Source organism: Ptychodera flava, chromosome 14 (genome assembly GCF_041260155.1).
Source record: "Ptychodera flava strain L36383 chromosome 14, AS_Pfla_20210202, whole genome shotgun sequence".
NCBI classification, from domain to species: Eukaryota; Metazoa; Hemichordata; class Enteropneusta; family Ptychoderidae; genus Ptychodera; species Ptychodera flava.
This window is the reverse complement of record NC_091941.1, coordinates 38,702,296-38,846,474: the sequence shown is the minus strand read 5'-3', so window position 1 is coordinate 38,846,474 and position 144,179 is coordinate 38,702,296. Positions and strand designations below refer to the sequence as shown.

At 37.1% G+C, this 144,179-nt stretch overlaps 5 protein-coding genes across 16 annotated transcripts; all 5 read right to left on the bottom strand.

Annotated features, from left to right (window-relative positions):
* Positions 1-1,267: 1,267 nt before the first annotated feature.
* On the bottom strand, positions 1,268-21,333 carry LOC139150415 (coiled-coil domain-containing protein 60-like). Of its 2 annotated transcripts, XM_070722776.1 has the most exons (16): positions 20,665-21,333; positions 15,775-15,944; positions 15,064-15,133; positions 14,548-14,675; positions 12,936-13,007; positions 10,428-10,658; positions 9,443-9,553; positions 8,812-8,929; positions 8,279-8,516; positions 7,492-7,555; positions 6,534-6,636; positions 5,955-6,055; positions 5,635-5,775; positions 2,272-2,427; positions 1,869-2,058; positions 1,268-1,543 (listed from the first exon to the last, which is right to left on the bottom strand). In XM_070722776.1, the coding sequence occupies exons 1-16, from the start codon at positions 20,947-20,949 to the stop codon at positions 1,439-1,441; spliced, it is 2,283 nt and encodes a 760-aa protein (XP_070578877.1). In that variant the 5' UTR covers positions 20,950-21,333; the 3' UTR covers positions 1,268-1,438. The 2 variants fall into 2 exon arrangements, with proteins under 2 accessions (XP_070578877.1, XP_070578878.1); XM_070722777.1 differs by lacking the exon at positions 12,936-13,007 and having other exon boundaries at positions 20,665-21,285.
* A 9,356-nt stretch (positions 21,334-30,689) lies between these two features.
* Positions 30,690-41,800, bottom strand: LOC139150413 (sulfotransferase 1E1-like). Of its 7 annotated transcripts, none has more exons than XM_070722769.1 (2): positions 41,546-41,800; positions 30,690-35,178 (listed from the first exon to the last, which is right to left on the bottom strand). In XM_070722769.1, exon 2 carries the CDS (start codon positions 34,985-34,987, stop codon positions 34,070-34,072), a length of 918 nt encoding a protein of 305 aa, XP_070578870.1. In that variant the 5' UTR covers positions 34,988-35,178; positions 41,546-41,800; the 3' UTR covers positions 30,690-34,069. The 7 variants fall into 7 exon arrangements, with proteins under 7 accessions (XP_070578870.1, XP_070578874.1, XP_070578876.1 ...); XM_070722773.1 differs by lacking the exon at positions 41,546-41,800 and adding an exon at positions 40,568-40,714; XM_070722775.1 differs by lacking the exon at positions 41,546-41,800 and adding an exon at positions 36,749-36,816.
* A 17,104-nt stretch (positions 41,801-58,904) lies between these two features.
* LOC139150412 (3-hydroxyanthranilate 3,4-dioxygenase-like) lies at positions 58,905-79,112 on the bottom strand. Of its 2 annotated transcripts, none has more exons than XM_070722767.1 (10): positions 79,017-79,112; positions 77,082-77,235; positions 76,125-76,206; positions 75,475-75,558; positions 73,390-73,496; positions 71,711-71,844; positions 69,176-69,324; positions 67,877-67,945; positions 66,814-66,905; positions 58,905-59,222 (listed from the first exon to the last, which is right to left on the bottom strand). In XM_070722767.1, exons 2-10 carry the CDS (start codon positions 77,168-77,170, stop codon positions 59,132-59,134), a joined length of 897 nt encoding a protein of 298 aa, XP_070578868.1. In that variant the 5' UTR covers positions 77,171-77,235; positions 79,017-79,112; the 3' UTR covers positions 58,905-59,131. The 2 variants fall into 2 exon arrangements, with proteins under 2 accessions (XP_070578868.1, XP_070578869.1); XM_070722768.1 differs by having other exon boundaries at positions 78,759-79,097.
* A 4,619-nt stretch (positions 79,113-83,731) lies between these two features.
* On the bottom strand, positions 83,732-127,914 carry LOC139150407 (sericin-2-like). The gene is made up of 4 exons (XM_070722757.1): positions 127,819-127,914; positions 126,438-127,478; positions 88,265-88,384; positions 83,732-85,919 (listed from the first exon to the last, which is right to left on the bottom strand). The coding sequence occupies exons 2-4, from the start codon at positions 127,163-127,165 to the stop codon at positions 85,658-85,660; spliced, it is 1,110 nt and encodes a 369-aa protein (XP_070578858.1). The 5' UTR covers positions 127,166-127,478; positions 127,819-127,914; the 3' UTR covers positions 83,732-85,657.
* A 3,283-nt stretch (positions 127,915-131,197) lies between these two features.
* LOC139150405 (uncharacterized) lies at positions 131,198-141,682 on the bottom strand. Of its 4 annotated transcripts, XM_070722752.1 has the most exons (8): positions 141,414-141,682; positions 140,740-140,803; positions 139,587-139,695; positions 137,181-138,462; positions 135,395-135,838; positions 135,181-135,266; positions 134,722-134,995; positions 131,198-134,112 (listed from the first exon to the last, which is right to left on the bottom strand). In XM_070722752.1, exons 4-8 carry the CDS (start codon positions 138,436-138,438, stop codon positions 133,262-133,264), a joined length of 2,913 nt encoding a protein of 970 aa, XP_070578853.1. In that variant the 5' UTR covers positions 138,439-138,462; positions 139,587-139,695; positions 140,740-140,803; positions 141,414-141,682; the 3' UTR covers positions 131,198-133,261. The 4 variants fall into 4 exon arrangements, with proteins under 4 accessions (XP_070578853.1, XP_070578855.1, XP_070578854.1 ...); XM_070722754.1 differs by lacking the exon at positions 139,587-139,695; XM_070722753.1 differs by lacking the exon at positions 140,740-140,803.
* Between the last annotated feature and the right edge of the window lie 2,497 nt (positions 141,683-144,179).

The following is a 144,179-nucleotide window of genomic DNA, read 5'->3' as shown; positions in this document are numbered from 1 at the left end:
CCTGCACACCCAATTAGAAAGTAATGGCATACACAGTTTCAAAGATTTTTTTGACCAAAAATGGCAAAAATTGCCCAAAAATACAAATATGTAAATTTTGCCATAATTTCAATGAATCCTATTTTGGGTCATCACAAGAAACCTGCAAACCAAATTTTAAAGCGAACAGACCATTGGTTTCAGAGGAAACAATTTTCTACTGAAATGGCAAAAAAAAATAGAGAAAAAAATTCATTAAAAATAGAAAGCAGCCAATATTGACACCAAATCTATATGTTTGAATGAATGGGGCCTAAGGTACCTAAAAACCAAATATGACAATGATCAGACAAGTAGTTCCTGAGTTATTGATTTTTGACCATTTTCGCCTTTTTTTCTACCTCATTTGCATATCCATGAGACTAACAAGTTCATTTTAACAACGGCACATCTAGACCATATATGGCATCACTACACCAAAAATCAGCTTTCTACGTGTAGCACTTTTGGAGTTTTTGCGTTGGACGGACAGACATCCATACATACATACATACATACATACATACATACATACATACATACATACAGACAGACATCTCACATACAGACTTTTTTCAACCATATAACCTCCAAATTGCCATATATGTATGGCAAATGGGAGCTAAAAATCATATTTTAGCTAGATGCAACCGCCTTTCGATATTACATTAAATTTTTGTAACATTTCTCAGTATGTACAATATAAACAGTATTTGTAAGTCAAATATAAAAAAAATCCACAAAAATGACATAAAGTCCAATGTTAGGGTCATTCTTGTCAACTGCAAATGCCCACTTACTGTGAATTTGAGTTTGAAATATATTTCAGCCTTCTGTTGAATAATTATTCATGATTACAGTTTGGGTCTACATGTATTTTGCATTAAGGGAATTTGGTAAGGTTGATATGCTGACATATAGCATAGAATTGTGGCTTCAGTTATCTTCAGACAATTGCCTAGTGTCTGCTTATATTCCTATGCATGGCGTTGTTGTTGTAGCACTATAACACTCTGACCAAATGCAGAATTCCAATATGATAATCGCAACTTTCATCATACTGACTTGCTCCTTCTATTTGCATACTTTGGATACCTTAACAAGTGTTATAACTGCAACATTTGACTTGCAGCAAAGGCCAGAGAGTGCGAGGTACTTGTGTGCATGGCACATCTTTAGCATCTGTAATGTGTTGGTATCCAGTCTTTTCATGAACACGTTTGATCTTTGATTAACCTGTTCATCAGAGCTTGGGAAACAAATCTGACATCACTAGCAGTTCACCGAACTGCTATTGGTCAACACAACAGATGTGCTTTATCAAATTTGCTTATAACATAAACTATTGCATTGAAGCATTGGGTGTTTCTTTCCAGTTTGTGGAGGCAGAGTTGATTGTTTGACACAGTTCCCATTGTCATCATCTTGGTGGTGCACTTTGTGCTCGGAGTATGTTTGGCATGTGGTGTTGACACCACTCTTCAAAGTCATCGACCGCCATGTTGACAACTCTCTCACGAACAAACTGTAAAAAAAAGCGTAGAACATGCAGTCACACTCCTGAGACTGAAGTGCTATTGACAAGAACCAAGCAACAAGGAATACCGCTTCATCTTTTGCATTCAGAGAGTGGCATACACTCTTGACTTCAAGACATTTCATTCAAAGTGAAAGCCACAGCTGATTTGAGAGAAACCATGACATACAGACAATGTCAACACTCCATGTCAGAACTACATTGACATTCTGCTGTATAACTTGTATGATATCATAACGTGCCCGCAAATTATTTGGATTAAGTAACAACACTTTTCCTCCAAGACATATTTACTCTAAATTCAACTACATACCTCAACTGCTGCTGATATATCAGGCGAACAAAGCTCCCAACTTCTCAAACCAGACAACACATTCAGGAATTTCTGTGGTGTAATTTTCCTACTTTCAATATTGCCGATGCTCTCCAATTTTTCCATTATTGCTGCTATTCTCCTGTCACTAATAAACCCTGGCGGTAGATTATTCTTTAAATCTTGAAACCTATAATATAGAACACAGCATTTGAAACATTTCGTTATGTTTTGTAGCATTTTAGGTATCAGCAAACCTAAACCCATTTATCAATTTTCTGAAAAATTACTTTTAAGATTGGAGAAAATTATAAGTGCACATATCAAAGAAATTCACAAGAAATAAAGAAAATTATCTGATTATGTTTTTAGCAAGAAAAGACAAAAACAAATGCTAACATACCATCTAATTTCTTCATCTTGTTTTTTCCTTCTTTTCTTTTCTTCAGTTATCTCATCTGGGTCCCTAGCAGCCTCTTTGATCACCTCAAGCTGTTCACTAATATGCTTCTTATGTGTTATGGCCTTGAACTTGTCTTCACTTCTCTGCCGGCGTTTTCTGTGTATAGTTAAAAAACGAAGACATAAGGGGCCTGGGTATCAGAGCTATGGAAACCTGCTGTGACAGCGCTTGATGAATGTTTTACGAACACACCTAGCACTGTTCAATAAATCCAGGGTGATGGAGCAAACATCTTTCTGAGCACAGTGAATGACAAATGACTGATGAGATAAATAAGTTATTATTTATTGGATTTTGTGTTGGTCATGTATTCCAGAATGCACTGTCTCTCTTCTCTTCTTTGAAATGATAAGTTGCAAAGATACCAGTATTTGCTTTCATTCTCTTAAATCCTGAAAATTATGGAAGTAGCACAGTTTAGTGCCTCTGGTGAGAGTACGGCAATAACAATGACATCACAGTGTGTCATTGATTTCCTCACAATAGGTGGTAGTTCTGTTGGTTAGATATGATTGCTGTGTAGACTATACCGGTAGATAGACAAAAGATGGGACCATTATCAGCAGCACGGTCCCTCCACAAAACGGTCAAGAAACGCCACCAGTTTCTTTTGTTATAATCCGGGTTTCGATTGGGCTTTCTGTTGATTTTACTGATGGGGATAATCCTGGATTATCACGCGTGTGGCGGGAGGTGTTAACAGTTACGTACATAAAATCATCGTAAGCAGAAACTTAATTCTCCCAGAATGCATTCTGATTATTGTCTGCGCATGCGTCTAAAGGCCAAAGTTTGTTTACATCTGCCTGCCGTGGAGTCACGCAGCGTGAACTATGTACAAGTTCGGAGACGATTTCGTCAATTTTGACGACTCCCATGTTGATTGGGACTTCATTTTGGAAGATAAAAATCCTGTGTCGACACGTACTGCTGCGAAACCCAAGCCTTAGCTTGCGTGGTCTTCCAATGTCCACAGTGTAGCAACCGATACAATCAGTTTGTGTATAAATACCCATCGATGGGCTGACCACGGTCTCTCGTGGGTAACATACAAAACCCATACACGACATGATTTGTATCTCACTTGATCCTCAATCAGGAAAATCCATGGCATGTATGGCAGAGAGTTTGGCACCCAGGCTTGGGGAGGTCATGTCACCAAAATGTCGCGACACTTATAGGGTTTCTAGATTCTCTACATTTGGCGGTCTGAGAATTCGAAAGGTCGACAAAATCAAAACATTGGGTTCGGCAGTAACTTGTGTCTTTAAGAAAGAACAGATTCCGTCATGAACCTGATTGCCTACTTTTGAGAAGACTGAACGATCGGTAGGGACGCACTTGACACCTCTGAACGATCGATAAAGGAGAAAAAAAGGGGACAAAAACGTTGCACTATTACCATAACGCCAACTCTCAATGGGTCGACGCACGGTCGACGGGAGCATCTTGCAAAAACAAGGTCATCGTAAGAGTTCCTTGATTTCGTGCATTGAATTTTGTTGAAAACGATTAAAAATTTCAAATCGAACTCTCAAAGTTTGGAACTGAGGAATTATCATGTTAAATCGATATCAAAAGGGAGTTAAGGAAGACATTTTAGGATTTTCCTATGTAATGCAGATACGACTCGTCGATCCCAAGCGACGCCATTTTGTTTTCAGTTGAAAATATAAACGCGGCAAAAACGACTAGTTTTCTTGTCGAATTAGGTTTCAAAAAAACAACACAACACGATTCCCTATTTTTTCGAAGTCTTTGCCTTGTAAGGAGGTGCATGACTTACTTTTTTGATGAAAGGTGAAAAAAACAAACGGGGGAGTAAAATTCATAGTGTTTCCGAAATGCACGGCGTCGGTCAAGATCACCTCATGGCTGAACTCAGCCATAAAATATCATCCAAGATTTCTCAATAGTGACCTAGATCTTTAAGAAACTGTTTTACTCATCTTCTCACCAGTCTTCAAATACATGCGAAACAGTGCAGAAAGATGAAAATAAAGTAGCTTGATTGACTGAAAATCGTAGGATACTGGAGCGGGACCGTGTCACAAGACGCCACTGAAACAAGATGCTAACTTGCCTATGACGTCATTCGCTTCCTGCATCCACCGCAACGCGGACTGTTGCAACTGTGTAGGTGATTAGCACCTTTGAACAAAAGCGTTTCTTGACCGTTTGTGGAGGGACCGTGTCAGCAGATAATTCACTGAATGCACCGGTCACCTCAACCTTGGCAGTGTTCTCCCCAGAAAAAAATCATAGAGTATCGGCTAATTAGCATAAATTTACATAACAATATGTCATGAATATTAATTAATTTTCGTTAAAATTTATGAAAACAATTTTAACCTGAAGATGATATATTGCATAGTGTCATTTCCTCTGTGTTCGTGTTGAACTGTACGTATTCCGAAGGACTTGGGGAGTCTAATCACAAACCGGCATCTTAGGGTGTCTACCTTTGTGACGCACAAAATGGCCTGTCAATATGTCGGCTGCAGTGTGGCTGTTTGGATGCCGTCGATATTTCTTGTCAAACTTTGAGACTTAAAATGCCACATTTATCCATTTTATGTTGTTTTGGACCAAAAAACGATGAATTCTTTGAACAAAAGGTTTGTAAATGGCTGGTTAGTATATTATCATTGACGGAAAGACGGTGTGTACGTATCGCTCAATTGAGAGTACAGCGTACGCGTGTAATAGTAATTGACAGACAAGAGACACTGACACTTCAGAGATGTCGATGTCGTTATGCTTTACCACTGAATTTCCGAGGCCCTACAACCTTGATTTACTTCTTCAGTTACAAATTAATAGTGACTGTAGGCCCTAGAGTTTATTTTAGCATGTCTACCACAGGGAACAAACTTGTCAACGGTCGATGGTTTGTGTTTACCGTAATTCAAACCTAGCTGCCCAAACGCAGCTGTCAACATCTTGATAAAGTTACGGACGACCGTCTGTCTGTTACCAAATGTCGATCTCTTTGTCCCATATGCAACATCAAATCACGTTTGACACCTTTTTTTGTTGTGAATTATTTAAAAATAAACTTGTGAAGTACACTTTTTGTCCGTCACTGACAATAAACTTGCTGGTGCACGGTAATCAGCTACCCATTAGCAGGTCATTTGTACACGGCGGTTGGTTCAAATAGGGTATCGGATAGCGTATCGGCCGGTGTGAAAGCGTATCGGCCAAAATTAAAGCGTATCGGCCCCGATACGCTAAAACCCTCTGGGGAGAACACTGCTTGGCTTGGCTCATATTATCACTTTGTATATTGTACATACTTACTTTTCAAGAACCTCCAGTTCATCATGTAGCACCAGTGACTTATCTTCCGTGACATCATTAAATTTGTGTCTCAAATCAATGGCCAGAGTTCCATGTTTTTTACTCGGAAAATATTTTGGGTCCTTTAGATCTGGTGGAGTACTACAAAGAGCAGAAAAGAACATTTTATGAAAACCCATCATCAGACCAACATCAGACTAGTATCGTGCCAAAATTGTGCTAAAATCAGCTGAATTCATTTATAAATTATTGATATACTTGGTCTGTTATTACAAAATCAGCCATACAAACATGTACATCTTAGCGATATCTGTCCTTACCTTTGTGACCTAAGTTGCATTCTACTGGTGGATCTCACCCATGTACTGATGGCTCTGTCAGATTTCCTCGAAGGAGGACCTCTGGTTTCAAGCTCCTGTTGCTGAAAATGAAGAAAGAAAATTCATAGAACTAAATTCCAAATCATCTACCACTGAGTCAATGACACTTCAACAACACTATGAGAAGAATTCATTTAAGGTCTTAGCAACACAACCCAATGGCACTCTGCATCACAGGCACTTGTAGTTACAGCTGACATTTTAACCTTTTTCACTTTCTCACAAAGATATCATCAAATCCTATCACACAGATGCAAAAAAGAACTTTTGAAATTCTGGTGAGTTTAATGATGATATCTGCAAAATATATACTTTAAAACTTGTCATGACAATGTAATAACTACCAATACATGTGGTCTTATAGAGTCAATCATTGCATAAGTTAAGAATATAATTCTTTGGGATTTCGACCATGTCATAGAAACAATAAGACTAATACCAGGTATTCTGCACTGGTAATTTTGGAAAGATATACTTGAATTTCAAGAACAAAGTCTATGGCATGCGAAATACACTTACAGATAAAAGAGGTTTATTAGTTTGTCGTGCATCCTTTTTCAATGCTGCTATGGCCAGTGCCTCCTTAGTGCTCCTCATACTACTCACAGAACCAGTTCTTTGCCTGCAACAAAAATGACAATCTTGATATTAGGATTTACAATAATCCAGTTGGAAGTGATAGATACGTATCAGAGATTTAACACTGGAAGGATATCCCATTGAAACTTATAGGCATTCACACACTTTTAACATAACAAACCAGTGCAGTGACATGCATTTTGAATATGTCATTGTTTCTGGCATTCCCAGAGATGTATAACTACAAAACTTCATTAATGGATAATTTTTCATCTTTATACATTGTTAGCCTTGGTACACATGTATAACTTACCTATTGATGCATTTTTTTTGCATTTCATTATTATGAAGTAGACAAATGTAAAACCAGTGTACTGCCTCTAAGCTAAATTGACACACTGCAGACTCACAAAAGTTTTCTTTAATAGACGCAGGATAATTTCACTCTTTACATGTACTGGTACAGAGTTGACACTCAGAAATTTCCAGAAATCTCTATGCTGACTTAAAGATTTCATGAAATATGTCTGAGGATACACTCAGTATGAGATTACAAAGATCCAGTGACACAAGACTTATTCATGACATATCATGGCCGGAGAGGTGGAAAATTTAAACAAAAGTATGACAAAATGACACAGAATCAAAGAAAATGACTGTGAGTGGCTACTGAAACATCTACTGTAGTACAGTAAAGTAAGCATGTTCTTGTATTGTAAAATCTCTACATGTATATTTCATGCAAATGTTTTGTACATAAAAAGATGAGAGGGGGAAGGAGGGAGGTAGGGAGGGGCAAAGTAATGAGTGGGAAGAAAGACGGGGATAGAGCTTCAATGAGAGGAGAAAAGACACCAAGACAGAGAGGCCGTGAAATTGAATAAATTGTTGACATTACCTTCTGACTATCTGTGCTTCATCAACACTTTCATTGATAACATTAGATGCTGCATCAGATGGCCCTGAAATGTAGAAGTTATAATTCAGTGGTGTTATGAGACATATAACGGGTTACAATAACTTCAAGAATTGTTGTTTTCCTTTGGAAGCAAGAGAAATGGACTACAAATTTCATTCTCAATTGTCCAAGAAAGGTAATCAGTCACTTTAATACTATCTGATGATGATGAAAAAAGACTTTCTGAAACCAAGTTGAACCATGTTCATTAAACAATTTCACTTGTAATCTTCGCTGCAAATCTTAAATCTTCATGTTGTTGGGACCAAAAACAGTGCAACTCACTGACCACTTTGGAGATGTTCATTTGAATACAGTACAGCAAAGCTTATATGTGAATGTTTGACAAAAAAATGAGCACAGCTATTTTGCACAGGGACAATGTTTCTGTCATCAATTTTAACACTATATTGGTTCAAACTGAGCGTAAATGGTCTTTGCATCTCAGTTCTTAATTCAAATATTTTTGAAGTGAGCTGTGGATATCACATTTCTATGTAAATGCATTGGCTAAGTGTACATCCATTAGCTAAGTGACTTTATCAATTTGAAAGGTGTGTGTGTGTTTGCAAACAGAACATGATATCTACTCTAAGTGTGACTGTACACAGTAAAGGCATTACAGCATTGTTGGAAAGTTTGAGGAGTTTGTCAAATTGAAAGTCAAACACAATTTACAATCACTTTTGTACAACAGGATTAGACAAAGCACCGCAGTGAAACTCACATTTTTCAAATTCTGCGTCTTCATCAACTCGACTCATTGCGTCTTCTCTGTCTTGATAATTATCAGGAATGACTGGAGTTGGTGTAGAGCTCTGATTACTTGACAGTGTGGATGGTGATCTCTGAATTAAACTCAATGCATTTGCAAATGAATTCTTGCGTGGTGTGCTGCGTAGGCTACCCTGGAAAGCTGGCGTTGAAGTCAGTGTGCTTCCAAAGTTCCGCAAGATTTTCTTTGTCTGGGAAAGAAACAGTAGATTTCATGGAATGTTCAGAATTTACAATACTACCACGGTATGAATTGATCATACTCTCATGGCCCTCAGATGTGCCACTTACTGGTAAGAAAACACTCAAAAAGTAATTGTGTGTTCACAGCACATTCTTGGTGTAATATTGAAGTTTCTTTACAACATATGTGGTAGTGTTGCACTTTGTTTTGATGAACTTTAATACTTGCATAAATTGACTAAATGCAACAACAAAATAGTTTAGATATTGGTCATATTGTAATATCTATACTGGCATAATTACCCTGTCTAAATAATCTCCCTTCTTGTGCGTCAGAAAACCCTTCCATGCCACATCTATATTTTTATCTCTGGTGACTTTCTTTACTGTAGTTTTGTTGAAGATATTGTTTTCAAGATCACTGCAAGAGAAAATAAGGAAACGCAGCTGGTTATACTTGACTTTTGACACATAGCGCAGAGGTAAATTACCTCTGTAAAACTGGAGATGCAAACTGAATGGTTTAAAGTCACAGTGCAGAGCATCACAGGTATCGATAGCAATCATGGATATTTCCCAGTAAGAAATTACAAAATCAGACATGTAACAAAATTATGAGATTGAAGGCAGCTATCATAGAAGTAAAATTTGACCCTAGTGAAAATCTTAATGGTGTATTTTCATACTGATATATGACTTTCAAATGCATAATTGTTAGATAGCGATCATCTCAGTTGTTCATAATTTATGTTAAAGCAAAGAGAATGTAGCCACCTTGTTTAGCAAAAATATCGCCTGCACAGAGTAAACATGTGAAAAACTTTGTTAATAGCAATGCAATTGAACAGTGGTTGTTGAAATCAAGAAATGTTTTCCTAGAAAATTTCAGAAATTATACATCTTCTTATAATGTGATGGCAGCTCTCTGACATACTTGTATTTAATGTTCCAACTCTGCAGAATGGGACCCATGGCTGTTGGAGGCTCTACGTTCATTGCTTCAAGTATCCAATTTACAGCACAAAGTTGACGAAAAATAGAATCCCTGAAAATAGGAGAACACACACGTAAAGGTCTGTCACTAAACATTGTATTTGTAAAGTTTTGTAGTCATTACGTTTTTAATCTGCACAATCGATCTTCTGTGCAGAATTCTGTTATATCATTGTAGAGTGATATTTGACTTGGTACAGAAAATCCCTAGAAATAATTCAATAAAGACTTGATTGCATATTCCACACATCAATTCCCTTTTAATATAAACTAATAAATGTAATATTAACGCAGCAATTGTCATTAGGTCTTTCATTATAGAGTAATTTGGCTTGTCAATGACATCATATCTTTTCACTCTTAATTTGTTTTTTGTTTTGACAACAAATCGTCGGTTGGCAAGGCAACCAGTTAGTATCTGTAGATTTTAATCATAACTCAAGGCCTAGTGGATAAGTCTGAATAAGATTGCTGTATATCTTTGTTGTTTCAACCACACAGTCTTATCTTATTGAGACAAGACAGATTCAAATTTTCAGTCAGTAATCTAGAGTACTGATCTAACAGGTGATTAAGATATCACGACAGTTTAAGCATTAATAAATGTAATCCGTGTGGGTTTTCATTATAAAACATGTAAATTTTAGGAGCACTATTTTTCAATGTTTTCTTTAAAAAATATCTTTTTAGACAACTGACTAAAACAGCCAACATAAATCAGCATGAATTACATGTACACACTTCTAATTAGTAAGAAATAGCTGTGAGCTAGCAAAGAGAAAAAATACATTTTGTCTAAACATTGTTGAAGTTTTGTTCACAATTCCTTATGGAGTAAAATATCCGTCTACAGCCACCAGACAATACCAAATGTTTTTGAAATGGCAAAATACATATGAACATTTGATGACTGTGTATAAACTCACTTAGATGGATCTTCACGAATTTCAGTGTCTGGGTGGATATTAATATTAGAATGGCATGGAGTATACGGTCTTGGAGGATCAACTTTCTTCTTTTTCTTCTTCTTTTTTAAGCTAAATGATGACAGTTCTGTCAAAATTGATTTGGAAGGTGACAGAGAATCATAGCGGGGAGTGTCATCATCTGTGGTTACATCCGTAGCATTGGTTCCTTCCTCATTCAAGGTGTTTGTCCTGGAAAAAACAGCAGTGTCCATCTTAAAATACTTCCTGTGAAAAGTTGTGATCTCATACAGTTATGTAAAATTCTGTGAGTTTTCACATCTGTAGTTTACATTTGCATACACATGATGGGATGACACTGGACATAATAAATTTAAAACTCATGTAAAAGTTTGTGTTCTCTTTAGGGAGATCAATAAAGTAAAGTGACCAGTGATAAATAATTTCTGAGTCTACATCATACATATTACATTGCTGACTAAGATATTTAACAAGCATCTCATCAATAATGCCAAAGCAGGGGATTCTGGGATTGTATTGCTATGGAAACTTTGAATAAATTAAAGTGAAAAAGTGAAAATGCATGGAATGGTACTGTTTGTGATGGGTCAGTCACAAGCTAACTTCACTATTTGTCAGTAGTTTTTGTGAGATTGCAAGGAGGATATCATGCGGAATGTTAGTGCAATTAGTAAAATTTCAGGCTTGGTGATTTGCTCTTGAACACAACTTCTGTGTTTGCAATCAAGAAAGGTCAAAAGATTCAGCAGACAATTGTCTTTATTCTTGGTTTTGTCTGCAATGTTGCATAAACCTGATTCAGGATTGCAGTTTGTAGATTTTCAACTCAAATAGAGATTGTATTCAAGGTGACAGTCTACACAATTTGTTGTGCAACACACACTGTGTGTATTACCAGGCCTGAAACTTTCCAGTCTACAAAAGATTACAATGGATATCACATGAAAGCAATTAGGCTAGCTTGTTGAATGACACTCACACCAAAGACAAACAAATCTATTTACCATTGCTGCTGCAATGCTAAGGAACATTGACGTGTACGTGTAAGTTGGTTAAAATCTCTTAAATGTTTTGAAACAATTATCATAAAACATTTTTTAAACAGGTTTCTGAAAAATGTTAAACCTTTTTAACACAAACTTTTGAAAGCAATAAATCACATCAATAGTAAAATTCCAGTCCACTGTTCATGTATAAACAGTTACACAAGATGATGTGGTGTCAAACTACACTGTGAAAGCCATTCAAATTCCTCAAATCATTGAGCAAATAAGCATTTTGCAGTTTCACTCCTTATATTTGAAGCACATCAGAATAATATACATGTAGGGTATTAGTCAATCACTTTGAACAAAACCACCTGGCAGTAGGTAGCATTTTGCCAAATGTGGTGAAAATTTGTGAATGTATTACATACATTCTTTTGTCATAGTATCTGGCAAGTCTTGAAGCTTGCCCCGACATGCTGCTCAAATAATCTCCATTGTAACTTTTTAAATTAATTGTTTGGAGTGTTGACAGTCAGGGTATCAAAAGAAACACCGGTAGTCAGTATACACAAAACAAAGATACAGATAACAAGAGCTTTGGGTCAAAGTTCACACGGGTGCACTTAACTCTACAAAGAAATCAGTCATGGTGATTAAACCTGAATCTCAAAAACTCAACACTAAGCCTTTCAGCATTTCATGCAGGTAATGTTTTCTTATATTGATTGACAAACAAAATAGTTGTGTTCAAATGAAGTTTCTCAAGGATGTTTGATAGTTCTACATCTTTACATCGCGACTTTCAAAGTAATATAATTACCGGTACCGTCACTTTTATTTTTTACATTGTTCATTAGATTCTAGTGAAAGCTTTTCAACATTTATCTAAAATGATATTATCATATATCACTGAAAAATGATGAGATTTCTATTTGTAGCTTGGTAGAATAAAGATCAATCAAAAGTTAAACATACAAATTTATTATCATACTCATTTTGGAAATAAGATCCTACAGCGGAAGCAGAATTGAGATTTCTGATTTGATGCAGACTTCAACCTTGGTAACCTTCATTCTGAGCACCTTTCTTGCAAGCAATGCTTACATGTATGTACATGCAAAAATGGACATGACACATTTCATGCAACTTGTAGACAAATACAGTATAAAAGTCAACAATATCATAACAATAAAATTAGCAAACATATTATAGTCTTGCAAGCGTGTCTTGTCAATGGCTAGCTATCCATGGTTAATAGGCATAATTGAATTCTACTGCCTTGAAGTGCAAAGAAGCCATAAACACAGCAAGCAAGCTGTAATTGTGTTGTAGAGAAACTACAAAGAAGTGTGCATATTGTGCTAGTAACACTGAGAACATGTCAATCACCATTGGTGAAGTGGACGCTGGGTTAGAAAACACAAACAAAATGGTGCTGTCTGCAGAAGCTCATATTTGTTGTTAGTGTTGTTTGTTGTTGTTGTTTTTTTATTCTTACCGAGAAAACGCCACTTCCTTCCTGTCATGGTCATGATCACTAAAATGACCATCTCTGTGAGCCATGTATAAACTGCAGATAGATTAAAGAATCAGCGGTTTTCAGCTTTTCAGCTCTAGGTTTGTGCCAATGCAGTTGGTTATACACACTTTTCAAGCAAAAGTTTGTTGTGAGAGAATCCAGTGAAAAATGTTTCAGATTTACAGATCACCCTTTCATAACCAATTTTCAGAATCATCTTTTCCAGCTTTACAAACAACTAAACAGTTTCACAAACTTACGAGAGTCAAAGTTTGTATTTTGCGAAAAGAAAATCAGCTGAATTAAAGGATGAACTGTGCTCCGACAGGTGGAGCTACACATTTACAAAATTTTCTACTAAAGCTAAAACACTGCGGCAAAGAATTACACTGAAGTACCATGGTTGTTTGGTCAGTGCTGATAAAACACTGAAATATTTTGAGGTTGTAGCTCATAGGTTTGCAGCGTAGCAGTGTTCACAGTGCAAACATACAAAGAAGACTGCAAGTCAAAGTTTCAGCTGTTGGCTTATTTTAATCTAATCAATTAGCAATATTGTTACCATGAGTTTTACAATCATTTGATACATTCTTTTTACTATTTTATGACTTTAAAACATTGCATGCTGTACATTTGGTTTTGTCAGAAATACTGACTTGTGAAACTATATTATCAGTCTGTTTCTAGAAATGGGCTATCGTTTCCCAATGGAAAATAAAGGGAAGCAGAAACCCCCAAAAGTAACACGAAAATGATGGTTTTAAATTTCAAAAATGCAACTAATCATTATTCATATCAGGTATAATATTTTATCTATAGAACAAGCATGCATTTTAATGTTACCTATTTTTTATCCTCTTTTTTCTTGAATACATGCATTAGATATTTATTCAACAAAAACCTCCATGGCTTCGTCATCAATATATTGGAAAGAAGTTTTGTCTGATTTGCTTTAAATATCAAACAATAGGAATTGATGCCACTTAAAGTTGCAACCACATAGAAATTTAACCACTCAGCTGAATGCTACATGCAGCGTACAAGAATAGTATCTTGTATGTTTAAATGCGGCAGTTTCAAAATAAAAAAATGGTGGCTGTGATGTCATCGACATTTCCTTCTCCCAGTAGCAAGTATTGTGATTATTGTAAATCGACACAACAGCTATTCACTGTTGCTAGATTTACTGTATCCATAATAAGCTTCAATTCATCAAGATAATTACCTATTTGGAATCGAACTCTTTGCCCCTGGAATGCTGATACAATCGTTTCTGTCATTGAAACTAGGGCATTGTCATTCTGCAAGCAGTGCAATATGGTAACTCCACAATGCTATGTGACTTGTTGACCCAATCAAAGTCTTTTTGTTTTGTCTTGTTGAGAGTGCAACAATTCAATTGACAAGCAAGGCATTATACTCCGAAATAAAGACACGTAAAACTCCCTAGTGCTGGTGTCATTGCAATTGTTAGCAACACCGACCGTTATTATTGAGGGAGGGTAGATCCGACTTCAAACTCTCTGAATGACTCGACATGAAAAAGACAAAGTGATTGACATGTGGAGACAAGCGGATGTCAAAATCTCACCTTAAATCTACTTCTTCAGAGAGTTCATCATCTGTCTCATCTTCTGATGAACTGGGAATATGTGCCGGTTGCCATTCTCTGCGACGTTTTTCCATCAGCCGACTCTGCTCAATTTCTTGTGCATTTCGCTACAGTTGAAGAGAAACTTAAAATGTTACTCATCGAAGCCCATTTTAAAACAAAATTGTTAAATTTAAATAAATGAAATTAAAAATTTGTCGTGATACAATCAAACTTTTAGAAAATGAACTCTTGTAACTGTAAAGAGTACCACATTACTGTAGAGGATTTGATTTTTCCAGTTTGTGGTTACTTTGCCTAATCAAACATGGGTTAGTTTCAGTTTTACATTTGCATTATCACTGATCAGTTTGGCCCAAACTACACTATCAGAATAATCTGTAGGGTGACAATAGAACATATATATTGAAGAAGATGATTCAGAATATGAAGTCATGGGAAAGCAATGAGAATAGATATATCAACATCACAGATAAAGAATATTTGGACTCTTACCCTAGCATGATCTTGAGTTCTGATGATAGAAAAAAGACCATGTCCAAGTTTGACTGATGTAATCATCCGCCTGGAACAAAAAAAAGTCAAGAATTTAAAATCATTGGCATGAAATGAGTACATAGTAATTGTCATGCATTATTCATTAACACTGGTATTTTCAGTATTTGCAAATTTCGCTCAATACACTGTACAATGTGGGGTTTGGTTTCAGGTTGTCCATTTCAGCCTTTTAGCAAACATTGATGTACATTTTATAAACAGCATGGTCCTTCAATAGTCATAAGTGAGTGCCTGAGTAAATTCTGTTTTGTTTTGTTTTCCTTTCATGATGGAAGTGTAAGCGCTGATCCCTTCAGACATGTTTGCCAAATATACCTATCAGGGTACAATCATAGATACCGATGACAACTACACGGAATTCCAATTACAACACTATCTCGTCATCTGACCTTTGACAAAAAGTTTACAGCATCTCCTTCATTTTCTCAGCAATTATTTCTGGCAGCAAATCATACATGAAATGGCAAGGTACAATTTTCAAATGAGCAAAGAGGGGCTAACTTTATAAGAAAACTGCAAAACAAAGAAGGTTAAAGACCAACTTTTCACACTCAGGGCATGTAATTCATGGGCATTAAACGCTATGGTAGTAATGAGTTTACCTGGCAGAATTATTAGATGTTATACAGAATGTAAAAAAATCCTCACCTCCCTTCTGCTACCTCTTTACTGAGAGTTTTCTTGTTTTTAGTTGATTTCCTTCTGAGTACAAATGGCTGTGCCTGGTTCTCTTCATCCTCCTGCTGCTCACGACTTTTTTGTTCCTTCTCTTTATCTTTGTCTTCATCTTCACTGCTTGACTTGTCATCGACATCATCCTACATATGTTGCATTGTGGGAAATTGAAATGAAAATGCTTTGATTTTATGCCACACCCTGTAATTCTATTGAATTGTCAGATACATAGAGACAATGGAGGAAGACATCTACTTTGGATGACTTCTATTGATACTTTCTATTTTTTAATAATCTGTACAGTCTGTAGGATGATTTTAATCAAACTAAAGGCAAGCTCACTCATATACAAAGATATACAGCATGTACAAATTTTAAAAATATTTTTGATCGACTATTGTCATACCACTCAATGAAGTGCTTATGTTAAGTCTATTTTACCACATTATTATAGAAACCCTATACAATGATTCAGTAACTACGTCTTAAAAACAATCAATTAATAATTGATTAAATGTTAATGAATTCTAAAAATCAATGGTGTGTCAATCATCCCTACTGTCATCATGTTAAGGTTACTATAAGCTGCCAATCATTTTGAACTGCTCAATAGTAAACCTACTGTACACTTGATAGAGTTATTTACATATATATTAAACACAACCTGAAAATGCCACTATTCTACCTAATCTAGGTGGCTATGTTAATCATACACAACTATAACCAAAGTACAGTAGTTTTGTAAACTCTTGTCTAGTATGAGTGCAGCAGCTGTATCATACATACAAATTCATGTACAGCAACATACAAATTTAACAACCCTGCAAATGAACACATAGTGAAAAATATTTCATTTCAGACTTGTTTAAAAAATGCAAGTAAACATTTCTGAAACTAGATACTTGTTTCTGTAAAAACCTAAATACCTTACATGCAATTCTCTTTTGATACTAATTGCATTATAGTACACTTGGAGCTGGCAACTGCTTTACAGTTTCCTTGCTTCTATTGCTCACATTCTTTTTCCAATGTTTTAATGTCTCTCTATGCAAATTGTATTTTGTTCCCATAAATGTCACACGTTAAGAGCCTTTTCAAAAAACCTAGCTGGTTGCAAAATGCATTTCCTGTCTAAGCATTTTCTTTCTGACACTGTGCGTTATTGAATTAATTCAATGTTCTCTCTTCCCTGGAGCTATGGAAATATGAAACACCTCACAAATTGGTTTTTATTTGATTTTCACAAGAGAAGTAATTACAGGCACTATACTCTATTGTAACAAGGTCAGTTATCGATGTGAATGGGTTTCTACAGTAAAGTTGCAATTTGAATTCTGAATTACTCAGAAAAATTGTAACTTTATTCTTCTTTGTTAAATCTGTCAACAACTGCTGGTAAGTAAAAGCCCAACTATTACAAACCCTTTATTATATCAGTCAGGACAACATTTATTATATCTACCTATATAAATATAAATGTATATTTATGTGTGTATATACATGTACAGTGTACTGTGTACTTTATTTTGAATTATGACTTAATATTTCTCAACAACAGACAAATCAGTGAGAATTCTCTCATTTTTATGTAATGTTTAGTACTTTAGATGGCACATTGTAACAATTGTACTGTTGTATGGGAAAAGCAATGAAAATAGCAAAATAGGCATCACAGATAAAGTATATTTTGATTCCATAGGTCTGCAGTCTAGGTGTTCTTACATGTAAAAACAACCACAACTTGATGAGCCTACGTTGTACTCTAACAATGTTGATGTTGTAGTCAGCCACACTGCTAAGTGCTAGCTAACACTTCCTACTTCAGTAGAGGAACCATTCATTGCATTCATATTGTGAAACATCACACAGCAAGAAATGCCGGACAAAGTCTGCTTGCCTGTGTCAGCTCCACGCTTGAAATGTGTTCTATAGAAAGTATGTAATGCATGACAGAATGTGCTTTCTGCTTTGATACCAAGAAGATGAACTCTAAAAAGAGTCTATCGACAACACCAAACAGAGACATCATATTTCACTGTTGTCAAAGGTAAAGTATTTGTAGAATTTGGATTACAGCTACATGTAAACTGGCATTGATGTGTTGGCAAAGGATGGATATAAACGACAGGAGTTTCTACTATTTTCAAGCTGTAATTATAATCTCAGTGACTGACAGTGACAACCTGTCCAGCAATCGATTGCTGAATACTCACTGTGCCTTATTGCTGTATGTGTTTCAAACCTCTAGCATCATTGCCTCAACTTTCAAACATCTACACACCTTTTTTTCCCAGTCCAATGAAAAAAAATACAGGTTGTTTCCTAAAGTGGCAACTGACTTGGCTTGTCTTTTAATGATTCCCAATTTTCTATAGTATGAGCATGTCAGGTGCTTGATTAATAAAATTTTGAAATACAACCTGATAAGGCTCAAGGAAGTCAGAAACTGCAAATGAACTGATAGCCTTGAGTTGACAATACACCAAAGGCAAAGAATGACAAGTGTTTTACAATTGCAAAGTAAACTCAACACAGTAATGTTGTGACTAAATTGAACAATTGAAATCTAGAGGTCAGTATAGTTTTGAGTCTCTTTAAGTGACTTTGAGTCAATACATCCTCATCTTGGCTGGTGAATTTTACATATAAATGTAACTCATTAACTAATAATTGCATATTTCAAACCATAATTGCAAGCTTTCCTCCTTCGCCCTTGATAGGGCAATTGTTTTTTGCAATTTTTACTTTGTGCACAAACTTTATCTTTGAACAGTTACACATGCTTGTGTATGTTCTCCTCCTACAAGCAGGTGTATTTCGGGGAAAAACTGCCCGAAGCTTGATCCAGCTTTTTTTGTTCTAAACTACAGTTTCTTGTTCCTCTGCCTCCAGTACAGTTAAAACACTCATAGTACAACTTGTCAAAATAACTTTTACATGCAAAAAGCATTGTTGTTGTTGACAGGTAAATATTTAGGTCAGGGCTTAAATTCATCATTAAGTTTGACAATATCTTTGCAACATCACTGAACACTACACCATGGTATCATGTAGTCTTTTCTTTGCCGTTTCTGAATCATCAAAATAAACAGCCTTCGACCAAACTTAAACTTCAGTAAATGGAACCACACTAAAACGAAGTGTTCATGCTTACAATTTCAGTCTCTTAAAGTAATTATTTTGTTTTCATCATCACGCTTTGTTTCTACACTGAAAAGTTTCACCATTTTTACAGTCTTCACTGTAACATGGTGAAGCCTAAAATTTTTGGGTGTCAAAAAAGTGAAATGACAGTTTTGTTAATAAACTGGTATTTTACTGGTATGATTTCTATTTCACATGTTTCTTCACACATATTTGTCCAGCTACATATATAGTGACATTCATGTTTTTTATGTGCTCTTGAGAACTATATAAAAATTACATATATATATATATATATATATATATATATATATATATATATATATATATATATATATATATATGACATTGAAGTAATTTGTGTGATTATATATGTATAAACATGTAGTATAATAGATATACATGTTGTATATATAAATACACAGATACATGATATATACACTATATATATAATCGCACAAATTACACTGTATGCTGTGTTTTGGTAAGCAGGTAAATGTTACCGGGTTTCCCCATTTATTTTACTGGGGTTCCCCTTGGTATATCAATAGAATCAAATAGGGGACAGCAGCAATGTTACCTGGGTTCCCAACTCATTTACAAATATTCCCAAACCTTAGCAAAAACTCATGTGATGTGTGTGTGTGTGTATATATATAATTTTTTTTTTGTATTTTAACTGTTTTTACTCTGCAGAAATTTTCATCATTTTTAACCATTTATGTTTTTAGCCTAATTTGATTGTTTTAACATTTTAGTTTGTCATGCTTTGCTGGTATTTTATCAATTTTAAATGTGTAAAGCGCACTGAGACGCATGTGTAGTGCGCTTTAAAGAAATAAATATTATTATTATTATTATTATATATATATATATATATATAATATACAGTAAAAAATGATAACAAGTAGAACACAGGACTTAGGCGTTACTCAGAGTTTCACGTTACACGTGCTCTGTGTAGCGATCATACATATATATATGTAACATACATATGTTATACATGACGTATACTCACATACACATATACACATTGACCCATCAACGTACAAGACTTTTGTAAGTCTCCCAAGGAAAGTGTAGTGTTCTAAGCAGATTTGAAGAGCAGTATAAAGATGGAACATCAAACATTTATTTTTATACACACAACATATATCAACACATGTAGACACACACCATATCAAAGACATCTGAAGTTAAGGGGTTCGAAACTAAGAATTGACTGGTGGTACGTATCGATGTTTAAAATAAAATATTTAGCAACGATATTAAAGTTGCAGTACCTGTGTACCTTTTAAATTTCTTATTATTCAACACAACAAAAATTAAGAAACAGAGGCAAGCATGTGTTAAGCGAGGTTTATCACCAGAGCCGTGAAAGGGTGAAAACTTTAATATGTCATGATTTTCCAATGACCGTCACAGTGAACATGTCTGTTTGTGACCTCGGATGCACGGATTCAAATGGTCTTTGTAACTATGTCCTTGTTTAGGTCAACTTCCGTGATCTGTGTTTGACTTGTTTGTCCGTATGAACGGCACACAAAACGTGAAATCATGCTGATTTTTTTCTGCTTGGTGAATTTCCTTGATTTGATACCGAACAGTCAAATGTTCCTCGTATTATTAAACTTTCTCTGCAAGCGACCATTAAACTAGACAAAACTTCAAAAGTGTTACAGCAAGATAGCAATAGACTTCGTGCACACAGTAACTTACCGGATTATTAAGCTGTCCTAAAGCATGTAAGATCATTTTCTTTTCATTCAGGAAAAACTTATCTCCAACACACTGATACTGCCTATATATGACTGCATTGTAGCCTTGTTCTGTCAGTTGTCGTCTACGCCTCGCATAGTTCTCGCGAAAAACAGCCTCCCTTGTCGGATTGGAACAGTTGTATACGGTTTCCGAGCGGGCTTGTATATGCATACCCTGGTGTGACGGTATCGGTAACGCCACTGGCTTAATGTAAGCCCGGGGATCTCGATTCTTGGGAGCCATGGTCGTGGGTAAGCCTTTTCCCTCTGGCTTGGGAAGCAAGTTAAACAGCGGATATCTATATCAGGTAAACATGTATCACTTGTCGAAAGAGTTGCAACTCCTTATCACAAACCTAGTGAAGACATGCTACCAGTAGTCCAGTACCACAACACCACTGCCAAAAGCGATACACCGTACAGTCGCGCACAACAACAGTTCTTCGGCAAAACTTGAAGACTATTTTATGGAAGCCCTGGCTGTCTCGCAGCTTGGTGATTCAATACTAATGGCAGCTGGGCCAAGTTATGGACGGGGAATCGTCTCCATACTGTGTAACACGGAATGAGACAGTTGATTAAACTTCTGGAGGAAAGAAGTGATTTCACGCGGCATTCAATGAGTGATGAATTGGCTCTTCTGTTAATATTGATCACTCCACACTAAACTGCTGTACCTAAGGTCTTCACGGACATTTATAACGGTACAACTTCACAATTTTAATGTAACATTAAAACAAAGGTAAAAAGTTATATTTGTCTGAAAGTAGAATGGTAGCCGATTCATTTCAGAAAACCTCGGTGAGGCCAGCATACTTCATGGTTCACGAGTGGAGTAGTAACAAAGGACGGAACAGCCAAGACGAATGAATTATGTTACTTAGCTACTAGCTGTAAACAATGACGGCAGTGCGTCTCTATTGCATTACGCGTCGGCGCGGTGACAGCGCTGCAGCGTGGACACTCACCTACTACATAAAGCTCTTACAGTCCGGTCAAAGACCGTCGCCAAGTTGAGCTCGAAGTGACCTGCTGACTTGTGAGATAATAGGCTTCTACGTGAAAACTGAATGGTACGGATATACGATTCAATTTTTATTGAACAACAACAACAACAACAACAACAACAACAGACACCTTTCAGTTGACATTTGTGTACAGCATCAATACATGTATTTCTCTCATGGAGCTCCTACTACCTCCATGGTAAAACTAAAGGCTGTTTGCAAGATGGCTAGGCTATTCACTAATTTTACTGGCATTGTAATTTCAGTGTGTCGCCGGGCAACACAAGTGATTCGGGATAACCAACCACCACTTAAAACATTAAATAATACATGAGTTCTGTCCTTGCACCACCGGCGACTGAGTAATCTGGTTGTTGTGGTTATGTTTGTGTTGTGATTGTAAATAAAATTGGAGACTACAGGTTTGATGTTGTTACTGATGTTTCAATCATACCGTGGGCCTTTTACTCGGCCCCGTATTCAGTACATGCTCGGTACTATAGCTGTTGAAGCCAAATCATTAGCGTTTTCTTTAAAAGGGACAAGAATAGAATCGAAACAACAAATGGGAGTTTTGAAATTTATTAGCAAATAGCTATTTAGACAAAAACAACAAAGGCAACCGGAATACTATAGAGTTCTCTGTTCTTTCACATGTGTTTTCAAGATTTATACTTAAGACACGTGTGTCTACATACATCCAGTAACGGCGTGAACTTTCCGTGAAATCATTTGAACATGTTATTATAATGTCTAAGTCAACGACAAGTGGTGGAAGTAAAATGGTATTTCACCATAATTCCATTGTTCAACATCTTTCTCTATTTTTCCGCCACATTGCTGTTCACAAACAGGGAGTTGATAATATTCCCGTGCCTTGGTATTTTCCAGTATCTTTAAACCGTAGTATGCGCCTAGAAAGTAAAAGACTAAAACTTTCCCTAAAATTTTACCCAAGAAATCTTCCAGCCATTCACTTTCAAAATTAAGAATAAAAACCGCGGGTCACCGGTGAAAGTTTTTCTTTCTAAAAGGGCTAAAATGAACTCCCACTAGTGGGGGATCAGAAAAGAATTGAAAAAAGTTTTGAGAGTCCGAATATCTGTCCCCAAGGCGCACTCTACCTTTATTACTAATGTGGTTCAATACTGGTACACTCTTGTTAATTTTGAAGCAAATATTGATTAAGCACACCCATGAGAAAAATGTCTACTTTGAAAGAATTCAAATTGACATTTAAGAGAGAGTCAATAACGTAAAGTGCAATCACCCTGTCTTCCAATTCGTTTTTCTGTTTGATGAAACAGCGCATTTATTCAATCAAGTTGCTGCAATACACTGAAAATCAATGCAGTTATGACATTTGCTATCCCGGGGATGCCGGGAAATTCAGGAGTTCTACTTATTCGTTAATATACAGTATGTATATACAAATCATTCTTGATAAAGTTCCAGCGTTTCGGATGGTGGAAACTCCGGTTAGTGCAGTTAAACCAAGATGATATCCAGTCTTTCATGGTGAATCACCTTCCCCAAAAACAGCGATTTACGTGTAATTTGTAAGATAAATAATACTTGATAGTTGAGAAAGTGTAGCCGCCAGACCTCCCTAAAGATTCTTAGATCGCTTGAAACAACATTTTCAGTCAAATCTTTCGCTATCATGTGGAAAGAGGGCGGGGCACTGAGATGTGAATGATATATATGTGAAGTTATTACATTTATTAACAGCTTTCTCATTTGATTTCATTCATATGACGAAACTTAAAAAGTTTGGTAAGGAATTGAGAGTTGCACGTCTGTATGCATTCAGTGACAAATACTGTGAATTAATTTCAACGATTCTGCATAAATTCTAAACTTTCCTGCCTCATAATCAAGCGCAAAATATTTGTAGAAAACAAAAACAAGAAAGCGAATACACACAATTTTCCTATTTTCGCTGCAAGACAATCTTTCAGCAGTGTTCATATTCGAAGATTAGTCAAGGAGATTTTTATGAAGTGATCAGTAATGTTTTTCTGAATATATAAGCTTACTGAAGATTTATTTCTTCGATGAAGTACTCCGTCTAAAAAGAGAAGTTCTATCAATGACAACGAACGCAATGTGAAAATTTTCTTGCTTCCAATGACGTTGATATATTATTATATTAAATAGAAATTTTAATATCCTCAAATTAAAGTGTATATACTCGCCAGTTAATCGCCAACTTCGTTGAGTTTAATCTTTCTGAAAGGCGTTGAAAAGTATGATTACTGACCATCTGCTGGGGAAAGTTGGTGAACACAAAACGATGTAATTTCAACACGTAAATATATGACTTCTAAACATTGTAGATTGAATTGACTTTTTTAAGTCTAAGCTTTCACCAGAGTATGACACATGCGGTACAGAAACAGTAAAATTTAGTCGACTGTGTGTTGATACATGGACCGGACCATGGCATGTACTCCTCAATGGCAATCTGGAGAAGCCACACTCTGACACGAAAAGTTCGCCCTCCGCGACCGACGTAAGAAACATTCGTCTTTCTTTTCTTTTTGCTTGCGGGAGTCCATTTACTTAAATCTACAATTGATACTTTTTCGTCCATGGAAGGAAACTTCAGATTTAGCCATGCACTTACAGATCCCGTCAGTAGGACACTCTTTCAGTCCATCAGAGGAAGATATAACTCCACATACAGTGGCACCATCGAGCCTATCGAAATATCACATTCAAAAAGTCATTTTCGTGAAAGGCATACTCGTCGACGTCGGGGAAGCAACCAGTAAAACATTTCACAAAACACTTTCTGCCTCCAATGTATAATACGAAACCATAGTTCTACGTTGGAAACCTACTATTTCTTTTATTACACCGTCCTTGTAAACCAGCCAAGAATAGCGAAATTACACAGTTGTGAAAATATCAATAGTAGGTACTATTGTTTTATCGATAATCATGGAACTTTAAGCGACCATCAATATCAAAATAGCACAAATTAATTCCCTGAAAATTTGCATCTCTTTACTTCCTTGATATTGATAATTGTTATGATAATATGACTGCCTGACCATCGGTCCTGTATGCCATATTACAAAACAATCTAGTAAAGTTACATCTCGAAGATACGTTATTTGCAATGTAAAATATGTTGCGTGACTTCAGGGCAGCATAAATACAGATTGCGGATAATCCGAAACAAAAACCGAATAAACAAATGTCATGTCTCCAATTTCATCACAAAAATCCCTTTCCGTCATATGATAACTTAAACTACTTCAGTATCGAATTGACTTTTTATCGTCATGTTGATATACATGTATGTAAAATAAAATCCTGGCAACATCTACCAATGGCCATAGTTAATGTTGGTATGTTAAAGTTAAATGTTGAATAATGTATTTTATCCTAAAATACATTTTATTCTCAGCTTAGCCCATGGTATGACATCACCATCGTGATTAAGCGTGTTGAAAGTGCGTTTTTCGGTTGAGTCAATTCTGAGCGCACTTGACGAAATTAACGCGTTTGCGATTAACAAACCATCGCTGGCGGCGCTGCGAAACATCCCGTATGGGATTTGTTTGACGCGGGAGGGCGGACGGTGATGTCATCGTAAGTACAATATTTAACTTGCAGTAAAATAACTTTGTGTGTAAGCATGCACCATTTAATTGCCACCGTTTGTGCAACGCATCGTCATTGCGAGATAAATAATATTAGTACAGCAGTTCCTCAAAAAATAGTCCTGGGGACGCGAATTTCCAGATCAGTGCATGTTGCATGGCGCATTATTGGTGTCATTACGAGGACCAGAGAAACAGACTTTTCATATTTAGAAACTGTATCTGGGACCATTTGCTGAAATAAAAGACATACTTTGAAATGCAAACAATTTTAATCCGTGTCAATAGCATTTATGCATATTTACAAACGACCTTCGTTATTAAACACAGCAATGAATATGTTAATGCATAACCAGATTATATCATGTTAGGTTGAAATCCTATCTAATCTATGCAAACGCCACATGTTTTCAATTTTTCGGGAGCATTACTTTCATAATACTATTATATCTTGGCCCGCTACGCTGTTGCCTTGTAAGTTTATTAGTGAGATTGTTCGATTTTGATATTTGTATTTGTGAGTGATCTGTTAGCCGTAAATTGTGCTTGATAAAATTGATGACTGTCGACAGTGGACAGAAGTATTTAGCTCTCTACAGCTACTATAGTCAATGCTCTGACAGAATGAAATGTGTTCCATAGATGTAATTTACATCGCTTGGCATGTTGTGATTTTATTGGGTGTGGCATTGTAGAATACTTACATAACGAATCATTTCTGGACTTTCATATTTCATTTTTAGCCGACGGAAATATTGCCCTTATTAACATGCCTATGATATCCCATATTTTCAGTTTATTCATTCCTTGGAATAGCAAATAACAATTTGAAACTCAAGAAATAATTTACATTTACACAGAAAATTGTTTAAATATCAGCATAGCCATTCGTTATTTCTTTGGTTTAAACTCAACAAACACTTTTCGCCGAAACAATGCTATTAAAAATATCTCTAAAATGCGTGTTTTTATACCAGATTTAAAATATTAAAATTATTAAGTCACTAGATTTCTGGCAGAAGCCTATTCCATAGTCATGGGGCGCAAACAGAATCAGATAAACCATAAAACGACGCGTGTTGCCTGTTGGCTGGTGTAAACTGAGTGCACGTTGAGAAGTGGAACGATAGAGCCGACCAGGAGCACGAATGTTTTTATGAGAACTCTTCAAATAGTCTAGTGCAGTATTCTGAAAGTTAGACAAGAAATTGTCTGTGAACGGAAAGCCGATGCAAGTTACGTGGGACTGGTTAAATATGAGCTGATTTCTTAGTTCTTAATACCAGACGTGCAGCGGAGTAATATGATCAAAATATTTCTTTCAAAATGAGGGATAGATACAACTCTTACTCCAGTGCTGATTTTCGTTTTCTTTAGATGAGAAATGCACTTCATCTTTAATAGCAAAAGGCTATCTGACAATACAATTTTTCAATTAAATAGTTGTGTTTCTTCCCATTTAGAGAATATGGTGTTCATATCCATTCACGACCTTCCTGTCAACAACAAAGGACCCTAACAGAGCCGTCTTTTTGGACCTAACTAAAGTTGAATTCCTGTTGGTATAAACTGACGTTGCGTCAGCAATTGACAAATATCGTTCCGACATAAATGGCTCGTGTAAACATGTCGAAGGTGAACATTTTCTCATTCACAACATTCAAACTAGCTTTGGGATCAAAAGAAAGTGAGAGCTAACAAGTTTCCAAAATATAAGCTTACGGTAGGTCAGTCGGCAATATTTTTAAAATTGTAATATTTTTACTCTGTGTGGAGGAAGTTGTGATCTAGAACTATTGTGAGGAATTATACTGACACAGCCTAAAAACTGATGTCAAACATGTGTAAAGTTTCGTCAAATCACGACATGGCCATGTAAATCATATATTATATTTATGTACATAAATTTACAAGTTGTAAGCTCGACATTTTTGGCGGAAACAAAGTAAATGTACATCACAAAGAAACAGATGACACGAAATGCATTGTTGGGCTTGCAACTGTTTGGATTTGGAAGTGGTTCACAATAACATAAGGTCACACTCGTTACAAGCCTGCATACTGTCTTGCATAAAATATATGTTCATTACAATACCTTCCATGCTCGGGAGAAGAACGCTTGCTGGGGAAGGACAATTTGAATCCAGATGACTGTCGTCTCGGTCAGAAGGTCATACAACCATGAAATTCACATTACACTAGAGAGCTACTTGATATGAAATCAAATCAAATCATTTCTTGCAAGAAATGAAAGAATCCGATAAAACTTGCTTTTATCCTGATACTAAAAATGGGCGACGCATTGAAGTATACCCGAGACTTTACTCTCTCCCCCCCCCCCCCCCCTCTCTCTCTCTCTCTCTCTCTCTCTCTCTCTCTCTCTCTCTCTCTCTCTCTCTCTCTCTCTCTCTCTCTCTCTCGGTCAATTGAAATGACAAGAGAACTTGCTTGAACTTGTATATCACATCAATAAGAGCAATAAGAATGCTTGGTGACATAAGATTCGAACGTGCCTCAATTGACTCTTGCAATTGTACCTATCCACAAGCCTGTTACTTCTTATGACTATGTATTGCGCTGATCTTTCTGGCTTAGTCAATAATCGGGTATGTTTATCTCCCGTGCATATGGACAGGCACACGTACACGTATGGACAGGCGCATATACACATACGTCGACAATTCACATGGCAACACATTCAAGTACAGAACTCAGTTTGTACAAACCCATTTTAAAACTGGGCTGTAAAAACTTACAAAGTTAACGCCGAATCTTCAAAGGGGTTGGAACAGTTAATATATTGATAACGTTCTTTACAATTACAATCAAATTGGCTACAGAAAGTTATTTGAGATAACGACCATACTCTGACATACTTGCAGTGCCATGTAGATAAATATATAAGATAATTATTTTTAGAATCAACAACTTGCAAACCATTTCTGCCGGAAAATTTCAATCATTTTAATCTTATTAACTTACGGCAAATGCCGTCTCAAGTAACATCTTTCTCATCAACACTGAATATCACTACTGAGCAAAAGGCATTTCAATAGCTCTTCAGAACCTTTTCTTGGAATGCTTCATTTGCCATTTAAAGGCACAGTGATACCAAACAAGGCACATTTTAACAACATTTAATGTGATCGTTGCTTCGAATTAGAAAGACATCTTATCTGATATACGAAAGAAAACTTGTTGCAATGATCCACAAAGAAACTTCTATCATCGCCATCTCTGGAGAAGTGGCGGCAAATTAATCGAGACGAGTATATTGGAATTGTCCAAATTATAGCCAAATGTTTTATAAATGAAGACAGAGTTAATCATAAGTTAGACATAATTAGAAATATTACAGAAACACGACTGGAACTAATTTGGGATAATTGGATCTTCATATTTTTCAAATTTCTCAAAACTGTTAGATGCCTAAAAGCTGAATGTTGTAATATTACAAATTACTCATAAAAACAAGTGTATCACTTAAAAAGAAAAGCAGATGAGCTTACATTTGCAGGTTAAAATGACCTTACTTCACCATCCAATTATCCCAAATTAGTTTCAATCGTGTTCCGAGTAATTAAAAGTCTCAAGATTTCACGACCAGTTTAGGTATGCAATGAGGCTGATATTTTATCACGTTCACATCATCATTCAGAAAATGTTGTCCCCTAGGGAGGACGAAACGACGTGAGAACAATGCTACATACTGTAATTTGGATTAAGGGACTGGTCACTTTCTTCTGCCCGGGGGGGGATTGGATAATTTTTTGCGGACATCAAAAACTTTCGAAAATAGGGTGAACCCCACAGACAAAAGTAAAATGTGAAATATAAATTATATATATATATATATATATATATATATATATATATATATATATATATATATATATTCACACTTCCGATGCATAACCAGATATCTAGAACAGTTGTACATAAATTGATAAATTGATGTCAATCACTTATATCAAAGAGAGAAAAGCAGAAAACCACAAACTTCAATATGCATTTAGACTGTTGACAGCCATCCAATTACATCTCCAGAGAAACTACAGAGAGCTATTAACATAAGTTGTGGCCAAATCTGATATGTAGACCGAATGTCTGAGAGGACCTTTTCTTCTATCGTTGATACCATAAAAGCACAGCTAATAATGACAAAACTGCCTTTTGTTAACTATCCTGAAAAAAACGTTTTTTTATTTGAAACCTGTGACACTAAGGATAAAGTTGCATCAATGGCAACGAAAAATATCTTGAAATATCTTAACACGATTGGAACTAATTTGGTATAATTGGGTCTTTATATTTTTCAAATTTCTCAAAAATGTTAGGTGCCCTACAGTTGAATGTTGCGATATTACAAATTACTCATAAAAACAAGTGTGTTACTTAAAAAGAAAAGAAGATGAACTTATATTTGCAGATTAAATCGACATTACTTCACCATCCAATTATCCCAAATTAGTTCCAATCGTATTTCTTCTTATTTTTTCTCTTTCTAAAATATGTCACTGTATCATTGTTGTGAAATATTAGTGCATGTTGCTTTCTTGTACCGAATCCTCATCGAGAAAACACAAAAGAATCAGGATTTTGTCATGCTTTACATATGAAAATTACTGCAGATTTCATAATGATTATTACACTTTGCAAAACAGACTTTCAACTTGCAAACATCCAAATCTGTGATATACATCTCTGATATATTGAGGTTATGCGCAAGAAGGGCACGCCGAAAACTGTAATTAAATTGCTCAATTTGTGGCTGTTATGATGCTTTGCAAAACAAACTTTCAATTTGCAAACAACAATTCATGGCTGGTACGATGTATTTTAGGCAAGTATGAGCGCGTGTTGTAATTCAAAAACACACTAACCCCCTCTCCCCATTGAGCATATCAAAAACATGGTGAACACCATTCACCAAAGTCAAAACCAGGGTGATCCCATAGATCCACCCCCCACCCCCACTGAGGCTGAAGAACTTCACCAGACCCTAAGGTATGTCAAGGCAATGCTTCTCCCATGCGGCATGGTACGTTATAATACTATGGTGAGTGTACTCGTAATCTTTGGAAATAATTTCTGCATTTGGTTATGAAACTATGGTCAATAATGTCATGAGTGGAAAATAAACATTGATATTTGGCGACAAAAAGCTTCCTGCCTGTCAGGTGTAATAGAAAATCGACGATTCGTTGTAATAGGGTCAATCATTCTGTGATTTCTGAATGCCCTCCCATACACGTAAAACTCGATTGGACGAGATGTTATCAATCATGCACGCCGATGATTTCAGGATCAATCATTTACAATATTGAAAGGGTTTCTGGACAAAACAGTAAATTCAGTCTACGTTTGCATATGGATATGAATGCAACCACACAGCGGTTGTCATATTTATTGAATAAACATACAGTACAATGCTTGATATCCAAATCAATTATATGTAAAATATTACATCCACATTCAAATATAACAATGTGCCCCTACATTTCAATACCATCCGTTTCCGGCGGAAACTGATGACAGCAATGTACCTTTTAAAATTTCTGTTACACCAAGTTGCGGGAAATAAACAGCAAAATCATTTTGTAAGTTTTGAACTTACACCTTATTCATATCCGAATATCATTTTCTGTCATCTTTATACATCAGTAAGTAAGAAATAAAATTCTATATATATATTGACACTAGATCAACAGGTGGTCCAGGCGACCCATATCTTTGAATTTCCCCGGATGTTCGCTTACTCAGTACGTCCGTTTGAGGACAGCCTAATCTACCCCGTCTTGACAATGGCATGGAAGCACACATACACGTACATACGTTATGATACTCTGTTGATGTGAATTAGCGACGATTGGTATTGGATGAGTAAATTGCATTTAGCGAAGTTGACTCGCGCATGCAGTTGGTGAAATAGTTACACTACTACGATGGCAAACGATCGCGGGCTGTAGTTGACCCGAGCTGGGCTACCCTACAGTTGCGTTCAAACCAAATGTAGAAAAAGGTGAAGTGTAAAAAATTAGAAACAAGAAGTATAAAATATTAGATTTGATTGCATAAGTTCACCATGCATAGAATTTGAAATCATTGGCACCAAAGCACACTGTACACAAAAATATGATTCTTGAATCAGAACCACGATTCGTTAAGGAAACACCCAGTTAAAGATATATAATTGGTAAATGAGACATTTCGGACCTTTAAAATCAATTCGGTCAACACTTTAAAGTCTTTATGGATTATTAGGAGGTAATGGATGTAAGATATGTCTGGAAACTTTGAAGATATTCGACAAACAGTTTATACAGTTCAATCTGACGTCATGAACTCCATGGGACGAGTGTCTTTTAGTGTATACGGACTTTTGTCCATTATCTTTAAAGAGTCTGTTTGTCGCTTGAGCTTTCTCAAACTTTGTTGTTCTCTTCCTGGAGAATATTGAAGATGTTCATATGAGACTTCAACAGAGAACAAAAACACCGAATAGTATGTGGACCTTTAATCGGGTCCCTATCTTAAAATATTCATATAAAAACTAGAATGACAAAGAAAAAAATTACTTTAGTTCCTCACACCATTTCATTTTTCCTGGATAAAATATGTCACAAGGCTTGTCTATGAATGGGTAACTTTTAAAGACATCTGATAAACAAGTATACCACCTTGTAAATATATTGAAGACAAACAAGTAGATTAAGATGTTATACAAAGCAAAGAACAGACAGGAATATTGTGCGGGTTGACGGTCTGCTCCACGATGAGGCAATGGAGATTCCGAACAAAATAAAACATTCTATTTCAGCAAACAAACCTGGTGAAAGCCATTTACTTACTCTGCAATAACGCGTGCACGATCTCAGTGGTCGAATGAGATCAGAATACAACGGTTCGAGTTTCATTTTAAGCGCCAAAAACGCCAAAAACAGAGATACACAGACAATCCCCCCACAAAACACCTATCCTTTAGCCATTTGAGATTTCAGTGCAATTAAATTATAACGGCGCTTTGTAGATAATTTATCCCAACCAAAACCCGACGTTGTCCTGGTAACCGTTTATTTTTTATCACTTTAAAATGATTCATAGCGCCCAATGAGGACTCGTAACAATGTACGGCAAAGGTCACGGAATATTTTCTATTCTATTTTAAATGCTTGGCACCCTCATCATACGTCACCCATTGTTTGACTAAGCTTATGACTAATAAGTGGTGGTCGGCGCCATGATTGCCAGTAATATCTATAAAATGCAGCAATGACTAGGTGTTCCTATTTTAAAACCTAAAAAATAACTTGAATCATAGCATTTGAATAATCGACGCAGTGTTCGCTATGGAATTCGAAAAACGGGTGAAACTGCTGGAAATAATTGTTTACATCATTCTTTTTGGGATGAGAGAAATTTTGATTAATTAAATATGAAACGGAAAAACAGACAAAAAATAAAACAACGTCAATATATAAAGCTGAGACATTTCACAAACCATTGATAGTGTTGCCATGAATCATAAGCGATTGCTAGTTTTAATTATTGCAGTGTTGTTGTTTTTTAACAGGCAAACCATAACAGTCACAATATGGCAAAACGGCTTCCACAAATTTAACTTTTTCTGCACTATCATGTTGTGGCGCCAAATACACCTCTGAAAGGCCTCAGAACTTGTTATTTGACCCCTTCGATTTTAATACAATCTATGTTTAACGAGTTTCCTAATATCATAATTCCACTCATTTTAAAAATATAATTACGGTTTAATACAGGAGAAGACCTAACATCAAGGCGATCCACTACTGGGAATCCGTAGTATGTGACTCGTACGTTTAAGTATTGTGTATTTCACAATTCTATTGTCATTGCAAATGCAAGGACAACACGGGCCCAAAAATAGTCGATAACAGTCAGACAATTTGCATTGCACGTCGTCATATAAAAGTGCATGTACCAACGTTTACATCGCCACTGCCTAATGTCAGCGTCAAAACTTAATACATTTTCAAAACATTTCCCATAACGATTTTAAAGCTGATGGAAATAACACAAGTAGTGTTTTACTTTTTTGTTCTACGAGCATGCAGACATACATCGTCTAGTCATTGACATCTGAAATAGAGTTTCATGACGAAGTTCTATTTTTGTGATAGATAGCATCACAACATTTTTCAGATGGCTGTAGTGGTGGCAACGTTAAAAGATGCCAATAATCACTCAATCTTAGTACTATTTGACGATTTACTCTGTTGTTAACACGAGTATGACTATAATAACAACAACACTGATAAGATGCATAGCCAATAATAATATAATTTGCTGATCAAGTCGAGTGATAATAATATATACACAGAAATGCATAATTTATTTTCAGTCGCGTAATCAAGTAATGAAAGATAATTTTGAAGCGGTGAAATGTAACAAACCGTGCCGAATACAGTTAGCTGCCATGATAACGTTTGGCCGTGCACAGATTTGCAATTCTGTGTTTCCAACGATTAAAACATAATTTGAAAATCCCTGACAAAATGGAATCTAGTAGTGATTTTAAGAAACGTTTATATTTCAGTTTGGGGCAGTATTCTACGAGTCATGAAAATATTTCTCTGCGTTTAAATTCTGGAAGATTTATAAAAATCCTAAAATAATTTGTGTCCGCCATGCACTCTGTACCACTGGGATGATCTCACATAGCAAACACTTTGTAGTACCTCTAACTGTATGCCACCGCCATTCTTTAATCGAGTTCATACACAAAGTGTATACCTTTCTCCCTTAATTGCGCTTCCACTTTTTCATCAAATTCTTGACTCTGTTTTTCGGTGAAGTGGTTTTTCCAGTCGCCGACTATTCCCTTTCTGAAAAACGGTGACTTCTTGGAGTCATAGAACACCTTTGGTATAACCACCTTATCCTTTCCATGTCGACGGAGTTCCTGGAAGCCGCATGCTTCCGAGACTTTTTCGATTGTCTCGTCGCTGACTGGTTTATCTAGGAAATTAGCTACCATGTGAAGCACAGAAGGAAAATCTAATTTCATTTGTTCATAGGTGATGTACAACATGTCCACCTTATCGCTATTTTCTAGCCATCCAGTGACGTGTTGGAACCAGGACCCGTAGATGACCTCACCTTCGATGAAATCCGTAATGAAATGATCCCAGGAGTCATCGGTCTGTAGAAAATGATATCCGCGGAGCATGTGGAATAAAGAGACGCAACTGTCCTTTGGATTCCTAGCGACATAGATCACCTTACATTTTTTGCTCAGATCGTCATGCTTGGCTTGCTTCGGGAAATAGTCGAACGGTAAATGACTCTTCATTAGACGTGGTGACGATGCCTTCACACACTTGTCATGGCCTTCAACGCCGGGAAGGCTTGGTATATCCAGCACGGGTACCCGCCCCTTTTTACTCCGTTTGCAAGTTCCCCAGTTACTGTACATCATAGACAGTGCTATTTGGAGCCAAGTTGTTCCCGATTTGGGGAAACCAACGATGAAGACGTCATCACTTCGTGTGGCGAAATTTTCGACTTTCTCCATGAGTTTAGTGTCCACTATAATAGGTAATGGTAAACCTTTATATCTGAACATGGTGCTGCCATATTGGCCCAATTTACCCACCATCGACAGTAGAGTACCTAAATCCATCTCTGTGGCTGGATTCTATGTCAAGGCGATCAAGATTTCTGTACCAGGTGTATTTTCAACTGAATGTGACCAAGATGGCGTCTTTAGAAGGGGTGGTATTTTCGTATCTGTCCAGATATGATGATACCTTCCACTAGCTCGTAACGGATATTGGCTGTAACAGCTGTTCCAATTGGATGGCTTTTTCCCCTCTGCGAAGGGAATAGGATATTTCCGTCAGTAAAGATCAAACTATTAGATTAATGATTGAAATCTATGTATAATGGGGTATTATAAAAGATACCTGTGCTTGAGTACCGGACTTGACTGAACCGGTGAACTTCCTGCAAGAGAACGAGACCTATCGCCTGTACGACATTCTGGACGAATCGACGATGACGTTACCGGATTGTAATAACAGAGAAAAGCGACCCACCAGCAACATGTCGTATTCAAATGAAGTTAACGCATGCATTTATATGGGTAAAGTTGAGTCGAAAATAGCCAGCCAATGACTAAACACTTACAATAAGAGTACAGTAGGCAGTGAATATAGCTAGCGCGTTTGGTGTGAGATTTAACAACGACGAACAAGACATGGTTCCACTACACAACTAAACGACTGCAAAATAACAAACCTTATTCGCTCATAGGTGACAAATACACGATGGAGGTGGCCAGCCTTATTAATACCGTCTCGGTGGTGTGGAACCCCACCCTCTGCTGTTCAAGCTTATGCAAATGCTGTTCAAGCTTATGCAAAATGAGCTCAGATATTCGCTGTAAATTTTTAACCACTGAATTATTTCACTAAACAAACGCATATCTGCAAATATTGAAGATGATCGGTTGGTCACCAGGGCAACGACACTAGTGATATTTTCAAATTTTATCCACCCTCATTCGATGGCACCACCTCGTTACGAGTACCACTACCTGGCAACACATGAACAATGAAATTTTATGGTGAATTTACATTGTTTTTGTCTTGTGCCCCCAGTTATAAAGGGCTAATTATGATTGAACCTACATCTAGTCGCATTGTTACATAACACAGACGGTCAACAAAGCGACGTGTTGGTACTTTCATGAGTGCCTAGGCTAGTGTCATTCCGAGCAACATGCGCATAGAAAATAGTGGGTTTTGCAAAAGTTAGCGTCAAAGAAAGACCCTACCTGCACTTCGTTCAGAGCCGGATATAATTCATAATATCGAAAGGCTTAATATTGATGGTCAGCTGAAAGTTGTATCTGCCACCAGATGTCATTTCATTCTGCGATTTTTCAAGTAATGCACGCTGTATTTACACACCGTCAGTCATATCGACACGCCCTGTCAGGCATTGCATACAGGCAAATCGAACGTCATAGGACAGAAACAATATGGTTGCTATCTTTACACATCTCCGTGGAAAAAAGTCCACGGAAGAGTGGTGAATCACTATAGTCGTATTTGGATGGTAATTCGGATGGTATCCGTCTGCATTACATCGGTATCATATCAGGGAGAATGTATAAATTATTCATGAATGACATATTTGTGGCCAGCACACGATAAGTTTCGTTAAAGCACGTTTGAAATTTGTATTTACTTTTCGACTTTGTCTACGGTATACCAACACACCTAGTCGTTTCTAGTGGTACCAAGTTGTCATGACAACAGCCTGAAATGCCGGATGCGCTAAAACTTTCAAATTCCTCTTTGGGTCATTACGAGTGGCTGATCATTGGATTCAAATTTCAATTCAAAAAATGTCGGTATTATTTGATTTACTTAATTACCTTTAATTAATGTCCGGCCAAATTGAACACGCTGAGTTCTTGTTCCTTGGAGAATTTGTGTGATTCAAGCCTTGCGCATGTCAGGTATGAATGCGCTCTGGGCGTGATTTCGCCTATGTGACAACCTCTAATGCAAATTTATAGTGTCTGTCATGTTTGTGGAAAGGGAGGGGAAAAATAGTGTCCGCCGTTGTTCAAAAGACAAAAATGTTTCAGTGAACTTTGTAAAATATATCTGCCTTATAAATACCCTTCGAAATGACACAAAAGTTATGAAAATCTACCAAAATTATGACTAATATCAAAATACTGACACTCAGAATAAGTCGAACTATTCCTGACACAAAAATAAAAATGAAATGAAATAAAACAATGTAAAATGAAATAAAAGCTATACGTAAAAAGGAAGACAACCATATTTTTGTTGTTGTCTGATGTGAAGAGGTGATCATTACAAATCAAGTAGAAAGTAATATAATTTGGTTTGTAAAATTATCCGAAATGTAGTCAAAGTTCAAATGATTGGTAACAACACCATTAGGCCTATAACGTATGATTGTTTAAACACGATAATGTATGTGTGACTCGAATGAGTGACCCATTATGTTCAGACACTTATAGATGTTTGGACAATTCCTTCACAATGGAGTTCATCAAAATCTCTCCGTCAAGTTAAGGACTTGGTAATTGACATTACTAGCGGTAATATCTAGATTGAAAGGCGCCCTCCACGATGCTCCAAGCAGATCAAACATAGCAAATGAAACATATTAGAATGATGGTTTTTGTCTGTAATTGAATAGAACATTCAACGACAGGTAAATTCACAGAAAACGGACAGTGTTTGTGTGAGGTACGGTGTGAGGCACGGTGTTGAGTGTTTGTGGCACAGGTACTAAGACAAACCAGAATAATTTTATCACTGATCGTTGTGGTCCTTGTTTCCCATGTAAATCAAGAAGTTACAGGAGCAACATGGGTGTACTGAGACGCAGGTGGCCAAAGTATCCATTCAACACAACCACAGTCTCTCCACAAAAGTTTGTGGAGGGACTATGAAATAACAGAGCTCACCTCAAGCATGGAGCTAATTTTTTTATTGCTAGGATAAACACAAATCATCTTTGTTTGACTCGTCTTACCATGGCTATAATAACAATGTACGTGTCAATTTGATTTCCAAAGGATTGAACTTCACATACCTTTCTTTGTAAACATTAGGGGAGAATATGACAAAAGTCAAGCTTGCGGTGACTTTTAAGAATAACACTCCTTATGATCATGTGTATCATGAGACCACTTTATGTGCATACGTTACCTGAACGAATCAACAAATGAAATTAACCCAGATTTGATAGCATCGCACATTGTTACACGTATTCACCGAGATAGCGATAGTGATTTACATGTAGTCTATTGATGCAGGGTCGAGGGTTTTAAGAATGTTAAACAACGTCCAAGAGAAAAAAAATATCAAAGCAAATGCTTAGCGTGTCAACAATTACGCATTGCTTTTCACCAGACCCCGGTCTCTATTATCTTCCCAAAATGTTAAACTTGTGTGTATCCTGTGACAGGTCAACGAACTTTGGTAAGACCGGCACCGAGCCAAGAGAAACGAACAATGGAAGGTTAGAAAACACAAGTAGACTTAAAAAAGAAAGTGCATTGCTAATATATACTTGGAAAACAAACGGCTTTCGGTAACGCAAATCAACCTTGTATGACATCGGTTTGAGCTCAGAAAACTACTACAAGTCTTCTAAGGTTTGACCATGTACACTTGAAAGCAGTGTTCTAAGGTTTGACCATGTACACTTGAAAGCAGTGTTCAAAGTTTAGACAGTAATATCAGTGCCCCAAATCTTAAGTGTCCCGAGAAAGAGTTACGTGAGAACGGGAACGTAATTTTTAATCACACAAAAGTCACGATCTAAACAGGAGAAGCACTCATTCATCGCCAATGATTGCCAGACCTTGTAAGACCGATGATAGATATACTAGCATAGATAAAGTGATATATTTTATCATATACTGAGTTCGGTAAATCCCCATCACTTTCTACTTGGCAGTGCTCCGTGACAAAAATAGTAAAATCGAGACAGAGCCTACCGAAACAAAAAGCAATGACAACAATCTATATTCCCGCCAACTGAACTTTTCATTTGTAAGAGCATTTACTGCCCGCCCCGAGCATGGCAAAACAGTTTCTGCATAATAAGTTCATGCCTAACTGATCATCGCGACTTTGCTCTCGACCGATTCTGATCATGTTTTGACAAAGTTCTCTGTCGCCCCTTAACAGGCGATTTTTTTCTTTATTTAGTCGCTGACTCTAGACTGATCAAACATTGTGTCAATAGATTTAGTCGTGAATTCATTGTCAGTTAAATATCTCTTATTTCTCAATGTCCTACAACAAGAGACAGCAAACTGTACGTAATGTGGTCCAATAAAAGCCTAAAGGGTAAGGTAAATTTCCCGGATTTTGTGCATATAGAACTTCGCACCCTATAGAACGAATGAACAGTGTGAACCGTGACGAACACCACACTATCAGGTAAGTCATGTACACTTGCGACCTTGTGCTTTGGTGTTCGGTCGACGAATATTAGACGAGGGAGGGGGCTGACGGAGGGGGCTGACGGAGAAAATAATGGAAATATTATGTCTAGTTGTAGCTAAGTTTGTAGATATTAGAGGCTGAAACGATAAACAGTTCAAGTTTCATGATTGTTTCGATCACTATTTTCACTCAAAAGGGACAAGAACATCGACGTGATTGTCTGATCGCAGGGGACCAAGAAGTCTGGTTGTTGTTGCTGTTTGTATTGTTGTTTATGTTTATTAGTCGTGTTGTTACTGACCAATAAAATTCAATGAACATAACTATTTGGTTGTTGCTGTTTCAAACGTAATGTAGATGTCGTAAGAAACACTGTAAGGACGCTATCATTATTTGACCGGATGCAACTCTCTCCAAACGTACACTATCTCATCTGGAGAGAGTTGCATCGGGTCAACAATGATAGCGTCCTCGTAGTGTTTCTTAGGACATCTACATTACGTTTGAAACAACAAAAACGCAATAGTTATGTTCGTTGAATTATGTTGGTCAACAACAACAACACGACTGACAGACATAAACAACAATACAAACAACAACAACAACAACCACCAGACTTCTGGATCCCTGTGGCCTGATATGATAGCACATTCAGTAAATTTATCAGAACATGGAGGTACAATAACATAGCTTGTACCCCGGCTTGTACCTACCTGATAAGAGAGAATCGCGGTGTTCACCTTTCACTTGCTTATCACATGCTCAACTAAAGAGTAAGCTTATGCAACAAATTCATGTAGAATGAGTACTGTAGGGCCTGTAGAGCCCACGAAGGCCCGCAGCCAACAGCGGATTGATAAACGCTTTCGGTTTCTGGGTCACGTCATGTACACGATGGACATACATCCGCACTGGATGACACAATACAGAGCATATATATATGTTTCATTTTTTTCCGAGGGCGCAGCAACATCGAAACCATGTTGCATGTGAAATGGTTGTGAATGTGTCAACAGTTTCATTCATCGTCATATCCCTGAGTTTCGTCGGTCATTGAACTTCATCCTTTTTCACTCTACATATATGCCTGCATCCGCCATCGACACTTTTGCATTTACGTGGCCCTTTCTAGTGTCTACATTATCGTGCAGTGTGTCGCACTCATGTTAGACGCTACCCATCTATCATGTCAGGCTAATGCCAAATCGATGAAAGAGGGCATCTTTAGATCATTTTAAAATTGGTACACCTACCGAGTAACAGTTGGATAACCCATTGACCGATCCAGAGGGTGATTGATGCTGGGTTACGATCAAAAAGCTCTCCATATGGAGCGGCCAAGGCAGCTGATACTGGGGCGCTGGTCGATCGTAACGTTATTTCAGATAACACAAGCAACAGCAGTGTTAACTTTGATCTCTGACCCGCTTTTACTGCTCATCTGAACTCGACATAAATTACATATGTGTTCGCAGCCACAAACACATTCTTTGATGTTCTCAATAAACATATATATTTTATGCTGTCACTTTCGCCTGCCCTTGGATCTTTTAGGTCACTTGTACTGGTATGGCCAAATGTTTCGGGGCTATAGTAGTAGAGTAGGGCTGAATAAATCAGACAATGGGTATATGTTTATGAGATGCGTCCTGGCTTTAGAAAACATGCATGTAGTTGTCGGGGGGTCTGCTACTTTTCTCATTTATTACAGGCGAGTCTGTTCGAGTATCTTACATAGATTCAAACAAAGACTCGATTGTCATGCAGTATTGGCATCGGGATCCGTTCATTCTCACGTTGATCTCAGTGTACATGTATTATCTCACCCAGTGTTCTCAAAATAGCTGTCTAGCTGCACATTCACACGTAGATCTTTGCATTCTATTAATCTCTCTTCAATGGTACCACATTCGAGAGTGTCAAAAAAGGGAAGTTTACTGCACATTCACCTGGTGGACGTCAGTCTGACATAACAGTCGAACAAGTGCGACTATCTGGCTCTTAGGACGTCAGTCTGACATAACAGTCGAACAAGTGCGACTATCTGGCTCTTAGGACGTCAGTCTGACATAACAGTCGGACAAGTGCGACTATCTGGCTCTTAACAATAGAAAGTTTGCACTGTGGCTCAAAGCATTCGAGATTCAACCGAAAAGCCAATGGCCCGACGGCTCAAGGGTCCCAGTTTAACAAAAACACCAATTGGTGCAATTAATAAGGATCAGACTTACCAAAGAGACGTGACAGTACTGTCCCTGCAAAGTTGTTTAGCCATCACTAAACGCAATTCTTGTTTATACTGTACTTGGCTAGAACTGTCAGCAAGCATGTGACTCCTGGTCCTTCAAGGATGGAGACCTCTTCTATTTGGCAGTGCGAAATATACGGGAAGTAATCTTTTGTTATTCTGATAGATGTTCGCATTAACATGACAGAGAACTCTCGCAAGTGTTAGGCACGACCTGGAAGGTCGTCAACTAAGTAGGCATAATGCCACTGTGAGGGATGAACTATTTGATGTCATGGGGGGGGGGTAGGTTGTGAGGCTTCTGTTCGGAAACACAGTGATTCACAAGGGATTTATTTGGGGAAAAACGCCACAGGACAAGGTGGGAAAGAAGAAAAAAGATTAAAAGGAAACGCAATGAAAATTGGAATTTAAAATTACCGATGGAATCTTATTTCATTTCTTTCGGCGTGCCTCTCGGGAACAATGTTACAAGTAGCGTTTCGTTTTGGCTAAAATAACAAGGATCATCTGGACCTACAGAATATTGATTGATGACACTTTTATTGTAATATAAGCGACTTCAATCAGTTGATACTTTGGAGAACAACGAGAGGAATGTCATACATTCGCTGTCTGAGCCCTTGGGAACCAAACACTTCATAATATCACGATAGCCTTCAATTTGTAATGGACCTCCGTTACGTTGTTTTGCCATTTAATCACAGTAACATAGATATATGTACTTCTCAATAAAGTCATCAGTGTGTTTAATCAATCAAACAGAAATGCAAATGAACATAGCGACGTGCAATGCGAAGCGGTGTATATTGACATCTTATAATGGGAAATTTATGCTATACGATATTGTCCTGTATCCATGTTCAAATGTCACTTGAACTTCTGAGGAGCACGACCATCTTCCATATTCAAACAGAAGGAAGTTCGATGACACTTCTAGCAGATCTCAAACAGGCGAGTATGCACGTTTTAGACAATGTACCATGGCCAGGGAACTTGCACATTAACTTCTTAGAGTATTCCACCGTGTCGTTGCCGTCAACAATGAAATGCGCCAACTACAGACTGTGGAAATATACCTAATCTCCCAGAAACTGTGGAAACTTGCGCAATACAGACCATTAGGCCCATAGAGCATTGCAACATTCGTATTTTCAAATCTCAATCATCGCCACCATCTTTGAAATCACCATGGAGGAATTTCGGAGTTGTTTTCAGTTTTGGATTTCTGTCTCCTGTTTTATCTATCAATACATCCATCTCATATGCATCGTACATCTAAATTGGAAGTTACAAATTTGATTGGTATCACGCCAAAGGGACCTATCTAAGTAACTAATGCCAGGTCATTGCACTGCACTATGTGCATTCTGTCCAAAACTGAGCATGTAGGGGAAATCGAATAGAAGATAGCGCAGTCGCATCCCAGAGTCTGATGCAATTTCCTGAAGACTGAAGTATATATTTATGTGATGTTAACGCGGATTTAATGAAAGTGCATATCGGATATGACTGTAAAGGATTTAATGAACAACATCTGCCTCTGTACGGCAGCTTACAGCCCTATGAATGGCATAGAATTAAGCCCATCCCATCTGCAAATACAAATTTGCCACTGCAGTTGTTGGCATTTTCTTTCACAACACACAGACAATATATAGGCCTACTCTCACCTAAGGGAGCGTTCAGTTATTATGGCCGGGGTGGGCCGGCAAAGTCTTCCTGCGCATCAGTCAAAATAAGTGAACCCCCCTAACTATTGCGCCAAAAAATTGACGACCCCCTTTTAAGATGATAAAAATTTCATGACCCCCCCCCCCCACATTGCTTGAGTATAACTGTAAACACATACACCTCTGAAGGGGGGCGATATAATCCAAAGAAAGATTCTCAGCTTTTTTCAAATGACCCTCCTCACAAACTCACAAGGTGTTAATGTTCAAATTTCCCCTTCTGACTTGCTATAATTTTGAAATTACCCCAGAAATTACAGGTACTTCGCAATATTTTTGCGCAAGTGTGTGTGTACAAAATTTTGACATTTGGATTTAATTGATAATCAGCTGTTGATAATGTTGATTCACTATACATGGTTGTCCATGAGAAAACTATGTAATACTTTTTCAATACAAAATTATATCGATGCATTTATAGATATTTGATAATTGACATAAAAGTACTTAATTTGAACAGGGTTGTTATACCTGGTATGTGAACAAAAAATTTGACTTCAGTTAGAATTTCACAAAAATGTAACAGTTCATCCACTATACATGGGAGTCTATGATAAAATTATGAATTATTTTTTCCAATGAAAAACTTGCTATACTTGTGCATATACAGACGTTGAATAATTAACATAATTGTACCTGATTAGGATATGATAAAGAAATCTGATTTTGGCCCGGGAATTTCACTGAAAATGTCCATCCACTTTTACATGGTAGTCTATGAGGTAACTATGAATAAATTTGTTCAAATACAAAAAATAGGTAAATCTGTGTATTTATGTACTCTCGAATATTAAAATTAATGTACTTGATTAGACTAGGGTGGTTACAAATGGATATGTGTGCAAGAAATTGGATTTTAGAATTTCACCAAAATGTTGATTCACCATACATGGTAGTCTATAAGGAAACTAAGAATAATTTTTTTTGTCCAATTCAAAAGTATCTAAATCTGTGTATTTATGGACGTTTGATAATTCATTTTAAAGTACTTAGTTAGACAACGATGGTTAAAGGTTGATATGTGTGCAAAAAATTGGATTTTGGAATTTCACCAAAATGTTGATTCACTATACATTGGATTCTGTGAGAAAACTATGAATAATGTTTTTACATTGCTAGACTAAATTTGTTTGTGCTTTTATAGGTGTTTGATAATTGATACAAATGTACTTGATTCGAATAGGGTATTTGAAAGTTCAGAAGTTGACAACAATTATGATATTGGAATTTCACCTAAAAGTATAATTTCACTTTTCATGGTACTAGTAGTCTACAGGTAACTGTTAAATAATTTCCCTGACAAAATTTGCTATATCTATAATGTGTAAGTTATAGTAATAGGAAATTGTTCATTGCCCTCAGTGAGCTCGATTTACAATAAGACAAGCCTCAGAGTTGCCTAGTCAAGATGTTCATGTGACAGATAATTATATTTTTAAATATATGACTACAGAGAATGAAATCATTCAACGAATGATTTTTATCTCTCAGAATATTTCTGAACACTGAAACTGCTTTTTGACGGGACGGGTACTTATGAAAATTAAGTGACCCCTCTGAGCTGTTTGAAAAATACATGACCCCCCCCCCTTTGCAGTTTTCAAATTTAAGGTGAACCCCCCCCCCCGGATTTTGCCGGCCCACCCCCGGCCGTAATAACCGAACGCTCCCTAACGTAAGCACTGTCACGTCAGTCGGTGTAATGTCTGTCTGTTGAAATACCTTTGTCTCATTGAATTGTTTTCTTGCTCACGTTGTTTTCCTGGTCATTCCACCGCAAGGAATATTCAGACTCTTTTATCAACGCATTCAGTAGAGATATTGCACGCACACTGTGCAGCAACTGTACATTACTTGAAGTGAAAGTGCATTCAACCCACCAACCGCAACAATCTGCTATATGCTAAGGGATGGACCATTAGACCTTGGGAGGGGGGGTGGTCACAATGAAATTGTGAAATTTTTTTTTTTACTATTGTAAATTTCTGAAGTTTTTTTTTTCCAATTGAGATTAGCTGTGCAAATTTTTTTTTTCAGAGTAAATTTTCAGATTTATAATTTTTTTTTAGTTCGTCGCTGTCTGAAGATATTAGAGGGCAAAGATGTGGTGCCAAGCACCATAAGCGGTCACGCAAGCGGTCAGGGGGGGGGGTCAGGAGAGGGGTGTCCCCCTGCTGCTATTGGAGCTTTTGAAAAATAGAGATTAAAATGGTGTTATTTGGTGGCACTTGGGGAGTATTTTTGCGGGGGGAGGTCAGGAGGGGGTGTCCCCCTCCTGCCGTTGGAGCTTTTGAAAAATGGAGATTAAAATGGTGTTATTTGGTGGCACTTGGGGAGTATTTTTGCGGGGGGTGGTCAGGGGGGGTGTCCCCCTGCTGCCGTTGGAGCTTTTGAAAAATAGAGAATAAATGTGTTATTTGGTGGCACTTGGGGAGTATTTTTGTGGGGGGAGGTCAGGAGGGGGGTGTCCCCCCTGCTGCTGTTGGAGCTTTTGAAAAATAGAGATTAAAATGGTATTATTTGGTGGCACTTTGGGAGCATTTTTTTCGAATTACACATCTTCCTCTGAAACATGGTCTTCTTGCTCCTCAGTAGCTTCCTATAGTTTTGAAAATTGTCTATTTTGGCTTCCTGGCTTCCCTTTCTACTGAGTGGTGAAATGCCTACATTCACCCCACCAAACATCATGCATATCTCATGATTTACAATTGATTTTGACAAGCTGAGAAGCTAAAATAAGCTAAATAATATAGTTAAATTTGCATATTTGTGTTTTTAGAGCAATTGTTGCCCTTTTTTGATCAAAACATCAAAACATCTATTTCTCTGTAGCAGCATGTCCAAATTGATTGGATGTGTATAGATGTGTTGAAATTTCAATATTTGTCTTTTTAGGGCAATTTATGCCAAAAATGGTCAAAAAATCTGTATTCTCTGAAAGGGCTTGTCCAATTTCTTTGAAATTTGCTACACAAAAACGATTATTCATGCAGATTTATTCAGTATTTGCTATCGAGAAACTTTCAAAGTTCAACCCTTTTGTGTGTTTTTGTGTTGGGATTTGTTGGATAGATGGCATTCTACGTAGTGTATTGTTGAATGTTAAAACATATGTTGCTGTTGTTTTTTGATGCTGTCTTTTGAGAAAAAAGAATTGAAAATGCCTTTTTAAAGCAAAATAATACATAATGGCTTGATATGTTGTTTTATCATTAAATGACGTGTTTCTACTTGTTCACCCATTCTTGCATTCATCATTGCAATAAAATGCTGTGAAAAAAATGAAACTGATGTGGCCTGCATCTGTTTACCTTGATCTTAAAAGGCAAATACAACTATCGTCTTGACAACCATACCATAGTTTCAATGTTTTACCTAGTGTACCTGCTTGGTTTGTACGCAGGAAACAAGTAGAAAACAGGCTCTATAATTTCATAATTTTCAAGTGATCAGAATACAAAAGTCCTGAAAAGATAAGATAATCACAACTTCCTGTATAAGGGATACAGTCACTCGAAATGTATAAATTAAAATTAAAAATGTGCCTGGAGGATGTACTAAAAAATACAGAAAGTTGCTTCCTGTCGGTAAAATCTAAAAAAAATTCAAAATTTTAGAGACTTTTGCAGATTTTTTTTTTACGCCTTTGTCTTCTTGTTTATTTTTTTTTTATTTTGCAAACTAGCTTGAAGATTTTTTTTTCCTAACTTTTTGCTCTGAAAATTTTTTTTTTCTGTTTTTGACCACCCCCCTCCCAAGATCTAATGGTCCGTCCCTAATGATGAAATGAAAGGGATTGTTTGTCACTGAACCCAAGCTTCGCCCTCACGTGCTATTACACAACATCACGTTCAAATCATGTGACGTTCACTGATTTCACATTTACACACTACGTCATATATATTTGTAACTGCATTTTCATTTCAACAGCAAGGAAGATCGGGTGGTATGCTTTGTGGAGAGGTAAAGATTTCCGAGGAAAAGACTTTCTCGGGGAGGGACCGTTTTACAATCAATCACGCAACATGTAACCTGTAGTATCATTGCTGGTCAGAATACAAATACGGTGGAAGGGTCGCGTTTTGTGATAAAACACGTCGAGTGAAATTTCACATTGTTCGGCCCTTACTCTTATCGGAATTTCATGGTCATTCTGATCACCTCAATTGTTTATTTTATGAAACGTTTTGACTTGGCTCAGTGTGGAGCACTTTTTCAAGGAGAATTGAGGATACGGTACAGCTGACTGACAGGAGTCTGATTACAAGGGGTCGACCTTTAGAATTTCGGAGGGGTAGTGGCTCTCGTGTGTAGCTCTCGTACGTAGTACTTACGCACATACGTAGCTCTCGTAAAATGTTTCCACATGACTGAGAAAAGCTTAAAATTTTCTGAAAACTTGCATGATCTGCAAAGTAACAACAAATTCTGCAAGGAGATAAGAAAATTTGCATTTGTGACTTTCCATTTTAAGTTCTAAGTAGATAGACTCGTAATTTCTGAGAGAAATCTGCTGTGTCGCGTTCAGCTGAACGGAAGACAGAAATATCCACGAGGCGATGCTTCAAATGACCAGACAAAATCTATTATTAACAACATAACGTACACTAAATACATTCCCTACAATATCTCATAATATTTCATTCGAGATGCAAATGAATATCTTTCGAGTTATTTCTGAGATATGATTTACTCAACTGTGTTATTATATCATTTATGACTTTACGTAAATTTCTCAACAGAGTACATATACTTATAAGTGTAAGTATAAGTGTAAGCTTAGCTTCTTTTTTCACGTACCTTGAACTGTTTTTTAACACGATTGGAACTAATTTGGGGTAAATTGATTTTTCATGTTTTTTCAAATTTCTCAAAAGTGTTAGGTGCCATATAGCTGAATATTGCATTGTTGCAAATTACTCATAAAAACAAGTGTGTAACGTAAAAAGAAAAGCAGATGAGCTTACATTTGTAGATAAAATCGACATTACTTCACCATCCAATTTAGTTCATCTCAAATTAGTTCCAATCGTGTTTTTTATACTGTAAAGCTCATTATGATTATTTTAATGTACATGTATTATACAGGAAATAAACATTATTATTAAATTATTAAAAAATGTCATGATGTCTAGCATGTTTACGATTCCGTGAGATCTCAACCTTACATGTTATCAGGCGTGTTGCACATTTCATTCTGTGTAAAATTGTTACATATACAACGCCGTTGACATTGTCGTGAAACGTACAAGAGCCAAGTGTTAAATGGAGAGAAAAGCATTCGCTGCACAACTGAAATCGTTACCGTGTACTTTGCACTGAGGACCAAAACACTTATCAACATGGTTAAAAATGGATTTAATTGATAGGAAACCTGTTACTTCTACCATCACGACGAAAACTTGCGAAAGGTCACACTTATTATGTTTTCTTACGCATCGGTTGTCTTACGTGGTAATGCCTGTAGCGACGACAGATGGATGGCCCCTTAGTTTTTAGCTCACGTGTGTAAACACGTGGGCTATTGTCATAGCGATGTCTGTCTGTCTGTCCGTGTGTGTGTGTGTGTGTGTGTGTGTGTGTGTGTTAGTGTGTGTGTGTGTGTGTGTGTGTCTGTCTGTCTGTTTACACGATAACTCAAAAACGCCTGAACGGATTCAGGTCAGATTTGGTACACAGGTACCATATGCTACTTGCAAGAACTGATTAGATTTTTGTTAGTGTGGCTTGCATATTAATGAAGTTATGCAATATCGTTTTTTTCCGTACAATGGTTTCCCTATGGAGACGGTAATGACAGTGTAGACATATATCAAGAAATACTGCACAAAATTTCATGAAACTTTTCACAGATGACAATCTCAGAACATTATGATGATACTGTGAGTGTCATGTCAATTGCCTTCTCATTTGCATATTTAATGAACTTTTGTTATTAGTGAGATAACTCTGAAATTCCTGCACCAAACTTGATGATACTTGCAACAAATATTGATCTGATATATATCTAATTATACTTAGAAGCATTGGACAGTGTCAAGTTAATAAATAGGTCATTTGCATATTTTATGAAGTTTTGTAATTAGTCATATAACTTCGATATAACTTCACCAAATGTGATGAAATCTGCTGCAGATACTGATCCGACTGATATCTAACTGTAGTGTAAAGTATTCAGTAGTGTGAAATTAATTAGGGGTTAATTTGCATATTTAATGAACTTTGTAATTAGGTATATAACTCTGAAATTACGGCACCCAAGTCTTTGAAATTGGGTACAGATATTGTTTTTGATAAATATCTAATGGTACTGAGAAGCATTTGGCAGTGTCAAGTTAAAAAATAGGTCCTTTGCATATTTTATGAAGTTTTGTAATTAGTGATATAACTCCAAAATAACTGCACCAAATGTTATGAAATCTGCTGCAGATGCTGATTCGACAGATATCTTATTGTGGTGTAGAGCAATTACTTGTATGAACTTAATTAAGGGTTTATTTGCATATTTAATGAACTTTGTAATTAGTGATATTACTCCAAAATTACAGCGTCAAATTTGATGAAACTTGCTACAGATGTTGATCTGATAAATATCCAATTGTACTGAAAAGCATTGAACAGTGTCTAGTTAATAATTAGCTCATTTGCATATTTCATGAAGTTTTATAAGTAGTCATATAACTCCAAAATAACTGCATCAAATGTGATGAAAACTGCTGCATATACTGATCTGACAGATGTCTAACTGTGTTGTAAAGCATTTAGTAGTGTAAAGTTAATTAAGGGTTCATTTGCATATTTAATAAACTTTGTAATTAGGTATATACCGGTAACTCTGAAATTACGGCACCAAATTTTGTGAAACGTGCTACAGATATTGATTTGATAAATATTTAATTGTGCTATGAATCATTGAACAGTGTCAAGTTAATATAGGGATTATTTGCATATTTAATGAACTTCGTAATTAGTGACATTACTCTAAAAATACTGCATTAAATAAAACGCGCTACAAATGTTGATCTGATGGATATCTAATTGTCCCATGAAGCATTGAGCAGTGTCAAGTTAATTAACAGCTCATTTGCATATTAAATAAAGTTTTGTAATTAGTGATTAAAATCTTAGAGTACTGTGCGATATTGAAAAAAACCTGCTTCATTAGTGATAACATATATCTTATTGTTCTATGAAGCGTACTACTATTAATGAACCTGTTGTAAAACACGTGAGCATATTCAGTTCATATCTGGTTATCATTTGAAGTCACTGGTAACTCAAATGTAATAAGCCTTAATGTTAATTTCGTTCATGGGTGTGGACGGTTATATATTGCTGATACGTTTTGTTTTAAATTCGGGTACTGAGTAGCAAGTACACGACTTAAAAATAATCACACCGAGCTTTTGAATAGAAACCACATTTTTCAAACTTGGCCCACTTGCAATAAAGTATAGATCAGGAGACCTAATTGATACATAGACGATAAAAAGTGATCCGTTGAACTCAGGTCATATGAGTCGCTATAGACCAACGGGAAGATAGAGAAAGACTCACATACAGTTGTTAATAAAACTACGACAAAACTACGACTGACTATTAAAACTCGTTAACTATTCTAGTCTGTTTGTGAAATCTGCAACTTCGATATAAAGAATCAACAAAGTCAAGCGTCTGTAAATTTGGAAGATCAAAGATCTGATTGTTGTTTTTCAAACTAAACCAATCACTTGAACGCATAGCTTTTACAATACTGAGTCACTTTCCTATCGATTGAAATATTGTGTACTCTGATTTCTCGGCTAAAATGTGCAGTGCTGTCGTCTTCAGGAAAACCAGTTCAGATGAACGCCCTAGTGTCTCAGGTATGCATACGTCATTGCGCAGTCCACAGTATTGTTATGTAGGTCATTTCCCCCACACTCATCATGACCTGAGTTCAATTAGTCTAGAACATTCTCAAGGTCACTGCCCTTGATGACCTCACAACCTTGAATTCAATTAGTCATGTTTGGAATGTTCTGGAAAGTTGATTAGTTGTGTAAGGGAGATAATTTTAGAACAGTAATTAGCATGTCAATAAAAGTTCTAGATTGTTCCTATATGCCTTTATAAAAGGGACGTGCACAGCTTCCAGTCAGACTTTTGGGATCGTGTCTCTTGTGTGTTACTAAACTCCAGCCGTAGTAATTTTCAAGACTTCTCAAGACCTTCACTGCCAACGCTGGATTTACACTGTGGACTTTGTGCAACTGCAAGCCTGCAAGCCAAAGGACTGTTCATTCGTCCGACAGACTGTTACAACTCTGAGACTGGAGCTTTGCCGTCCCAGCTGAGATAAGTAATCTGTACACTTTTAAAGCTTGTACTCTATCCCTGACTTAGCAATTAGTTTTATTTTTGTAATAAATTTTGTTTAAACGTTAACTGCTGAGTTCACCCTTTTGTTCGTTTTCTCTGCACGTAACAGTATAAATGGCTTTTACAGCTCACTCTGGTATCTATGTCTGACCGTCCTGGAAGAGTTCATCTACCCGATACAACGATCAGGATATAACATGTAAAATGTTCACATACAATGAAGGAATGTTATCCAAACAATTTGAAAGAGCAACTGCGTCCCTGCGTAATTCAGTTCGTAGTTTAAAATGCCAACCATGATTACAGTAATGTTTATGACTGATTTAAACATAAACAATGTATGACCAATAAGTATGACAAGTATTTCCACCCTACAGTAATTTCACAACTACAGGAGCAAACTAATCGCTATGAAACTATACCTCCATTCCAGCTCTCTAAATGTTGTATCCATCGAATGCTGCTAAAAATATTGTGGAGTCTCTGTATATGTATACGTCTAATGAACGAAACTGAAAATATCGCGAGCAATTATACAGTTTTGAAAATAACACTTAAATACACAATTTCCTTTTTTGACGTTATCACGCAGAGCAAACACATGTCGACTTAACAGTTATATACGTTGGCGTTTGAATCAAGGAGAACACATAACTATGAATCTACGTCATCTGTGCACTAGCTCTAGAAATTTAATGATAGGGTAACAAATGACTTCATTTTTGCTAATCAGAGTTCAATCCAGCAGCATCACTTCAAAATTTCCGCCTGGAAATGGTTTGTCTTTATCTGAATCCAAGAAAAACCTGCAGCTCTTTGATTTTTCGAACTGAATCTAATTTAATATGCTCTGCCCTTGCAACAGTTGGGTAATTTCGTCATCTGCAACACCGGATTATCCCTAAGCAGAACAGCTGTTACTTCACTAGCCAAAGTATTCAGTGATTTAACAGTGTTATATTTAGTATTTACCTAAATTAAACAATTCCATGTCAAATCGAGTGTTTAAAATACGTTTTGGTGGTATAAAATGCAAAACCGTTACAAATCGAATGGAAATAGAGATGTAAGATACAATGTCATGATATCATCATGGGACAAATTTATAATGTCCCCGTTACACGTCCACTCGTTACTTCTTTGAGAATAGAATGATTGAGATGTGATCGACCTAAAATCTAGTTTTCTGATATACAAAGTTGATATTCGCCAAACTCTATCTAGATGACAACGTGGTACTTTATAATGAGTGCATCAACATAAACACAGTATTACAAAATGCACCAATACCACAAATTTAAAGCAAAAATATCGCAAAGTGAAGAAATTTTAAAAAGAACAGGCAGTTTTCTTGACAAAGAAATGCATTATTTTACTAAGACCTGTCATCGGCACATGGTACAGTGAACGTGTCATTTTAAATTATGCTGGGAAGAATAATAGGAACAACCTTGCATGACCTTCAGAATAATGGGGATCGGTCAATGAAAATATTTATACTGGTTGGTATCTCTAACTAAAGGTATTACATTTATAAAACGGAATGTATGATCATTGGAAAAGGTTAGTCTCATTAGTGTGCCAAGTGAAAATCAAAGGAAAAAATACAGCATCGTTTCTCGCTCGTCCTGGGCCTCTCACGTAATTATGCAAATTTTAATTTTATTGTGTGTTTTCTTTAACTGTCACGATACCACTGAAGCGATCGTTCTGGCGATCTGCAAGACGCTTCATGATTTTTGAAGTCTTGAAACTTTACCTCAAAAATCTCTGCTAAAAAAAACCAAAACAGTTTCATAAACGGCATACATTTCTGTCGTGGATCATCTCTGTCTGTATAAGTATACAGAAATGAGTTTTCTGCCATAAGCCATTGCTAGTCACACTTCTACTGTCTGTATTCATCAGACCGAGCGGTATGAAACTTGCTTGCAACTGAAGTAGGCGATGTTCAACGTGTTGAATAAGTTTGAGAAGTCAATCATTTGCAAAATAACTTTTGCTGAGGGACAGATAACCATTAAGAGATGTCCTATCTTAAGAGCAGTAACGATGCGATGTTCCAGTCTCAACCGCGAAAAGTTACTATAGAACAAGGGGGAAACTCCATGCCAAATATTAGAACAACTTATAAAGCTCATCATATTAATTGGATTCGGAGATTCTGTATTTCTGGTATAAGACACCCATGGAAAAGAATTGTTATGAAAAGGATTGGAAAGAATTGGGGGTATAGAAATGTTGTAAATTGTAATTTTATCTGTGAATTTTTCTAATTTTCTCATATGTATGTTACAGGTTTGGTCTGAAGCAAAAAATTACTAGTATGCAAAATGTGATGAAGAAAGTATTCTTGACCAAATAATCTGGAATATTCAAAACATTTTACTTCAGGGGAAATCCATGTTCTTTAAAGAATTTGTACGAGCAAATATTGTGTATTATTCGATCAAAATGGTAAAATTATTTCATGGGAAAAAGTAAGACAAATGGGAGTTCCAAATTCATCTGTGCTGCGATGTTGTGGAATTATTAATGCCATACCAAAAGACAGGAAACGAAAAGTAGATAAGCAGATGATTGACAGTTTCAGAGTTCCTGAGCAAGAGATTTTATTTAAGATTGGCAATAGTGTTCAAAGAGATAAAATGTTGTAATACAAGACATGTGTCCAAGTGCATAAATGATTGTAATTTATTACCCCGAAATCAGAATTTTTTTTAATAGAGTGTTTAATGAGTTTATTGAAGGTTGGGATTTGTTGTATCAGTTACCTTATAAAGTGACAATCGATAATAAGCCGAGAGCATTCAAGTTTAAAATATTGCATAATGTATTTCCAACCAACGTAACGTTTTCAGAAATGACGCCACCAAGAGTTGAATCTGAGAAATGTACCTTTTGTGAGAAACAGTGTATTTGTGTTGAAATTTTGGGAGGGAATTTATAGGGTATGGGGAAATAGAATTAGATTTCAGAATCGCCCAATTCTCACACAAATTATTCTTGGAGATGGAAGATTTTCTTTATTTTTAAACTTTGTAATCCTTGCTGCTAAATATTACATGTATAGATCAAAATATCAAAACAAAATCCAGGTTTGGACGCTTTCAAAAAGTATCTGCAAAATATTCAAAATTTGGAATTTCATATTGCTAACAAAATGAATAAGTTGAACTCTCATCTTAAGAAATGGGGACAGTTCTTTCTTCTTTTCCCTTGTGTGTGAGTCAACTTGATAATCCTTTTATTTACAAGTACAGGAACTGTATTATAACCTGTATTACTACAAGAAAACCAAGTGACATGTAAAATACACTTTTGTAACAATTGGTTAACAACCTTTCTGTAAACCTCAAGAAACCCGATAAAATATTGAATACAAAAAAAATGTTACATTCACTGTGGTACTGTGCATAATGAGTCCCTAATTTGGCTATAAATGGATCTATGGGTGACAAATGGTTGGTTACATGTGCTGATCATTAATCTTCAGTTTTTTTGTAGGATTTCACATGATATCACTAACGCCATCCACTAGCTATTCCTCATTTGTGCCACTTTTACAACGCACCCTGTGAAACTATATAAAAATACTATGTGTTTACCTTTTGACGACCTCACACTCAGATTTTGAGAAATACTGGTACATGCTAGTGATCCACTGTGTAAGCTATTCCGTAGACTTGCCCAGTCTTGAACTTATCAACATCTTAACAGAGGAATTTGAATAAAACTTTCAGCAGACTGTGTCGCATTGATTGTGGTGTGATTGCAAAACATGCTGTATGCCCACTTGAAAGTTGAAACATAGAATGAAAACTTACATAGGCCAAGTTATTGTCAAATGTTAAGTAGGAAGTGGTCTAGTTTACCTATCTGCTTACCTGTGGATGCAATTCCCGTCATACCATTTACAGGTATATCAGTGTTGTCTATGATTAAAGTTGGTCACAAAATATTGAGAATTACTGTTCAAAGCAACAACTATGTAACATTTAATGCAAAAATCTATGAAGTTCAGTAACTTTCAGTTCAGGGAACTTTCAGCATTTCACGATGAAACATGAAACTTATGGGTGTGAAATAAGTTCTACTCTTCAAAATGGATTAGGGGATTGAAGTTTAAAAAGCTGATACTCATGGGTTAGAATTTAACGTGGACTCTTCCACACAAAAAATATTTAAGCCATCATCTAGTCAAGAGAATATCCAATCAGAGGATGACGTAATGATGACACAATGAGAGGCAAATAAACTCACAACATATATTTCCTTTGTCAAAGAGTCTGACACAAAATGTCCAATGAGTGCAGTACCTGTTCACTGCACCACAATGTCTCTGCACACTGGTTTGCTGTCTATGTCAAGAGATTTGTCACCTAAAACATTCCAATTATAAACGGCCAATCAAACACAGCAACAGAATTATGAAACATACACTGATACAAATTGAACTCCCATCACCAGAACTTTTTATTTCAAATGTTGCAATAAACATCGTGATATATCTTTGAAAAGTTTTCAATACAAAAATATCATAAACATAGCTTATATGCAAAGTACAAAGATTACATTTTATGTTACAGTTTGTTACAAATCACTATAAAATCTTACAGCTTCATCCCCTGGGCTTATCATCTGCACTTTTTTGCTCAAGCCAATGAAGCTGATCTTAACAACATAATGCACTCAATTCTGTGCCTCCCTTGTCACTGATGAATGGGAGGAAGGAAAATTGACAAGATCTGATGCAAACTGTGAAGCAGAAAACCAATGATGGTTGAATAACAAGTGAGTGAGTGAGTAGAAATAAGATCAGGTGAGAGGAAAGAAAGGAAACCAGTTATAGGGGAAGAGGAAAATTGTAAACACAAACATTTCAACTGCATTCGACCTTTTCAATGTTAAACTCAAGTTTAGACATTTGAACTTGCATGGTGACACATAACTGAAGAAAACTATTTCAAGATTGAAATCAACAAATTACTGTACAATAATGATAATAATAATAAAGATAAGTTTTTACTTTCTGAACATTTTATAATATTAGATTTACAACATGGTGTACAATTCCTTTAGTAGCTGCCAAAGTTAAAGAGGCACTCCCATTTTTAAAACACATTTTTTTAATGCCAACGGTCAATATTTGATGTGGCAACTGCGCGCAGATCGCGAGATATCGATAAAAACATGTCATTTCCCGAGCGTATTTTTCACATCCCGAAGTTTTACGATCGTTTCTGATTATGACGCGAAATCCCCCGAAGGTTTGTTGTTGTGCTGATTTACGATATTCTAGGGAGTCCATAATAAGTTCTAACGACGCAATTTTACCTCCCACTGCGAAGACTTTATATACAGCATTATGCCTTTACCACAGGTCAGTTTTGAAAACTTCTTAGCTTTGTCGTTGTCATTATTCTTAATCAGTTGTATTACATTTTTAAGCAATACCAAATAAACATAAGTTTTTACGTGTTAAATATTAGCCGCCTCCGATGACTACATTTTGTCGTCTGCCACACAGTACCCTGTGGTTCGCCGCGCGCATGGTATGCGTCTATGCATACCACGCGGTGGCCGCTATGTATCAACCGCACGTAACTGGGCTAGTCACCTATGCGAATTCTGGTGGAATCAGCAAAAATTGTTTTTCGTTTTATCACCAAGTCAGTAAGACTCAGCTTTCTCCCACGGGGCATGACCAATCACCTAGGCAAGTGGTACTGTGGCGTACAGCAGCGTCAGTGTAGACTCGTACTCCATAGCTTAGTTGATAATGGCCCCAGTGCCGAACGTTCGATGTTCGGAAGCTGAATTTAGGTGGGCCACCGGAATTCAAACTTTTACTTTTTTGAAGACATGTTTGCATTGATATCTCGCAATCCGCGCGCAGTCGCCACGTCAAATATCGACCGTTGGCACTAAAAAAATGTTTTTTAAAAATGTTACCAAGTGGGAGTGCCACTTTAAGTGCCAGTAAATACTGATTCTTCATGGCTAAAATCTTACCCTTCAGTTGTCTATTTCTAAGTTTGGACGGCCATCTTTGTCTATTTCTAAGTTTGCACGGCCATCTATGTCTATTTCTAAGTTTGCACGGCCATCTTTGTCTATTTCTAAGTTTGCATGGCCATCTTTGTCCACAGAAAACGACATGATTCAATCAAAATGAGGTTGAAAGGGGTAAATGGCAAGAAAATGCAAGAAATACTGATTTTCAAGCATTTCCTGATCTACCCCAAGATAATACCTTGTTTTAAGTATACATAGGTTAAAATTAGAAACTTTGTAACCACTGTAGTGTCTTCATGTGACATAAGGGTATCACACTAAAATAAGATATTGCTCACGTTAGTGTGTTCATTTCACTGCATTCCATAGTTGGTGAAACTTTACCAAAGCAACTGCACTGATTTGGAACATTTACCACAAAGCAATCAAAGACGTGATAGATGTGATAAACACTGTGATAGCAGCGCTAATCTGGACTCTGTAAGTACTTTTCTACAAATTGATAGTTCTGCTTCTGTACTTTTACACGATTCACTAATATTTGTTATTGTTTTGCAGAATTTCTGGTGTCCACGTGGTCATGTCAAGATGACTTGAAGACACGTGGTCATATGCTCATTGCATCACTTGTATTTAAATGAGTGAAAGAGGAAAACTACCTACAAGCACAAACCTTCATTTTCCATTTCATTTTTGAAATACTGTACTACTTCTTCAAAGATGTTCACTCAGCATCAATGCTGTGATATTACATATCCTACATTGCACAATTTAGACATTCCTTTTCTTTATCTGCATTCATTTTAGGGGGTAATTATTTTGATTTGAATAACAATGTCTGTTATTACACTACAGATACATGTACACAAGTTTCTAGTTGTGTGCATACGCTGTACAGTGTACAGGCAATTGCCATTTTGTGTATGACCCTGTGTATGGGGAAAACGAAAATGAAATTGATAAGGACACAACATTTCAGAACAGGTACTAGCATGTGACATCCTGACATATTTTTTTTAAATTTTCAATGAAAGCAAATGTTGTTGATGTTTATGTGCTCACAGAAAAAATACTGGCTGTCATCTGTTGTTTGTTGACGATTGAAGAGTCTATTCTAGGATCAACCTTCAGTTCTGACCTTGAGAATATGGCATGGCTGGATGTTATCATGATGTTAGAAGATTAATGAATTAATCACAGAGTTTTTTGGATCAAAGTTTTCAAGATTGGTTTGTGCATGTGATAATAGTCAGTCAGTTTATTATAGTGACATGAGGTCAAATTACACATTCTGTCTAGCAAACAATACAGTGAAAGATAACCTCCCAGCTCGATGGAATGATCTGTCACTTTGAAATATAAACAGAAACAAAAGGTGTACACGTAATATAACATGTCTACTAATATTTGGACTAAAAAACTACATGGAATGTGTAGGTCAATGTCTTATAAGAGAACTAGCTTTGCTCTGTCTTCTTTGCTTTCTTCTTTGATGGATCTTGATAACAAACCAAACACAGGGAACCACTGGATCTTTTGGCGGTGTATCTGAAACAAAGATTAAGACAAAATTAGATTGAAGGGAAGATGAAAACAGTGTCATCGTGTAAAAGGAATACAGGTTCAAAGTTAAATTGCTCAAACAGTAAATAACACAGTATTCAAAATGTTTAAAAGCACCATATGTGAAAGAAAATAAGTGCATACAACTATTTAAGCGATGTGGTTTCATGATTATTGTTATTATTGTACTTGGGCCTCAGCCCAAGTACATTTGTTTTCATTCCGTGGGAAAAAACTCTGTAGGGTATAACCATTTCTGGCTGAGACCAGGGAGGGCAAAATGTCTTGGCTTCATCTTTCTTGGCATAATAAATGGCGTAATGATGTTAACTGAATGGAAGTGCTGCTCTCAGCCAGTCTTGAATAAGTGAGATGTGAATATTAATGCTTCTCTATCTGAGTTTTTGCCACAAAATCTTCTGAATATAATCAAAATGTGCATCGAAATGCAACAATTAATGCACCCTCCGTTTCCTAGGCGATGGCACGACCCTTGCTACACCCACTGGACGAGCCAAACTGGGAGGGGTAATTTCAGTTTGGTCGAACAAGAGGGCTCGAGACCAGAATTTAACATTTAAACTTGAAACATGTTTAATCTCTGACAAGATGTGGACTAGTGTTAATCAAAGTAAAAGTGTGAAAAGGAAAGGTTTTATATCCCGGACACAATGAAAAACATTACGACTGGAAACTGTACCCCCAGTTGAGAATAGTAATGCCCACAGTGATGGAGAACACTTATCCTTGAGCTGAGAAAACCAGACCATCATTTCGAAATAGAGCTGCAGATTCGAGAAGCTCGTTCAAAATAGCTAGGTACACCCCATATAGGGGTGGTTTCGAGTTTTGAGGGCAAATTTCGCCTCCTTCATATAGAAATCGTACGTTTGTTTTTCCAGGAGAACACACCATTTGACACAAAATTTGCATGTAAAGGGGTCGCCAGTAAGCACGTGGTCAAATCTGGCATAAGAAACAATATGAAATGTTGGGTAAAGCCAGTCCAAAATAAACTGATTTGAACTTTTGTGTTTTGTAATTTATACCACTGCAGTAACATTACCTTTTTTTGACAACATCACACAATGTAATACGTTTTGAAACTGAATACTCCGACGTATTCTGTGTCTCCTTTGCTAAAAATACGGTATGCCGATTACCATGTAAGGAGATGATGACGTCAAGACAGATTTGTAGTGCGTTTGGTCCTGGATGGTGCACGAAGTTTTGTCAAGGTAGCTTGTGTATTTATTTCCTAAATGGGAGAGATTAGGGTCGATCTAAACGAAGGCCGAAGAATGTTATGATACTCTAAGCGAGCTGAACTCTAACGCGAATGGTTGGATAATTTGGAGGATGTCTAGAATGATCTCTTCTCATTAAGATTATTTGGCGGTCAGTATTGAATTTCAACTGCGTCACAAGTTTGTGAAACTTCGAACGGTCAACGAACGATATTTTAGAAATCTGGAGACATGGCACATCGCATTTTTATTTTAGTATTTTATATTTTACAAAAGATTTAAGAAGCAATGATTTTGTCGAAAATTCTGAAAAAATATAGGAAGATTTGATCGCGAACACATTATCACTTGGGGTCAACTAGCCCTGCGTACGATGCTGTGTGTTCTGCTACAGCTCATCGCCCCGCTCACCACAGCCCTGCAAAGACCCGTACGTAGGGTCGGTGACTTCAAATCCATTTTGGGACTTGACGTAAAAAGCCAAATTACTGCCGAAATTCAGCGTTCTTGGGCCCAAGTCGTATCCCAGCCTACCTCAGCTACTCGATCGCTTCCAAAAATGACAGTCTTTTATTCACTTCTCGTAAATAACCGTCGATGTCGGCAACTCTCTCGCTAGCCCTGCGTACGATGCTGTGTGTTAGCTGTAGCACATAGCATCGTATGCAGGGCTAGGGGTCAACATGGGGTCGCAGCCATGTTGCCTCAAAACTTATTTCTGTCTGCACTCAAAACTCAAAAATGTCAGATATGAACCTGAAAAATCGATGCAATTTTGTCAAACTTCGGCGAAATTTCAGCCTATAGACAAAATTTCATCTAGGTAAGGTAAATTTACTGAAATTTGATCGACAAATAATCCTGAGCTTGAACATGACAGCTCGCCTTCTCCGGGAAGTCAAGCATCCAGCTGCCCATACACAGTTGCCCATATGGCAAGGTTCATGAGATTGTTTTCAAGCGACGGCGGCAGACCGTACGGGGCTCTGGATGTGAACCTACCGCCGGTGTAGCTGTAATAACTGTTGCGTTGTTTTTAGTGCCCACGGACGAAGTCCTGGGGGAGTTATAGGTTTGGTCATGTCAGTCCGTCCGTCCGTCCATTCACGCAGATATCTCAGACATGCCCTGGTCAATTTCTTTCAAACTTTGCACAAGAAAAGTACCCAACCCCACGTCGATTTGTTTCACAATGCGATCGAAATTGGCCGTGTTAGAGGACTTTTTAGTTTACACCTCCATAGACTCCCATGTATAAGGAAGTTCTCCATAGACTCCCATGTATAAGGCCAAGAAAAATAAAAATTTAGTTTCTCATCGTATTCATATTGCCTAAAGGATGCAGTCACACAGTTTTTTGTCCGAGCGGATAAAGTCCAGGGGGCTTATAGATTGGGTCATATCCGTCCGTGAGTCTATCAGTGAGTCCATCGGTTCACGCAGATATCTCAGACATTTTGACAAAATATCATGTGACCTTGGTGACCTTTGACCTCAAATATACATTATTGTCCATAACTCAGTAACCACGAGTGCTAAACCTTTCATATTTGGTATGATGGGACACCTTATGACGCCACATATTGTACACCATTAATTATGCGCATATCTAATTTTGAGCAAGCCAATAGAGCTAGAGGTCTGATTTTTGGTATATAGGGATAAGTTAACAATATAATTTGTTTGACAAAACGTCAGGTGACCTCAATGACCTTTGACCTCAAATATACATATTTGTCAACAACTCAGTAACCATAAGTGCTACATCCTTCATATTTGGTATGATAAGACACCTTATGACACCACATATTGCATAGCATTAATTATGCGCATATCTAATTTTGCGCGAGCCAATAGAGCTAGAGGTCTGATTTTTGGTACATAGGAATAACTTAGCAATACAATTATTTTGACAAAATGTCACGTGACCTCAATGACCTTTGACCTCAAATATATATATATTTGTCCACAACTTAGTTACCACAAGTGCTACACCCTTCATATTTGGTATGATGGGACACCTTATGACACCACATATTGTACCTCATTAATTATGCGCACATCTAATTCTGAGCAAGCCAATAGAGCTGGATGTCCGATTTTTGGTATACATAAGGATAACTATAGGGTAGAAATCTAAATATGCCCATCTAAATATTAGACATCTACCATCGAGAACAAAAGAAATTCGCTGTAATTTGAATATTTAAGGAGTTTAAGCAATTTCCACTATAAATAAAGAACCCCTGCCTCAAACTCCACAAAAGTTGCTAGACATATTTTGCCGTTGTCATGCCATTGCTTCGTTTAATAACCAGTTAATCAAATGCCTAATTGACAGGAGGAAATTCAAGACCATATTTGAATAGTAGTATATATTGTCCTCAAAATTACTCTATCACGGCCTAAGTACTCATTGCCTTCAGCAATACTGCCTTGTTATTATTATTATTATCATTTATTAATCCAATATAAAAATGGAAATGTGTTGTGGTGTACACAGTCTAAAAAAAAATATTCCACAATAGATAAAATATAAAGAGATCGCACAGATTAAAAATAGCGTCAATGACACTGTAGCTCCCATCCTGGACTATTTAGTGTTTGTTCTCTGGTCAGATATTTGAACATGTGTGAAAGGGATAAAGTGCATGAAGTGAAAATACTTAAATGAAATGTACTGGAGACAGTGAAATATGTTTAATGTAATTATTCAGAATATAAATGGAAAAAATACAGAATTAGATATATCGAATACTGTGATACAACCATTAACTCAACAAGTCATTTACAATGACATAGTCCCCACTTGTAATAGGAGTATTAGTCTTGATGGGGCAGGAAAATGTGGTCATTAAGAAGTATCACTGGGGTGTATATGTTGAGATCTATGGGCACATAGGTCTATGTTGTTGTTCCTAATTTGAAACACATGAGGCATGTCTAAGTTATGGTTCTAAATCAGGAAAAAAGATCAGACCTCTAGCAGTATTGGCCAGCCAAGAAATACATATGCGCATTATAAATGAGGTACAAGATGTGACATCTTAAGGTCTAATATCCTATCAAAATTGGAGGGTATAGAACTTGTGGTTACTGAAATATGCATATATATGTATAATCAAAGTCAAAGGTCATGGAGGTCACATGACATTTTGAAAAAAAAAATTATATTGCTAATTAATCCCTATATGCCAAAAAATCAGATCTCTAGCTCTATTCGCTTGCCCAGAATAGATGTGTACATAATTAATGAGGTAAAGCGTGTGTTGTCATAAGGTCTCCCATCCTACTAAATACAAAGGACATAGCACTTGTGGTTACTTATTTATTGACATAAACATATATTTTAGGGAAAAGGTCATCGAGGTCACATACATTTGGTCAAAAAATTTCTCTCCTATAGTTATCCCTATATACCAAAATCAGACATCCAGCTCTATTGGCTCGCTCAGAATGAGATATGCGCATAATTATTGAGGTACAGTATGTGGCGTCATAAGGTGTCCAATCATACCAAACATGAAGGGTGTAGCACTTGTGGTTACCGAGTTATGGAAAAATATGTATATTTGAGGTCAAAAGTCACCGAGGTCAAGTGACATTTTGTCAAAAAAATTGTTTTGCTAAGTTATCCCTATATACCAAAAATCAGACCTCTAGCTCTATTGGCTCGCTCAAAATTAGATATGTGCATAATTAATGAGGTACAATATGTGGCGTCATAAGGTGTCCCATCATACCATACATGAAGGCTGTAGCACTTGTGGTTACCTAGTTATGGACAAATATGTATATTTGAGGTCAAAGGTCATCAAGGTCACATGACATTTTGTCAAAAAAATTGTATTGCTAAGTTATCCCTATATACCAAAAATCAGACCTCTAGCTCTATTGGCTCGCTCAAAATTAGATATGAACATAATTAATGAGGTCCAATATGTGGCGTCATAAGGTGTCCCATCATACCATACATGAAGGCTGTAGCACTTGTGGTTACTGAGTTATGGACAAATATGTATATTTGAGGTCAAAAGTCACCGAGGTCAAGTGACATTTTGTCAAAAAAATTGTTTTGCTAAGTTATCCCTATATACCAAAAATCAGACCTCTAGCTCTATTGGCTCGCTCAAAATTAGATATGTGCATAATTAATGAGGTACAATATGTGGCGTCATAAGGTGTCCCATCATACCATACATGAAGGCTGTAGCACTTGTGGTTACCTAGTTATGGACAAATATGTATATTTGAGGTCAAAGGTCATCAAGGTCACATGACATTTTGTCAAAAAAATTGTATTGCTAAGTTATCCCTATATACCAAAAATCAGACCTCTAGCTCTATTGGCTCGCTCAAAATTAGATATGAACATAATTAATGAGGTCCAATATGTGGCGTCATAAGGTGTCCCATCATACCATACATGAAGGCTGTAGCACTTGTGGTTACTGAGTTATGGACAAATATGTATATTTGAGGTCAAAGGTCACCGAGGTCACGTGACATTTTGTCAAAAAAATTGTATTGCTAAGTTATCCCTATATACCAAAAATCAGACCTCTAGCTCTATTGGATCGCTCAAAATTAGATATGCGCATAATTGATGAGGTACAATATGTGGCGTCATAAGGTGTCCCATCATACCATACATGAACGCTGTAGCACTTGTGGTTACTGAGTTATGGACAAATATGTATATTTGAGGTCAAAGGTCACCGAGGTCACGTGACATTTTGTCAAAAAAATTGTTTTGCTAAGTTATCCCTATATACCAAAAATCAGACCTCTAGCTCTATTGGCTCGCTCAAAATTAGATATGCACATAATTAATGAGGTACAATATGTGGCGTCATAAGGTGTCCCATCATACCATACATGAAGGCTGTAGCACTTGTGGTTACTGATTTATGGACAAATATGTATATTTGAGGTCAAAGGTCACCAAGGTCACGTGACATTTTGTCAAAAAAATTGTATTGCTAAGTTATCCCTATATACCAAAAATCAGACCTCTAGCTCTATTGGCTCGCTCAAAATTAGATATGTGCATAATTAATGAGGTACAATATGTGGCGTCATAAGGTGTCCCATCATACCATATATGAAGGGTGGTAGCACTTGTGGTTACTGAGTTATGGACAAATATGTATATTTGAGATCAAAGGTCATCAAGGTCACATGACATTTTGTCAAATATCCGAGATATCTGCGTGAACGGATGGACTCACGGATGGACGAACAGACGGACATGACCCAATCTATAAGCTCACTGGACTTCATCCGTGGGGACTAAAAATTGTGTCACTGCATCCTTTTTGCAATATGAATACGATGAGAAACTAAATTTTTATTTTTCGTGGCCTTATACATGGGAGTCTATGGAGATCTGCCTTATACATGGGAGTCTATGGACGTGTAAACTAAAAATATGCAAATTTCACCACGATTTGCCCAAATTTGGAAAGGTCACTCCTATGCACTTCCATACCAAGTTTCAAATCAATCGGACTTGTGGTTTCAGAGCAGGAGATTTTTTGACCAAAAATGGGAGAAAATTACAAAAAAATTCATGAAAAATAGTAAGTCCAAGATACTGACCCAAGATGTGCACAATCATTTCATGTCAGCCCAAAGTACTTACATGCTAATTTTTCATGTAATCTGCTCAGTGGTTATTGAGTTTTTTCAATTTTGACTGTTTTTACATTTTTTCACTTAATTTGCATATTTTTGGCAATGACAACTTCATTTGAACAAAATCTCATCTACAGCCCATCATCCATGTACACACCAAATATCAAGATGAAATGGAGTTTTTGATGTTGACGGACAGACATACAGACATACAGACATACAGACATACAGACACACAGACATACAGACATACAGACATACATACATACAGACATTTCCCTAGCCTGTAAGAATAGCTTCCATTGCCATATATACATATGGCCATGGGAGCTAAAAAGCACAGTTCCAGATAACAGACAGAGCACTTGTCGATCAACAACAGTACAATTTCAAACATTAGGAAGCAAACTGTAGTTTGACTGACCTCATTAAATAATGTTAAATTTACATGTTTTCACCTAAGGATGTACCATTTGAAATCAAGTAAAAAACATGACCAAGTACGGTATTACCAGTTTTCCCATGTTAATATGAAGAAAAAAGTGTACATGTATGATAGCGACACTACCTAAATACAGTCACTTTGAAACAAAAACATCATTTCAAGTCAGTGAAGCCACTCTTAATTTGCAATACCTGACTTGAAAACCAATTATAAGACCTGATAATGAAAACATTTTGAAAGTACTTACGTCCATCCCTGTGGAACAAGAATTAAGTCATCTTTCTTGATCTCATACTTCTTTTTCTTTTCTTTACCAACAACCAATTCCATTTCACCTTCCTGTGTGTAAGTCCATAAACATGGTCTGTATGGTAATTTATTCATCAATAGACTGAATAGAGACAGACCGATCACACACAGTTTGTGTGATTCAACCATGAAGAGTTCATTACTACTGACAGAGTGCTTTACTTGCACAGGTACTTTGTTGGAGCAGAGGTCTTATGTGACTGTAATCTTTCCATTGATAATGTGTAAGAAACTTTACAGGAGGCTCTATTCCTTACACAATGCCATCTGCCATTGACTTATCGAAAATATTCTGTTAGAGGGCGCTGTTGAATGTACCATCAATCTAAGGAAACTACTCATCTTTTTCTGCTCTTTATGATGCACAAGAGAGCTAAACACTTGGAACAGTGACAGAAAGAGTAACCTCATTTAAAAAGCTAGATAATAACAATTTATATCCAGATATACAAATTTCAGCACTATTGGATGTTGAAGGGCTACAATCAAGGGAAAATGTTTTTCCTATAACATAGTGCTTTATGTTGTCCTAAAACCGTGTTTTACTGTTACTCGATTGCATGTAAGCTTAAACCACTGTATAGGGTCTGACTATCCATGTAGCACACAATAGATTTAGGCTACAGTGCAGTGATGAAACACGGCTGGCCTATTCTCAACAACACAAGCTGATGAGTCATGCTAGTTGAATAATCACCCTTCATTGTTGATTTGCATAAGTACCACGAGAAGCAGTGGAAGAGTGTGTCATTTTAAGCAGTTGCAGAAATGTCAAATCAACAATTACTTTCGAAACATCTTTCAATAATTGCTGTAAATATCAATATAGATGCTATTAAATATATTTGGAAGGGCAACGGTATTATCCACATAGTTTATGTGACAGCACTGTTCAAGGTTTTTGCGATAGAAATGTTCCTAAGTTAGTTCTCAATGGATGACATGAAACGCAGCTTGGAAAAGCGACTGATATGGCCTACATGATCAAAACAACTACTTACAAGTTGCCACAGCAACACTTCAGCCTGGTCACTGGAAAAAGTCTCTTCACCAGGGCCGTACATAATCACCTTAATGAGAGAGAGAGAGAGACAACACCTAGATTTAGAGAACACCAAAATGTAGAGAGATAATAATAAAATGTAGGGAAATAACACCAAAATGTAGGGAGAAAATCGCAAGATTTTAGAGAAAGATTGCCAAATTTGAATTTAAATACTTGTTTAGGAATATAAAATATATATTCATTCTGTTGCCGTCCATCTCTTAATCAAACAGGAACATAGACAGTGATAAAGTTATCAACAAAGTGAACATACATGTACAATTTCAATGGAAGTTACCTCTTGGCAAGTCATTGAATTCTCTATTTAATATCTCATAAATATATAGGAGATTCCATCATCCTTGCAAGTTAGCCAAAATAATTGTTATCAACCTGGTATAACTTTGATACAAAACCATACTAGGTTTTCAAAAATAGGGTAGGTAGGTTGGCAGGAATTTGCTTTTTTCCAAAATATTTTTATTTTTATGTATGCATTTTTTAGGGGTTCAGGGCGGTCAAAAACTGGCCACATCATTTCCAGAAAAATGTATCATACATAGAAAAGAAAAAAAACATAAGGACATTCTCGTTCAAGGAAAAATCAAATGCCAAGTAACGAAGGCAGGTAAAAAATAGGGTAGGTCAGGTTATCGGAACAGAACAATTTTTTTTGTTTAGCCTAATCACAATCTCTGGTACATATATTTGTCATATACCTATGTCACGTACACAACTTATGTAACTTTTTAAAGTTTGTGCAAAAGGAGCCACATCATATTTCAGCAGTTTGTCTAAATATGGGCATTTGCATGCATTTCCACACTACTGTTATCCTTATACTACTCGTGTTGCAATCAGCAAACAAACTATCTACAAACAAAGTAGCAAATGATTCAAGCCATGTCTCTCGTTGTGATTATACTGGCCACTGTGAAGCTAGAAATATTCAATGATTTTTCTATTTCAATCTGGTGTGAAATAACTCTGATGATCACTGATGGTTTTAAAAGATGAAAACGTGAACAGAACAAACATAATCTGAGCAAGTGTGATCATACGATGCTACATGAATAAAGCCACCGACCATCATTCAGCTGCCAGTATACAATGATTGCAGGGGGAAAAAAGTTGTAAGCTTTAACATATAACATTATGTTTCTTTACATCAGTACTTGCACAACACTATGAATGAATGTGTGCACACAATGATTATGATGTACGCAAATTTTGAGTACATAAAGTGCCTACTCACTGAGAACTGATAGTGATCATCAAACAATGATTTGCTTCCCTTGGAGTTGATTTCTTCTCTGTTCTTGTCAATCCAGTCTTTGAGAACAAACGGCTGTTCAACAGTTGTTTTTGTGTCGATGTCCATTGGTGGTTTCTCAGGCAATTCCTCTGTAAAATCAAATTATCAATGACGTAAGGGTTCTCACTATGCTAAAGGAATGGTTACTGTATTGAGACAAAATTAGCTGTCTGACATCACACACATGAATGAATGATTTCATAAATCAGCCCCTGGTATCAGCCCTGTATCTCTCCTGATAACGATCATAGTTCAAGGTGAAACACAAGTGACACTGACAATGAATTTGAAATTCAGAAGACCTTATCGTGGTGAAGCCATTTTACATGCATTATCATGACTGCAAATGTGGATTATTGAGTTCATTCGGATTAACTTAACTGCTGAATACAATCCTAAATATGAGGAATTGTGTTAGTTGTGATAAACATACTTATTTGAAAACAAAAATGTGCCGTCAAGGACAGTGTGCTCATATTTGGTTTGAATTGGTCCATCAAGACATATTCAAACCACAAAAACAAGAATTGCAAAAGTAAATAAGGTATAAAACTTTAGGTACTGGAGGTCAACTTTAGGAACAGGCTTAGCAGAGGAATGTTTCAACACAGTCCTTCATGGTTTCAGCAGGTCTGCCAATGTATGTATCAGTTCATGAATAATGACAGGAAATGACTCCAGGTTGGTGGAGTAGCCTGTTTCAGTTACTGCCACCACTCCTATACATAATAGGTACACTGCATACAAATAGGTTGGAGATTACAGAATCTCCAACTCAGATGTGTGGGCTGTTTCAGTGAATGCCACCACTCCTGCACATTTGCAGGATTTTCCCTTTTTCTTACCTCATTTGTATGTTTTTGACACTGACATGTTCATCTGAACAACGTCACATCTCAACCCCTGGGTCTACCTGTACACCAAATACTGTGGTGGTAGGTGTGGCAGTTTGGGAGCTTTTGCGTGTGATGGAAATATATCCGCACATACATACACACATACAGACATACAGACGCCACCGACTCACCGTATAAGCTCTCTTTGGTATTTATATACATACCAAATATGAGCTAAAAGACCTTCAGTAAATAATTTGATAATATTTTTCTAAAATGAATGAAATCGCTTATGTATACCAGATGGACATATTTTTGCTGGGTATTGCATTGTCATGCCAAACTCACAATATATCCATCCATGAGGACTTACATGTACCTGTAGTTCATTACATGATTTACAAAATTTGAATAAACAGTGATTCACACTCGAAGCTGAAGCTACGTATACAATACTTTCCAGATCATCAATGAGATGACAAAAGGGCCATTAGCTGGCATGTTTGATTAGTTTTTCACTATTTTTGCTTGGTATGTAAATAGCAAGTTCTTGTTCTACTCCCTGAAGCAAACTGAGACATCTACTATTCAGTTTGTCACAACATGGCATCTATGAGTGTACAATGCAGAGTTTTTGTTTACATTTAAATTCTAGTCCAGACCAGAATTCACTTGCAGTCTGCACATGTACAGGCTCCATTGACAAGTTGAATACTGAATATATTGACATAATTTAGGGACTAAAACAAGAAACTATACTTGAATTAAACCCAAAAATAGAGACAAAATCATCAAACGTTACAGCTCTAAACTCTTTAACTGAAATTTGTTGCATTCTTATTATCCTATTCAGATCAAGTCATTCATGTCATCCAAAATCACGGTGCTGCAAGGAACCTAAAGATTGCTGTCAAAGTTAACAACCTATAAACCACTATCAGTTCAAGTCAGTCATCTCATCATGTGCTATATTAACGTATGTCAAATCTGCATGTGTTATGTTTATGTATGTCATATCAGCATGTGTTATGTTTATGTATGTCATATAAGCATGTGTTATGTTTATGTATGTCATCTTTACATGTGCTATGTTTATGCATGTCATCTCTGCATGTGCTATGTTTATGTATGTCATCTTTACATGTGCTATGTTTATGTGTGTCATCTTTACATGTGCTATGTTTATGTATGTCATCTTTACATGTGCTATGTTTATGTATGTCATCTTTACATGTGCTATGTTTATGTATGTCATCTTTACATGTGCTATGTTTATGCATGTCATCTCTGCATGTGCTATGTTTATGTGTGTTATCTTTACATATGCTATGTTTATGTATGTTATCTTTACATGTGCTATGCTTATGTATGTTATCTTTGCATGAGCAATGTTTATGCATGTCATCTTTGCATGTGCTATGTTTATGTATGTTATCTTTGCATGTGCTACGTTTGTGATGTGTCGGCAGGAAAAGTCAGTGAAAATCATGCATATGTATATTTTTAAGAGGCATTCAATGTTTACCTCAGTTGTAATATGGTAATAGGCAATGTTACGAATTTAAGATCCACTTGTTTCAACCAATACGACCTTGTCATGGACTTTGAAGTTGAAGTGATTTTTCATGAAAACACTTACCAAGAATTGGTTTTCCTGTTTTGTACTGCTCAGATGCAAAGAATCCTTTGATAATTGGAGCCAACTGTGTTCCCAAATCAACACAATGAAACCATTTCTCATACAGAGAGTCAAGAGTTCCATCTACATAGTACCTACAGTAAACAGGAAGAACGTAATTGTTAAATTTTATGTCAGTTTACTAGGGTAAAGTAGAAAGGGAAATATCTTGCAATTAATTTACAGTCAACTCTGCTTGCATTCAGACACCTGTACACTTCATGTTAACATTGCAAGGTTATGTTAGGTATGCGAGTCCTTTTTATGATTGTCATAATGACCAAATTCAGACATATAAAATTTACTGCGTTTTTTTATAATTAACTAACTTTACAAGTGAGTAAGTGAAATAACAACTGGTCTGTTATTTCATATCTCCAAGCACAATGACTGACGGTACTGTAGCAGAATGGTAGCTCTCTTCTCAGCAAGAATGACTGATATACTGTGGAAAGTAGAGACAATTTTTAATGCATCTATGTGTGTGCTTTTTCTGTAAAACTTGAGGATGAACGTTTATAACGTATACAACAATTGTGTTTCTATCATGTAACACAATACATTATGAACGGAAATTTGTGTGAAGAGTGAGTTTGAGCATCAAGGCATATAATAGTAGAATATGTGAACTGTGCACGGATTGACAAACATTAGACACTGAATGAATCATGGTCACGCCACTGTGGAGTGACCGTGAATGAACACAACAACAGCCTTTGGATGCCATTAAAGGTGCTCTTTGTATTCAAATCTTTTATTCCCAAGACACAAACAGGATTGTGTTACATAATGTTTGAATGTACAAACAACTGCCTGTTCTTCAACTTTCACACTGCAGATTTCATTACCATCATACCATTCTTGAGATTTTATTACATGTATCTGATCACAAGGTTAAGATGATCCTTGTGAGAAAAGTGTATTGTTAAAACTGAGCTACCATGGTTTTGAAAAGGGTATATAATCTTCAGTTTATGATAAGGCCATGCAATGTGCATTCATTTAGAGACAGAGAAGTACTCACCACTGTAATATTATTCATCAATTCACAAACAACTATGTTTCCATGGCAAGTCTGGTTTAATCTTTATTCACACCTCACAAATAGTTCAAGATATACAAATATACTGTATTGCTATGTTTTATTACAATACTAGTCTGCTTGTTGGTCATGTTCAAAATGATCACAAAGTTAAAGTATTTGTAAAACAATAATTATTTCTCTTTGTCCAAGTTTTAAATGAAGTCTAATCACATCAAAGCTCAAGTTGCCAATGGACAAAGGACACACATGAAAACAGTAAGAGATAAGGTTGTATGATCTTCACCCTTAACACAAACCAAAGCAGATAATTTGATTAAAAAAGTGCATAACTCTTTCTTTCCTTTGAAATTTGTATATTAGGCACTGAGCCAAAACTCACATTAGCAGAACACAGGGTTCATATTGAAGAGAAACTTCTAGCTAGTCACAGTTTGAAAGATGGTCACAAACAACTGAACCTTCTTGTATCTCCTTGGAAACAAGTCACGCAAACAAAGCAAACAATAAAGATCATAAAACTGGATTAGTAGCAGCAATCATCATATTGAATATTGTTGTAGAATCTCCATGTTTATCAGTGCAACACAATACTGACCTCAACCCATCCAATTCATCTTCACTTCTCTCACGTTCCAAGACTAGTCCAATGGTGTCTTTTTGTCTCTGAGGGGAGTGGGGAATCCTCGCTGGCAGCAAAAATATCTGTCAAAAAATAAGTATACTGTTGACAGTGTTGAATATCATTACAATAATTTAGAATACTTACAAGTTACAGTACGAAGGCATAATATTTGCAAATCAGCCACACACTACACTTCTGTTGTAACAACATTGTGAGACCAACAACTAGGACGGCATTGAAATCTGTTGCACATACAGCAATCAGTGGTCGGTATGTAGCAATGGCAGGATGCATTATCACATGCGACTAGACGGTATGCTCTCCTTGATATCAAGATTAGCAACCACCATAGGGTATAGTATCAATGACATCCCATGGTTTCTGTAAGTCTATACGTGTCTCTCTCTAAGTGTGCAATATGTCGATGTGTGATACATGTGTGTATGAAATTTATTGTTATTTTCAAGTGAATGTGTTCTTTTCAAAAAATTTCGTACACAGACTGCGTGTAGTAATTCTTCATATCCTAACAAGCTGGGAATTATAATTTGGTTGTAATGGAGTTATTTGCTATTTTTTTTAATTCAGTACACAGTGTTCCTTTTTGATTGACACAGTCATTGTGTCCATTCTGAAACACTAGCCATATCATTGATAAGGGACACAGTCATTGTGTCCATTCTGAAACACTAGCCATATCATTGATAAGGGACACAGTCACTGTGTCCATTCTGAAAACACTAGCCATATCATTGATAAGGGACACAGTCATTGTGTCCATTCTGAAACACTAGCCATATCATTGATAAGGGACACAGTCATTGTGTCCATTCTGAAAACACTAGCCATATCATTGATAAAGGACACAGTCATTGTGTCCATTCTGAAAACACTAGCCATATCATTGATAAGGGACACAGTCATAGTGTCCATTCTGAAAACACTAGCCATATCATTGATAAGGGACACAGTCATTGTGTCCATTCTGAAAACACTAGCCATATCATTGATAAGGGACACAGTCATAGTGTCCATTCTGAAAACACTAGCCATATCATTGATAAGGGACACCGTCATAGTGTCCATTCTGAAAACACTAGCCATATCATTGATAAGGGACACAGTCATTGTGTCCATTCTGAAAACACTAGCCATATCATTGATAAGGGACACCGTCATAGTGTCCATTCTGAAAACACTAGCCATATCATTGATAAGGGACACAGTCATTGTGTCCATTCTGAAAACACTAGCCATATCATTGATAAGGGACACAGTCATTGTGTCCATTCTGAAAACACTAGCCATATCATTGATAAGGGACACAGTCATAGTGTCCATTCTGAAAACACTAGCCATATCATTGATAAGGGACAGTCATTGTGTCCATTCTGAAAACACTAGCCATATCATTGATAAGGGACACAGTCATTGTGTCCATTCTGAAAACACTAGCCATATCATTGATAAGGGACACAGTCATTGTGTCCATTCTGAAAACACTAGCCATATCATTGATAAGGGACACAGTCATAGTGTCCATTCTGAAAACACTAGCCATATCATTGATAAGGGACACAGTCATTGTGTCCATTCTGAAAACACTTGCCATATCATTGATAAGGGAGAAACAACTATCATAGCAGTGTTGTGTTACTATACTTTTGTGATACTTTTAAGACAGGATTATACTTCAAACTGCAACCAATAGAAACCAGATGTCTATACAACATTGCAATGCCTGTTCTACTTGAACTGACAGACACCTATAAAATGTTATTTTTATTATTTTTTCATAACTTTATGATTGCTAAAGATGCAAAATTTATCATATCAGCATGTTTTATTCAGAAAATATGAAGCTTAATTATTTGGTGTTTCTTGTTCAGCTATAGCTTAAAACAATTCAGTGTTTTGTTGGATGGAGGCAGGGGTCATACTACATACTTATTACTGAGAGCTCAAATCCAACATTGATGGCACTTGTATGGCATTTGCAATACACACAATCTTTGCTGAAATTTTCATTCAATATTTGTATGAAATGATATGACTTACCTCTCCCTCCTTGATTGGTACATCTACATTTTTTCCTTGTTCAACAATCTTCAAACACATATCGCCCTTGACCATGAAAAATAACTGAAACACACAGGTGGCACAACAATTTTTAATGTATTGGAAGATGATAAGAAGAATGCACCTAATTCTCCATTGAAACTTAAAAAGTCTTCAAGTCACTTTACTACAAAAAGTCACATTTGCTTTCTCAAACATTTTCATTGTTCCCACAATGAATAAATTGAAAGTGTAAAATGCACTAGAGAAAATTACACAAAATAGTGCTAATAATTTTGATGTTCTATGTCATTTCAACTTGAATTTACATTTTCTTTCCATATAAGATTTCAAGTACTTTTCTTTGACATATAGTAAGCTGGAAAAAAACATAAAGTACATTGCATATACATTCTTTCAATGAAACCTACCACACACTACTTTCTAAACCTGATCATAAATTTTTTGTATTTCTTAAATTACATAAATGAACAATTTTTCTTCGAGTAGCATCATACAAAACACAAAGGCAAAATATCCAAACTCACAAACCAAACTTTACGACACTATGTTACATACATCACAGATGTATTTTTATTATTCCATAGATAATCACTATCATGTTAATATTAAAGAGATGGTATACTTACTTCTTCTCCTTCCTCTATGTGATAATCCTTCCTGACATTTGGACCACCAACGAAGAATGACTTCATCTGTCCAGCATCGTGCCTGTACGTAGTTAATTATGAATCTCTGTTTTTCATGTCTCACAATGTTATCATCATGGAGTTTATGCAACGTTTTACTTCACCACTTCTACATGTGTCTCTGTGTCCAAATTAACTGATGCTTGTTGGTATTCATTCACATTGAAGCTATACAAAAGACAAAGTTGGTGTCTGTCCATGTTCTTTTGGTATTTTTCCCTCACAGAGATGAAATATTCATGTTTGTCTGATTTCTGAAGTCTGGTCACTTGATAACATTACCTGATTTCACTCATTCTGTGCATAATGTCAAGGTCAAACATTGATAAATGGCATTACAATAAGATCGTTGAAAATTCTACAAAATGAAAACATTTGCAATAATCCTTGCATATCTCCATGGTGATGATTCTCACATCTTGATAGACACCACACATTAAATCATGAAAACACTTTTTGTCTGTTTGAATAGCAGATTGAGGACAAAGTCATAGTGAGTGACAGCAAAGCATGGTTAATGGAGGAAAGAAGACCTTTGACTTTATTAACCCTTTTCATGCCAAGTTCATATTTCACCATCAGGTCAAGTTGGTTAAAACTAATGAAGTAAGAAATGTCCCATATCATGCATATGATGCATTTTAACAAAGACTTGAACTTTGAAGGTCCCCAAAAACAGACAATATAAACATGATAATTACATACTAAGGCGCTATAATATACCAAGCCAAGTGGGTGAAAATATGTATGGTTTTGGTTCAATACTGCTGATTACTGACTTGGCAGATGGGGAAGTGATACTGTCTGGCAGCAAAATTAGGGCTACAAAACACTAAAATGACATTGTGAGATGGCACTCTAGCTGTTCCTACAACTGACATATGTTTGATAGCTTACATCATCTTGTTGCACACTGGTGGTAGAAAATGCTGCTGGTTTTCCTTCAGCCATTTCTCTTTGTTGTAAATAACTACGTCTGCAGTCATCTTGAACGCTGGATGTCAACACTTTTTGAAGCTTTACGACTTAGTTGCTACAAGTTTCACGATATCTGTTGAGAAGAAATGATAATGTATATCAGAGAGGTGAATGAATGGTAAGAACTGTGGGATTACATGTGTGTTGGATATGTTTGTACTGAGTCACTCGTGATAAAAACAAAAACAAAATAATTCCTTTCATAGAGTTCACAAACATGAAACCAGTTATCTACAATAAATGATATCATATCAGCCTAGATCCTACACCTTTTGAGAAAAACACATCATTTTCTGTCAGAAGTCACAAGACCTGGCAGCTTTTCATCATTGCTATCATGAACCACAAATCAAATCCAAACATGTTAAATCAATCATAAATTGTTATATATGCCTAAATCATTGATGGGTACTGTAATAGTTCTATTACTAATGAGCAGATAAAATAACACAATCAGAAATGGTATAACCAGTGAAATGCATTGACTGATATTCTCATGCCTAAATTGAACGGTTAGTTAATATTTGAAGCTGTAAGTTTATTTCAGACTTTGTTGCAGCCACATTATACAGTTGCATATAGTCCATATTTCATTTTCCTCAGAGCAGGAACAGCTTGCATAAATACTGAAGATGTGTAAATCAAGGAACTTAAAAGGAAAAAAATAATCTTTGTGTACATAATTTTCTAAATATCTCAGGTGTAAATGTGATTGACCTTTATGAAGGAACATGTTCAAGTTCATCTTCATGTTGATTGATTGACTCAAGTCAGAAAAATATCATCAAAATTTGTTACTGAATATTTGAAGGGGATTACATTACAGACTTTACAATATTTTTTGCTCAATGGCTTATCTACATGTATTATCTGAAATGCCATGACAGATTGACCTGTGCTAACGTCATTTCTTATCATTGTGAAGTTTAATAAGGGTTTTGTTGTTGTTTATATCATTGTCCTAAGCTGACCTATAGTGGCTAGAAGCAGATCTTTTCCCTTGATACACTTACAGCAGTTTTGTGGTTATACCCTTTCACCACCATGGTTTGGCCCAAACCAATTGTTATCAGTGGTGGTTATGGACCTATTTACAGGGAATTGGGGTGAACAGATTGATGAATATCACAGCACGTTGCTAGATGGAGATGTTGAAAACTGCATGTGTGCCGCATGCTGGCTCACCTTGTTAGACGACATACAGAATACAGTTTTCAAACAACTCTATGATGGCAATGTAACTGATAGCTAGCCAAAACAGCCAATAGCTTGAAAAGATGATTAGCAAAGGTGTTCAGAGCCTAATAATTAAATAAACAGTCATATTCACAGCGGAATAGCTGCAATATCTCCGTAATGGCTATCTGCAGTACAGAAGCTCGAGGTTTTGCCTGGGTTTTTGGATCTGGTTTCGCCGTAAGACCCAAATACCCAGGCAAAACCTCAAGCTACAGACTACTGACTGCAGCTACAACCCGCACCTTTCTGAGAATTTGACTGACCCTTTCTAGATAGGGTAATCTTATGCAAGGATGAGGCAAGTGCATCCAGTGCTAAATAGTCACTGAACCACTATTATAATAATGTACCAGATACCTGGGAAGTCCGGGAGTCCTGCACCGATTCTGTGTTATAGAGGTCACAATCACAGTGTATGGCGTCTGCTGAGCGAGTACTGCGGGTAGCACGCTCAATGTCACTGTCAGCTTCTGGGTAAAGCAGACTGGAGCGCACACAAGTCACTGTAAAGGCTAGGACTGGATGTCACAGCCCCTCGCTGGCTACGACCTTCGACTGTTGTGGCCTTTGAGGGGCTGTTAGAGAGTCTATTAGAGGGAAGAGAGCACAACTTACGTTTAGTACGATTTACATAGTGAAGTACGGCACGTGCATGTGTTTGTGTCCGTGGCGATGCTTCGGCCTCCTTCAGTCCGTAGTGAGCTCCTTAAGTCGATGAAAATAATGCGCACAATCAGAGATTTAATAATAAATAGCGAGATAGGAGGCCAAGGGAATGGCATTCGGCAATTTCTTTATAATTTAAAAAACGAACGTTCACTTTCTTCGATTGCGAATGAAAGCCCAGGAGTGTACCGAGCAGACACCGTGAATAGTATCGTTATGGGCAAATAAAATTGGAGAAATTTGTCGCAGTTGTTTATATTTTTTGTACGGGTACACTGTTAGTAATACTACAGCGTTATTCCACTTCGCGCAATTAATTTTGACGCGAGACAATTTGCTAAGGAAAGAATGACCCTGAATTTATTCATTTATTTGTACCTTCGACATCAAATCAAAAGTGCAGTTGCCGTTATAATTATAATGACAAGGAGGATCCCTTGAGTTTACATTGGATTCGTGATTAATTAAAGTGGGGCTTTATTAGCCGGGAATGTCAGAAAAATATGTTCATAATGATAGTTGTACCTGCATTTCGGGGGTGGATGGTGGATGGGGGTCTCACCCCGATTCGGGTACAGATGTTCCCTGGACGGATAGATAGATAGATAGATAGATAGATAGATAGATAGATAGATAGATAGATAGATTAGTTTATTTCACCTGAAAATGCATGTATCCATGACCCTCGAGGGCCGAAGAGGTAGATCTTGTGGAACTCAGGCTAATGGTGTTCCTGGTCCTAAATATTAAACTTTTCAATTTTTCATAAAATAGGGGATCAAGTCTAAATCCCCCACCACATATAAAGTCGAGGGTTGGGGTGTCAAAAAAGCGGCACCTATGTGTATATCTTTCTTATAGCAATGCCACTCCAGGATCTGCTGAGACTGCGGCCGGGGACTGCGGGCAAATAGTTTGATAAAATAAGAGGGCTATTTTGTTCTTTTACATATTTGACAAAGCATCGTCCTTTTTTAAAGACATGTTTACTTTGAATGTGGCATCTTTTCGGCAGCTACTTTCAAATAGATACGATAGCTTATGCGTTCTTTGAAATAGACATAATGTAGGCCCTATATTGCATGTAGGCCTACATTTATGTAAATGGCCATCTTTCTAAATTTATAAACGCATACCATGATTGCATCAGGACGACGTTCTGTCCGCCCGGGCGCCCTTCTTGATTTGTCAGTGCAGCGTGTTAGTTAAATTATAACACACGCCAGCAAGGGCAAGATCACGATTTGTTGCCCGCCCAAGGGATGGTGCTCATGACGGTAATATTGATGATGCCCGAGCCGAAGGCGAGGGTATCATCAATATTACCGTCATGAGCACCAGCCCGAGGGCAGGCAACAAATCTTGATCTTGCCCGTGCTGGCGTGTGTTATTAATTTTATTACACCGAACAAGCAAACATGCAAAGACACAAAAACACAAAGACTTCTTCGAGTAGGCCTACAGTTCGCCTTTCTGAGTCCGGACCTCTGCGTAAAATGTTGTTTGTGCAGAGCTTAGGGTTGCCGCTGAAAGTTTGCCTATCTCCTCGGTGGCGTATCCACATTTGTTGCTTGCATAGTCGCTGAACACAGAAATTGCATTCCTTGGTGCCATTTCGAAAATTTTCGTTCGTTTGCTGTTTACTTGCATCAAAATATCGTCTAACTGTGCCGGTGAGAGCTGTGCATGACGTTTCGCAGCCATAGTTGCTGTCTGCTCACAAGCGAACGACAATTTGTTATGCGCAGAAAGGATGCGCAGTAAGTAAAATGACGTCATCCATGTAATATCAAATGCAGAGGGCATCATCAAGTTCGCAGACGGCATTATCACGTTTGCAGAGGGCATCATCACGTTTTATAACACACCTCATCCGCAGTCTGTGTTCTAATTCGCCAATTGATAGTCACGTTGGATGCGTTCTTTTTGTGCTGATCCGCGTAAACGACGTCATCAGGCATCATTTGTCGGAACTGTTGCCTGCCAGGCATCAGTTCCGAAAAATGATGCCCGCTGACGTCAAAAAAACAACAACATTGGCGCATGCGCGAACTGGAATGTAAACAAAGATGTCGTCTGCGGCCGAGCGAAACGATAGTCGAGAAATTTCTCGGTTTATCCTACTTTCTGAAGAAGAACTGAATGCTCTGGTTTCCAACAAGAACTCGAAACGAATGAAAACGATAGTCAAAGGTGCATTGAACGTTTTGCAGAAGTATTGCGACCCTGGCGGGAAAAAGTCTTTTTTTGCCGAACCACTTCAACATATTACATCATTGATGCGACAAGTTTTGTGTATAGTACGTTCTTATGTATGGCTACGGATGAGGAGTGTTATAAAACACATATTGACTGGCCATGCGGGCGACAGCATACGTCTTTAACCCCTCGGGCCTGTAAGTCACCCCCAAAAACAGATTGTTTCCCTCGGCCTACGGCCTCGAGAAACAGTCTGTTTTTGGGGTGACTCACAGTCCCTCGGGGTACAGACGTATGCTGTTGCCCTCATGGCCAGTCAATATGTGTATACTTTTACATGTCACGTGAGTCATGTTTAACCAATGGCAGTGCACGCTGAATGAGTGAGGTGTAATAATGAGTGATGTTCATTGAATTTGTTGCTGTTGTCATTTGAATTCAAGTCCGAGTCTGATTTTGACTGTCAATTTTAACAATACAGGAGACACACAGTCAGTATTTACAATTTGAATAATGAATGTTTCTGCACACTGTGGAAAGTGCACAAAAGGGCATGTTGCTGAAAAGTACGTAATCCGTTGTTAAGGCATGGCTCTGAAACTTTCAGAGTAGCAACAGGAAACGATTTTGAGGAAGTTCTGATTGTAAACCAATCCCTGCCGTTTCTTTCAGTTCACTTTGGTGCCGATAGCTAGCTGTAATGCTGACATCTAACCATTATGTAAGGGACAGATGAACAAAACTTACCATTGGAAATATAACTAGAGGACTGTAATTGAAACATGTTTTCCATTATTTTCTGTTGTCAATTGGCGTTAATCCAGGCCATAATAACTGGACACCCCTTCAAAGGAGTTTATCATTCAACGCAAGAATGGTCGAGCTATTAGTCACAGAGTCAGAATTTCTTGCAATTTTGATTGAATACATCGTACGGACGAAAATAGGACCTACCCTTTTTCGGTCGGAAAACGTTCATGGTCCCTTGTAGAATGATAATTAGCAGGGTTTGCCGCATATCAAGACTTTGTGTAAAACTACTTTCCTTTTACTTCAACAATGACGACATGATTTGTTAGCAGCTTGTGTAAACACAATACCTGGGCAAAAAGTCCAAAGTCGCCTTGTGCGCCAAAATATAGGACCTCGTTTGGCCCGGAGCATTTAAAACTTGACATCTATTTGCCATTTGGCAGACCGCAGTGACATTTTAGTCACATTATTATCGCAAATTTATGACATTATTGAACGTCTTGTTTTCTATCACACAAGAGACCAAAATTTACAATAGCTGAATTCAGAATAGTGCCTTTGCATGTGTGATATTATGTAGTGGAAATACTTTAGCACGCAGAAGGGGTACCTCGCTCTCACATCGAACCACAATCGGTATTTTTGATCGGCAGTTGGTTTAGTTGCTGCCATTTACGAAAGATCTCTCGTGTTGGACATTTAGACGCCAGGGATCGAGGCATCACTTTCACCAGTTTAGAGTGCAAAATTTAGCAGATGAATATATGTACGTTTTTGTACTGAACCCGAATGCAGTGTAATTTCAGATCAGAGGACACTACTTTTCGTTCACCGGTACTTCATGCACGCCACTTGCAGGCTTTCTTCATATAAGCCTATTATGATTTCTATTCTTTAACGGATGCAACACATCAATTTACCAGAACAAAATCACTTACCCGACCCTGAACGCGTATCATTGGTGAAGCCTACCTGCATTCAGTTTTCTTGTTATCAAATTGCAAATGTTTTTTAAATTGTTCTGAATACACATGTAGGTTTGTTTTTGAACCTGCAACCCTGACGATTTTTACGAGGGGCAGAGATCAGTTTCGAACCCTATTGTCTTTTCCGACAAAATTTGCAAATTCTCATCAATTTTTTTCAAAATCTTTTACATTTCAGGGTACTACCTGAGCTAAGTTCAATCTGAGACTAGACATCAGTTTACTACTGTTTTATGATGGTTAGTGTATAACACTGCACCTTTCAGATAGTTTGATTTGGCAGGGTTGGTAAGTGTGTTGACTTGGATGATGGATGTGGAATAACAGCATGATGACGATGATAACGATGATGATGATGCATTATTAATCGTTGACAACAACATCAAGGCACTGAGTACAATCATTGGCATAAACATAAACATCGAACATAAACATCGAACCATCGTTATTATGGTGTCATGAAGTTTATCACTATTTGTTTTGAGGACCAATATGGCACAGGAGTCATCTGTACTGTTTCCCATTTAAACCCGTCTCCGATTTGTAGTTGAAAGACTAATTGTTGCAACTCTAAGTTTGTCAAATATATTAATAAACGACATTTATGGCCGTGGATTAACGGGCAGCTAATCCACGTTGAGGTGTTTCTGCATCTCGGTGTAATAAAACATTGTTTGATGAGTGGAATATATATCGAAATCACACGATAAACAGAGAAACAAGCAAAAATGTGTAAAAAAGCACTGGTCATTTATTAACATAACAACGTGTGTGCATAACTCTGACTATTTACAAGTATATAACGAGAACTCAAAAGACTTAAGAAACATGATTATAATAGAAATAAAAAGGGAATTCACTCATCTTCTTTCCACTTAATTACACATAATTATTGACTGTGCAATGTCACTATATATTGATTCAGATCTTAGATGAATAATGACCTAATCTTTTTAACAGCAGTGCAGGCTACGAGATAAAATATTGACTTTCGGTGGTGTAATACTCTCACATTTTCCAAAAAATGGACAGAAAACGCCGTTAGGTAACGTTGTATGTATCATAACTCATAATCTATTTAATGGGTTTATATTCATGATGGTCTTAGGAAATAATATGCAATTAATCGGTATTTAAATATTTTGTTATTCGTGTACAAAAAATAATAGCAACAGTTTATGATATATAATGCTGATCATATCAATTCATTTTATAAAGTTATTGAACGAATTAACCATATCTTTGTAGCTGTACACACTTCCCGTCGGAGTACAATTTGTGCTCAATAGACCAAGCCGTCACTCCTCAAGTGACTGTGACTATGATGGTGTACAGCTCCAATATCAGCGAGACAGTGCCCGCTAGCGGCCATACATGCAGTTTGAGCAAAACATAAATCTGTGTAGAACCATATGAAAATAAAATTGCTTTAAACGAAAATAATCACGAATGACTTACATAAAGCTAGAAATATGATACTCTAGATTATTCCATTAGGGATATTTTTCGTTTTCAAATTATTGCTTTGTATTATATATAGTTTTAAGTCTTGTGTTGTAAACGTTGTGATTTTTTTGGTGTAACTTATATACGCAATAGTAACATTGTTTAATCTTCTAGTCTTGTATTATTGTAGACATTCACTATTTCAGGAAATCGGAAATGACAGAATGATATACTCTAAGACATTTCCTTTGCCCACTGATGTTGGGCATCTAGCTACGTGATAGGAGTGGACTATGAGCAAAAGGTAAGGCTAACTCACAACTTGGAAACTGAAATGAAATGTGCCATAGGATTTCATATCTCCTACTGGTTTATCAGTTTCGTGATGTTTTCTTTGCACGCTAACAGAATCCTTATGTTGTTTCTTTTATACAATAAAATACAAGCTAACCTTTGGCATATTTATCACGGGAGTCAAAGTTTATCACGGAGGTCAAAGTTTACAGCATAAGCACTTCATTTTGAGTCACCCTATCACCTAAAACTCCAAGAGAGTTAAGTTTTCACGCACTGCAATGTCTTGCATGATTTTGGAGATCTTAACTTTTGCAGCATATGTTTTGTTCATTTCTTAGTCTCTCACTGTTGGATTAATCAAATCATTTTTTTCACATTAGCAAAAAATCATTCCACCTTCCTCGAATTCAAGGGCAAGATTGGAAGAAGTTTCAAAGATGATAGACTATTCGCAGTAAACAATTTCGCCCAAAATATATAAAAGTTTTGAACTGAGTAGTCAGTTGAAGTTAAAATAATGATCACAGATTCTAGCTGTTTCAAAGATCACAAGTCCCTCAACGACAGTTTTGTAACTTTCCTTGATTTATGTGTAGCATCACAAGAAACACATCTTGCTAGACATGTTCCCTGTAAGATTCCGAACATAGTTACGAGAAACGCAAATATATGAGTAGCAGTTACCATCTTAATAGTTACAATTTCTGTAGATTAAGTTAAAATTTGCACTTTGAGTGGTCTCTCGTTCCAAAATTTAAAATATGTTGTATTTAAATGTCCCAGTCATCTTTCATGTTGAGTACAATAATCAGTTCTTATCAGTTGGATCTATCAGATCAATCAGTTGTATTAGATGTATCAGTATTAAGTATTTTTTGATCTTGTAATCCGCCGAAATCATTTCACTTTTTACAACGCTAGGACGTAGTTAAATTTGAAAGCCTGTGACTTGGGTGCGTTGTATTCTCGGCATGCCTCAAGCAGAAGCGTGACCTCGCCGTCTCGCGATCTGAATTCGAAGTTATTTTCTCGGTGTCTGGCGGGACTCTTCCGAATATGATGAGGGTTTCTGTTCCTGGCAACGGGTTCTTTGCCGTCAATCACTAGTTCCTTTTTGTATCCCTTCAGTTCGTAAATCTTGACACCCTGGTACTGTGGATCGATGAAGCATCTATAAAGAAAGCAAATACAGTTAACAAAACTATGCTGGCAAAGTGCAGCGTCTCGTAAGTTTGTAGCTTATTGGTTGCTCGAATATCATTATCGTCAGTCAATCATTTCCGACATCCAATAGCATTAGTTTCAGACTCCCTAGGCTGCTGTAAACAATGTACCTCAAACTCTACGTATCTGAGCCCATTTGATCATGTGGCCACAGTTCTCCATGAAAACAAATGCAGCCATTCCGTCGAAACAACAATATTATCTAAGGTCCCAAATTCACTCAGGATCATCAGAATCAGGCAATTTTAGGTGGACGATAATTTTCATAATTTATGACTTTACTTGTGACCTTTGTGTACGCTTGCTTAAACTTTACCTTGTATATTGATGGTTAAGATGGCAAAATGAGCAAGAGTTTGACATAATTTTTCTAATAGACAAGTAGAAAGAGATATGTAAAGAGGACGGATTTTTTAATACGATCATTCATCAATTCAAAGCAATCGATAAAATATTATAGAATAATATAAACATTTTAATATTCTAAAAGCCAATGTAGAAAAGTTCCATATTGTTTGTTTCTACGATTATAAAAGCAAGAAAATATCGAGGCCATATATGAGGTCGATATAATTCCACAGGGAATGACAATGGTCCTTAGTTTCTTGTTATTTCGCCCCATGCACATTGCATTGCCCGTGATGTAGCTGTTCGGGAGCCTGAGCCTGTCACACTCATAGACGCCCTTTACGTATGTAACGATTACGTTCAAGTTTGGTGACGTGTTGCATACTGAATTCATTTTCAAACATTTGAATGATGCAGCATCTACAACAGATGGCAATTCATTGACAAGAATCGAAAATTAATTTCAAACTCCAGAATATCCACCATACTTCAAGGAGAACTGTTGATGTTTACAAGAAAACTTGTCAGACTGTCAGTTGTTGTCGACTGTTCGAAGTCGTCTATACATTTAAAGAGACGTCGTCATTAGGTAAATTGAGAGCAAATAAATCCGACGTGGCGACGAGTTTGATTAAAATAGACAGAATGACGGATGTTGTAACGATATTGAGTTTCGATGGTTTCCACCTTGTCCTCGCATCCTGTCATTCGCCAAAATCAGTTGCGAGTAGCTCTATCTTCAAATTGCAGGAACATACATTAACCAACGGCCGCTATACGTTTCAATCAATTACAACAGTTGCAAGCATTTGTAGAATTAAGAAGACCAGAAAGTAGGTATTTGTGGATTATTTTGGCAGTAACATGATCGCCATTGTATCGATCATTTTGTAGAGGTAACCATGGCAACAAATTAAAGGTTAGTGTCTCCAAAATGACGTCTTTAAATGTCTAACGATGCTTGTTGCAAAGAGAAGAGTTAAAGATAAAATATTTTAAAAAGAAGGCGCCGTATTAAAAACGTCTGTCCTGATTAGTAGACTGACTCATACAACTTTCATTTATTATAATGATATTCGATAAAAATAGTTTTATTGCAGCAATGTCAAACTTCATAGATATCTTGTAAAGCAAATCATGAAGCTCGCGTGCATTTGGGTCAAAGGTTTCTGACACACTGACCCAACATACCATTTTCCGTCTCATTGACTCATTTCGAATGAATGTTGCTATCGACAGCTAATATCGTTTATATCGAACCAAACCTTGAACCCAACTTTACAAACAATTTAATATATTATAGATCCGTTCACTGAACTTTTGACAATGTTATCAGTATTTTTGTTCAATGTGCCAATGACACATTTTATCTGATGTTCTTCCTGGGCATGTTGCAATATCCAGTATTGACGTACCAACGCCGATCGCGTGTTGTGAGAAGTGTGTGGTTAGTGTTGACAAATGAATTAAGGTCCGGACCTGAATTCCATTATTAACAGTGCAAGACACCATATATACACTTTCTATGCTGATAAACATAATACAGAGTATTCCAACACGCTGAAGGATCCTCCTACATCCAAGACGAGATTACTTAATCCTTAGGTTCAATCATTTCTTTCTGTCCAAGTCGTATAAAAATTGCACGTATACGCTTAGTCGTGTGGGAAAACATCATAAAGTCCGTAAAGTGTTGAAGACGGAGATAACATCACATAAGGTGAAGAATATTTGACTCTGTTAGTCTTTACATCTCAGAAGCGAAAGACTAACTTTAATATAACTAATTGGTTTCCGCATAGACTCGTGACTGCATGGGGATATCACATTGAGTGAGAAAATAGTAGGTACATTCAAAGGGTTATTTGAAGTTAGCCGGAAAACCAGTTTGAACCGGTGAGATATAATTATGTTTAAACAAAAACACGTGATTCACTTGTTTACCTGAAATCGTCCCCTGTTTTGCCATATTTAAATTTGACTTCGATTGACCCTCTGGCATTGGTCCACAACAGATAACCTCTGTCGGCTGTGAGTTCAACCATATCAACTGGATGGAAACCACTGGAAGATAAAATTATAAAGAAATATGGTTACGCAATTGTACAAGTACCATCAAACGTGGTCATAATGTTTAAATGATCCACTAACTTCGATAATTATGTAGTGTTTCTTACAACGGCGCATTCTTGTTCTGTTTAGATACTGCTCGCAGTCAAAGAGAGTCGACTCGAATTTCGCGAAACTTGCTGGCAACAGACGGGTGGAATATTTCCCTGGTCATATAAGTCTGTTTTCTGACGATCCCTGGTGCTTAACAAACCGGAAAAAGAAATATAATTTTCAATAAACTGTTCCCTTGATGTAATGGTACACGTGGAAGCGTGACTCGCAAAGAGTACCATGGGGAGTTCAAACCATCTTTTTTACAGTAAACATGCCTACAGATACCAATCTTTATTTCACCAGGGACATGTAATCGTAATACAGTCTATTTTCATTACAACCCGCAAAGCTGTAATAAACCCTACAAACCGCAGAACAAAATGGATGTTTCTTTATTCCTGGGGAACTTGAAGTCAAAAGAGTCCATGACGCTTTAGAGCGCATGAGTATCTCTATCGACATAAATATTATTTTTGGCATGACTAGACGGAGGGGTCGTAAAGTGAGTAAAGAAACTCACTAAAGGCCTTACGAATCACACAACATTATCATGACAATGATAAGGTTTGATTGTGTCCATTACAGTAAACTTCTGATGTTCTGATTAAGCGTGGCAACCCATCTGAAGGATGGTGCAGTGGAAAAAGTAGTTATGGACTACTCTGGTGACGTCATTCTCGATGCCGTTGACGTGTATAGTTCCCGAGTGTTATGTTTTTCGAATCGTTGGCAAGATAATTGAAAAAACAGATGTGCAGTAACTTTGATATTGCTGACGTAGATGCCGACGTTGTTATCTTGATGTAGTATTGGGATTGATGACCCAACGTTACAGCCCATGTGAGATGTACACGCATAATACTGGATAGTGCATGCGGTTGTTTGTACTATACACACAAGGGAAAATATTGACGTTCATCGGTAATCTCCAAGCAGACCAAGGTGGAACACGATTGGAACTAATTGGATCTTCATATTTTCTTATTTTCTGTATTTTTCAAATTTCTGAAAAAGTGTTAGGTGCCATACAGCTGAATGTTGCGATATTACAAATTACTGATAAAAACAAGCGTAACAAAGCAGGTGAGCTTACACTTGCAGATTAAAACGACCTCGAATCACCATCCAATTATCTAAAATTAGTTTCAGTCGTGTTGTGGCTGTAATTATCGACAATTAACTACATTTTACAGCAGAACCACGAACTTTTAAGAAGTAAACAAGATAATTTTTATCAGTCAGTTACGACCATTCATATTTCATGAAAATCAACCTGAAGTTTTTAGGAGCAGAAAAAGGGACTAGCGAATATTCCTTTAGATCATATGCTTATAATACTAGCATTATTAAATGGAAACATTCATTTCAGGTTCTACTATGACACTGTTAACTTAATACATTGTAAACTTTTGGAATATCATGTTGTTTGTGTTCACTGGTCAAGACTGGTTGCGGTCGTTAAGTACTATTATACTTGTCTACCAGTAAAAATATGTTGTTGTTATTTTTGATCAATATTAGGGTGATTTTATTGTAAATCTTTTGCTCTCAGGGGCGTCTTCTTCTCTTGCGAAGGACAAAGTTAGGCATCGCATCAAACCGTGTGCTACGTATGGACAGTGATATCAACGACGCCATTGCTCTTGTTCATTTGAGGTCGTTTACATTTCACCTTGCACACGAATGGCATGAAAGACGTGAAGGACAGGCCATGAGAACGTTTAGCGTTCGTCTTCTCTTCATATCAATTTCATTCCCTTGCTCAGGCCTCTGTTTTCGAATTCCTACGTAAAAAAGATCGGTGAGTAATTGGTATGCTGTCAGTGTCTACAATGGCTGGCAGCTCTATTTGTATCACTAACAAGTATTCATTGCTTTTGTTTTCCAGAAAAACATTGGAAAATAGAGCTTTAGAAGTACATATACGTTTAACACAAATCTTTCCAATGGTATTCCATAGACTGCAGTGACACCGATACAAATATACCAAGCTGCTGGTGTGACATGCGCAAAGGGAAATTCGACGCACAGCTTATCTCAGGGCGAGGACAAACGGAGACAGTCAATTAAAATAAACAACACAACCTATGAACAGTTAATGACGTAATTGCTTCTAGGAGGGTTTTTCATTTCAAAACGGATTACATATCATGTGCCCTGGGACACGGCTAATTAAGATGGTGAGTGTTTTTGTGCTGTACAGCTGTTTTTGTCGTTCCATCATGGCGATTAAAGATTTCTGAAAACAACTCAACACAGTAGCCACGTTAACCACAGAAGGTTTAGGTACCTCAGTACGGTAATCTTTTCACATCAGTGTATCAAAGTTGACCGTGGGTGTATTTGCTTTTGCTAAAAATACATTAACGTGCACCTTGGCTTCTGTATTTCTGGCAGGAAATATAAAACACCCAGCACGAAAGACAGTTATGCGTGCGATCAGACACAAGGTAACCGAAAAATACTACTTAAACTGACATATTCAGGGTAATCTATCATCTCCGACTGTGTCGGAATTTGGGAAATGACTACACACGACTATACCTTCCAGTGTAAATGCTACCCCAGGACTGAAAATACCAATTAGTTTATTCCATTAATATATATATATATATATATATATATATATATATATATATATATATATATATATATATGAAACGTTTGCAGGAATATAGTCCTGGTTGATAGTTCACGGTCCAGGTTGAGGGAATGTGTTTGATGGTGACCTTACACGACAAATCAAACTCTAGGCAGTCAGGTCCAGCTCCGCCGTAGACTATCCTGAACAGTGAGTGGGACACAGTTGACAACATCAGCAACATATGTTTCGGTGTATTGATAGGGTAATGATAGCAATTGTGTACAGAGGGCAGCTGTATTCATTTACCCAAAATTTAATGAAGTGAAACAAGACACACTGGGATATCTGGGTGGCCCTTATCGTTTGTTTTCATATCGTCATTAATCTTTGGTCCCTGAAATCGTTTTCGGGCAATATAAATACAACGGTCTGATTTCAACATTTTCTAAGAGATGTTTTGAGGCGAATGAGACCAATAGCCTCTCAACAAGAAAGATATATCATAGCCGAATAAACACCGTGAGCAAGTAACATGAATAGACTGACGATTGCTGGATGATGTCAAAGCAGAGATATCAGAGAACGTTTTGTGACAAATTGTGACAATTGTTCTTGCTGACATTACATAGCAGTATACTTGATGGGCGTTGACAGGTCGCGATCCTTGAAAACATATCTAGGCTGAGACGACGATAAATCAAAGACGATTTGTTTTCTTTGGAAATAAGAAGGCTGGTAAAATTGACGAGAAGACATTTGAAGCGATATGACGTCACGATTTTGGGTGAAAGTACAGACACGATGATCAGGACTATATCGATGACATGGTGAACTGAGTACCTTCAAAACCCATCGTCTTTTAAAGAAAGAGGACAAAATTTATAAAACCTCGTCTTATCATTCGTGCAGTTCGACTACACAGTCGTTAAAGACCAGTATAAGTTTGAAACATATTTTCGGAGCATGAAGTATTATATTTTAATATTGTCAAAGTGATATGTACTTATTTATAATCATTCAGTCAGCTTTTATAACCCAGAATCAAAATATTTAGTTCCGTTGTCGTACAAGTTAGATTATTATGAAATTTCTAAGTTACTCAATATCAGAACAAAAGCGACATTTACATTTTGCAGGGACAATAGCTTTAAATTTTGATAGTATTTCGTTAAATTTGATCAATGAAATCAACTCACATTCTTATTTTTCTCCGAAAATTGTGATTGAATAAGAAGTGAAAGATTTGCAAACAAAAATGTCCTTTGTTGACAATCAATTGTTGATCAATGAATTATACTCTGGAGTAAAAATCATTCGTCAACAATAACATTCAACCCCAGACAAACATAGACAGTCTATACTATTTGTCTGTGATTTAACGTTACATCTCCACACGCATACATTAATCGACAAGGTGAACACTGAAAGGTGGTATTTTACAAATAACACAAAAATAACGAAAAATACGCTAAACTTTACAACTGAGGAAGAATTAAAGATGCCATCATAGAATGATCGCAAATTACTCTGCAGACTCACGCAAATATTTGTACGTTTGATTTCTTAACATAATCAGAAAATGGAAACAAAACTCTCAAATCTGCCTTTGCGTAACTTTCCATTTTCGTTACTGCTTAAAAATATCTTACGTAATCTTTAATCTTGTTCAGCTCACAAACAAAGAGATACAGGTCTGAAGTGAAGCACATTGTCATTGCTCTCGAATACTGCTCCTCCTATAAAGCAAACCTGCCATGGTCACTGGTCTTGTCTTGTCTTTCGGTTTGGTACACAAATCCTAAACCATTTTTTCTGATCGCAAAGGCCTACAACCTCAGTACAGCATAATTTTTAGACGTTACCATAGTGAAGTTTTTTCATTGGTATGACAAAAACGTCATAGACTTAGAGTTATGTAATTTCATAATAACATTAGCCCCGTTAGTTCCAACCTCCGTCTTTCTATATCTCATCAACATGATATGAAACACTTTTTCTTCTTCTTTCTTCTTACAAAGGAGATAAAATTGATCCCTTTGGTAAACGGCAGATGTGGGACATCTCGACTAAATATCCTCTCATTTATCATTACTAACCACAAGTGTTTTCGTACACAATATGCCTATGGAGTTACCGGTAGTCATCGAACGGACAACCCGACAGACTAGGCACCGTCGAGTTCATCGAGTTCACCAGTAACTAATCCAGCATAGTTAACTAATAAAGCAGTCGCGTTTCCCATGGAAACCTTCTCCTAAATATATTATGGGAATAATAATGATCCGAAATGAAGTGCAAACGGAGTAACTCGAGCAAGATTGACGTTTTAAACTGTACAAAGACAAATGGAACGTCCATTTGTGACTTCAAGATTGCACGCTAGGAATGTACTAACCACCCGTGGGTTTCAGAACCATTCTGTGTGCCACAGAGGTATCGACCTCTGTGGTACATACGTATATTTGGACAAGTCACCTACCGCTCTTCCCTCGCTCTGGCCAACAACCTGTGTGGGGAGTCAACAATTTTCGTGACATCGCCGCACCGGATTATGATTCTAGTGTCTTTTTCCCAGACCACATCGCTCAGATAGCTGAAATCTAAGGCTATGCTGAAGAAGCCATGCCGTTCCTTCCTGTACGGGTTTGCCCGGTAATGCTCCTTCTTGTATGGTTGTAAATAAGTGGCCGTCATTGCACTGTCGCGAGTCTTTGCAATGTTACTCTAAAACAGACTTTCTCTGTAGTAAGAGCTGTAAAGCTTAGATGCACTTGTGCTTCTGATCTTATCAGCTGTGATTTCGATGTACTTATATATTGGCTGGTGGACGAGCTTGCCCGGTTCTGGCCTCTCGCTGTCTATATATGTACAGCATCACCATCCAGCACTGACCGAGGGAGGTCCTTGGAACGCATCGCTATCCCAGTTATCAATAAGATGTGCTCTTTCGATAAGTAGTTGCATCCCCTCTAGAAATATAGAATATTACATTTACAGCAACGATATCCCGTCGGATTGCATTAGCAATTGGCCAGGTAATGAACAATATAAAATTGTGCCTTTTTATCAGAAGAAAAAAGACTCATCTTGTGGTATTATTAATTAGCGATCCAAAGACTTCTTTGATAATTTTGCAAAATCTAATTAGTTGATTGCAACCATCGATTACCAAGATTTTTATTTCTTTCCAACATGTCGACTTCTATCCGGAACAGGGGTTACCTTAGTCACTTATTTTTCAATGGATGGGAATACGCAGTAAGTGTACTTGTCTAAACTACTCTCCGTACTACAGACATGCGCACGCGCATAGCCAATGACAGTGCTCAAAACTTGAGCGAAAGAGGCCTGAGCAGAAATACCTCTATTTTAAAAGAGGAGGTATGTTTTTTGAGGACGTAAATCATAAAAACCGTGTTGTGAAAATTTAGTGACAGACCTTACACGGCAAAGGTATCCGCCCATTCATAGGACAGATAGGTGTTGTCCAGGGATTCACATCTCAATAATTTCACAATCGTCAAAGGTCAAGTGGTCCGGAAGACCCTGTCGATGTTGAAGAACAGTAGTTTACCAGTAAAACAGCAGGATGAAATACATGGCGATGAAATCCGTGACGACGCTGATTTTTATGATCCCTAATTTTTTGTACTGGAAACATTTTGATCTGCAGGTGATGAGAGATTTTTGAAATTCAAAGCAATGTCAAAAGAACTGGAACTTCACAACCTCGTTGTTAATGTTACATTTTAGAAAGATAAACTTTGTTTTGATGTTATGCAGAGAGAGAGTTGTGGTTTGACGTATAACGTGACATGCATGGGCAGACTTTTAATGAATTAACATCATTCAGGGAGAAGACGTTGGCCTTTCCATCGGTTGCACCCACCATGCTGAGGAGAGAAACCGATGGAAAAACAACAAACAAACAGACAAAATTTGGTGATAATCGACGTAGGAAAATTCGACATATAGCAAAGAAACATACGCAGATGCGATGTTAACAAACAACTGAAAGGGCATGAGGTCACTCATAGATTAAGCGAATGTTTACAAGGTCAATTGTGACACGACATGACAAGATGTTAATGTGCGTGGTTTGTTCTGATTTATCAACGTCAAGGATTAATCAAGTACAGTAACTGAGATGTACGTCTATCATGATGAGCCAGTCTATCCAATAAACAAATACCACTCTGCGTTCTTCTGGTAATTCCCCTAACTTAGACACCATAATGAATAATACCATCTTTTAGTCTTTAGGGAGCGTTCAGTTATCATGGCCGAGGGTGGGCCGGCAAAATCCAGGGGGGTCACCTAAAATTTGAAAACTGCAAAGGGGAGGGGGGTTATGTATTTTTCAAACAGCTCAGGGGGGGGGGAGTCACTTAATTTTCATAAGTATCCATCCCGTCAAAAAGCAGTTTCAGTGTTCAGAAATATTCTGGGAGAAATTAAATGATTCGTTGCATGATTTCATTCTCTGAAGTTATTCACCTGTAAATCTGAACAAAAGTATAATTATCTGTCACATGAACATCTTGACTTGACAACTCTGAGGCTTGTCTTATTGTAAATCAAGCTCACTGCACTGAGGGCGATGAACAATTCCTATTACTTACATATTAGAGATATAGCAAGTTTTGTCAGGGAAATTATTTAACAGTTACCTGTACTGAGACTACTAGTACCATGAAAAGTTAAATAATGCTTTTAGGTGAAATTCCAATATCATAATTGTTATCCACATCTGAACTTTTAAATACCCTATTTGAATCAAGTACATTTGTATCAATTATCAAACACTTATAAAAGCACAAATAAATTTAGATTAGCATTGTAAAAAAATTATTCTTAGTTTTCTCATAGACGCCAGTGTATAATGAATCAGCATTTCGGTGAAATTCCAAAATCTAATTTCTTGCACACATATCAACCTTTAACCATGCTAGGCTAACTAAGTACTTTAAAATGAATTATCAAATGTCTATAAATACACAGATTTTGATAGTTTTGTATTGGAAAAAAATTAATCATATTTTCCTCATAGACTCCCATGTACAGTGAATCTACATTTTGGTATAATTCCAAAATCCAATTTCTGGCGAACACATCCATTTATTACCACACTAATCTAATCAAGTACATTGATATCAATAATCGAGAGTACATAAATACATGGGTTTACCTATTTTTGTATTGGAAAAAAATTATTCATACTTTCCTCAGAGACTCCCATGTATAGTGGATGAACATTTTCAGTGAAAATCCATAATCAGATTTCTTGTACACATAATATGCACCTTTAACCATCATTTTCTAATCAAGTACAATTATGTTAATTATTGAAAGTCTGTATATGCACAAGTATACCAAGTTTTTCATTGGAAAAAAATTATTCACAATTTTATCATTGACTCCCATGTATAGTGGATGAACATTTTTGGTGAAATTCTAAGGTCAAACTTTTTGTCCACATGCCAGTTGTAACAACCCTATTTCAATTAAGTACATTTATGTAAATTATCAAATATCTATAAATGCATAGATATAGTTTGCATAGATTTCTCATACATGTATGAGAAAATATCTGTATACCATTTATAGTGAATCAACATTATCAACAGCTGATTTTTAATTAAATCCAAATATCAAAATGTGTACACACACGCTTGCGCAAAAATATTGCGATCCAGCAGTAATTTCTGTCCAACCCCTTTGAGGGGTACTTTCAAAATTATAGCAAGTCAGAATGGGAAATCTGAGCATTAACACCGTTTGAGTTTGTAAGGAAGATCATTTGAAAATATCTAAGCTCTTTTGGGGGGATTCTATTGCTCCATACCCCTGAGGTGTTTGTGTGTGCAGCTAATTTAGTCAAGCAATGTAAGGGGGGGGGGGTCATGAAATTTTTGTCATCTTGAAAGGGGGTCATAAATTTTTTGGTACAATGGGTAGGGGGTTTCACTTATTTTGACTGATGCGCAGGAAGAATTTGCCGGCCACCCGGCCATAATAACTGAACGCTCCCTTAGTATGACACGTTAAATTTACATCATCAAAACAACAACATATTTTGCAAATTTGAAACTCAAAACTTCAAGGCGATGTGAAATGTCTTCGGTGTTGCAATGTAATATGATGTGCAATTGGGAATAACATTCGTCTCATGACATTCCATCACGTACGACGGTAAGTTCAGTATACCTGAAAGATTCCATTTGGAAAACAGCCGGTACAGGTGTTCCTTGCCTTTCGACGATAGGACGTATATTCTTGGAATTTAATGCATTGGTCTGACTGCTACGACTGTCTATTAGGTCAAAGTGTCACTGGGGAGACGTCTCCAATGGTAACGTTGAAGAGTAATTATCATCATGCTGCTAAATTGAGATTGCATTCTTATTAAACATTGGTTTGTCAAAGTGCGTGAATAACATGTCGGGTATTTGCAACATCAAGTATGGTTTTTCTAAAACCACGTAGCTATACAATTCATCTGTAGTATATAACAGCCACAAAAGTGACGAGTGGAAACATTTTGGAGATGGTGTCTGGTAGAACGAATTCAAAAACTAGAGGATCTATTGAGGTTACTACTGAAGTTACTTGAGTTGAGATAATTCCCCAGGGATGATAGGTAGCGATAGTAAGAGCTACAAGGCCTTGCCGTCAGAGAAGGCATTGCCCCTCTAATGGGATTAGCATTATCTTCAAAGATGTAAACACATATTTAATATAGTTGACATTTTGGGATCAACTACTCCAAGTAACCTCCAAGGACGATATTTCACTTATTGTAAACTTCATTAGCGGATTCTGTTCTCTTACGGCAATCCGTCCAATCACCTGCACTCTCACCTCGTGATGAGGAGTAAGAGACTAGTGCCTGGACCCATAAATAAACGAATTTCAAATACTCTGTTCACTCAGACTCTTCGGCGAAGAATGCAACAATTCTAACCCACTGCCCAGACACACATGCAATAACTGTTAAAATTCAGAAATTATTCTAGTTGTATGTCGGATTATCCAGACTGCAATAAAACCCGTGAGACCCTGGTGAGTGACAGTTTTAGGAGAACGACCCATGATCCCTTGTTGTGTTTTGGTGCGATTAACCCCATACCCGATACTCTACCCTGTTTACTGATCAAACGCTAAGAAATCATTTATTTTTAACCTAAAATAGCCAGTAGGAATTCTCCCTTCATTGTCTGAGCATAAACCGACATAAGCCCTTGCGCAGATAGCTTGCATGCGAGGTCAGATTTGAAGCCTACACGAATTCGAATGTTTACCACAAAATGCAAGGATGTGATATCAGCTTACATGGCAGAAGCAGAAGCCAATATTCATTTGTTGGAACTAATATTCATATGCAAATATTGGGGAAAATGTTATAATAGAGATATGAAAAAACATTTCAAAATATATATAACTAGGCACGTCAGATTGAAGCCATTAAACTCTGTCAAACAATCCTAAGCTTACAGAATAACTTTAACCCAAGATTGAGAATTTCAGAATAATCAGTACAATATTATGTACGACACCTTTAGGACTTAAATTTAGTAGACAGAAAGTTTACAGTATTTCGGACTTCTCCAATAGGCTGTACCTTAGTGAATGGATTACGGTGAAAAAATGCGCTATAAAAATAACCTACAAAGCAGAATGGATAGACACAGAGGTTCAGACACTCGTTTAAGTAAAGTTACAATTCAGAGACTTGAAAACAATATTGTCGCAATTTTATAACTGCTGTAATGCGAAAGTTGGACTCTTGACATCATATTTGTTAAATAGCCTTACTGTTCAAAATACTTTAACGATAAAAGCCTCGCTTTAGGACAGAAAGACTAAAGAAAGCGATAGCATGAATTTCTGGCATCAACAAGAAATCAAGTTAACTCTGTTACTAGAGATAACGGGCTAGCACACTGCAAATCTTGGACCCACGGTCTGCTGCCGCACACTACAAAACCAAGCCTTAAGAACTGTAAACGCGTTTATAAATAGATTTAGAAATGGCGCTCATTAATCACTTCATCGGCATTATTTGAGTTCATGATCGCATTAAAGAAAGTTTCAATCTTTACTCGATCTATAAAACACATCTGAAAAAAACCCAGCGACTTTGTCCGTTCTAAGTGTGATGGCTTGTGATGGATTTCAAAGTCCTCGTCTTTACTGTCAGACATAAGTTGAAAGTTTAAAGATCCCACAGAAGTGTTGTAGACCGACTTCGATCACTCTGCAAAAGCCAAACAAGCTAGGCGTTGCCCGTATAAGCTGTCTTTGAATTACGGATGCAATTACTGTGGAAGTAAATTACCCAAACTCAACGAATTTAAAGTCTATAAGTTACGTCTACTTAAGGCCATGCAGACAATAACTGGTAGTTGAGTACAATTAAGAGGCCCATGGGTTGTCAAGAATTTATACTAAGCCCCCTTGGACAGGTATACATTTTCATAGATCCCTATTTTCTCACCGGGATCTTACACGGATGCTACATTCCGTTTGCTCCACCAGGAGGCACTCTCGGTTTTATTTGCTCTAGGAAAGGAAAATCTTACACCTTGTAATGTGGGTCAGATTTTAATTAACCGCTGATGGTTGAGGTGTAGAATTCTTGATCCGAGGTACGTAAATACCTCCATAGACAGTGAGATATAGTCAGGTTTTTTTTAAATAATACTAATTTATACACATCGCAGAAATGAATACCGATGTGTCACACTTTGAACATATTTACAGTTCAAGTCCGGAAGCCTCTTAAATGGAACAAAGTCGCTCTGGATGGATATTTTTTTTGTCAAGTTTATATTACACTGTACATTAATGACACTTCGACACATTGAAACATGGTGAAATAGCGTTGAAACAAATACTGACCTTTGACCCTGCTGTCACCAAGAACATATGAGGAAAGATACAGAATTTCTTGTCTACCGCAGTATAATCAATTTTAAAAGGGATTTCATTTTTTTTCAAAGTGTACAGAAAAGGAGTACCTTTATTGCTTTAATGACCAGGTCGAGAGCACTGTCTTGAAATTTGATTATCTGCCAACACACGTGAACGAAAGACGACAGACACTAATCCCGATACGAAATGACGTTTGGTTATCAAAAAAATTGTTGTGTTCTAGGGTTGTGTAACTGATGATGGGATCTATTTTGTCCTATACTGGTTTGCTTATTCATGTACCTTATTGATGTCAACTTTAAAGGCAACTTCAATGGTAAGTTCGCAGTGTATGATTTTGCAATATGTTGGCGTGTGTGTTTTTGAAACGGAAGTATCGAAAAGGGGAAAGTACAACGACATTTTGTTGTCAAGTATAGGAAAATGGAACTGTTTAGGAAGAACTACAACTGCATATACTCTACGGTTTCTATCGCTTGCGAAAGAATCAAAACCTGCGCATAATTCCTTTACACAAAGATAGATATATTTGATGATTGGTTTTAAACATCTCCTAAAACAGAGCCCAACGAGCTTGAATCAGTATAAAAGTAGCCATCAAATAAACCTTTCTACAATATTTAAATTCCGATAAAAGATGATCCACGGATATCTCATCTGGTCTGGACCACACAAGACTCGAACCAGACTTGTTTTCTTCATTCTTTGGTCTGAGAGTACGGCACAGCAAAACAGAGAGGTAGACATAATCTATGAGGCTTTGTTCTGACCTTCAGTTCTGTTGATTTTGGATTTCTCATCATTATTCCAGAGCTAAGTACTGCCCACAAAACTCAATTTATCATTAAAGTGGATGAATACTTGGCTACAATGAATCATGTTACCTAATATACACTTCGATGTACTTGATATACAATAAGATCCATGGTACAGTTCCATTCTGCAGTTTATAAAATAATTCATCGGTAATCTTTGACCTTAGACTTACAAGTTGAACTTGATACCCCTGACGTCACTATGTCACTGTCAATCGTGCCGTCTTAGGCTTTTTTATATTTACTTTATTCCAAAATTACCCCATGCCTAATGTACCTTTTAATTTACCCGAAATGGCAGTGCATCAGTAACCATATCTACACCGAAGTAAAAGGCTGGACTTGAGACAACTTTTGGCCGCATTGATATGTCTTGATAGAACAAATCGTAGGGTTATTCCTATTTTACCGATTTGGTGTGAGGGCATCCTCCGATGTATGGATGTCCTAGCACGCGTAGCCTAGATTGCTTTACCGTCCGCTTGCCTCCGTACCTCCGTACGGTAGTGGGGACGGAGGTACGGAGGCAAGCGGACGGTAAAGCAATCTAGGCTATAGCACGCGAAGACGGTAGCAGTCGCAAGAATATAACGAACTACTAAATTCTGCTCTGAAATTGTTCTAATCATTGCTTACTGTATAGACTTTTCATGAAACGGCATACATTTCACACCTGATATATACAACATCGGTCCTTGGAATTTTTATGAATCACTCATTTTATGGATAGCCAAGTCTGCAAAGTAGTTTTGTGATGCCAAGACCAAAGGAATCTTTCTGGACATAAAATGCTGTCAGAAGAGCGCCATCACACGGATGTTGGAGAATGCCTCGTCCATAATCAGTATGATTCTGTGAAGGAGCTTTTATTCGAATACTCTGAAATCAAGCAAATTAATTGAGACGATGAAGCGGAAAAATCGTCGCCGATTTGATGATCTCTTGAGAGTGAGTCAACGCTTTGGATATTAGTTGACATCTCAAGACCTCTTATTAAGAGTCTTAAATATAGAACGGTCAAACAAATGCATTAAGCGAACTGAACGTGCACGCATGTGACTACATACTATCGCGGACGACACTAAGTTTAAATGCGCATCAGGTTTGATCTTGCCGACGGAAGAAATCACAGCAAAGGCTTACTTCGTTTATTTCATAATGTTCACGCTTTAAGTAACTTCTCAAAACTATCGCTTTGATTGTGGCAGTACACATACTATAACGGAACAGCGAATGGATCAATTGTTAGTATCGAAATCATACACAAATTTCTGATCGTGGTTGGAAGCTGGAAACGGCTCACGCTGTTTCCCCATCCCGAGTCAACTCAATATAAATCTTCTCAGAAGTTCGGTGACCTCTAAACCTATGTCAGTACCGCCCTTCGGCCATATTTTCCTGCTGTTTCCTCTCTTTGGCTTGTAAAATTGAAAATTTTCCCATCTTCCAAAAAATAAACTCACTCAAGCACTTTATACACAACTTAACTTTTGTTTACAAAGTTACAGTAATGTTTACAAGCTTTTATAAGTGAAATCAAACTGTGTCTCAGGAATTACTTTACCGATGACAATATAATGCTTTGTACAGTGCAACAGACATATACTATTCAATCATCAGACACTGGGTCAATCATTGTGTTTGAACTTGCAATTTCAATATCAGGTTTCTGCGTGACACAAAACATCATTAATTCCGCCCGTACAAGAAATGTCGCCCTCTCACGTCTCTTCAGTTTCTTTGCAACTTAGGGAAGTAATTTAATGTGTTTGAGGGCGCAACGTAAATCCACATCATGAAAAGGGAGTTTCAGGATTGGATGACAGTGAAACATTGCACTTGAATCTTGTTATTAAATTGTTATTGTAATTTGTGAAAACGTTCACTTAGGTCATCACGGGAGGACTATACAGACAAGTAAATGTACTGCAAAGTCAGTTCATTTCAGAATATAGTTACTGTATTATTACCTTGGACGTAATACTATGAATACAAAGTGACGAATGTTTTCTTTCAGTCTGATCTATTGAACACAACTAATTCAGTTCCTTGCAAAATTCAGGTTCACGTATTGTCCAGATGAATAGGTATTTTTCCAGTTTTTATCGAGATCGCAGACATATTTTAATTTTCATCTGTCACAAGCAAAATTTTGATATTTTTAACAACTACACGAATATCCGACATGCATTGTACAAGATCATTTTACTGATTTGTTATAGTTTGTCTGGATGTTTATTTTTGTGTTTGTCGTGTATCTGCTGATTTATTTTCTTATCCTTATTGTTTTTTTGTTTTATTTAATTATTCTTTATTTTATTTTAGTGTTGGTTCGTTAGTAAAGAAATATATAATGCATGGACGTAACGGAATAAAGTGGCTGTATCTACAACACCACTCGGCATGGACAGATAATGGCTGTGTTGTACACCAAACAGATAATGGTTAAAGATCATGGTCCTTACTGATTGGTCAAACCGTCTTGGACGACTCGATATTCCCTAAACATTTAAAAGTAAATCAAAATATTTCTTCCTATGACACAAGAAAAAATATGAGCGTTTTTTAATGAAAAATGGGACAAGTCTATTCAGGGTGGAACTTGTCTGTAAATTTATGTCCGTATCTCCGATGGCGACACCATTTGCTGTGTACATCTCACACAGTACACGCATCATCAGCAACACGATATACGCCCTCTATTGATAATTTGTTATATAGTGATTCAGTATCTGATCTGCTCACACGATGTCAATAATTTGCAATGTCGAAGACAACAATAAAATATGTCCAGACTGCATGACTGTTACATCCAATGTGCACGAGTTAAGACTTGTACGTATTATTCGTGGCTGAGAATGATTCATTGTCTACGTGCTGCATCAACACGAAAGTGGTACTCAGTACACCACAGACAAATACCAATGTGTCTGACTGCGAATAAGGCCACTTATTTCTCTTCCTTGGTATCGAACATCTGTTCTACATACGTGTGCACAAACATAGCTTGCAATATAATTATGTAGCATTGTTTTTGACGGTGCCGCCTTTGATGACGAACGTCTGGTAATTTTTTAACAGGAAAAATGAAATACAGGGCATGTTTGAAATGAAGTCATATTTCAATGATATTGATTTAGAATGTGTGACGTGATCCAGTTTAAGAAAGGTCACACACTTTGGTCAAACTTCTTCATAGCAGTACTTTATCCTAAAAGCGCATGAACGCCTTAAATGGCGAAATTTAACATTGACGTCACAGATAAATATCAAGTCAACATCGCACCTGATGTGTGCACGAGTGTAAGTTTCAATCACAAAGTAATAATAAACCCAATATTTCATTTTATAGCAAATTAATTGTCGGACATTTTTCCTTCGTTGTATCCCTTTCGGTGTAGAGTACGCCTGCTCTGTTCACTGTAAGATACGGTGTGTGACTTATGATATCCTGACGGATCTTTGTCATTCTCTTCAATGTTGTATTCTTTTGTATATAATTATTCATTTTACTTTGTTCAATGAAATATGACATCATCATCATCATCATCATCATCATCATCATCATCATCATCATCATCAGCAGCAGCAGCAGCAGCAGCAGCAGCAGCAGCAGCAGCAGCATCAACAGCATCATCATCATCATCATCATTGTCATCATCATTGATACCATCATCGTAGATTTTATGCTGGTGTCGCAGCCGTAGCGGAAGACATGGTAGATAAGATATTTAAAGATTATGCCGATGACATCTACGATGATGGTGGTGATACTTATGATGATGATGATGTCATCGGCATACTCTTTAAAGATCTTATCCATCAGGTCTTCCGCTACGGCTGAGACACGAGTACAGCTTTCCGATGGCCACGAGCATTCATACGACGGTAGCATCGACAGTTTGCCATCAACAAAACAAAAACTGTCAATTCCACTCAAATTTAACAAAATCAACATACAACATACAAACTTAACAGATGAAGGGAGAGAGTTGAAAACCCTGATTAACACGCCTTGATTTTTTCTAAACTGTCAGGAAAATGTGAAATGAGAAACGTGCTTTGTCTTCGCGTATATAATCAACTGCACTTAGCGTCGCCTTCATTTCCAGACAAACGACAAAGCACTAAAACTGACAGCTGTAGCGTTAAGCATCAGAAGAAAGGCGTCGCTGTAAAATTGTAAAGCGTCAAATGGTATCCACACATTGTAAACCAACTTTAATATTGCGTCATAACGTGTATGACACAATGCCCTTTGCTGCATCACGTGATTAAGCTAAACTAGGAGCTTACCTCAACAAAAGCTAACCCCGGTAGACCATTTTATTTACATTACTCGAAGCATTCTCATCATTCCAACAAATGTCGCTCGGAGGCAGTGTAACTTCTGTTGATTTGACAGCATTGCTAAGAATTTTTGATTCTATAAATAGTCAACGTATATGAAAAATTGTTGTAAGTAACTTGCATGTCTGCAATCGATTTATGTCTTCCTGTCGATGTTAGTTGAAGGCCACGATTGTCAGAGATATTGCCTGACAAACATTTTGCAGCCTTACGAACGTAAGAAAAGGATTGTCTAAATATTTATGTTTGCTTTTTTCCGAATATGTTTAACTTGAAATTTGTATTTAAATAATACAACTTGAGACCAGATTGACATTTCAACATGTGTTCAGTAAAGTGTGACTGCTAAATGCTTTGTTGTGACTGATGGCATGTACGTTTATTTGATAGAGTACTTCTACTTGATTAGCGTCGGCATTTTTCATCTGTTTTATCATATATATATATATATATATATATATATATATATATATATATATATATATATATATATATATATATATATATATATATACATATATACACACACACACACACACACACACACATATATATATATATATATATATATATATATATATATATATATATATATATATATATATATATATATATATATATATATATGTATAGGATAAAGCCCGAGTACGAGGGCTCTTCTGGTATATAAAGTCCAACCCAACGATAAAATGTCGAGGCCGAAGGCCGAGACATTTTATCGTAGGGTTGGACTTTATATACCAGAAGAGCCCGAGTACGAGGGTTTTATCCGACTTAAAAACTATCGCCCCTAACTGATATATTTTCGTTTTCAATGTGTTTACGTCAACCTTCCCCTTTGTCAATGTAACATGTTTAGGATATGAATTAAAACTTTTATTTGTGAAATAGCCTTCCAATGTAATGGAACATCCGATAAATGCCCTAGGGCACATTATATAAATGCCCTTGGGCACAGCAGATTTTGTGTTGCAGCTGGTTTCAGCTGTGTTACCAAATTTGAATATTAAAACGTACCAGATGTCTACAGAATATGACATGTTCACTTTTGATTGGACAGTACTTTACTACGGCGCTGTCATTCGTTTCTGGAATTTGGTGACCAAGGCTTTATGAGTAAATAAAACACCCTGAATTGAGCACTCTGATTGGTCAATCAACAGTAGATAGTTTTTAAATATATATATATGCCATTGTCAAAAATGATGCCCTCTTTTTAACAAGGCCAGGCTTCATCTGATTAAAATCTAGACTTGTTGATATTTCTCTCATAGGCATGTGCTCGCGAGCAAGCAAATACAATGATTCCATTCCGTTTACAAACTGTATTATTGAAATATTTAACGAAGCATAGTCGACGTAACGAACTCATCAAAGTTTATACAGATTAAATATTCCTTCGATATGCTCAATGCAATATTGTGACTGTATTTGTAGATTCATAATTACTGCATTAGTTGAATTTATGGTGTACGCAAAGTAGTCAGTCACACGTTACTTTCATATTGTCAACTGATCATGTACACTTGGTTTTTGTCTTCAACCTTATCACATACAGAGTCCTTTACATCTGTTATCAGAAACAAAACTGATTATCAAAATCATTTTGTGTCAAATACGGAGGAGCACAAACTTTCATGAAATTCGACACATTAAATTGTGCAATATTTATTGCCCAGAACGAGAGGTGTTGTCAGTGTCACGATCGTGTCCCTGCCCGACCAACATTTTGTACACTTGCTCTATGTATTTGTTATATGTACGCATGTACTTTTCCGAGTTCTTAGAGGGCTCTGATGGAACTCACAATTCATTTTAATTTATAACTCAGACTAATCTTATCTTTCACTCAGAATTCTCAGGAGACGAAAGAAAAATATGAACAGAATAGATGTGTCGTCTATGGCATTGTCCCTTGAACCGCTCATGGTGTGCTTGTTAAGCTCCATTTAGTTTAGAGAATAACTTAATATTTTACCATAAAAGTATCAATGTCGAAAATGAGAAACTGTTCATTTTCCATGTGTCATTGTACATACAGTATTATGTCTACAGGTCATGTTGCTGCACACACCATAGGCAGACACATGGTCCAATCTGATGTGATCGACCGGAATGCTGCACACTTTATGTAGGTTATTGGTACAGACAATCCCGTGAATGTCGGCTCTTCAATTTAATAGTGACCCCTGATTCTTTATTTTGAACTTAATTTTATCAGGCTCAGAGGAACGTCAAAACAGATCACATGCATTCCGCGAAGTGTTTTTACAGGCTTATTTTCCCACCCAACTTTATTCCTCATATTGTTATTTCTGTGTGATCAAAGTTGATGCAATTGTATTTTCCTCCACCGGGGCAGGGGAGCAATATTGTGAGCTTTCTGGTTAACACATCCTATTAGAATGTGTGTTTCATTAGACATATCACCTCCCATTCGCCCGAATATGGTAGAGGTACAACAGTTCAGTGAAATAGTTTGTATTTCTCGTCCTTTTTTCAGACAAATAGTAAGCTTTTACCAAACAGATCATGATTTCACGTACTGCTTGATTGATTTGGAAAAGAGAGAGAGAGAGAGAGAGAGAGAGAGAGAGAGAGAGAGAGAGCCACAATTGTAAAATAGATTAAATAACCACGCGAAATCACAAATTAGACTTGGCGTAAGTCAAAATGCAGTGCATAAGAGGCTATTGGTTTGAAATGACGACGGATACTGATACAAGATATGAATAAATTTCATTTTATTATATTTATATGAAATTACTGACCGCGTGGAGATGGCCGTGTCATATTATCATGATATGGTCGCAAATTACGAGATGTGTATGTCAGACATTTTTTTATTGTTGTCTTCGTTTTCAGGTCAAATATACCAAGGGTTTTGCAGCTCATCATCGTCAAAGATGACGACGTTGTCGACGCTGACGTTTTGAACTTTATGACCCAATAAATTCAAAAACCGCCTTGATAAAGCGCTGAGAGAAGGAGACTAAACGAATGGAAATAACAACGAAATAAATCTACTGTGTTTTTCCTAAACACGAGAAGCTGTGGACCGTAAGCCCCAACGTCCATTGCCTGAAACAATGCAATAATCTTCTGTGTACATACACGTTGCATACTAGTAACATGGAAACTCATCCAAGATCGCGATGAAAAAGCTTCCAAAATGAAATATTACCTATGCCCCGGATGAGAAGTACAGTGTAACCGTAAACTAAGACATAGTCACTTTGGAAATAACGGTATCAGTGTTTATCACGGCAATGGAATACATTTCGGCTGGAATAAGGAAGAGCTGAGATTTCTAAAGTCATATGTTGAAACAAACCAAGGGTTGTGTATTTTATCTAGGATATCTACATTAACACAATGAGTGGTGGGTTCTTTCGATAAAGCTGCGTTCACAAAAAATGGTGAGGGGCTTGAGAAATTCAGGGGCATTCGAAAATTCTGGGGTAGTTGTGGGGGAGACTTGAAAGTTTTGCTCTGCCTATAGGGGAACCTGAATATTTTAGGTGCAACATTTTGATGTCATCCATGTTAGTAATAATTAAACAAAATCTAGAACCGTTTTGTCGCATTTTATTACTTTAATCTTGAAAAAATCTAAAAATGTATGAATGCCATTAATTTTTTCGTGAAAACAACAAGTTGGCCTTGTAACGGGGCAGAAGCTGCAACTGCGATAATTTTTCAATATTTCTATGCAGTATATCAAATAAAGTTATCTTGTGTCTCTCTACAGCATCCTGAAACACACAATATTCAGTTTGTCGACAAAGCCTGTATTTACAACTATGTATAAAGTGATAATTTACTGTAATTAGAGTCCAGACTGACAGTCAGTTATCAGTGATACAAATGCATGGTACACATACACAGGCTGTGATAGCAAGCTGAATACTGGACAGTTCAACATGCTGTAGGGAATAGAACAAGAACACAGTTGTATAAACTGAACAAAAATAGGGGTCACCATGCTTGATTTTCTACAAATGTACGACGAAAAGTCAGGTTTTCTCCAAAATCACTTAATATCAATAGATATGAAACCATTCATTTAAAGTTCATGCAGTGAATGAAATTTTCACATCTCATCGTACAATAACATAGAAGTACAACTTTGAACAGTAATAATAAAGACTCAAATTTAAATGAATATATGTGTGACTAAATGGAATCATTTATTTTTTACCGAATTTGCCACTATTACAACAAAATTCCTGAGATTTAAACATTTATTTGATGGAATATTTTAACGTTCCAGTATTGTCAATTCTGTAAAAGATTTATATGTAGCATCTAAGTCGTATATGTCTTGTACTTTTGAAAAAAAATTGTCTGAAGCTCGCTGTGCTCAGTTTTTCACAGTTTGGCAAAATACAGCTAATTCACAATTTGCATACTCTCTCATGATTGCCATTTTCAGCTGGTGCCACTGACCTGGCCAGAGTTGGATTAACTCAAGTCGGTTTAGACTGATAAATCCAAAAGTTCACTGATGCATTTAAAATGAATCAATTTAAGATCTTTTCTAGGAATATGGCACTGCAACCTGCTGATAAGAGGTGGTGTTGAACATCTAAGAACAGAACTACGCAATACATGTTTATTTTAACTCTGCGTTCATTCTAATAAATATGCGGCTACATGATTTTTTAGGGGGATTGAAAAGGTTTGATCACATAGAAGGGGGACTTGAAAAGTTTTCAGGGCATCGAGGAGGATCTGAAAAAAATAAGATTTCGATTGCGATTCCTCCGGCCACTCACCATTTGTTAACGCAGCCTAACAACGGAGAGATTCGAATATTTCAAAGAATCATTAGACTAATAACCGTGTCTAATGATCCCATATTAATTCCACTGTCATGTTTATTCAGATCTTTAGACAACAATATAATTGATGATTTTCGGGAGATCTACTAATAAGGAGATACTAATTTTTGACATGCAATATATAGTTCTACATAATTAACACTAGAAATATAATATTTGCGTAAAGCGTATTGACTCTCCATTGGTATTCATCCGTGTCATTGAATTAGCACCTACTCGAGTGTAACCACCCCTATGGTTGGTATCGCAGTGGTATGGCCCACGAAGACAACCAATACCGAATGTAGAGCCCACCGCTTACTATAACAGCATTTTCTAAAATTGTCTGGGTAATTTGTTGCTCTCAAAGGTTTACAAGCATGAATGCAAATACAACTTTTCGCGCACTCCATCACATGTGATGATCAATGATTTTTTAGTTTACAAAATCGATTTCAACGATCAACCACAATACATATAAATATATAGCAGATAACAGTAAATCGTAGAGTTCAGATTAGACGATGTTAAATGAAAATAAAGTAATTACTGAATAGGCGCTATAGTCCTTTTACCGGTTCCATGATGCAGTGCGCGCCAGGGTATACAAAGCGTGCGTTACGCATAGAACTTTTAGCCGTAGGGTACACGCAGGGTACGTTACTTATAGAACTCTACGGTAGATTACAACCTGGCCTATATTTTCGTTGCTGATGGTTAGAATATACACAGGGCATTATTTGGCATTGCAAATTTGTGTCATTCTTCTATAACAATCCGTTGTACAAAACAAATCAGCATGTTTTCGCTGTTTTGAGCTTATATACGGTGTTTGATAAAGTCACTGCAATGCATTGTGGGATAATCGGGAAAAGGTCTATTTTTAGTGTATTTGAGATTCAATATTTCAAACTCAAGGTGGTTTCATCTCATCTTATTGCGTTCGAGGTTCTTTCACAGATCAAAAGTTAACTATCGAAAAATCATCAACAACCCGAGCTTGAGGACTTCACGACAATCAAAACATAACGCTCATAACATTGCAACACAGTTTCACCTATTTTGTTCATAATGCCGAAATCGATTTCCAGGACACTACCAACGAAAGTCGCTGTAGGAAAAAAATCACAACGCGTATGGGAAATTAAAAAAAAAGATTGTTGCATTACTTGCGGACACGCTATGGAAGTGCAGTAATATTGCTTACAGAGAATGTTGAACTGATGTACAACATTACAACGATATTTACAATTTAGTTCTGTGGATCCCGGATAGTGGTTGTCTGGGAAGACACTCTGAACCAATACGACGGACATCGTCATAAGAATATTTCCCACCGATATTCTTATACCGATGGGGTTCGATGCGTGACGGGGACGGTGGTTACCGTCCTCTCTTACGACATTCTCAAAATATCAACGTGACCTCAGTACCGGCAATGTGGTCCGTAAAACACGAAATAAGAAATGTCCAAGCGTTTGATTACCCGAGAGCATGTTAATATAAACTATTTGATCGTATGAATATTACATTGTACTGATGACAGACAGTCTCATTCTCTTTAAAAGTATGCAGTTGAAAATCATAAAACTAACATCATAATATTGTTCATACCAAGCTATTCTATCTTGGTGTTTTAACAGTCTCATAATATAATCAAGACGTTTGCCAAAACACTGATTTACTTCTCTTTTAGTTGTCCGTCATGTTCTTTAGTGTTATCATTATATTTCCAACAATTTAATGTGCAATCTGAACTGTATGCTTATTTAAGTGTAAGCATTGGATTGTATACATTTCTCAGCATAGCCAGACCTTTACGTGTTTGCCAAACACGCGATGAGTATCGGCTTGGAATGACCTGACCATTACACCTGTATACACGAAGTACAACAAGTTCACTGTTGCAAACGTATTCATTTCAGTGTTGACCAATCAGTCACAGACGTTTATTGATGGCTTTATTTTTAACAAATTAATGGTTTCCTCCAAGAATTTCAGAATAATGCTTTGTGGGAAGTTTCGAGATCATCTGAGGCCAACAGAATATTGCTCTGTATTTTATCAAACCTAGGTTGACGGGAAATTACATGCATTTTGCAGGGTAGGGTAATACAATGCGCGAGGTCGCACATTTTGCTAAGGTCACTTGTTTGATCTAAAGTCATTATGACATGGAAAAATTTAGAATACAATTCATGACTCACTCATTCATCCTACTCACATATTTTCAGATTACAAAGTCATCGAACGCTTTCTCCAACTCAATGGTATCCTTCAAGACAATGCCATCGCACTCTGTTGTCTTTTTAAATCTGTTTGTATGTGTTCCAATGCAAGTATAGTTCAGCTACGATATATAGCTTCATTCATGACAAGTTGACAATAAATTCACATGATTTGATTCTAGGTTGATTGTACTCAGTAATGCCTTGGATAGTCTGTATTTTGACGTGATTTTGAGTCTGTGATTTTGTAGCAAAAATATTTGAATAATCTCAGTGGCATTCACAACATTGTTTTACCAAAGTTTCGAGGCTGCTCAATCTATCTGTTTAATCTGGAAATAACAGAAATTTGATATTACCTCTGGAGCATATAAGTGCAGCAGATATCAGTACTGTATGTATAGACTGTATTTCATTTTGTGTTCACGGTCTCCCATGTATGGTTAAGGTGTATTTCTCAATTAGAAATTCGTTTTTCGCGTCGTTGTAAACTTTAATTACAAAACTTTCATTTATTCTTATGCAAATATTTGTATAATAATGCAATGTGTTGCTAACATTTATTCTTTATCATAGAGCACTTTCTTCATGTCTTTGAAAAATTTTAACAAAAGTTCCGTAGGTTAAGGCCTTTTATCGAATAATGAACTTTTATGATGTGAATTGATATTAACGCTGTGAAACTATGTACTCTTGTACTTGTCCCTCGATAGCTCCTGGGGTTTACATCTGACACGACGCAGCTGGGGTCAGGGACAGAGGCATCTCCTCTTTAACGCGCCGAGACCTATATAAACAGAGAAGAAATCTGAGGTTCTTTGTAATGTACACCGCCGCCCTAATGAACATGAACTGATAGATATCATATGTACTTTACCATCGACATAAACTAAGTTAATATTTTGCAAATCGAGGTTCACAACGACGAATACCAAACATTCTTCAGAATTTGGCAGAAGTCCCATTTCTACCAAACGAGACAATTGACTTTATCCGAATATTTCACAAGAGATGTAAAATAACTTTGTAGTGGGGAAGAAGATGAAAGGGTCGCGTGATGCCAGTTTTCATCTCAATTTTTCAAAGGTAATTATTTTATGGACGTCATATGTTGTAGTGCTCGGTCATATAAGACTCTCAAGTGCAGATGTGGTGAGATGATAGAGTAAACTTCATCGGGCCATTCTTCAGCGTCATACCGTCCCGTGAATATTGAGAAAAGAATATTATTGATGATGCCTAGTCAAAACAATCTGTATTCCTTGACTGTGACGATTTTAGGACCATAGGGAAATAATGTGAGTTTTGAATGGAAGTCGCTTTGAATGAAATGGCACTTAAACTTTCCGAGGTGTATCGTTAAGGGAAAAATTCACACTCTATCTCTATCATTGTGTATGTAAGCTTAAGCACGTGAGATCAACAGCATAACAATAACTTCGAACAGAGTGAAAGTGAATTCCTTCAATGCCACGGAACGAAATTACCGATTTCGAAATTGATTCTATTTGCGTTCGGACACTTTTGCTTTCTAGTTCACAAATGATAAGCCAGATTTAGTTTTACCGGGTGTACAGCAAAGTGACCCTTTGCCACCATCAGCATTCCGTACACTCAAAATCGACACGCAAAGTCTTGCTATTTGCGAAACCGACCTACTTTGCCAACCAGCTAGGTCTATGAGCATGAAGGACATGCACTGTTGAGCGCCGTAGGTCGTCTAAGTAAACTTGTTGTATCGAAATATTTTCACGCAGCGGCGAGCCACTTCGTTTTGTCAATATTTTCTGACAGCTCCCTGGCACGGTTCGCTGGCAGGATAACACATCGACAGACGCTGTACACATTCAAGCATTGGGAGAGGAGGACAGGGTATTTTTAGGAAACTTCTCTCTCTCTCTCTCTCTCTCTCTCTCTCTCTCTCTCTCTCTCTCTCTCTCTCTCTTATCTATCTATCTATCTATCTTTCTATCTCTGTCCGTCCGACTGTCTGTCTGTCTTTTTATCTGTCTATATATCTATCTGCCTGTCACCGTGTGTATTCATACATGGTCTTGCTTGTATTTGAGGGTAGACATGTGATATCAATCAGATTTTTCATTACGAACTTTGTCGCTCTGCCTTCGAAGATAAAATACTTCCCCGTTCTATGCGTATATCACCCAACACTTGAGAAATGAACGCCACTAATATGTTTGAATGAACGTGTCAACTCAACCAACATCGTTTCGTTGAAAGAATACCGACTGGAGTGTGACTGCTTGAACTGGACAGCAAATCAAACATGCGATGAACTGGAAAGTAAGATATTGCCTACAGTGTATTCTAAATATGCCATTGATCGGTCGTATATTGGGAAATGCTATGCACCGAAATGAACTGAATTCAATCTGATCAAGTTTTCAGAGCTGGTAAAATAAGACAGCTGATCATTTTTTCAAGAGTCACAGATCAACTGAACGTCGTCTTGAACTAAAATGTTATCTTGTTGACCTTTGAATTTCACTTCTAAGATCATGGTTATGCCGGCAATCAGACATAGTTAACCTTGTAGGTAATGCCGGGGATGGCACCCTTGAGATTCAGAGCTGAACTGTTTCGATAGGAGGGATAGGCAATATGTAAAATCACGCCGTTGGAGAGAATGAGAGTGGCAGGTTTCTACTTACTCTGCGATAATTCTACCATCGGCCATCTTCTTAATGTATCCGTTCAGTGGCATTATAGTGTTCGTATTCAATAAATTGCATTCCATTTTGTGTCCCAATACGGTGGATAAAGTACGATTTGAAATGAAAGTATTCCACGAGATGGACGATTTCTTCTTTGTTAGATGTGGTATAGTTTGGGCATCAACCCAACAGAACACCTAGATACAAGCAGGAACACGTTCCTCGAAGCAATGCCTACATGAATTCACGGCAACGACTTCAGTATTGCCGGTGTTCTTAATCAACAAGAGCGCATGCGTGTCTTCTTTCCATTCAGAAGTTTCTCTTACACTGACCAATGAAATTGGAGTATGGCATATATTTTAACAATTTACTACGAACGTGAATGACGTAGGCACAACATGAACCGCACAGTTGAGAAGGCATAGACGGATAAGGACGTTAATTATGTCAAAAAGTGAAAAAGTTCATTTAAGTTATGGTGCATATGCGTTGTAATTGTAATTGTAATTAACTATATTTCCTCTTTGCGCAAGAATGTAAACAATTTAAACATCAGGAAAACCATCAGACAGTAAACTTTAGGAGACCGCTATTTTACAGTGTCATATTTCCCAGTCATTCCGTTTTATGATAGTAAGTGGGCGTTTGGATGGAAATGGCTTTTTAAAGTGTTGGTCTCTGTTTTGTCGCGGTCCGCAGATGGCTCTATCAACGATTTCAAGCAAATTGAAAGCATTCTTTGGCTAAGTCTGATCTTTATTGGAAAAAAAAATTCAAGACACCGTATCCTGATTTCGGAAGTGCATATAAATATGCCTTTAAGATATGAAAGATGTAATTTTTACGATTGAGAAAATGTCGATTGCACATCTCTCAAACTTGTTCTAGCTATTGCGATATTTCTCTTGTACCAATACAGATAGAAACTTGATCCAAGAATGACGATATCGCACACCAACATTAGAGAGTGCGTACAACGACACTGCATAGAGAAGACATACGTCATTGTATTGGTATAGTCAATAGCCATTGAGATCTCCCATAGCGCTTTGCTTTCTGTAATTAACATTCCCAACTCTGACTAGTCGATGTTGGAATCTGCAGCTAGATAGCCCTAGGGCTTACAACGACGTTCTACCGCAGGTCAGCACTCAATATGATTTGACATGATTTTGACCTTATAAAAGGTCAGAGATGACGATGGTGAAACAACGTTTTCTTTATGAGCGGTACAGCCAACCGATTCTTTATTGAAGAGTACACATATCCTCGAGATGTAACAGTACATTTCACACCGAACTGGTGACAAAAATAAAGCTATTCGTAGCGATACTGCGTCTTAATAAAGTAACTAATGTGGCTCTAGGTTCTCGAAAGAAGAATTTCATTTTCATATCTGTCGTACCGGCGATATGCAGTTGTATGAAAACTTACTAGAATGCCGGTCTTGAAGAATATTTTCACCATAATTTGGCATGAGTTATAAATATTATTTGATGACGTAACTTTCCCCCATATAGCTATTGAATAGAGCTCATGTCATCAGAAAGGCTGTAGAGATCCATGATACGTCAATGTTAGATTGGATCATAATGATTAAATTGAATGTAGAGACAAAATATACATCAACGATACAAAATATGCTCCTCAAGGTGGGGAGTTATTTTCCTCTTATCGCCACTATTTTTGTTAATATTTTGATCTTTGATTGTTCTTCCTTTCAGTGCGTGCATTCAAGATACATTATAGTTGTAGATTTATAAGTGGCGGTACCACTTGTACTATCACTGTAGTCAATACTTCAACATAATACATGGTAGTTCCTATCTCATTCATGGTAGTTTCTATCTTAAACATGGTAGTTCCTATCTCCTACATGGTAGTCCATACATAGTAGTTCGTTTCTCCATACATGGTAGTTCCTGTCTCATACATGGTAGTTCATGTCTCCATACATGGTAGTTCCTATCTCATACATGGTAGTTCCAATCTCATACATGGTAGTTCCTGTCTCATACATGGTAGTTCCTATCTCATACATGGTAGTTCCTATCTCATACATGGTAGTTCCTGTCTCATACATGGTAGTTCCTGTCTCATACATGGTAGTTCCTGTCTCCATACATGGTAGTTCCTGTCTCATATATGGTAGTTCCTGTCTCAATACATGGTAGTTCCTGTCTCATACATGGTAGTTCCTGTCCCATACATGGTAGTTCCTATCTCATACATGGTAGTTCCTATCCCATACATGGTAGTTCCTATCTCATAGATGATAGTTCATGTCCCATACGTGGTAGTTCCTATCCCATACACGGTAGTTCCTGTCTCATACATGGTAGTTCCTATCCCATACATGGTAGTTCCTATCTCATACATGGTAGTTCCTGTCTCATACATGGTTAACGATGCGGATAGAGCGTCTTACTATAGATGACAGAGTTCAATGTACCGTAACTTGAAACTTTTCACCCTGACAGTAAGTTCATAATGCGATGGACAATAGAACGCTATCCCGACTTAGTTGGAAGTCGTACTGTTCAGCATGGATTGGTTTTGAAACTATCTTCAGATGATGTCAACTCGTGTATTTATTTCCAGACCTCATCGTGTTTTCTCACAAATATCATGAATGGATTTCAAAGCACTGTGGCCATAATGAGAGTGTCGTCTTACGAAACTTGGTATGAGATTCCATGCAACTACAGGACACATGAGGACAATGGCCTTTTAAATATTCAATAGTCCATTTAAAATTCTTGGGTATTCTGTCTGTTCTGAATAATGTTATGTTATTATATGGAGATTGTCAAATTGTATATTATACAAGAAACTGCTCTTTAAGGAGTCGCTCTGTGAATATATATATATATATATATATATATATATATATATATATATATATATATATATATATCGAAGTATACAGATGTCCTCGAGGGAAATTACAGTGCTCAATGCAAAAAGCAGAGCGTTATAAATAAACAGATTACTTCAAGTACAAAGTAATGAAATCTATTACTTAAGTTTCATGCATTTTGCAATCCTCAGATAGAGTGAAAGGATTTCTAGCTCGACACTCTTACATATAGTATTGGGACGAACCATTCTATTTGTAGGTAGTGTTAAAATTCGATAAATAATATTTGTTTTGGTGGCGACATTTTGAAACCAACTCAGAGCGTTTGTTTAACAGTGTAGATTTGTCAGCATTGATAATGTGCTGACAAATCTACACTGTTAAACAAACGCTCTGAGTTGGTTTCAAAATGTCGCCACCAAAACAATATTATTTATCGAATTTTAACACTACCTACAAATAGAATGGTTCGTCCCATACTATATGTAAGAGTGTCGAGCTAGAAATCCTTTCACTCTATCTGAGGATTGCAAGATGCATGAAACTTAAGTAATAGATTTCATTACTTTGTACTGGAAGTAATCTGTTTATTTATATATATATATATATATATATATATATATATATATATATATATATATATATATATATATATATATATGTATATATATGTGTGTGTGTGTGTGTGTGTGTGTGTGTATATATGTGTGTGTATGTATGTATGTATGTATGTATGTATGTATGTATGTATGTATGTATGTATGTTTGTATGTATGTATGTATGTATGTATGTATGTATGTATGTATGTATGTATGTATGTATGTATGTGTGTATCTGTACGAACGTTTGTATAGGCAGGTGTCGATTGCCTTCTTATATGCTTCCATGTAAAACGTGACCATTACAAGGTATGGGACGAATGATTTGTGCCAAGTTGCAAGAGTCAGCAATGTTGGCATCTGTTGCAGTGTGTTCTCGTCATCGTTGTTGAAATTCCGATGTGAGGACGTCAGGTACCCGGGGATCACTGTTTTTATTCGACACCATTTTCGCAAATTGTAATGCCTTGGGTTGACATTTGGAGAGCAGTATCAATATCACGTCTTGAATATTTCAAAACTCCACGGACACGCCCTGTGGATTTTATATTTACTTTCTTTTCCCCGAGATTAACGTGACCTTGTGATTTTTCGGACAATTGGGAGTAATTATTGACATTGAGATGTGTGGTGTAAGGACACAACTAGTCTCTTGCAGTTGGACACGTTTTCTGTACGTACTTATAACTCACACCGCTTGACTTCATCATACTTTGCGATATTTTCAGTCTTGAAATGGCATTCATGCCTCTGCGGTGTTCTCAATTGATAAACGTCTCAGGCTGTCGCCGTCTAAGTCGGCCAAGTACCCTTATCACGGACATAGTCTGAAATACAGACGGAAAAACATGTCCCCACGTTTCCTGGTGAACAGTGTTCTCCTCTTCGTACTGAATGGGCATACTAGCTACATGTGTGGGCGCTCTTTCTCCAAAGACTTTGCACTTTCACCTTCAAACATTTAACTGTGCCGACAGTAAAAGACAGCGTTGAACCAAATTGCAAACTCAAACTGCGCTGTGATCATCGCAGGTCGATTTGAGTATATGACTCGAAAGGAAAGCAGAAACGGAAGTCTCTCTTCATGAAATGGCAATTAAAATAGTAATACGAGCAAGTAATGTATTCTTGAGTATTATTAAGCTTACTTGAAAGATTTATAAGGAAAACGAGTTGTATTTAAAATTTGGAATAATACGTCACCATAAGTATAACCTTGCAAAGCCAGTGACGTCACCTTTGTAGGGATGCAAAACGAGTGAAATGCATCATTCTATAGCAAAAACAATGATATATCAGAAAATAAAAATTAATATAATCATTATGGTAATCATATTGCATAGTATTACAGCTATGTATTATCTGATGACAGTGTCTAAACAAAACTCAAGCAGATGTTTTGATACCATTTCAATGAGATTTGACGCGAGATTCGTCTGGGTTACTCATGTAAAATTGTAAATTGCGTGACCTAAGTGTTAATGGAACGACAGCAATGCCATGACTCCCAATAACTGCTCTATCACACGGCGGCCTGTCAGAGTTTACAGCAACGCGTCAGACAGGAACGCAAGGAGTCGTTCTATCAAACAGCCGCTTCTTTTGAAGTACAGAGTAGATCGAGTAGCGTTTCAAAGTTATGATGATATCCATTGATCGGGCGGTGGAATTAATTTGTAGCAGAGGAAACACTAAACGGGGACAGACATACGCTTGTGTATCATCGTCTCATTCTTTCGAGAATTTTCATGTCTTCCAGCGGTAATTCTACGTCCATCGGTGGATATAAGTATGGTTGACCTAAAACTGAGGAAAGGGATGGTGGTATGCGACGAGACTACGTTGAAAAGTTGCTAACCTAGTTTAAGATTTGCACGTTGAAAGTATCACTTTTAGTAAGTACAAACATTAAACTAAAGTAGAGAAATCACTCAAGAAATCTCATCTTTGAAAGTAAGTTATGCGTACAATAATGATTGTGCACAAGTCTTTCACATTTCTGTACAATGTGCTACCATGCGTGTTGAGCAGAATATTCTCCTACAGGTTCAACCGCACAGACATACTTCACCAGAATGATCTGGCAAACCCGATCATATTCTAATAAAATCTGAAAGTGTATACATGCACAGCTGCGGACTATTTTATAGTATTAGTATGATATTCTTTCAATAGCCGTGTACCAAGGTTTAACACATGGTATGAAAACGCCCATAACCGACCAAACTGGTCAAAAGTTGTACTATATCCGACATGAACATTTAAAGTTGACTTTATAAAGCGTGATTACTTATAATTGGATTATCTTTATCTTTAATCCGATTCTAGGCTTATAGTTATCAGAAGACAGGCTTTATATTGACCTTCAATTCAAACATCACAGTTATTGCCTTTACTTTCCGTTTTACTCGCTGAGTTGGTGGTTGAGTTTTAAATATTAAAAAATCGTTCTTTTCAACGAAACCAAATTTCTGACTGTCCAGGAACATTGTTTTAGGTTTTATACAAAGTACAATGCCATATCTAATACGATATCTCGACAATTCATCTGGAGATTCGTACTCCCCAATTAAAAATGTATCACATTCAAAATCATATATAGAATACCATGAGGAAAATTTACTGTTAATCAAACGATACCATCTCCTATAAGTTAAAAGGTCGGTATTATTTTCCTCAGAGGATCGACAATAGACGCACGTCATGGATGACCCGGATGTCTAAAGGTTGCGTGCGTTGATCAAACTCGCAGCATGCATGACGATACAAACTGCTTATAAAGCTTAAAGTCTTTCAGACCTTTGAAGGATTGTCTTAGGAATCGGGCACATTGTTGACAAGCTGTGATGACAGGCGTTAGTTGGGTGTAAAGAGGATTTAAATATCAATTATCTTCTTGTGATGGCGATCATTTCGGAGTACGATTCAAGATAAACGCTTCTGACACGATCGAGGAAACGTGACGTTTGCAAATTGTCTTGCCGTTTCCTAGACAAATTACCGTTACCAATGTCAAGAGTAATAGAAGGTGACAAGGCAGCTTGAACACAGACATGACATAAAGAAAGTGAACCAATCAGAACGGAAGAATGTTTCGCTTATAACGACATGACAGGTGTATAGTTTACGTGGTGATGATTGTATATTCAACATGGACAACATCATACTACTTATGGGTCGATACCATTATGTTTACGAATATTCCCATGCTACGATAAATGAAAAATCTTCCCAAATTTATGCCTATTCGGCACATATTGATCTACGCATATCAGTAGCTCTTGCCATGCTTATGCAGGAATGATTACTATTTCCAAACTTAAAGGGAGGCGGTCGTCGGAACTCTGCTCAAAGGTTGCCAGTGACCCCTACGACCAATTCAAACACTCTATAGGGTAGCTGGCGATTGATGAAAGTCATGTTTGTTAACAGATATGTTTACGTGATGCATCTATCATGCATGAAATACATGGTTTGTAAACAAGAAAGTTGCACACGCGCAGTTCCGACGAACGCCTCCCTTTAAGAAACTCTCCATCATGACTTTACGAACAAATAAATCGTGTTCTGGCTCGAATAATTAAACCCTTTGATATGTTGACATTAGATTAATTGGTATTTAAATAGCAAGAATATTTCACGTTCGACGAATTTTTATATAAGAATACGAAATTCTTAGTTTTTATGTCTGGGTACATTTTTGAAACTTTCAGCATAATAGTTTGGAAAATTATTTGTTGGTAAGTATATTTTTTCCCACAGAAATGTTTGATTCAGTGGCACTATATGGAGGTAGGTAGGTGTTTGTTGACTTAGCGATATTACAATCACACTTTCGACTTTTCAAAGCCGGTCTTCGTCGTCCCCTAAATTCAAAATTTATGATAATTTCAACATGTAGTCGGTAATTTCTTCATCAGAAAAACAGAAAAACAGAAAAACAGAAAAAACAGAAAAACAAAAACAAATTTTCAGCATTTGATATGTGGCAACTAAACCTACTGATTGACAAATATTAGTACCCGACAGAGATGCCTAATATGTTCACACAGTGTAAATGTGAATATCTTCTTTCTTTCTTTCTCCGTATGATGGCACTCTTCATCTGAATATTTCCACAACCTACCTATTTACTCGTTCAGCAAAAGTTACACAGGCACTGTCAATCAAAGCGCTACGTATATGCTGCAAATGCACGTTGCCTTAACGCCATGTGCGACGCCCACACATTCCAAAATAGCATCTTCATGAGTAAGTTGTTGCTCCTCTCTCACAAGTTATGCAGCGGTATGACACGGAAAGTAAGAGTGAAAATTTTGTGCGGTCCACTGTCGCGACAACTTCATAAGACGTTGGTCTGTACTGTATCTTGGGGATTATAGGTCTACCTGTCAGCAAGACTGGGCTGTTCCACTTCATTCAAACTGTATAAGTGTAATGTCTTGTCAACATTAGGTGAGTTTCGTCTGTTGGAATGATTTTGCAAGGTTTTAAACGACAGGAATCGACAGAGAATCGGTTTGTATATCTGAGGTTTGATCGTCACACTTGATATTTGTCATCCTATAATTGTTTGAGAAACACCTAGATGAATGATATAATACATGTTATCATGATTCCTCTTAATTCTCGTTTTCACAAATTGACTCGGCAACTCATAGCGCTAACACGTGCAATCGCACGGAGACCAAGGTTTACAGTGAAACGTTTTAGGAAACATGAATATACCTGATTAGAATTCAGCATCTTTCGTTCTGCAGTGATTGTCACCAAAGTAATTTGTAAACGTTGTAGAAACGAATGAAGTTCAGACGATGTGTCTTTGGTGTTTTACAGACCAAATCATGTATGCTTCCACTAGGCTTTAGGCATTACACTATTTTACACTTATATTTTCAGGCAGTCAGGATAAATAATTATCCATTTCCAAAGAGTCAAATCATGCAATAACACTAATTCTTATTTTGACTTTCTTTTCCACTATATGCTGACTAAGCATTTCTTAATGTATTTGTTTTGCTTTTGATTCGATTCCGAAATAAATTCTCCTACGTAGCTGATTAGTTTCACTTTCAAACATTCACAGAAAATGCAAATTAGTTAATTGGCAAGACTAACTGATGCGCAAAGACACGCTTCTAACAGTTCTCACGTATTTTTAAGACATTAAGGGTTACTGTCAAAATATGGGTAATTATTAAAATTGTACAAATAGCTGCAAAGTTCCTGGCATAGATGTGAAATGACATAAACATGATTTTGGACAACCTGAGACAGTGTTCAACAATCACTGAGACTGCATAAAGGAGACCAGATATTCGAGTCATTATGGTGAAGACATCGAAAACTGCCCTGAAGGCTCACCAGGCCCAGCAAAACATTGCCCCTCTGGCTAACTGACGGCACGTTCAACTAGTTATCTGCCAATCAAGTACAGCTAATGAGGGGACGACAGGATAATTCACAGGGCCTTGCCTCGATTATGACAAACAGTTATTCAGAGGGCGCTGCTCCATGACTCTGATTAGGAATCCTACCGTTGCTTCTATTCCAATGTTGGCAACAGACAATATACCTTATTGGGTTGATGTACATTGTTTTAGACATAAAATACATCAAATACGCAAATGACAAAATAGATCAAAATGCATGATGGCAAGTTGCGAACTTCGGGAAAAGAGTAGCAGCATAACTTGAATCATGTTAATCACTTACATGGTCTACTGAGAATGCCCACCCCGCCTCGCAAGTATGGTATACTGTATAACAATGTGCCGAGGGTGGATTCTCTGGTATCAAACGCTTGTGGTCAATAAGCTGTGAGAGTTGAATTAATAACTACAACCCACTCACCAAAAGGTAACTTTAACATCGTCTATGTTGTCGACATTGAAAGACCAAAATTTTCGGTCGGGTGAGTTTCATGAGCGACCAGATAACTGGAGGATCGATCGAGGATTGCAAACGAATAGTACATACTTTGCTTATTTCGTCGCTCTCCAAAATAATTAGTAAAATTGTCTAACTTTTCACACACATGTGATCGTTCAACAGCGCCATCCTTGCACAATCCCCTCGGGGGATATATACATGTATGAAGTGACGTAATATTGCATAATCATCTGATAATAAGATTTAATCTGTTATGCTGTTATATTCTTACAACCTCCTCAAATGGGTTTAATCAGTTTAATACTTCCAAAGGAATGCTGACAATTTCCTATCAGTTCATGCTTTCAAGTACCTCTCTGATAGTTGGCTGACCTGATCTCTCTCTTCTTCGATCTCTGCGTTTATCAAAGTGGTTTTTACTCAGAAATTAAGACTAAATGCAGACGATATCAAATATCTTAAGATTTGTAATAATTTGGCAAGATCATGAAATTATAAAACCCGGGTAAAATGATATCGCAGTTGGAAAGAGGCGCTATTCCAGTATAAAGTTAGCTGTCAATGATAAGTTTCATTTGTCCTAGTTCTATGATATCACTATGGTATTTGAACTATGTCTATGGTCCGAGAGTTCACCACGAAGAGAAAATATCACATTACTTTCTCAAGGACAATACGGTGACAATGTTGATCTCTATTTGATCGAATATGAAGAATAATTAATCGTTTGAATGGTTCAGTGCAAGTTTAATATTTTGCATGGTAAACACTGAAAATGACAGTCCAAAATTTTAGTTCAAATATAGTTGCTCCGGCGAATTTATAGACTTTCCTTTACTTTACATTCAAGAACAAAGTCATTTACTCTGAATTGTTGTCTAAACGAAACGAAACGAAACTGCTCATTTTCTTTAAACATGTAGAGTTTCTATTTCTCGCATAAACTGCACAATTTGAAAGAATTGAGCGGTGATGCTTGTATTTTACCCGAAATTGTGTGTTTCATACTTCTACTGAGGATCGTGTTGCATAACGTCTCTCATGTAACAATTAGCTCCTTGGCGACTTGGTCACGGTGCCAGGTGTTTTTCGCACAGCCAAATACGTCTGGTTGACGATGTATTGATTTTCTGCGAGTGACCAGGTCACACGCGGACATATTTGATACTATTTTTGTAATCCTCATATGTTGTGTATGGTTCCGAACACAATGCTTGCAGTCATCTCTGACTTTGAATACACTGTTGTGTTGGAGACGACGTTCGACTCAACATGGTTATGTGAAGTACTGTAGGGACAGTAAAGTACACAGTGCTCTAATTAGTCGTGATCGAGCTCTGTTGGTGTTTCGGAGACTTTTGAGTCTGGGATTAAGACATTCATAGAGTATGATGTCGAGCCTTGCCATGCCGCAAATATGTACTCAACCTAGGGTCGGTGTCCCGGGTCGGTGTAAAGTGGAAGTATGTCGCATGTACACACAGCTCAATTAGTAGAATAGCTCAAACAAGGCATGAATGAGGAATTTACTTGATGTAACTGTCGACTAATCTCACTCTAGCACGATAACTGTATGCAAAAAATAGCCGAAGAGAGATAGTGCCTCGTCGTAGAAAGATATGCACTATGAATCACACTTCCATGACCTGAAAGGTCAACTCATGCAACAGCAGCGTATGAAGACTTCGATGCCGGCCACTGCACTGCAGACAGACTGCACACGTTTTTTAGCCGCCATCATGGCATACAATGCGTCAGCGACTGACCGGATTTCTACAACGCCAAGACATTTCACTTTGCAAGCTACTTTGTATAAAGGGGTGATCATGGTCTAATGAGCAAATAACTGGAGAGGAAAAGAATGGCATATGTTTTACTGTTGGGTAAAGGCCATTCTTGATAAAATGGAAATGCTCATTCAATGCATAATGTATATCATATCCGTTGACAGATCCGTCCTTCACATGTTTTCTTCCTCACGTACAGTTCATGGTTTTCGATTTCAGCTGATATTGATCGACAATTATTATTCTGCTGAAATTCAAGGACGTCAATACAATCTTAAGGATTTCTCGACGAATACAATGCACAAAAGCTTCACAAAAGTTGCTGGCATGGTGGCCGCCAAACTGGGCACTGTCATGATAATGGCAAAGTGTGTGTGAGGTTTAGATTTAAGATTCTACTTACTCTCCGACCCATCGGCCGTCTTTTGCTACATGATGAACTTTTCCGGTATCATCTGGTGACGGGTTACGGTTTTTGGACTTCTTCACTTCCTGACTGCTGGTCTTCTCCTCGGGACTCGGTTTGACTAGACTAGCTGTCGAAGAATCGCTGGTATTTTCTATGTTATCTTCGTAACCATTCTGAGAACTTGTAGCTGAACTGACCGATGCGGCAGAGAGGTCAAGTTTCTCTATTTCTTTGTCGAAGTTCAACGTCTTCGGGGTTGACATCAGTGGACTGAGTGGCCGACGATCAAACTCAGCAAAGCGTTTGCTCAGACCTGGGGAAGACAGCGGACTGTAGTGGGGACTAAGAGGTGATTTTGGGCCGGGACTGTAAAGAGGACTGCGAGGCGATTGTGGACCAGGACTTGTGACCCTACCCGGAGTACTGTAGGATGAAGCTGAATTCAGATAACTTCGTGGTGAACGAGGACTGTAGCTTGAAGTGCGACTTGGAGACGGGTGTTCACAAACACACGGTCTTGGAGAACTGTAACTTGACCAAGAAGAATCGGAGTTTAGTGGACTGTACGAAGAGGACGATGCGGGACTTCGCTTGTAGTCACTTCCAAGACTGACACGATCCAGTCTTCCAAGCCGTCCACTTCCATAACGACTGCCAGTTCCATAACTGGACCTCGACGAATAGTCCGAATTTCTCGAGGAATACGGGGAAGTCGAATACATAGCTAAGTTCAGTAGGTTTCCCTTTGTGTTCACGGAAGCAGCATTATTTGGTCCAACTCACTCTGGACGTGTGCAGGTCAATGGACTTCACTAGATTCCACCGTTGAATTTATGTCACACGATACTTGATGCACAGCAGCGCTTGCCAGCAACGTCTGACCGCAGTGAAGGGCTTCCTTCTTCGATTTCTCACGCCCTCCACTGTGTACTGTTGTAAATACAGTGACTGTGACGTGTTGCAGCTTTGTTGAGATATCGACGATAATGGGCATTGCCAAAAGACACTGTTATTGTTTAGGCCGTCCATTGGTATCTGTACAAAAGAGGATTTCTGTTTCATTATATAGGTCACCAAACACGTTTTTCTAATAACTATGTACAGTATATAGATTTGGGTTTAGTATTCAGGTCTCGAAATTCCACAGCGTAGACCGAGTGAAAAGGAGGGTGAATGAGTTTGTTTACTGCGTGTGTAGATACCGTTACATTAATTGACAGTAGCTACCATTCAATTGCTCCTTGCCGGCGTTCTATAGTTTATCGTTACGCTTTAAATTTACCTAGGTGTGCAATACCAATATCAAGGACATGAAAAACCAAACTTTGTATTACAAATATTTTTGAACTGTATCTATGAATCGAAAAATACTCACTTCATGCTCCATAAATCTCCGAACAGTTTTCGTAGATGACAAGTAGGAACCAATAAAACCAACCATCAGATCATGCAGAAAGTTTAAGAAATGACATTGACATGCATGCAATACACGCTAACACACAGGCACACACACGTAATGTAGAGAGAGAGAGAGAGAGAGAGAGAGAGAGAGAGAGAGAGAGAGAGAGAGAGAGAGAGAGAGAGAGAGAGAGTCACTATTAGAATGAGCGCCAATCATATTTGTTGTTTGTATGGAAAAGGCCATCCATTAAGTATATGCTTGAAAAGATTCGATTAAGTTTCATTTGCTGACAACACCCGCGCGCTTATGATTGGTATCTATTCTCTTTAATTTTAGGACTGAAAAGTAAAGCTGTCTTGTCTCTAGTATCATATCGTTTAACTGTCGTGATAAGTTTCTTAACTCAATCAATTAAAGTGGGTCGTATCTTCTTGAACATTTATGTTCAAGTACCCTATGTTGTTGAACGTGTTGTCAAGGCATTACTATGTATACAGCTTGTTTCTATTTTCAATATCACGTAGCTGCTTGACGCAACTGCGTTGGTATTCTGAGAAGTTGTGTTCTAGATGTGATTGAAATCCATGTGGGGTAAACCAATAGTCGATAGCTGTACCTGGAGATGCGATATGTGTTCAAAGGGAGTATTTCAAACTCTTCGCAGGTATTCATTACAGGACGTCATTCAATTACTGGTTATAGTAAACTCATCCACTTAATTTACTGTTAACTACAGTTTTTACAATTTTCTCATAAGAGTTCTAAATATCAACATTTAAGAGAAAAAAGTTTTATCGTCAATGCTGAGAGTCAGCACGACTGTGTTTTAAATTTTACAGTTGCAATGTCAATACCGCATTGGTTGTTATATTTCTTTTCATGGAACAGAAATCAAACCACATTCCGCTGCATTATGAACAGAAATATATCTGATGAAATTCATACTCACCACTGCTGTTATCAAACTTTTACTTGCATTCAAGTTTATTCTATGTGAATGCGTCTGACGTAAATGACAACAATACTCTACTCAGAGAATGAGCCAGGCTGTCAAGGGTGCTGAAACGTGTTATGCAATGTCCAAAACAAAAGAGACAAAATGTGTGCACAATTTCGTTTCTGCTCTTTTGCACCGTGCATCAATGACAAACTCTTGAGCGATTGGAATTGCTAACGTTAATGTTATAGTATCCGTTGCGAAAAGGTTAAAAGCGGCTTGTGCACCTCCGTTATGATCTCCAATACAGTTCAGTCAGGTCACACCCCAATATTGTCTGTCTTTGAAAAGTGTACGATCAGTTTCCGAGAAGAATTTTACCAAAATGATAAATATCCCCTAAAATCCAAACTTCATTACGATACAAAGAAAAGGAAATGGTGTCATCATATAGGTACTTACGAAGGTTAGTTCTAAATGAATCACACGAGACGTTCTTAGAAAATCAGTTTCGGTCAAGAACAAGGTGAAAATTCTGCAATTTTGAATTCTAATTATAATAAAATGATTTCATCTTAGAATAACCCTCAAAGAAATCTATGGTTATCAGGAAGGAGGCTTCTTAACAAAAGATTCTGTATCACAAATGAGGAAAAAATCCCGAAAAGTACATGATATTTCAGTTTCATCACAACTTTACCAAACCTGAAAAAACTTACCACAATTAACCTGTAACCAGTTAATTCAGACAAAACTATTACAAGAATTACCTTGTTCCTAACTTTAAAGTTCATTGTAATTTCTGTAAAATTACATCGACGGACCAAATTGAAAGTTTATTAAAGAGAAGTGCATGCACAGAATAATTTGGACACTGATGTTTGGTGATAGAATCATTGTAAGGGGGAAACGAAATCAAATTGTACATGTATTTGTGGTTTGATGACGTAAACATTGTATCCATGGCTTTAATAGCACTGATCGCAAATGACATCATGTTTTTGCATAAATAAATATTTCTCTGCATTTTCCGCATAAACGACAAAACTAAAACCTGCTAGCGTTACAATGGTTACTAAAAGTCACACTAGTTCGTGGTATTTTATGGCTCAGACTACAAGCTGCAACAACAGCCGCGCATGCAACAACAAAGTTTGTCCGAATTTTCGGCAGCGTTGTCCGAGACTCGCGCGCGTGCAGCTATATTTAGTAACAAACCTGAAATCGCGATTCAGTTTTTAAGTAATATTTTGACAGCCACTGGTGTGAACTAATAAAGTCTCTGCTATTGTAAATTTGTTCTGAACACAAACATTCTAAACAATATCGAACATATCGACTGTTCACTAATAGGGTTTGTGAACCATACAGAATTTATGCCATACCCTGAATTATACTATGAAAGCTCGTGCATGCAAATTCTGATTGCTTCAGTTGCGAAAAAGAACCGTATTATTCGTTATGTGCCATGGTTGGACCACTACAGATGGTACGCTGCTAGCTAGCATTACTGAAGTATTGGGTGGCCGGACAGCCTTTTAACATTCATTCACTAGTACTTTTGGTTGGGAGAGCAACAATTAGTGTCAAATAAGCAGAGAGTACACAACCTGTAATATTTCATAATATCATTGCGATATTTCAATCCAACTTTTTGTGAAACCGTACTTTACTTTAAAACATTTTTTAACACATCATCGCCAACTGACTTAAAACAGTATGCCTTGTTTTCATGCTATTAATATTTTCTCAAAATGAAATCGAAATATCACTAAATTCCACCACATCGACACCTCTCCGTCCAAAATAATGATATTTACAGCGTTGTTATTGAACGTCCCGATTTTTTTATGGTTAGCCGGTGACATTATTCGTAAGGGAAGTGGTGTTCAAAATTTTGCTGTTTTTTTCGTTATGATTGTTAGAATCATGCACTTCGGGTGTCTGAACACTGTGAGCATTGTTAAGTGTTATGCCATCGCTTCGTTTGTCGCACACTTACACTCGCACATGGCTATAGCTCGTGAGGGCGCACTTGCCTAATCACTTAGCCTCTCACAACAGACGTTCGGTGCAACTAACTGGGCAGATATCGACTGGATTTGGAACATTTTAGTTACAAGTAATTATGGACGATGCAGAAGATAACAGTGCAATGGTCCACATCACTGATGCCAATCTGGCATGACTATCTCTGTCGAGTGTTTTACATAACAGTGTGCTGATGTGCTTCTGAACTGGCCTCGCATGATTTAGCCAGTGTCGCCAGCGTGCCATATGGCATGCTGAAATCAATCGATCAGTCTTCATTTCTCGGTCTAGTCAACGCAACCGCTTCTTACAAGATTAGGGATGGTCTGTTGAAGAGATTATCATGTACAATTCGTTGTGAGTAACCTGAGATCACCAAGGATATCATTGTGAGATGTATCTTTTTACGGTTTAATTTTAATATTTAGAGTGTTGTAACAATTACAGTTCATTTTGTGCGATGTAATTTGGGTCCCTGACTGGTTTAAATGGTGTGTCTTTCTGTGTGCTATTCGTTACACACCCTTTTCCAGCCTAAAACAGTACTTATAACAGTTATTCCAGACACTTATTTTATGTACAAGATTAGAACTGCAGACTTGCCTGGTAAACTGTCAAAAATCGAAAGAAAGAAAGATGGTTCAAACGATAGACAAAATAGACAAACAATAGACAAAAAATAGAATAAACATAGTTAAAGTATCATTTGACTTGAAAGTAAATCATGAATTGTACCTTTATGTTATGTCATATCAGTTTTGCAATATCAGGTTCTGAAAATGACAAGGAGACTGCTTACAAATGCTCAGTAGAGCCCCACATAAACAGCGAGTGTCATGTATGGAAAGGTTACATTTTATGAGCAACCCTGAATCAAACTGAATTGGTAACTGAGGATATATACTCTAGCATTGCATAAGAAGTTAACGGATGAATGAAATGTTATACAGATGAAAATCAAGCCACTGAAGATTTTTTATAAAGTAATATATAATGCTATCAGCAATTTTCCCCACCTATAGTGCTATACACTAGTCTCCGATCAAAGCTTTGACTTACAAAAGCTATAATTTTTCCCAGTAAAATCACAAAAAACTATTAAGAATACATTATTGTCACATGTTATCAATTTTACATAGTTTAAAATCAGCATTTGGTACATGCAATACATTTCAAATGGTCGTGATCTGTTGTTACATACATTACGTTAATATTTTCAGAGTTTCCTGAAATGAACTTTAACTGCCACAGTGCTCCTACTACTGTACAGTATGTAAACAAAACATTTATCTTTGTACTATTCCATACAATTCCGAGTACTGACTGTTTATTTGCTCTTTGCATGTCACTTTGGTGCAGTTTCAAATATTCAACATAATGACAAATCTCAATATAAATCATTGCTTGTCGATAAGGCAAGACCTTTGGCAGAAAACACAACATACAGGGCAGCAGTAAATCCTCTGCTTACCTAAAGTCAACAATGTGACATTAAATACACGAATCTCCAAGCTTCGGTGCTTCGGTGTGTGATGGTAGAAATCTAGATTATGCTAGTGGTAGAAATTCTCAAATGCTGAAATTCACATTCTACCCCCTGCTTATCTTTTTAGGATGATGAACCGACACGGAAGCCATTGAATTGTCCAACAGAGGGCGTACACTCCAGAATCAATTGTCTTTGATAAGGAACTTTAAGATTTATGAGATATAAATAAGATAAATAAGAACATTCCAAAGATAAATCTAAGCAGAACACAGTACATTTCTGTAAAAGGAATACGTTAACATTACTAGTACCCGACACATAATTTATTTTGGGATTTCACATTCACATTTTGTAGACTTAATTCCTGAACTCGATTGGAACTAATTTGGGAGAATTGGATCTTCATATTTTAAAAATTTCTCAACAGTGTTAGATGCCCTATAGATGAGTATTGCAATATTACAAATTACTCATAAAACAAGTGTATAGCTTAGAAGGAAAAGCAGATAAGCTTAAACCGAGATCACTTCACTATCCAATTATCCCAAATTAGTTCCAATCATGTTGATGAAAACTCTGATTTAACTCGTCGTTGATTATCATTTGTCTTCTACTATTTTGAAATCCGTGCAAAATTCCATGGCAAAACTGGGCCAGAAGAAGTTTATACAAAAGTTTATATCATTTAAGAGCAAACTAAGTTCACTGTATGACACTTTTATCCATTTGTTCATCTACATAGCTCTTTGAACCATAATGTTATACTGAGCGAATTTTACATATGGATTAAACTTAGCACAACTCAGAGTGCAAAAATACAACTAATACATTACATTAGACTGCTCCCGAGGAATGCGTGTACCCTATGTACGGGGAACAATCGGTTTCATATATCAAAGTATTTCGGCTTAGTTGTAGCCGAGCCGATGCCTGCAACATGGCCGAATTTCAAGATTCTCTTATTTGTCAATGACTGGCAAGAATACTTTGATTTTATCGTCTTGCCATTGTGAGACGGCAATTTTAAACTGGTCTGCTTTACCTTTGCTGACCGCAACGTACATTGGGTAATTTACGTCAGACTCAAACAAATTACACTCGAATTTCCCTTCCTTAGTGAATTTGGCGACTCTGTGATTGTCAAAGTCGCATACATACACATTGTCGTCACTGTCGACATTGATTCCATAGGGATTCTGTAACTGACCTGGTAATGACCCATTTGTACCAAATGAATATAGAAATTTGAGGTCTGAATCGAATACTTGGACACGATGGTTGTGAAAATCAGTGGCAAGGATCTGGTTTTGGCTGTTGACAACCACAGAATATGGCTCATCAAATTGACCATCTCCCTTGCCATAACCTCCGACCTCGCGTACGTATTGGCCCTCAGTAGTATATTTCAGAATCCTGTGTCCAGCTGTATCGCTGACAATGGCATAGTTTCCCATCAGAGCAATGCCAAAGGGCTCAAATTTTACTTGTTTATGACCGAATGTTCTCACCTCTTTGCTGTCTTCATCGCTGACCACAATTTGTCGGTTTTTTCGGTCAGTTATGAAGAGTAAGTTATCTGCGGATATAGCAACATCCTGTGGTCTGAAGGGTCTGTCAAATTTCCCGTCAAACTTTAGGAATGAAACACGTTTGCTGACCATGTCGATTATGTCTACTCTAAAGTTGTTACGGTCACACAGTACAAGATGATTTTTGCCACTGAAGATAACTCCGCAGGGATAATTTAGAAGGACGGGATCTTCAGCGTCGCCAAATGTCTTCACTTTCCATTCGAAACGAATCAATTCACCTGAGAAATACAGAGGTATCTTGACGTTTTATTGAATGCTTTAGAATCTTGCAAGTTTCATGTTTAAACCTAAAAATGGCCTGTTTAGGTGGTGTGTACCCATGGCGTCACCAATTTGAATAAAAACACAAAATTAACAACTCCTGGAACTTTCTCTATTCCCATCTATGCTGGAGTTCGAGACTTCATAATGATACAAACATACTTATTTTTTTCGCGACAGAAATTTTCAAATGCTAATATTTTTTAAAATACATCGATGGTATTTCATTTCTTGGGAGATACGAAAATTGGTAACTAGGTGATTTCTTCTTTCACTGGCCATGTATATTGTTGGCGACGGGGTGTATATTTTGTTCTAGTGTTTGACGTTGTTTACACTCTTTCTTAATCATTACTTCTGAAAGTTTATAGGGATACTACAAATTGATGTAACGATTACATGAAAGAAACACTAAAAAACAGAAATATACGTCTATTATGCGTTTTATTCATTATTTTGCATATCTTTTGATATATTTGAATGGTCACTAGTATGTTATAAAGATTTTTCTGGCATAATAATATTACTTTTCCACTTGCACACAAACAAATTACGAACTCGCTTACCTTTTGACTGTTTTATTTTACTTGTAATATTCTTTGAAGGCGTTAGGTCCGAAACAGTTTGTTCCAGTTGCTTGATTCGCGAGTACTGACTTGTTAGTTTTTTGCGAAAGCTTTGCTCCATCTCAGCATGGCGCCTCAGTTCTCTCTGATTATTCTCCACCAGGTTACGGCGCTCCTCCTTCAGGTAGTGACACTCCTGTTTCAGCTGACTGCACTTCTCACACTCTCGTACCGAACCACTTACATTGCTACCCATGTAAAGGTCTTCTTTCATCTATATGATATTTGTTAGATGTCAATATTAATGTACTATGTGTATATACGTCATCGGATATAGACTCTCAAAACCTCGGTAAACGTAACTCTACTGAGAAGCAGCATCACTGGACATAGCAACTGCAATTGTATACTATGTGCACCATAAGTATTGGAATATGGTTTCGACAAACATGTACTCACCTCTGGTTCATACTGTATTTCATCGTCACTTACTTCCTCGATTTCATTGTCAGAAGAGCCTAGTTGACTGATATTACCACCATCCCCTGCAACGTAAACAAATTCATTACAAACAAGCTTTTGCCAATAAACGTCGGCTATGTCCCTCTGTGTAGAGAAGTAACAACCGGGATATTCCATTCAGCATGGTTTCGGAGGAGAGGATAATACTCACGTTTAATAAGGAATCCTGCTATTGCCTGAAACGTTCTCTTGTCATAGATAACTTGTAACTTCATCAGATTTTCCGGAATACCAGCTCTTTCAGCTGCGACCTTTATGTCCTTTGGTATCAGCAATGGTTCCATAGCTTCAGCGAGACTTCCAGATTTCGTCGTCCTTTCCAATCTGTACAGATTGATCAGACGAGGTACATCTAACGTGACCACAAGGGATCCCTTCTCTATGGATGAGACACGAACACTACCACACTTGTTTTCAATGACTTGCTGCAATTGCTGACGCTTTTCCTCACTGGCCAACAGGGCATCAATTACCTCATCCAGAGACGAAAGAAAAGCATTCCATATAGCATCTTGTCTTGCTGTTTCCTCCTCATCGATATCATTTTGTCTAGTGTCTTGTTGCAAACAGCAAACAATTTCAAGGCATGTCCCACCTATAATAAGGAAGCATAGTGGCGTTACGGTATTATACAACATGAGACGCAGATTGTACAGATGAAAATCAGTGTTTTACTGGTCACCGAATCTGAGTATAGTCATTCCTCTCCCTTGACTGTTAAGGCACTTATAATCCCCCCATAAAGTGTTACGAAATTTAAGGTAATCTTAAAGTGGCACTCCCACTTGGTAACATTTGTAAAACACATTTTTTTTAATGCCAACGGCCGATATTTGACGTTCAGACTGCGCGCGAATCGCGAGATATCGATAAAAAACATGTCCTCAAAAAAGTAAAAGTTTGAATTCCGGTGGCCCACCTAAATTCAGCTTCCGAACATCGAACGTTTGGCACTGGGCCATTGTCAACTAAGCTATGGAGTACGAGTCTACACTGACGCTGCTGTACGCCACAGTACCACTCTCATCCGTGATCGGTCATGCCCCGTGGGAGAAAGCTGAGTCTTACTGACTTGGCGAAAAAACGAAAAACAATTTTTGCTGATTCAACCAGAATTCGCATAGGTCACTAGCACAGTTATTTGCGGTTGATAAATAGCGGCCGCCGCGTGATATGTATAGCTGCATACCACGCGTCGAACCGCACGTAACTGTGTGGCAGACGACAAAATGTAGTCATCAGAGACGTTTAATATTTAAACGTAAAAACTGATATTTATGTGGTTTTGGTTAAAAATATAATACAACTGATTGAGAATAATGAAAACGACAAAAACTAAGGAGAAGTTTTAAAAAAAACTTACCTAAGGTAAAGGCATAATGCTGTATATAAAGTCTTTGCAGTGGGAGGTAAATTAATTGCGTCGTTCGAACTTATTATGGACACCCTAGAATATCGTCAATCAGCACAACTACAAACCTTCGGGGGATTTCGGGTCATAATCAGAAACTATTTTAAAACTTCGGGAAGTGAAAAATACGCTCGGGAAATGACATGTTTCTATCGATATCTCGCGATCCGCGCGCAGTCGCCACGTCAAATATCGACCGTTGGCTTTTAAAAAATGTGTTTTAAAAATGTTACCAAGTGGGAGTGCCACTTTAAACACATAAAATGAATCGTTCCAGTCGTTTCAGAGAAGGTAATTGTTTGACACGAGGTGATAAATACAACAAATACAAAAACTACAAAGTCTATTAAAAACCTAATTCAGTTCACCCGTTTCTCAAACGATTTAGCCATCGAAGTTTTTAAATTAACGACTTCTAAAAATCTGTCAGTTTACTGACGATTTTAGATAACCAAAGCTATCTGTTTGCGTCAGTAGCACTTTACAGGCATTCGCTTTGTATGTCAAAGCAAATTTACTTTCGTACCTGTATTATCCTTTGATGACGTAGGATCGTGTGGCGTTAGTAGAGCAGCAAATTCAGCATAAGTGTCGAGTACTTCCTCACTGTTTGCATAGTCTTGCTTCAGTCTTTTAGCGTTTTCAAATGCCAGAGGAATATTTCTGCAAACTTTCTGTAAACGTTCAGTGAGTTGTTCTGGAGCTTTCCCTACTATGCAGGAATCCATATGCTCTTTGAAGTATTTGTCGATGAAGTGAGCGAGGTGTGTGTCTTTCATACTTACAACAGGAACTGTTGAAAACATTGCTTCTACTCCATCAAAACAGCTCTCATCAATGCTCGGCAGTGGTACACACAAGTGACTCTGTAAGAGATGTCTGGCAAGTTTACCAATCGAACAGTTGGAATACAGACGGAACTTGGTGCAGGTACCTTTCAGTATTTCAGTGAAGAATTCATGACTTCGCTTTTTCATTTCTTCTTTCTCCGAGACTCCTTGGATTTTCCACGTGACCGTGCCTCGCATCTCCCAAGTTTCTGAGAACTTTCCAATTGCCGCAGCAATAGGTCCACATCGTTTCAAAGCTTCCTCATCATTGATTTGTCCATACGTAAACAGAACTGGTTCACTGATGTTTTCTTCCGGAATATTTTCCCTGCTGCAATAAATGCATGGTAGTGGGGCAATCTCAAGATGGGGAATTTCATACAACTTCTTTTTGTTATGCTCTGTCTGATATTCGTTTTCGAAATGTTTGTGTGTTAGGGGTCCAAGTGAAAACAGAACCTCTGCTGCACTCGATGCTTCCAACATCTGTTCGTCAAATTTCTCATCCTCTTCGTCTTTACTTGCTGTAGCATAGTTGATTAGAACCAACTTAGCTTTAGGAAACAATCTCTCTTGAATATCTGCCGCGGCACAGTGTGTCTCTGGTGTGTATCCAATCACGTACTCTATGTTCTCGAGATCCTTCAAACCCGGATAATGGACTTCGTGATCCAGTAACCACCGTAACACTGCAGGGTCGTGTTTTTCGTCAGCCCACTTCTTTCTTTCTGCAACGATCAAATTAACGCCAATATCGTCAGCATCTTTCTTCTGCTCTTTACTCAATTTGAGGTCAAGGGTGGTGGAATAGACCTCCATAACACCACTTTTCCGATGACAGAAGTCTTTAACAAGTAGTCTGTGAGTAGCGGGTAGACCATACTTATCTTTATTCCAGGTGTGAAACACAAACAATGCTGCCGCTTTCGAGGTACTCTCTGCGTTTTCAGACATGTCAAATTGTTTATTGTAAGCCTGCTGTGAAAATAGAGAATGCCATAAAATCAGTGCTCAGTAAGGCAGCATCCACAAACACCTTTGCAAGGGTAAATAAACTTCGACACTATACCAGGTTGAAATCTCAAAAATGTTGTTACTATACAGAGAGCTTAAAGTATAATTTATGTCACGGGTATCCTGTCTATGTAACTTCACTAGGACAAAAGAAAATCGAGTAATTTCAATGTAATCAATAATCAATATATGTGTATTAATTGTAGGAACATTGCCCAACTATGATTATTATGAATGTATGAGTATAAAACAACAAAAAGCAAAACAAAATCAAATTTACACTGAACATAGAGATTCGAGTGGCGCGGCGTCCCGTCAGTTTCATTCCACATATTAAATATCAAGAACTTTCTTATCTAAACTCTTATTCACATTTTTCTCATAAAGACGATAGTAAGGGAAGACGAAGTGATAACAAAATCACACTTAGTGTTTTGCTTTCTCGTCGAAATTCAGTTTTGTATTACGGCCTGAAGTGTATGATTTGACAAAGTGCTTTTGTTCTGGGTCCCTTTTTCTTTGAATCCCTATCGTATGCATCCCTTTTCATCAATAATCTTCACGATAATTTTTTTCTGTCTTTGCGTAAGCTTGACATTTAGAGCTTCCCTTGGTGGCTACATCATCATGATGACAATACGTGTACATTCAATATATGCGCAAGAAAAGTGTACTTGTAAGTGTTACTGACTCTACCTATATATTTTGACAGGAGGAATCTGCGGACGTATCACTTGAAAATAAAGAAAGTCAGAGGTACGTTCATTTCCGCTGGTGGTCTATTTTTTTCAACCAATGAGCAAGAGGCAGAAAAACTGATGTCTGATGATCCACCGCAAAATTGTTTACCACAGTATGAGTTGCTAACCAAGGGGACAAAAAATATCAGAAATGTTCATGACTCAAATAGTTGCATGTTTGCAATTTGAAAACAGATAATTATAACAGCCAATAATATCAACAAACGTCTTTCGTTTGTTACCACACTATGATGTCTGAAGCGGCAGCCCGACGCCAAACGTTGTGCCACTTTCTAAATGGACTCTATGACAACACAGTAAACTTAATAATTTGAATGAATCATTTACCCGTATTCGAGTCTTTCTCTGCTAAGGACTTGGGTATGACGGCCAGGGATGTGTTGTGATACTGAATTTAGACAATTGTTCTATGTTGCAGTACGCATTTCACCACTCACTAAACGAAAAAACGAAGGAAATTGATTTAATTAACACCAGCCAAGGAAACTCAACTGTATAACAATATCCGATGGATACAATTATTTCTTAGTTAATTCAGTAGATTTTCAATCTGATTCGAACTCACAGCGTACGGCACCGAGTCGCCTAGCGACTCATCACAGTAAGAACCGCTCGGCCAAATACAGTCCGAACACTGGCCTTTAAGTACGACATCATGACAGAGCTCGAAAATTTATAGTTTGCAATTGTGTCAAAATTTCGTGACAATTTTCAGTGCTTGAATACTGCCAGTCGTTTTGATCCAGGTATGTCCTGAGTCAAAGACCTTTCCGACTGTTTTTAAGTTTTAAATTCTAGAATTTCAGGACCCACCAGCCCTCCCGACCAATGAGTGATAGACTACAGATCGTAATTAACTAGAGCAGTGATGTAGAATACATGTTTTGAAGTATTAATAAACCATCGTCACATTGTGACGTTGCTGGTATTCAATATGTACCTTAATTTCATTTAGAAGTCTTCTTTCCAGTTTTCAGACGTTGGCTCACCTTTGACCCATATCTCACTACTCCTGATCTCATCTACACTGTCGCATTAGTTTTACACTACACAAAATTAAATCACCTCTTTTAATGAATCAACTAAACCATTATATCGGTTAGGATAGTAGGCGCTCGAAAATGAAAGACTTAAACATTTTTCAAATTTGGTACTAGAGAAACAAACTACCAAATGTCAATATTTACCGATATTTGAAATTCAAAATGGCCGCCATTCCTATACTAACACTACGGGAAAAATCAATTTTCGAAGCCGGTGAAAAGTTTAGTTACTCCATTAGTTTCAAAACTGCCCGCCATAAGTTAAAAACCAAACAAGAGTTGTAAAAGTTTGAGAGTTCGAATATCTGTCCCTGTGTCAAGTACCAACAGGTTGTTGCTGATCTCATAGGAGAGGTGACCTTATGAAGTCGTTTACACAGAATTGGTGTCAGTCACAAAACAGAAACCTACTTTCGAGAGCTATGATTTAAACTTACCTTTTAGCAGCAAGTTAACATCAATGGAAACACTATACGAGATCTTCGAACCACTAGGTTAGATCTTAATGTAACAGATGTAAATGTGACTGTAGTGGTGCAAACATTGTCACATTGCAAGTGATAAATTGCCTTGTTGTGTTAAATTGTAGCTTAGGGAGCTTTCAGTAATTATGGCTGGGGGCGGGCTGGTAAAATCCAGGGTTCATTTTAAAAAGGAAAACTGCAAAAGAGATTGGTCATAATATTTCAAACAGCACAGAGAGCGTCTCTTAATTTTCATAAGTATCCAGGTGGTCAAATAGCTGTTTCAGTATAAAACAGACATTTTCCGGGAAAGGGTGATTCTCCGCATATTCTTATTTACTGAAGAGATTTCACTGCAATGTGAATACAACTAGACTTATTATCTGTCATATTAACATCTTAATTTGGCAACTATATAAAGGCCTGTCTCGCCATAAATAATGTTACATGTAGCAAGTGAAGCATTATAGACTCGTGATAAAGCAACATTAGATATTTGCCACTAAACAACAATAATGATTGTTATACACGCATCACCTCACAACGAGAAAGCCACTTACCCCTAATCTTCCTTAATATTTTCTCGCGAGGCATTTCAGATTAGAAATGTACAAAAGAGGAAGCAATACAACTGTTTGAAAACTCACTTTAAAGATGTTGGTCTGTGTCTGTTTCCCTCTCGATATGAAGTTCCGCCTCAGGGGACAAAAGTATCACGAATCCTGCATAAGAGAGAAACGCCATTCATCCTGTACCCATTTATGGAATTCCCATGGTCAAAGGGGGAGGCCTAACACCATGCCATATACAGGACAACAACAAGTTAATCACTATAGGTTGAACTTAATATTACAGTGATTCCCTGGGTGTATTTCTGTTGCATGAGTTAATCACCACTCACGCAATTCTACTTAATTCGTTACTCATTAACCTTTGCTGGCACCACCAAATATACTTCTAACTGTAAATAAGTTAAAACGAAAGTGACTGTGTATGTGAAAAGCAGTGAAGGATATTTAACAGTGTTCTAGCACACGAATCAGTGTACATATATTGACTGTTCGCCGAAGGGAAACAAGCTGAATTTTCTTCTGACTCAGAGGCCCGAGGGATTGAAGGCGTATGTCGCACAGTACATTAAATTACCCACAATGCTGTTCGATTTGTACCAACGACGTTAGTTTTCTTATAACTCTTTCAGTTCTGTATAAAAGCAATAATGTGAAGTCTCACGATAACTGATTAATTATATATATTAAAAGTACGTTGAAATATTGTAGTATAAATTTCAAAGAAACCATTAAATAACCATAAAAGTCACATTCTTCAGGTACTACAAATGCCACACTTTTGGGAAGCAAGTTATTACCAACTGAAGGGGTCATTCTCTGAAAATAGTTAGCATGTAAATTTCTTTTGTCTTTTCTATTTGGAAAAAATCAATATCCTTTTGTTTCATAAAACAGGTGCAACTAGTCTCCCTACTTTCCATCACTTTATTCTGTATGGCTGAGGACACAATCAGTGGAAAATTTACAAAAATCCTTTCTCTTCTCTCAATCAAGGACAAATTTCTTAATCCTTTAAAATTGGAATTGAGAAGAAAGGTGTTTTTAAAAGTACGTTCTCAGAATTTCTACAAGTGGTCCAGGAATTTGTCTACACATGGGAGACATGGTAGACTTCACAGGGGAATCTACGTTGGTACAAATCACGATGTATTGTGGGAAATCTCTAGTACTGTGTGTCGTTGCAGTCATGGCCAGTCATGTGTTTATAACACACCTCATAAGAAGTAATACATAAGAACCTACCATACACGTATGTAGCATATAACAGATGCATTAAATTATTAATTCAAACTTCAAACCATTACATGGAATGTAAATATAACAATAAATTCATGCTTCATACTTGGAAATTCAAACTTCAAAACAAACAGAGTTGACCATCATCACGACGTAAGATGGCGTAGAAATGACGCATAAGGGACTGGTCAGTTTTTCGGCCGGGGGGGGGGGGGTTCGGTTGATTAGTTTTTGCCGACGTCAAAAAGGGGTTGACTCCCTCTATTCCAACTTTAGAAAACAGATGACCCCCTGCACGCGACAAAGGTAAAGCAAAAGGTGAAATGTAAATTTCATATATATATCATGATATATATATCATGATATATATATCATTATATATATATATCATGATATATATATCATGAATCCCCTGCTCCGAAACCGACCAGTCCCTAAGGCAGACAACTCATGGCGTTGGAAAAGTTGGCTTTGGAGTGGTTCGGCACTAACGAAGGTTTTCCCGACAGCGTCGCAATACTTCTGCAAAAAGTTCAATCAATGGGCTTTTGATTATCGTTTTCGTCCGTTTGGACTCCTTGTTGGAACCAGAGTATTAAGTTCTTCTTCAGAAAGTTGGATAAACCGATAGATTTCCCGACTATCCTTTCGCTCGGCCGCAGTGGACATCTTTCACTTTCGCGCTTGCGCAAATCGTTGTTGAAGTTGGCGGTTATCAGGTGTTGCATCTGATGCCTGGCAAGTAACAGTCCCGACAACTGATGTCTGATAACGTCGTTTACGTGGATCAGCACAAAAAGAACGCTCCCACGTGACTTTCATTTGACGAATCAGAACACAGACTGCGGATGAGGTATGTTATAATGTTAGATGTCACTGTATGGAAAACAGTAAATTTAAATCTAGTGTGCAAACATTTCTTGTTACGTACATACCATGATATATTCGAAATAATTACAACAATAAATTTTGATTCGCGTTTAGGGAGCCTTCAGTAATTACAGGAGGGGTGGGCCTGGGGAATCGGGGGGAGGGTCACTTTTTAGAAAACAGTTCAAGGGGGAGGGTCACTTTTTATAAACCTATCTTGGGGGAGGGTCACTTTTTACAGAAGCTGATATATTATGGCCAAAACTTTGATTGTCCATGTGATATTTCCTGAATAGGAAATCACCAACAAAATACGCACACACTTATAGACCGCCATGCATAGTGAATTGACATTTTGGTGAAAATCCAAAATCAAATTTCTTACACAACCATAGACTTGTAACCACTCTAGTCTAATCAAGAACAATAATGTGAATAATCAAGCATACACAAATGCACAGATTTATCTAATTTTGTAATGAAAAAAATTATTTATAGTTTCATCATAGACCCCCATGCATAGTGTATTGACATTTTGGTAAAATTCCAAAATCATATTTCTTGCACAACCATGGACTTGTAACTACTCTAGTCTAATCAAGAACAAAAATGTGAATGATCAAGCATACATAAATGCACAGATTTATCTAATTTTGTACTGAAAAAAAATTATTCATAGTTTCACCATAGACCGCAATGCATAGTGAATCGACATTTCAGTGAATTCCAAAGTCA

Excerpts from the sequence above, each read along its gene's own strand:
- LOC139150415 (XM_070722776.1), bottom strand. The coding sequence starts at position 20,949 with ATGGCTCCCAAGAATCGAGATCCCCGGGCTTACATTAAGCCAGTGGCG. Across the intron at positions 9,554-10,427 it reads ATTCGTGAAGATCCATCTAA|GGATTCTATTTTTCGTCAAC; the intron begins GTGAGTTTATAC and ends TCCTATTTTCAG. Across the intron at positions 2,059-2,271 it reads CAAGATGAAGAAATTAGATG|GTTTCAAGATTTAAAGAATA; the intron begins GTATGTTAGCAT and ends TCTATATTATAG.
- LOC139150413 (XM_070722769.1), bottom strand. The coding sequence starts at position 34,987 with ATGGATTTAGGTACTCTACTGTCGATGGTGGGTAAATTGGGCCAATAT.
- LOC139150412 (XM_070722767.1), bottom strand. The coding sequence starts at position 77,170 with ATGACTGCAGACGTAGTTATTTACAACAAAGAGAAATGGCTGAAGGAA. Across the intron at positions 75,559-76,124 it reads ACATAGAGGAAGGAGAAGAA|TTATTTTTCATGGTCAAGGG; the intron begins GTAAGTATACCA and ends TGTGTGTTTCAG. Across the intron at positions 67,946-69,175 it reads ATGATCACTATCAGTTCTCA|GTGATTATGTACGGCCCTGG; the intron begins GTGAGTAGGCAC and ends TCTCTCATTAAG.
- LOC139150407 (XM_070722757.1), bottom strand. The coding sequence starts at position 127,165 with ATGTATTCGACTTCCCCGTATTCCTCGAGAAATTCGGACTATTCGTCG. Across the intron at positions 88,385-126,437 it reads GACGGCCGATGGGTCGGAGA|TGGTTTCCATCCAGTTGATA; the intron begins GTAAGTAGAATC and ends TTTATCTTCCAG. Across the intron at positions 85,920-88,264 it reads AAAACAGGGGACGATTTCAG|ATGCTTCATCGATCCACAGT; the intron begins GTAAACAAGTGA and ends CTTTCTTTATAG.
- LOC139150405 (XM_070722752.1), bottom strand. The coding sequence starts at position 138,438 with ATGTCTGAAAACGCAGAGAGTACCTCGAAAGCGGCAGCATTGTTTGTG. Across the intron at positions 135,839-137,180 it reads GTCATCAAAGGATAATACAG|GTGGGACATGCCTTGAAATT; the intron begins GTACGAAAGTAA and ends TCCTTATTATAG. Across the intron at positions 135,267-135,394 it reads AGCAGGATTCCTTATTAAAC|GGGATGGTGGTAATATCAGT; the intron begins GTGAGTATTATC and ends TTTACGTTGCAG.